This window comes from Mustela putorius, unplaced genomic scaffold, assembly GCF_011764305.1.
Source record: "Mustela putorius furo isolate JIRA1106 unplaced genomic scaffold, ASM1176430v1.1 tig00000813_pilon_pilon_pilon, whole genome shotgun sequence".
NCBI classification, from domain to species: Eukaryota; Metazoa; Chordata; class Mammalia; order Carnivora; family Mustelidae; genus Mustela; species Mustela putorius.
The window spans coordinates 9157786-9301964 of NW_025421485.1; positions in this window are offsets into that span (position 1 = coordinate 9157786).

The window sequence follows — 144179 nt, forward strand, 5'->3', positions numbered from 1 at the left end:
AACTCAGAAGAGGCATTGAAGGCAGTGAACTTCTCTGCATGACACCATAATGGTGAATACATTGTATGTCATTGTATCTTTGTCCAAACCCACAGAATGGACAACACCAAGAGTGAACTCTAATGTGAACTGTGGACTTTAGTTAATAATAACTATCTGATATTGGGTCATTGATTATAACAAATGTACCACTCTCGCAGAAAGTTGATAGTGTGCAAAACTACATGTGTATATGGAAACACTGTGTATTCTGCTCCATTTTACTGTGAACTTAGCAGTGCTTTTAAAATAAAGCCTTTTAAAGAAGATGGTGGTGGTGGTGGTGGTGGTGGTGATAGATAGCAAGGTATATTTAGATAGATAGGCTAAGACGAACATTGTGATCACGAACTCCGTGATCTCATATGAGATGTGTAACAGCTCTACGAGAGTGAAGCTATCCTTGAATTTAGGTTACTTTGCCATTTTGTGCATTATATTCCCCAGAAAACTTGTGTAAATCATAAAATGTAAACAAGATTAAATAAACAAACCAAAAGAGAACCAACTTTTACATCACTTCATGCAGATTAGATGGTTGAGAGCTGGGCTCCTCCTTCTGGGCAGAAGGCACCCCCTTCGCACTCATGAGGTGGGAAGCCAGGCCTCCACCCCTGTGTAGTGCGCCAGTTACAACGGCACGGGACACGGGCTACACCCCTTCTATGCAGTGACCCCAGCACTGCTCGCTGAAGCGCCCCACACTGGGCAACCACATTTCTGGCTCGTCTCTGCTCCGTCATTCTCCCTGTGCGAGCCCAGCCGCCCAGTCTCATGTCTGACAGCAAACTGGGCATTACCCCCAGCTGGGCCATTTCTGAAATATCCACTTGGAGAAGTCAGCATCCTACCTCTCGCGTCCTGTCCTTCTGGCTGGGCTATGCTCCAGCCACTTGCTCGTCAGGCCCCCGTGCTGTGGTCTCCACTTTGTCACTACCCTGCACCAGCGAGATCTGCCTGACCCCATGGAGGCCTCATGGTTTGGACATATTTTATTTTCCCTCCCATGTAGAGCCTGCTTAATTATCTTCTTACACTGAACAGCTGCACATCCCCGGATGAGACTCTCACAAACATTTTAGTAGTTCTTTCTTTCTTTTTTTTTAAATTAATTTATTTATTTTGAGAAAAACAGTATTCGTTATTTTTGCATCTCACCCTGTGCCCTCTCTAATACCCACCACCTGGTACCCCGACCTCCCACCCCCCGCCCCTTCAAAACCCTCAGATTGTATTTCAGAGTCCATAGTCTCTCATGGTTCACCTCCCCTTCCAATTTCCCCAACTCCCTTCTCCTCTCTAACTCCCCATGTCCTCCATGCTATTTGTTATGCTCCACAAATAAGTGAAACCATATGATAAGTGACTCTCTCTGCTTGACTGATTTCACTCAGCATCATCTCCTCCAGTCCCGTCCATGTTGCTACAAAAGTTGGGTATCCGTCCTTTCTGATGGAGGCATCATACTCCATAGTGTGTATGGACCACATCTTCCTGATCCATTAGTAGTTCTTTCTAAAGTGTATAATCACAGATCTCAAATAAGCACCTGACCTACGCCCCAAGGGAGGGCGGGGGCTGAGGCGGGAGGGACCGCCTTCCTTCCTTTTGCGACAGCAGACGCATTGCCCTCTGCTGGCTGGACTCCCATCGGAACGATGGAGAACTGTGGGAGAGCAGGAAGACCAGGAGCGTGAAATCAGTTCGATCTAGAAAGGACGGGATGCTAGCCAGTGAAAGAAAGAATAGACCGAGGACGGCCAGACCAGGGGATGAAAGCGAACTTACTCAGAACATGCCGAAGCCTGTCATTGTTCTGAAATGACTTCCAGAACCGCTATCCCGGCCCAGGGAAAATCGTCTGCAGCCTGCCACACCCAGCATCGTGTTTCTCTACCTTCTTAGGCTCTCACAGATTAGCATGCACCTGTTGTCTTTTTCTAATATTTTGGCATCACCTGTCATGGCCCCTGGACAGTTTTCAGTAACAGTAAAACTCAGTCTCAACTCAAGGATTATGAGACTGGAAAACATTTGTTGAACATGTGGTTTAAATTATTTTTTTGTGTCTGCAAAATTAGTAGATTTCTAACCTAGGGAGAGCATAAAGAATATAAGAGTAGATATTTCCTGGTAACATCACTCCAACATCGTATAATTCATTTGTACAATAGACTATAGATGTGCCTAGATATTAGCAAAGCCTTGCTTATGATGTGACAGCTCCCAGCCAGAGTACTGAAGGCGATTTCCCTGAGAACAATGCCTGCAGCAGATCAGGGATACACATTACAGATGTGGAAATTAAATTAATGTTGAATGCATTCAGTGAGTGAGCCAGAAAAAGACTTATCTCTTTTACTGCAATTTAATCATTTATTTATATGATACTTTGTCCCGAAACATTGTAATTGGCAAAGCATCATACACTTCATGAAAGGGAAAATTAATTAACAATAAATAAGAACATAAGGCAAAAGGAGAACAAAGCTAGGAAAATACTCTCTAAAAGTTAAAAAAAAAAAGTCGAAGGGTAATTTATGAATTATTGGGAAATGTTAACAAACTGAAAGTTATCATTTTGAATGTTATTAGAAATTATAAGAATTGTTTATTTGGCTTTTTAAAATTACAATCTTAAGTTTCATAGCTTGGTCATTATGTCTCCCAAAATCTATTCTGTGGAGACCCATCCATGATGGTTAGAGATATAAGGAATAGCTTTGAGCACGAGGCTTCTGCTCTGACTTTGTGGGACAGTTCTCTCCCTTTCTGGGATTCGAATCAGGATGCACTACTTCTGTGTTTGAAGGAACTCACACCCTAAGATGAATTCTGTTATTAGGGATGGGTATAATCCCTGGGAACAGCAAGAGTCAGCGAATGAAGTCGGCTGGGCAGGTGTACAGCGGCAGCTGAGGAAACAGCTTTGAGTTTTAGAAGCAGAGGTGCCTGGTTGTCTTGTGTAGCTAAGAAGATGACCGTACGTCCTGCGTGGGGCACGGGGTGTTGTGGGCAAACAATGAATTCTGGAACACGACATCAAAAACTAATGATGGACTGTAGAGTGGCTAACATAACATAACATAACATAGCACAGTAATAATATAGAAAAAGATGGCTGTGGCAGAGGTTTTTCTAAGAAAAATTCCAATAAATGCTAAGTATCATTGGAAAGGGTATCATTTCTTGAGGGGATTACTTGGGAGAGGAAAACCCACACGAAACCACATGTGGGGGGCTGTGTTTACTGGGAAGCTGCTTCTGTGAGCTCAAGGCCCTGGTTTCAGAAAAATGAACAGGTATGACCACTGGATCCTGGACCAGGAAAAAGATGAAAAGGGAGATCACAGAGACAACTGACGGAATCTAAGAGCAGACCGCAGGTTACAGGACGTTACGGTATCAGCATTCAATTGCTGGGTGTGACAGTAACTGTTTTGGGGTCATGGGTGATGGGTGATGTTAGAACACAGCACAGCAGTCTGAGGGGCCACGTGTCTGCAGCGTCCTCTCAACTAGCTCAGAAAGAACATGTGTGTGCATATGCGTGTACACATGTGTGCATGTGTGTGCAAGTATGAGATGTGTGTAAATGTATGTGCATACTCAGATGGGCTGTTTGAGAGCTCTTCTGTTCTTGCAGCTTCTCATTAAGGGCAACATGACTTCCCAAAGGTTCGTGCCCCAAATCAAAGACCAGCATCTTTTCATGTGGCTATTTATGTATGCACATTGGATGGGTATGGTTTGAAAATACAAGTCACCTCTGCATATACAACACATTTGGGGGAAAAAATCTGTAATAACATTTTAAAGTTCACCAGCCATTATCCATATTTCAAATAATTCCTTCTAGAATTTCTATAATGTGTAGGTTATTATAAATGCAGGGTACATTTTATCATCTTTGATCATCACGCTCTCAGATGTTCTCATCTAACATTTTGCTTAAGTCCTTCCATATCACGAAATATTGAGTTCCATTTCATATCATTCTTGTATAAGGCCGCAACACATTGCGATTTGGGGCTGCTTTGCTCGGCAAGCGGTCCTGGTAAAGCGTACTCAGGAAGCCAGTGACCTGGTCACGGGCTCACTAACTCTGCGGGAGTCTGATTCGTCCTCTGAAGTCAACAGCGCTTGGTGGTTGTGATAGTTAATTTTAAGCGTTAAGTTAGCGGGACTACGGTGATAGTTCAGGGATCAAACACCTTCTAGATGTTACAATGAAGATATCATTCAGATGTAATTAATTTTTTAATTTTAATTTATTTATTTGTCAGAGAGTGATCACAAGCAGGCAGAGAGAGAGGAAGGGAAGCAGGCTCCCTGCTGAGAAGAGACCCTGACGCGGGGCTCGATCCCAGGACCCTGAGATCATGACCTGAGCCGAAGGCAGAGGCTTTAACCCACTGAGCCACCCAGGTGCCCCCCAGATGTAATTAATTTTTACTGATCAGTGGACTGAGTAAAACAGGGTTTCCCGCCATAACATGGGCAGGCCTCTTACAAGCCACTGAAGGTCTGAAGAGAAAAGCATGGAGGCCTCCTTGGAGGGAGAGGACATTCTTCCTCTGGGGTCCCAGCCTGCTGTCCCGCTGTGCACGTTTCGCACTGGCCAACACGCACAGTCTCAGGAGCCAATGGCCTATCAGACTCTCTGTCTGTCCATCACCTATCCGCCAGTGATCTACTTATCCATGACCTAGTTCTCTGGGGAACCCTGAAAAACATCACCGTACACTTTCAGTGAGCTAACTATTTTTTGCCTGTTTTCTGTCTACAAAATGGAAATAACAATAGCGCTTACCCCACGGGATTGATAGAGAATCAAGGCTGTCGTGCTTCAATGTGCTTAGAAATTACCCGGCGGACCTCACAGCCAGCGGCCGCCAGCTGCTTCCACTCCAGCGACTTCTCCCCTCTGGGGGCACGGAGGACGCCGTCAGGAGTGTCGCCACGCGTGCGTCGCCCTGTGCCTTCTGGACTGTCTCCTTAGTGTCTCCGAGGGCCAGCTTCGGAAGTCGCACGACGCCCCATCTGCCCACACTGGCTTTGCGGCCAGTCCTCCTAGTTGACCAGTGTGCGTCCCCCAGGGCTCAGTGTGTGGTTCTCTCTCCCTCCCCGGCCAAGGCGTCGTTCGGGAACACTTACTCTAATTATGTGTAATGGCTGTTTTCTTTTAGGACCATTCTAGACATCGGACCAAACATAAAACCCACTATTTTTTCTCTCTTTGATATTACTTTTATTTTCTTTAACTATTTTGAATGTTAAATTTGAGTTGTTTCATCTGTTCATTTGGAAATGCAGAGACACACTCCAGTATCTCAAATAATGGGGACTGGTTCTGTGGCAGCCAGGAGGAGGCACACCCAGGATGTGGTGGGGGCAGGTGGCGGGACCTGCTGGACGGAGTTTGTGCTGTCGATTTGCTGTGCGACTGGTGTCCACCGTTCTTCGTGCCCTGTCTGGACATCTATGGGAATCCCTTCGCGTGACTGTCCCTGCCGGTGTGCTGTGTGCGGCTTCCACAGCTTCCGGACTTTTCCTTCCCACCTCATGCCTGCATTAGGGGCTCAGTCCCTGGACACCTTCAAACCGTCTGCTGGAAGGCTCAGGGCAGCGCCCGGCGCAGAGTGCCCAGAGGGGTGGTCCAGCTCCCTCCACGACCCCCACTGCGGTTTGCTGTCTTTCACACAAACTTGGGCACGGGGTCCGGTATGATTGTGAGGAATGCACACTTTGAGGCTTCTCAAAGCTGCTGACTGACCCCACTGAAGTCTCTGTGGTCTGAGGGGACAGGGCTCCCGTTCCCTTTCCCAGGCCATCGTAATACGGTCAACCTTACAAGACACGATCATGGCACCTCCTGCAGTCACCCTTTCCCATCAGCAGCAGAATTGTGTTTCACGGTGTCAGTGAGAAAACAGAGTCCAACAAGAAGCAATTGTTTCCCAAGTTTAATTTTTAGGACTTCACCCATGTCTTAAAACAGAGCCCACATAAAAATCTGTGGAGCGCACATGCTTTATGCTGTATTCTCAAGGAAAATGTCCCATTAACCTGTGGTTGATATTATTCTAACATCTTCTCCTTGATTATGAAAGAGAAGAGAATGATTTCCATATGGTTTACAAATTTCTTTTATGATAAATTAGTTCCATCTTTGACCTCAGGATGTCAGATACAGAGAAGAGAGACTCCAGTGGAAAATGAGAACTAGTACAGAAAACAAAGGGGTCAGTGTGGGCCTTTGTGCACTCCTTTTGGTGCCGTGGTTCTGGGAGGAGCTGGGGTGGCTCTGGAATAGCCCAGGGGCAGATCTCGCTGAGGTTCTTCAAGGGCAGCCCTGGTGATGTCTATGAAACGGCTTCCACGCACCCACTGGCTTCCCGTGAGTTCAGTGGAGCTGACGGCTGCCCCCCAGCCCGCACCTGGCAGCCGCAGGACAAGTCATGTTCTTCTTCGCTTTCTCCCCAACCCACCCTGGTCCGTGTTCCTGGTCCCGGGGAGTTCCCTGCTCCTTCCCTGATGAGACATCCCATAGGTACTACCCTTTCTGGAAGCCAGTGCCCCTCCCTGGTACCCCGTTCCTCTCCGTCCTTCTCACCCTCGCCGAAGATCCACTCTTGAGGGAAGCCAGCTTGCTGGCACGCGGCCCTGCTGTCTCCCGCTGCGACGGGCTGTCCGGGGTGCCTCTTCACCGCCTGTTTCACGACTATGACGGGGCCGTGCCCTCTGTCCGCCAGTGGTCCTCTTCCCGGCTCGTGGATGCTTCCAGCTTCCTGCAAGTGTTTTTGAGTTTATAGCAGAGATTTCATATTTTTTCCCCTGAGCATTTTAACAAGCCATAATTTTAAAACCCTATTTTGGCAACTTTGCATTAACATGTCTGACGAGTCTGCATCAATTGTGCACCTTTTGAGAACTGTCCTGGGCCTCCCCTCTGAGCTAAGGATGCACATGCCCAGAGCCCTCCTGTCCTCGCTGCTGATCTCAGGGCTACACAGACCCCGGCTCCACACGGACGGAGCCCCCTTCCCCACACGGCCAGTTCCTCTCCCACATCTGCCACTGCGTGTGGTCCCCGGGGTTCCCGAACTGGAGTAAATTGCCTTATGCCTGCAGGCCTGGCCCAGTTGCCTCTCCGTGAGGGGGAGCGGGGTGATTACCTCCAACCTCCCTGGAACTGATTCTTCCCTCCTGGGCTCCTCCCCTCTCTTCAGCACCTGACGTAATGCCCTGCTGATCCCTGATCATTCTCCCTACCTGAAGTCTGTTTTGTGTAAGATTAATACAACTCCAGTAGGAGTATAGGGCTAGCATGCTATGTATTTTTAGTTTTCACATTTCTGTTTTAGGTTTACAGGAGATTTCTTATAGACAACATACAGTTGGGTCCTGTTGTTTTGTCCACTCTGAAAGACCTTTGTCTTTTAATTGATGTACTTTGACCATTCTTATTTATTTATTTATTTATTTTTAAAGATTTTATTTACTAATTGGAGAAAGAGAAAGCGAGAGAGCACAGGCAGAGGGGAGGGGCAGAGATGGAAACAGGTTCCTCGCTGACCAGGGAGCCTGGTGGGGGGCTTGACCCCCGGGCCCCAAGATCATGACCGGTGCTGAAGGCAGGTGCCTCGACCTTCATATTTAAAGTGATTCTTGGTGCTTTTGTTTGCACCTGCGTTCCGCGTGATGTTTAGTTTTGCATGTCCCTCATTTCTGCTTTCCCTGGTTTGGATCAAACACTTCATATGATTCCCCTTGTCTTCTCTCTTTGCATGTCAATCATGTTCTTTTAAAAATCCTTTTAATGGTTGCTTTAGCCTTTTCAGTTTATATTTTAATAATTCAAACCTACCTTCAAATAACACTATCTGCCCCATGTGTGGTTTATCTGTGTCAAAACAGTGTTCCCAAATATCCCTCCCACGCCTTATAACACGGCTCTCACTTATTTCGCGTTTATATCTATTGTGTAATCACACAATACACTGTTACTTTTGTGACTTTAAACAGTTACCTTTTAGAAAAAAAAAAAATATATTACTTCCCTCTGGCTTGTCTCAACATTCTCTCTGTCTCTCTTTTTGAGAATGCAATGACAGTTTAGAATTAGGGGGAAAAAAAGAACCCACAACAGCGTTAAAGAGAAGGAGTCTGAGGCTCCGGAAACGTCTCTCCCTGCTGCGCCGGTCACAGATCTGCCTGGGACCTGTCCTGGATGTGGACAGCAGGATGTGGTATGGCCAGTGATCATTCGATTCCCTCGGTCACCCTATGCATTTGGAGGACAGGGTATAAGGCCAGCTGGCTTTCCTCACTCCGCTTGGTAGGCACAGGGAGCCCAAGCCCGTGCACGAGTGGCTGAGGGAAAGAATGGAGACAAACAGGTCTTTCCGTTACCCCAGCTCAGCTCAGGGTGAGTGTTTGTGGCCCGATGGGAGGCCTTCCTCCCTCCCCCACACCAGGAAGCTGCTGCAGCAGCGGTTCAGGACAACAGTAGTGAAGGTCCTGGCTGAGGGAGAGGGAGAGAATGAAAACAAATGTGAGAGAAGAGAAGGCAGTGCAGGATAGACCCTTGTGAACTCCATCTTGATGGGAAGGTGGGCTCAGTGAGAAAGGGTCTAGGGTTGAAGGTCCTCAGGGGAGGAAGCCAGGAGACACTGCAACCCACGGAGAAGGGGGAGAGCATTTCTCAAGGAGCAAGAGAGTCAAGGGCATCCATGTTCCCAGGGGCTGAAGTGACTCAGGGGCTTACAGAGGCCATTAGTTGGGGCAGAGGGCTCTCCACCCCGGACCCTGAGCATAGGACAGAATCAGGGGTCCACAGCCCTGGACAGCAACTTTCCTTCAAGAGATTGTTCTGGAAGAACAGAATGATGGTGCTGGATCACTTTTTATTAAGAATGAGAAAGACTCTGCTTTATGAGTGTTGAGTTTGAGGAGTTCTTTATAGATCTTGGATATCAGCCCTTTGTCTGTAGTTGGTGGGAATGCAAGTTGGTGCAGCCACTCTGGAAAACAGTGCGGAGATTCTTTAAGAAATTAAAAATAGAGCTGCCCTATGACCCTGCAATTGCACTCCTGGGTATTTATCCCAAAGATACAGATGTCGTGAAAAGAAGGGCCATCTGTACCCCAATGTTTATAGCAGCAATGGCCACTGTCGCCAAACTGTGGAAAGAACCAAGATGCCCTTCAACGGACGAATGGATCAGGAAGATGTGGTCCATATACACTATGGAGTATGATGCCTCCGTCAGAAAGGACGGATACCCAACTTTTGTAGCAACATGGACGGGACTGGAAGAGATTCTGCTGAGTGAAATCAGTCAAGCAGAGAGAGTCAGTTATATGGTTTCACTTATTTGTGGAGCATAACAAATAGCATGGAGGACATGGGGAGATGGAGAGGAGAAGGGAGTTGGGGGAACTTGGAGGGGGAGACAAACCATGATAGACTGTGGACTCTAAGGACCTAACTGAGGGTTTTGGAGGAGCGGGGGGTGGGGGGTGAGTGAGCCTAGTGGTGGGTATTAAGGAGGGCACGTATTGTATGGAGTACTTGGTGTTACACGTAAACAATGAATCTTGGAACACTGAAAAAATAAAACAAAATAAAATAAAATAATAAGAAAGACTCATCACAGAGAAACAGGTTTTTGCACACGGGCTGCACATCTAAATAACATGTTGCTAAAATAAACAGAGCTCGGGGGTGGGGGTAGCTGCTTTTCAATATCTAGTTTAAGTTGCCTTAACCCTTTAAAATGAACAAATTGGATTTTATTGTGTGTGTGTTTTCTTTTTCTTTTTCTTTTTCTTTTTTTTTTTTGTAAAGTCTTCATTAGGTATAACGAATGGTGTACAAGATAACATTAAGGGGAAAAAAAATCCTAATAGTTCAATGCCAAAGGCTATACTTGTGTTTTAACATTAACAATTTGCCTTTAATAAAGTACATTTTTCATGCTCTGCTTGTGACTTAACCAGATTCTTACGAACACTCACTGGGCACCATCCCCTGCTGCGCGCAGCAGTCATACCCACCTGTACGGGACTTGGATCTCTCAGGGTTTCTGCAGCCCTGTTAGCTCAGCCAACCCTCCGGACTTCTTTTTCCAACACCTCCCTTTTTCATTTATGTTAAGTCCCCGTGACCCACTAGATTTAAGTATGAGGTGGGAGTTTCCATTGAGAGCAAACCCCATGTGCTGACTCTCTCTGCACTGATGTGGAAGATCATGTTCACCAGGCATGGGTAGAAGTCGAGCCCACAGTCTCCCGTGGAGAGCCAGGGATCCGTGCATGAGCTCCTCTGAAACAAGGTGCATGTACAGAGCCCCTGAAGAATAAGACCGCAGGGAGGCCTTTCCCGTGTTCTTTTGCAAACAAATAAGCGGCCTCCTCCACCTGCTTGAGCTCAGTGATGCGGCAGTGTCCACGAGACGGTATCCTTCCTCAGGCCCGCTTGTGGGTTCTATTGTGCTAGCTGAGAACACAGGAACAGTACCCATCCATCCCTATGTTCAAGAACTGTAAGTAGCCAATGGAGTTTTTGTGACGATGGCTCCTGATGTAGACGAAGGGGAGGTGTTGGACACTGAGGAATGGGCGTCATGTTTTTTTAAGACCAGCTGTCTCTGTGCAGATGCATCCCCTCTGACTGGCCCTCTGGACAACCTGAATTTAAGATTCTCCAGGTGCCCACAGAATTGAGTCTTTGAGTTGGGAGGAACTTTTGAGATGATGGAATCTAACAATCTTATTTCTTAAAACTTCATCTGCCTATTTGGACTCTCTCTGTTATTAAGAGGAGGGAGTCTTCTCTGGACCCATCTGGCACTTTGTGGGTAGTGGTCTGTGGCAATTGATGCCACCACCTTGCGGGGAGTGACTTCTGGAGCAGTTCCATACTAAAGGACCTACAGGCTTACCTATGCTGACAGTCTTGGGGAACAAGGTCTCTGGGTGATTCCCACTGAATCCACGGGGCACAGGGCCATCTGCCTGGTGAAGAGAGGACATTCAGTAAGTATATGTTACACACACAGCCACAAGTCAGTCATGCAGATGAAAAAGTAGAAATTCACATTGGTCGAAAGCTTTGACCAAGATCTCAGAGTCATGGATATAATTACATCAAGGATCCACATTCCTGATTTCCAGCCCTGCAATGTTCTTTCTAACAAACTGCATTTCCTCTTTAAAGTTATGCCGAAAGATCATTGAATCTCACTTAAGGACTTCCTGAGTTTCAAATGCTTAATCATACAAATAACACTCTCTGCTTGGGTCATTTTATAAAGCTGACAAACCCTGTCCTCAATGGCATGTAAAGAGAGAATTATAAATTGTCTTATTTGCATCCGTGGACATCACATTTATCTAAATACAAAGGTGCAATGCCCTGTAGCGGTGGTTACCTGGGAAAGCTTCCAGAAACCCGTCTGTGGCTTTTCTGAGTGTAGACGAAAATTGTTTGGAGGTTGATTGGATTTGGTTAAGGTGCGTTGTGGATGAAGGACAGACGTGAATGTGGTTTGACTTGCGCCCCTCACCGTCTCATGAACCCGGTATCGTGAACTATGTTAAAGCACTTAAGTGTCAAACCTCCATTTCCCTAAAAACACGGCACAGCCTCTGAGGATGGAGGAACGTCTGGGTGTCTGTAGTGGAAACAGAAGTGAGCATTCAGTCGTCTCCTCGAGGGAGTTAAATGTCTGCTTCCCCAACGAGCACCTGCTGCGAGGCGGGATGGTCTAGACGTGGTGCGGGCGTCTGGGACCCAGAGCCGCCTCGGTGCTCCTGTCTTTGGGAATCGCTCACTCGATAGCGGGACCGATGGTGAGAAAATACAAAAAACATCGCCATCGCACTGTGGTAAATGCTTTATTTGCGATACGGGCAAGGGGCTAACGGAGTCCCGATAAGAGAGCGGCTCCTTCTGTGGCCGGACCGGGGAAGTCTGCAGAGAAGCGATGGTGTTTCAGGGAAGCCGGCAGGACGGGAGGGAATCTCCACGGATGCCTCAGGAGGAGGGGCCGCCCCGGCCCCAGGAGGAGAGACATGAACCTCGGGACTCCGAGTTCGTTCTGTGAGGACCAACAGCGGGCTCACGGGTTCCCTCGCTGGTTCATACCTCAAGACGTTTAATCGCTGCTTTTGCCAAATTTAGAAAACATACACAGTAGAACCATCACAATGCATTTTAATGGCCAAATCCTTCCTCCCATCCCGGGTTCGAGTGTGCGCTAGACCAACTTCTCTTTACGCCCGTCTCTCCTTTTCCCGGAGAAAAGGGGGACCTGCGCTGGGGACGTGAAGGCCAGGGCGTGTGGGGCATTCGAATCTTTTTAAAGACATCAGAGCATTAATCTGAATAAACACTAAATGAGGAAATAACAAAAAGATAGAAAAGTATTTGCTCAGAAACCTCTCAGAATTCTTGACAATCAGACATCATTACAGACACTGTGGAACCATCCCGGGCCCGAGAGAGGGAGTCTCACCCTCACGGTTCCTCAAATGGTCCTGTTTAATTCTCCTAATGATACTCTGAGTTACAGTATGCCCCTTAAAAGCTGATAGTCAGTTATTCCTGTAGAATGTTCCAGTGAATGTTAATGCAGACTATTTTATCTACAAACACTGGGCAAGGCACAACAGGGTGTCTGGAAATGTAGGAAGAATGGCCGAGAGTTCTGAAGATGCTGCTCGGGGGCCATCAGGGTAACTCCTGGAAAAGCATGGTGTGGGATACAGGCATGCGGGCAGCCGCTTAGACAAGGTTATTGAACACGTTGGTAGAGCTTTTAGGTGCCTAGACGGTTAAAGCAGTAAGAATTAATGGACGGATTGGTATGAAATGAGCAAGCGCTTTTAAGGAGACATAGGAACTTATTTTGCTACTTTACATAATTAGGTTACATGTAGATTTTACAAGAAAAAAGAAGAAATGTGAATTACAAAAAGAAAAAAAAATCTGTCATCTGCTTCTTTTTGTCACATCACAAAGCCCTGAAATGGTACCAAGATTTGCAATTATGACTTATTAACCGATAGCATCCCCTGGAACTTAAGTTGTATTTAAACACCGAAGATAGATAGTCTCCTGTGCCCCCGCCACCATTCACATGTAGAAATGGAACCCCTAATGTGACAGAGGTGGGGCCTTTGGGAGGTGATTAGGTCTTGCAGTGGAACCCTTGGGATTGGGATTAGGGACCTTAAAAAAGGGGCCCTACTGAGCACAGCCACCCCCCCCCACCACAGGTGAGCCCACAAGTCTGAGATGTGCAAGAGGCCGCCAAAGTGACGACACAGGCTCCCTATCCTCCAGAAGTGTGAGCAATAAAGTATGGTTGTTTATCCGTCACCGGATGTGAGGTGTTTTGTTAACAGCCTGAGTGGACCAGATGCACTGAGACTCCCGAAGTGTGTCATGGGCTCAGTTCTTTAATAGGAAGGGACGGGGACAGGAGTTGCCATGTACGTTGAAACTAAGCAAGATTCACATCCCCAAGGGCTCTGGTTTCCCCCAGCCCACAGGGAAGTATACAGTCTCAGAAATTAAAAGAAAGCGAATTTGGTTATTGGGTCGGAAACCAATAGAACCCATAGCAGCCATGTCCATTTAAGGGTTTGTATTCTGAGAAATGCACGGGAACACCATGTTTTAAATGAGAAATTTCTGCAAAACATCATTAATAACCAAACCCTACAGAGCGCTTGTGTCTCACGTGCTCTGCATAGCTCTAAGCACTTTGAGTGTTGAGGGCGTATGAGAGTCTTGGGCATACGGCACCTTTGTGACTAGCCAGCTTCCTGACCTTTATGGCTTAAGGAACCAGTTTTTCTCCTTATCTGTGGTGATAAATCTGTCTTATATCCTTCTCCAGATCATTGTATAAATAAAGTTTTCCTGATAAACAAGAAATTACAATATGGATCAGGTTGTCTACCTTTAAAGATCACCATGCCAAGTAATAAGGTGGAAAGATTCTAGTATCCCTTGACGACTTCTTTAATGTCACACATTATGCCCTTTAATTTTTATAACCCACAGATGTAGGAATTACTATCACCACTTTACAAATGAGAAGTCTATGGCTAGGGGTGCTAGATACCTTGTTTGAATTGATCAGGTAGCTGTGATGGTGGTGAAGGATTTGAACCAGTGGCCACCGGACCCCAAGCAGATGGTGTCTCCTCCCCATCATGCTGCTTATGAGACAGGAGAAACTCAGACAGACCCGGAAGGGCAGAGGCGATACAGCTCCATCCAAACACAGACCACCATTCTCATTGTCCAGTCCAGTCTGGGGCCACTTTTCTAAATGCCCACCTGCCCTTTACTAGAAACCAGTAAGAAATGAAAAGACTGAGCTTTTAACTATTTTTTAAGTATGCTTTATAATGTAGATTTCTCTTTTTATTCACTTGAAATGAATGAGACAATCTCCCAGGTTCCAAGGTTGGAGAATGCAGGACTGTAGAATTTTGCTGGAATTTGTGGAATTAGCGATGTCCGCCGCACTCTTACCTCAGGTGTGGAGCCTTTCAAGCAGGTGGCTGTAGGATGACCAGAGAGAGGCTGGTGTTTGAAAACAAAGCTCTTTTACTGCCCCCAGGGCCAGCTCCGTGGGGCTACTGGGTGATTCAGGAGCCTTGGGTTTAGAAAGAAATCCCGGCTGACGTCAGGCAGCAGAGGTTGGCTTCCCACAGACCGCACCTCCTTCAGTGGGCTCCGCCGAACGGTGCCTGCGCATCTCCAGCTGCTGTCTTGCTTTGTTCGTGTTTTCACTAAAGCTCCAGCCCGGATACCCCACGTCTCGGAAGACACTGGGAAAGGGGCACCAGGCACAGTGTTTGCCGCAGACGGAAATTTGGGTGCTGCAAGTGAGGGGACCCTTTACAGGACCCAGCTCCGGGGAACATTCTTATGCGGGTCGAAGACAGGCCCAGAACAAGCTCTGGCCGTCAGTATCCGGCAGGAGAGAGTTCTGTCTAAATCTGTCTGTCAAAATGTTTCTCTTTCCTTTCTTTTAATGATGTATCAATCCGGGTTCTCCAGAGAAACAAAACCAATTAGATACATACGTGTCCAGAGAGAGAGAGCGAGCGAGCTATAGATAGATAGATAGATGATAGATAGATAGATGATAGATAGATAGATATAGAAACAACTCACATGACTGTGGGGCTAGAGAGCCGGAAAAGAGTCAGTGTGGCCCTTTGAATCCAAGCGCAGTCTGCTGGCAGAATTCCCTCTTCTTTGGGGGAGGTGAGTCTTAATTCCCTAGAGGCCTTCAACGAATTAGTTGAGGCCCACCCACATTGAGGAAGTAATCTGATTTATTCAAAGTCTACTGGTTTAAATGTTAATCTCATCTAAAAAAAAAAAAAAAAAAAAAAAAAAAAAAAACCTTCAAAGAAATGTCTCGAAGACTATTTAGCCAAATATCTGGGAACCGCGGCCCAGTCAAATTGACATAAGGTTACCCCCTGTGTGTGGTGTCATCTGTATTTAATCGAGGACCTCTATTGTCTCTTGTATCTGCAGAATCCACTCGAGCTGTGGTTCTTTTCATCCACCCTCTTATCTTCATGGAGGAAGAAAACCATCCTCACGTGAGGCGACGAGCTTGCACAGCTTCAGAAAATGTGTGTGCATCGAAATGCATCTTGTATGGAATGTGAGCCAAATTCCTCAAGCGGACCAGGTGGTTCACAGGTAAAACAGGCTTCATCTTAACACACCTGCTTATTAAAATGTTTTTCTCTTGGAAAAAATAAATCCTCTCACCTGTGTAATTTTGTTTCATTTTCTTTTTTTAGCCAAGCAAAACAGTGTTGCAATGAAAAATCTTGCAACTTCAAATGGGACATCAGAACACAGAAAATAGGAGGTTGGAAAAGCACCAAATCAAATGATCAACACCCCTGAGAATCTTATTAGTGGTATTCCCTGAGGTTTGTTACACTTTAGGCGTAAACCCATTATTTCAACATTGGCTATTTTTTTTTGCCAAGAAGCTCCTGTCATTTTTTTCTGTGGGAAGTGCCACTGTTTCTACCTGAGATCCCGATAGAGTTCCGGAATTGCACACGGCTCAGACTTAGCTGGACGTGATGAGCCCACCTGGCCGCCAATAGTGTCCACTTCACTTTTCAGCTTCTCTCCAGACTGGAAGGGTTTCTTATTTTATTAGGGCACTGCAGGGGGCTTGTCAGCCAAAGAAGACCTTCATAGCTTAAAAACAAAGAGGTAACTGACCTTAAGACTCTTGATTGCAAAACGAATTGAAAAGCCAGCATCATTTGTTATAGGACCGCTCAGCCAGAACGAACCTCTTTGCCTTTTACTTTAGCTGCTCTCTGTCCACGCAGTGTTGCCTTTTTGAGAAGTCCCTTGGTCTATACTCCCTTACCCTGTCACTCACTGTACCCACCACCCATGTACCCGGAGCTGGGCACGTGAGGTTACTTCCCATCTTCATGGTCAGTGTTGCTGTGTATGTTGAAGCGATAGTCATCATGGCCCACTACTACAGATCTACATGTGTGTGATTATACATAAAAAAACAAAGAGAAGAAGCCTCAAGCCCACAGATGTTAGAGTATAGGAGCAGTAATATATCTCACAAATTATCTGAGATTATGGGAAAAAGTAAAAATGAGCTTTCTTTGATGGTCATTCTTGACATGTGTATTCCATTTACTGTCTCAGATTTCAGAACAGTTTCAGCTGCTTCGCCTGGCAGAGGAAGTGAGCTGTCTTGTGCCACAACTCACTAGGGCTCTAATCCCATGGCGGTCCTTCTGCTCTCACCCTCCTCAAGGCTCCAACCCCTAATGCCTTCACTTTGGGGTTGAGGGTTTCTACGTACGGCTTTTCAAGGACACAAGCATTCTTCCCAAGCACTTTCTCCTGACATAGACTTAGCTCAGCTAATTTATACCCCTCCTTGAAAATTTAGCTCAAGTGACACTTCCTCCAGGAAGACTTCCCTGACCACATCTGGTTTGGACACCATTTCGAGTTTGGTTCCATCGTAGCTTCTTCTTCCTTCTGTCTCAGCAAATCCACTGTACTTGTCTATCACTGTTGTGACGGCCCTAGGAGCACCTCACAGAAGGGACCACTGAAGCTGACAGAGGGTTTAGACTTTGTTGACGTTCTAACCGCTCCTCCTCCTACTCCCACCGTCCTCACCATTTCTTCTCAGCTGCCTCCTGAGCTACCTGCTAAAGGTGATGATGAGCCGGGGCATCGCCCCATGCTTTACGTGCACGCTGTCCTGCATCTTCATGACGACTCTATGACACAGGCGGGACTATTACTTCCATTCCCTTCTCCTATGAACGTATAATTGGCATGTATAATATGAATTTCAGTTGTGGAACCCAATGATTTGGTGTTTGCAGGTATTGCGAAATGACTCTGGTCAACCTTGGTCACCACACACAGGTACAGAAGTTTTTTGTTTTTTGTTTTTCCTTGGGATCCTAACTTTTAAAATTTACTCTCTTAGCCACTTTGAGATATGCAGTACAGCATTAACTAGAGTCACCCTGCTGAACATCCCAGCACAATGACTGACTCATTTTACAACTCAAGTTTGTGCCTTTGACTCTTTTCACCATGTTGCCCCCTCCTACTCTTGTCTCTAGCAATCACCATTCTTTTCTGTTACCTATTATTTTTGGTTCTGTATGTAAGTGAGATTATGTGTTATCTGTCTTTCACTGTCTGACTCGCTTCACATAGCACAACGACCTCTGGGTGCGTTCGGACAGGTGTGAGGTGGTATCTCATCGTGGTTTCGGTTTGCGTCTCTGTGACGATGTCAGAAGTGCAGCCTTAGCACGTCCCTACAGCACATTTGTGTGTTTTCTTTAGGAAAAAATCTATTTTCCTAATATCCTGCCCATTTTGTAACAGGATTATTTGAGTTTTGCTATTAAGTTGTATGAGTTCTTTATATATTTTCGATAGTAATCCCTTACCTAATACATGATGTGTGAATATTTTCTACAATTCAGTACATTATCTTTTCATTGGTTGATGGATTCCTTTGTTGTTCAAAAGCTTTTTAGTTTTATTTTGTTCTATTTGTTTATTTTGTTGTTGTTATTGTTGCCCTTACTTTTGGTGTCAAGTCCAAAAAAAATTTACCAAAATGAATGTCCAGATGTTTACCACCTATGTTTTCTTTTAGAAGTTTTATGGCCTCAGGTCTTCCATTAAAGTCTTTAACCCATTTGAGTTAATTTTCATATATGCTGCAAGATAGTGGTTCAGTTTTTTTCCAGTTTTCCTAACACTCTTTAGTAAAGAGACTGTCATTTGCTGGTTGTGTATTCTTGGCTTCTTGATTGTAAATTAAATAACCATATATGCATGGGTTTATTTTGGCTTTTCTGTCCCATTGATCTCTGTGTCTTGTTTTATGCTGCTACCATGCCATCGTGACTCGTGTAGCTTTGTAAAAGAGTTTGAAATCAGACTGTGATGCCTCCAGATTTGTTCTTCTTCATCAAGATTTCTTTGGCTATGCAGGGAATTTTGTGGTTCCATACAAGTTTTAGAATTGTTCTAGCTCTGTGACAAATGTTACCAGATTTTTTTTCTTTGTGATCACTGTATTTAATTAAGGTACGTGGGAAGTCAAGTCCTGATGTGCTGTTACTGTGCTTGTAGATCCACATCGTAGACTTCGATGACGAGAACAACATTATAAGTAAAAACGGCCTCCTCCATCAAGTGGGTGAGATCTGGCACATTAGCACCAGTCCTGCCGACAAGGGTGTGCTGGCCACGTGCTACAACAAACGTGAGTACTCGCAGGTGTTGCCACGCACCCGCAGCACGGGTCTTCCGTTGCTGATGGATCAGTGCGTGACCTAGAGGGGTTGAGGGTGGACAGAGGCGCTGCAGCCACGGAGCAGCTGCGATAGCGCAGGGAAGCCAGCCGAGGTCAGTGGCCTGCGGTCTGAGACCGGGGGCTGGCGTCGCGGCTGCTCCACACAAATATATTGGAGTTTTGATATTGGAAAAATGCCAGTTTAATTTTGCCACGCATTGAATCAGTAGGCTACTTTGGGTAATACGGACATTTTAACAATATTATTTCTTCCAATCCATGAACATAAACTATCTTTTCATTTATTTGTGTCTTCAATTTCTTTCATCGATGTTTTATGATTTTCAGTGTACAGATATTGCAGATATTGATTAAATATATTCCTGGTTATTATAACCTTTTGGATACAACTGTAAATGGGATTGTTTTCTTAATTTCTCCTTCAAGTAGTGCATTATTAGTGTATGGAAATGTTACAGATTTCTGTATATTGATTTCGTATCTTGCAATTTTAACAAATTCATTTATTAGCTGTAACAGGTTTTCAATGGAGTCTTTAGGCTTTAAGGAGATATATATATATATATATATAGATATAGAGTGCTATGTCATCTGCAAATAGTGGCAGTTCTACTTTCTTCCTCCTTTTTCTTTCTAACACGGATGTCCTTTATTCTTCTTCTTGCTGCGTCGCTCTGACTAGAGCTTCCGATTCTATGATGAATAAAAACAGCAGAAAGAAGCATCCTGAAAGCTTTTCTTCCAAGAGTGTGACACTAGCTGCTGACTTGTCATCTCTGACCTTTACCATGTTGAGGTACATTCTCTCTATACCCACTTTGTCGAGAGTCCTTATAGTAAATGAATTTTTAGTTTTGTCAAATGTTTTTTTTCTGCATCTGTTGAAATAATCATAGGATTTTTATTCTTCATTTTGTTAATGTGCTGTATCATGCTGATTTATTTGCGGATCTTGAACCATCCTTGAATCACTGGAATATATCCCAATGCCATTCCCTTCTGGCAGCAACCACAAAACCCAGGGCACTGGGTGTGAGAACCGGAGCACCCTTTGAGAGATGATGGCACTCTGGAGCGTGGCAGAGAGAAAGCAAGGACAGTGCTCCCCTCTGAGGCCTCAGGAAAGGCTTACAGTCAGCCTTTAGAGATCATCACAATTATTTAATTCAATTGAATTTAGCCATAAGTTTGCCCCTCAGGCTGTAGTTATCAGGATAAGCCAGCAGACCTCTGAGAAAGACTGAGCAACTAGGACTGCTGTCTCTCGTTTGTCCTGAGGGTGGTCGCTGTTTAAGAGTAATTTCTCCATCAGGTTCATCCTTTGGGGCCCGTGAACGTCCGTCGTGCTGGTCCTCAGAGCCAGGGCAGGTAGAGATCTTCTCTGACAACAGCCACAAAAGCCAAGGCACCAGACGAGGATATAAGCTCCTTTTTAGAAGACAGCAACGGGCATTAGTGAGTCCACTGGAGAGCACAAAGTGCTCTCTTTGGTGAGCCAAACCAGAAGTCCGTCTCCCAGGCTGAAGCTCCTGGACAAGCAAGTAGGCATTTTCCTCAGGAAGACTGGGGTGTACGACAGTCAGCGGACTGTGCCCTGGTACATAAGTGTTTTCCAGGAACTGCCTATTCAATTGTTACAGCCTGTGGGACCCAGACACGCACGCAAGACCCTGGTCTCCAGACTGAGCCATCAAGGGCATCCCTGGGGTGGCAGCTAGTCAGAGCACGAGATGTGTGTGGAAGCTCCCCTCTGGGAGATCCTGGAGCTTGGGGTGTGCGGAAGGGGGGAGCACCTGTTGAAAACAGGATAAAAGAAAAAAAAAATAGAACAGAGAACAAAGAAAAAGAAGGGAGCGGGGTGGTTCTCACCAGCTTTTGCAGGGCAGGAGGGAACCGGAAAATGGCCCCCACCAGCCCGTGTCCCTGGAGAGCACCTCAGCAGATCCCTGCCCATCAGACTAATGCTTTAAAATGAGGAAATGAGTATCACATAGTGTCTGGGCACCTTTGAAAGGACAGATTCTGTGCTGGGCTTAGGGCAGGAGCGTCTGCATGTGAGCTTTGCTGGAGACGTTCCTCAGTTCTCTACTGCCCCTTGATCCCGTGGGCATGAGTCCCCTTGGTGGCGGAGGCTGAACTGTGTCTTTCCTCCAAGAAGATAAGTGGAAATCCTAACTTGGTGTGACCTTACCTGGGAAGGTCGTCACAGTGTGACCTTACTTGGAAATAGGGTCCTTGCAGATGTCCTTAGTTAAGATGAGGTCCTACTGGAGTACAGCGGGCCTTAAAGCAACTCGACCGCAGTCCTTCGAGAAAGACAGCCCCGTGAAGACAAAGCCACGCGGGGGGAGACTGTGCGATGACAAGGCAGAGATTGGAGTGCGCAGCTGCAAACAGGGAACACGAGGACGGCCAGCAGCCGGGAGCACAGGAGAAGCAGGAAGGGTTACCCTGCAGGTTTCAGAGCCAGCCTGGCCCTGCTGACACCTTGGTTCCCGAAACTGAAGCTGCCCTGTTTATGGTCCTTTCTTAAGACAGCCCTAGGAAACGAGTACTAGAGATAGCACGGTCTGTGCAAAATCATGAACATCCGGAGCATAGGGTTTCAGATGCCTCACTACTTACGATGTCATGTTTGATAAATGGGTTACGGGGTTAGGTTGTGTAGCTCCATTGAAAGGATTTTGTTTGTTTGTTTGATTGGTTTTTTTATTTTTTTTGTTTTTCTTCCTTTCCAATTAACAAGTGATTATGGGGACTAACCTTTGGCACCTTAGAAATATCCTTCCCAGCAAATCTTCGATGTATGACTTTAATGCCCATTAATGATTGATGATCCTTGACGGAATCAATTATGTTCTCTGGGGTTGAAACAAGGTGTTTTCTAATCCTTCCCACATTCACTGAATTGTGCTTTCTGAAAGGATAAACTTTTCCTCGTGACCAGAGAATGAGCTGCTCTGGTTCTGCCTAAAAAAGCAGGAGAAACAATGCGGTGTGACCAATAATGATGCCAAGTGGCTGCCCTCCGCCCTCCCGCTCCCACGCCTCTGGGACACAGGGGTCATCAGCACAGCAGGGCGCAGGAAGGCACGGTCAGCACCCACTTTTGACCCAGTACTTGTCCTATATGTGGCCAGAAGTGGCCACTTCAGCCTAACTTCTCTGTCCTCATATGTCCCCGCTTGGTCTGGTTATCTTGGTCTGGTTGTTTCCTGGCAGAAGTAATTTCAGAAAAATCTGTCCTTCCCTGACCTAGAATTTCTCCAACTGTTTCCTAGTTCCCTGGAGACAGCGATTTTGATCCCACTGGGTCCCTCCCACAACATCTTAGGATCTTTTCTTTGAGGGACTTTGGTAAGGAGAGCTAGCAAAGTTTCCTTTCACAAAAGATCCTGAGTCAGAGTCCTATTTCCTATTCCAGCTGAACAGTCCAGGATGTTTTCTGCCTTTCTTTGTTGCTCAGCGCATACCAGCTTTTCTCTCTGACACTGGCAATTTCAGCTTCTCGGAACTTGAATACAGATTCTTGTGTGTTCTATGCAATAAGCTACCGCTTGTTGTAGTTTATTTTCACAATTTCTTCAGACACGGCTTACTATTTCCATCACAACCCTTTTGAATAAAGGTTCCTTCTTATTTTTTAATCTCATTTTATTGCTATTGTATATGATCTCTTGTGTTTCTTACCAGGTGATAAGAAGATCTATTTTAAGAGTGCCTACAAACATATGATTGATCTCTCCCCCAGTTTTATTGAACATGTATTCTTAGGAAGGATTCTTCTTCATCTGCATTCCATTTTTCTGTGAGGAAGCCCAATGTCCTTGTTGTTAAAGAGCCATTTCATGGTTTCAGGTCTCACATTTAGGTCCTTACTCCATTTTGAGTTTATTTATGTGTATGCTGTGAGAAAGTGTGTGGGAATGCAAACTGGTACAGCCACCAGGTTCCTCAAAAAGTTAAAAATCGAACTACCTTATAATCCAAGAATCGCTACTGGGTATTTACCCAAAGAATATGAAAACACTAATTTGAAGGTTTACATACACCCTGTTTATTGCAACATTATTGACAAAAAGTTATGGAGGCATCCCAAGTGTCCACCGACTCACGAAAGGATGAAGAGGGGTGGTCTCTATATGCGATGGACTGTCACTGAGCCACCAGGAAGAAAGAAGTCTTGCCACTTGTAAGGACACGGATGGAGCCGGAGAGTACTCCGCTGAGTGAAGTTAGTCCGTCAGAGAAAGACAAGTATCATATGGTTCCGCTCACGTGGAATCTAAGAAACAAGACAAACGAGCAAAGGGAAAAAAAAGGAGAGACAAACCCAGACACAGACTGTTACCTGCAGAGACACAGGGACATCACTAGAGGCGAGGGGGAGGGGGAGCAGGTGACGGGGATGGAGGAGACGCCTGTTCCAAGGAGCAGCGGGTGATGCATGGAAGTGTTGAACCATTGCACGGGACCGGTGGAATTGTACATCAACAATACCAGAATTTAAAAAAATAATAAAAATAATAAGTTAACAAAGGAGCTATTTTGGTTCAGGTTTTGTTAGTTACATTATGGTTTGCAACTCCCATCTGCCTTTTCCTTTCCTTACATGTAGGGAAGCCTCCCGAACTCCTGCCAGGAAGACATAGTCTGTGTTGATCACAGCATGGGCGATGTTTCTTCGATCTTGCCCTTTAACTTCTTTTTTGTCCTAATTTTCTTCCTGTCTCATATCCTGCCTCCTTGAAGATTGATTATTTCTTCTTCCTTCTGCTCCCTTTATTGGTTTCTCTAGTGTCTGCAATAATTCTATTTGTTATTAAACTAATTTTAAAATTCCTGCTTCAGTTGTCAAAGTCTAATTGAAATCAACATTTTAATATTTTATTTGAAAGCATAAAGACCTTTTCACATTTAATCCTCTTCAAAATCTACTTTAAAAAACTTTATACCTTAACACTTTGAAATTAATACTACTGTTCTTCCAACTCATTTAATTTTTCCTGATTATAATTACAAATAAACATACAGATCCTTAATTTTCAAAATTGATGATTTCAAAATGTGCCTATTTTGCCATCAGTAGTTCAGATCTTTGTGACATATGTGAAAATGTCCCCATCATAACTAAAGGTTTATGTCCCAAAGACCACAATTTTACAGCCCTGTGTTTTGGAGTGTTCTGACCTGGACCTTGACTATGGGTTAGAGCATTAAAAACTGCATTTGAGGGTGTCATGAAGTTGAATAGAGCTGAAATCTTAGCCTTTTAAGTTGACAATAGGTTGAAGACCCCAGCACTGGAGAAGGGATTGTCTTCATGGCTCATCAATCAGGAGTGTTTGCAGATGCCCAGCATGTTTAAATTTGCTCTTTGGGGTAAAGTAGTAGGAGTAAATAATTCTTATAATATGCTGCTCTGAAGCCAATGAAGAAGCCATGAGCAGTGGGCAGAGAACAGTGCCCAGCTACCTGAGTGGTGCCGTCACGGCTACTTCCACGGGATGCTTGCTGGCCAGATCAGCAATGGACCATGCATTCGACCTAAAACACTTCTCAGACCCTCCAGCAAAATGTGCTGATAATTTGCACACATGCTGCTTTCTTTGGTCTATAATCCAAATGATCTTTGCTCCAATATCCAGAAGGGAAGACAATTGGTTTCTTTTGAAGAAAAACATTGTTTTTCTGCCTTATCGGTGAAGGCAGAGATGATATTTAAAAGTAATAAACTGTGTGTGCAGAGAAAATGACTTAGTTCCCTGTGGTGTATTCAGTGAATTATACAGTAAACTTTCATTTGCAGGAAACATATTATCTTTTACACCAAGTGGTGGGATCTCAAGCGGTGGTTATAAGACATTATTTTATACGTTTTTCACTGTCATCTCTTGGTTTCAGCTTAGAGGATTGGTTTATCAGTGACACAACACAGCAAATTAATAGGTACAGATAAAACCTTCCATAAATATTCATTACACCTCATTACTGCAAATTAATGAGATATTTTTAAATTAAGCCTAGTCGCGTTTGGTGCTGAGGATCTTGTTTTAATATACGATGCTCAGAGATAAATGATGGTCGTAAAAATGATTGGGTTCATTGTGGGAAACTTTTAGCTAGGCTCTTTTAGTAGCAATTTGGTTAATTTGACTGCTGTTATACCTGATTTTAGAGACTGTGAGAAATTTTTTTTTACCCAAATGAAGATTTCATGCGTTTTTGTTTTGTTTTGTTTTTTTGTTTTTAAGATTTACGTATTTATTTGAGGGGGGGGGCATGAGCAGGAGGGGCAGGGGCAGAGAGAGAATCTCAAGCAGACTCTCTGCCAAGCACAGAGGTCCCTAGAGGCACTGGATTTCAAGACCCTGATGTCATGATCTGAGCTGAAACCAAGAGTGACATGCCTTACCCACAGAGCCACCTGTCTGCCCCTGTGTGGGATTTTTTTGTTGTTGTTGTTGTTTTGTTTTGTTTTTCATTTGCATTAGGAACCTGAGAAAATACTTCAGACTTTCTCAAGAAAATAAATGCATACAACTGAGGACGGATTCTCTAAAGCAGTCAGAACTGGTTCGACTCTCAGGGTGAACCGTGTAGTCATCTAAGTTGGAGCAATGCCTCTATCTGTAAGTGCCTTGGGTTGCACCTACAGTGAGCTAGAAGCCTGAAGCCTGTCTCTGCCCGCTTAGGATTGAGAAGAGCTTGCAGATTCCATGTGAAGTAGGTCATTTTAAGTACCTTTCTTCTGACACCCTCTCTCTAGAGATTTATTTTTATTGAAAATCCTCATTTTGGCTGTCTCTTGATTTGTTCCAAAGAGGCTGTAGCATTCATGTTTCTCTGAAGTTGCTACTATAGCAAAACCTTAGCTCCTCCTTATGAGTGCATCAATAATATTCCACCCAGGAATAATATTCAGGACCCACATGGACACCGTAGCAGAGCACAGGAATAGATCAAATGTTCTGAGCTCATCAATAATTAAATCCATCGTTTCATCACATCTTTGAAAGATTCGGTTTTATAATGGACTTCATTCTTTAGTTCATCCACACCAAAAAATAGACTTAGCTGGAATAGGAAAATATCCAGGGTCAAATATTCTAAAATTTAGAAGTAAATCCTCTGGTCTCTTTGTGCCTTACTTAGTTTCCTCATCTAAAGATGGAAGCTATTTTATTAGGTAGTACATGAATTAATCTCTAGCTATAAAATTGTCTGATTCCTTTTTTTAAAAAAAGGTTTTATTTATTTGTCAGAGAGAGAGAGAGAGGGGGAGAGAGAGCAAGCACACACAGACAGAATGGCACGCAGAGACAGAGGGAGAAGAGGCTCCCCGCCGAGCAAGGAGCCCGATGTGGGACTCGATCCCCGGACGCTGGGATCATGACTGGAGCCAAAGGCAGCTGCTTAACCAACTGAGCCATGCAGGCATCCTTAAAATTGTCTGATTCTAACTGTAGTTTATATTAATGTTTTCTAGGAAATATACTTTTCATACCATGTAAATGTACGAATCTGATGTCTTCTTGAACAAAATGATCTTCACTGTTTAGATAAATATCTGTATCCCTTCATTAATTAAATTTTCATCATGAGTACCCTAGAATAGGAGCATGTGCGAGAAGCCTTGAGTGTTTATGACGACCAGAAACACAGTAGCATCTCCTGACTTGAGAATAAGTGAGTGCAAGGAATCCATACAAGATTCAAAGATAATTGCATGTGGCCTCTTCTTACAAAACACGTATGAATCAGTGGGAATGGTAGAAAGCAAGCAGCTACTGTACAAGGTCCTGCATGGTGACTATTGTGAAGGTCATCAGGAATGCAGAGGAAGTGCAAGCTCCCCTTGACCCAAGGAAGATGCCCTCAAGGAGAAGGGGGTTGGGTTTAGAAGAAGCAAACACTTGAAATTCAGACTCAAGAGTTGGAAATCCAGTTTAAGAGGTGTCTTGCTTATTCTCTCCCTCTGTTGGTTTGTTGTAGAATCAGGATATTTGATGCCATGAAAAAAAAATAATAATCGGAGTACTTGTGGAGTGAATAGAGTGCACAGATCAATTTGGGGAAAATCAGCATCACCACGAACCACCATGTTATCTTATGCAAAGATATATTTTATCTTTTAATTTGTACAAGCTTTCCTTAATGTTATTAAATACAATCTTTCATGCTTCTCCACAGTAGACATACACATGTATTTTTAAAATACATTGTTTGTCACAAATACACTTTTCTATAATAAATATAAAGCTTTCAATTCATTTGCTACTCACGTATAAAAATCCAATTGCCTTTTAATAATATTCTTGTATTGTGCAACCTAGCCCAACTCCTATATTCCTTTCTGGAGATCTGTATACAGCATTTGGGGACTCCTGAAAAGACTCTTATACTCTGTAATAATGGCAATTTTGTTATTTTCTCGCTCAGCTCACACACATTTCATATATTTTCTTTAGTTTTTGCTTACCAGAAGACCCATATTCATTTAGCAATAAATGGGGAGTGGGGGCATTCATACTGTTCTGGCTGTATTAAACATTTTGTGTTCTATCATATTGTATGTTTCCTATAATTCCTTTATCAGATTATAAGGTACTTTTTCCTTCCTGGTTTGCCATGAGATCTTTACATTTTACATTTACATCTTCCATTATTAGATTTGGACATTCACGCGTTTCAAGGAAATTTTCCACGTTGCCCAGGTACTAAAATGCATTGGCATATGTTCTTCATAATAGTCTTTATTTTTTTTTTTCAGTCTTTATTACATGTGGGACTAATCGTCAATTTCCATTGGTAATATTGGTTATTTGCGCATTTTCTCTCTCTCTCTCTTTTTTCTTGATCAGCATTGCCAGAGGTTTGTCAATTTCATTACACTTTCAAAACAACAGATCTGGCATTGTGGATCCTCTGAATGGCATCTTTGTTTTCTGAATATCTGCTCTTATAGTTATTACTTCCTTTTTCCTTCATCTTTGAGTTTATTCCATGGCTATTTCCCTTGCTTCCTGTGCTGAATGCTTGACCCATTCATTCCCAGCCCGTCTATTTCCCAGCACAAGGATCTGTGCTTTAAATAGCCTTTTAAGACCCTCTTGAGGTTTATCCCCCCCCCCACCCCGCCCTACTGTTTCTGGTATACCTCTATTTTTACTATTGAAAGTATCTTATAATTTCAATTATTATTTCACATATGTTATTCAGAAGTGTGCTGTTAAGTTTCTAAATCTGTATTCTAGAGCCGTGACTCTCAAAATGTGCATCCCTGACCAGCAGCATAACCATCATCGGGGAACTTGCTAGGATTGTAAGCCCTGGGCCTCCCCCCACACGGACGGAGTCAGAGCGACAGCAGAGGTTCCCAGGAGTGTGGGTATGAAAAAGCCCTCCTTGAGAAGCTGATACTCACTAAAGAATCATAGTATTTATTTTAAAAACAGTGTTTGGAGGCAGAAAATATACAAGTTGCTTTGTGCCTAGCTGGCATATTTCTTTAGTCCATTTTCATAAATGTTCCCGTGTGCTTCTGAAGACTATGTCCTCTGCCATCACTGGATGTGTGGACGTCACATTTATGACAGGGGAATGGTGAATTGTGTCGTTTCAAATCTTCCAGCTCTTAATTCTCCCCAAAAGATTTTCTTAGTCATGAGGAGAAGGTATAAAAACCTCCAGCAGGATGGGTTTCCCAATCTCTCATCTCTCCTTTTTTGCTTCATAAATCTTAAAGGTGTATTGTGACATACTTTCACATTTTTTTTAAACAATTTTACAAAGATGTAATTTATATAGCATAAAACTCACTCATTTGAATTTTACAATTCAGTGAGTTTAGGTATATTTATAAAGTTAATTTCTAGAAAGTATATCTTACAAAACTTTGCAAGTTTTAGTACATTTTATAAAACATTTTTATCAACCTATATCTCATTGTGATCCTCTAATTGTAGAACGATTTCATCAACCCCCCCCTCCTCCCCCAAAGCCCCAGGTAGCTATTGACCTAGAACTTGTTTGGAGAGACTTGCATATGGAGAGGATAACACAATATGTGGGCTTTTATGACTGGCTTCTTTCACACACTGTGATGTCTTCAGGGTTCATCCTTGTGGTGAGAGGCATGGTATCCCATTCCCCCATATTGTCAAATAATATTTATCGTACAGATGGGCCACATTTTGTTTACTTGTTCATCAGTTGACAGGTATTTGTATTGTCCTTGTCTGGGGACTTTCTGAATGATGACACTGTGACCAACAGTGGACATATGCTTTGGTGGACATGTGTATACACTTCTCTTGGTCGGAGAGTGAAATTGCTGGCTCCCATGAGACTCTACACTTGGCATTTTGAAGAAGCACCACAGTGATTTCCGAAGTCTCTGGACCATGGAACAGTGTGGGAGGGTTTCAGCTCCTCCACATCCTCAGGATGATCTCTTTTTGCCAATAGCAAATACAGAGCATGTGACGTGGCCCCTCAGTGTGGTCTTGATTTTTGTGGCCCTGATGACGAACAGTGCTGGACTGTGTTGAGGATCCTTTTCTGTGTTTGTTAGGCATTCATGCATCCTTGGAAAAACACTTATTAAAGTCTTTGGGCTGTTTTAAAATTGCCTTATCTTTATCATTGAGTTTTATGCATTCTTTTTTTAAATTTTGCATTTATTTTATTTTTATTGTTATTTTAATTTTTTAAATTATTTTTAAAATTTATTTATTTTTTTCAGCATAACAGTATTCATTGTTTTTGCACCACACCCAGTGCCCCATGCAATCCGTGCCCTCTCTAATACCCACCACCTGGTTCCCCCAACCTCCCACCCCCCACCCCTTCAAACCCCTCAGATTGTTTTTCAGAGTCCATAGTCTCTCATGGTTCCCCTCCCCTTCCAATTTCCCTCAGCTCCCTTCTCCTCTCCATCTCCCCATGTCCTCCATGCTATTTGTTATGCTCCACAAATAAGTGAAACCATATGACAATTGACTCTCTCTGCTTGACTTATTTCACTCAACATAATCTCTTCCAGTCCCGTCCATGTTGCTTCTCCCTCTGACCTTCTCCTTGCTCTTGATCTCTCTCACTGTCTCTCTCTCAAATAAATAAATAAATACAATCTTTAAAAAAAAATTTGTTGATCAGCTACTCTCCAAAGGTATTTAGTGAATACAATAGACACTGTCACTTCTCTCATAGAACTTATAGTAAAATACATCCATATGATACATCTCTTTGTCAGTTGTTAATCATGTCTATTTGTTATTATTGTTGGACTGTAATTGCTCTGTTTTCCCTCAACCTCTTTCTTTCCCCCCTTGAGTTTTAAGTTTTTCGTTAATATAGAGTGTAAGGTCAGTTTCAGGAGCAGAACTTAGGGACTTGTGGCTTACATACAACACCCAGCGCTCAGCACAGCAAGTGCACTTAATATCCATCATTCATCTAGCCCAGCCCAGCGCCCCCCCATCACCCTTCAGTTTGTTCTCTGTTATTAACTGTCTTACGGTTTGCCTCTCTCTGATTTTCCCCCACATTTATTTGTTTTGTTTCTTAAATTCCACCTCTGAGTAAAATCACAAGGTATTTGTCTTTCTCTCACTTACTTTGCTTAACGTTAATACCCTCCAGCTCCATCCACATTGTTGTAAAGGCAAGATTTCACTCTTATGGCTAAGTAACACTCTACTGTATGTATAGACCACATCTTCTTTACCATTCATCAGTCAAGGGGCATTTGGGCTCTTCCCATAATTTGCCTATTGTTGGTAACACTGCTATAAACATTGAGGTGCATGTATTTATCAGAATCAATATTTTTGTATCCTTTGGGTAAAAACCTAGTAGTGCAATTTCTGGATCTGTTTTTAACATTTTTGAGGACCTCCAAACTGTTCACCAGAGCGGGGGCACCGGTTTGCATTCCCATCAACAGCATAAGAGGATTCCTCTTTCTCCATATCCTCGCCAATACCTGTTGTTTCCTGACTTGTTGATTTTAGCCGTTCTGACAGGGATGGGGGGATATTTCATTGTACTTTTGGTTTGTGTTTCTCTGATCATGAGTGATGTTGATCATCTTTTCATGTATCTGTTGCCTTTCTGCATGTCTCCTTTAGAAAAATGTTGTGTCTTCTGCCCATTCTTTAACTGCATTATTTGTCTTTGGGGTTGAGTTTGATTAAGTTCTTTAAATATTTTGGATATTTGGATAAATATTTTGGATATTTAAATACTTTAAATATTTGGATACCAAAATATTAAATATTTTGGAAACTAACCTTACACAGATACAGATATGTCATTTGCAAATCTCTTCTCCCATTCCAAAGGTTGCTTTTTAGTTTTGATGATTATTCCCTTCATTGTACAGGAGTTTTTATCTTGATGAAGTCCTCATAGTTCATTTCTGCTTTTGTTTTCCTAGTGTCAAGAGACATGTCTAGCAAGAAGTTCATTTGGCCAACATTAAAGAGGTTACCACCTGTGTTCTCCTCTAGGATTTTGAAGGTCTTCTCTCACATTCAGATTTTTCATCCATTTTTAATTTATTTTTGTGTACAATGTAAAAAATAGCTGTTTCATTATTTTCCATGTTTCTGTCCAGTTTTCTTAACATAGTTTATTGAGCAGACTATCTTTTTCCCATTGGATATTATTTCCTGCTTTATCACACTAGTTGACCATATAGTTGTGGGTCCATTTCTGGGTTTTCTGTTCTGTTCCATTCACCTATATGTCTGTTTTTGTACCAGTACTATACTGTATTAAAAATATATATATATATCTATATATATAGATATATATATATGTGTGTGTGTGTGAGAGAGAGAGAGAGAGAGAGAGCGAGCAAGCGCATGCACAAGAGCAAGGGAGGGGGCAAAGGGAGAGGGGAGAGAGAATCCTCAAGCAGACTGACTCCCCACTGAGCAATGCAGAATTCAACTTCAGGACCCTGAGACCATGGCCTGAGCCTAAATTGAGAGTGAGCTGCTCAAACAACTGAGCCACCCAGGCGCCCAATACCATACTGTCTTGATCACTATAGCTTTGCAATATATCTTGAAGTTCAGAATTGTGAGGTCCAGCTTTGTTTTTCTTTTTCAAGACTGCTTTGACTAGCAGGGTCTTTTGTGGCTCCATGCAAATTCTAGTATTTTTTTGTTCTGGCACTGAGAAAAACGCTATTTGTATAATGATAAGGATTTCATTAAATCTTTAGATTGCTTTGGGTGGTATAGACATTTTAATAATATGTGTTATTCCACCCCATGAGCATGGAGGGTTATTTCATTTCTTTGTGTCTTCTTCAATTTCTTTCATGAGTGTTTTACAGTTTCCAGAGTACAGATCTTTTACCTCTTTGATTAGGTTTATTCTTAGGTATCTTACAGCTTTTGGTAAAACTGTAAATGGGAACAATTCATTAATTTCTCTTTCTGCTGCTTCATTATTGGTGTATGGAAATGCAACAGATTTCTGTAGATTGATTTTGTATCTTCTGACTTTACTGAATTTATGCATCAGTTCTAGTAATTTTTAGTGGACTCCTCTGGGTTTTCTATATAATATCATGTCATCTGCAAACAATGAAAGTTTGACTTCTTCCTCCCTGATTTCTATGCCTTTTATTTCTTTTTGTTATCTGATTGCTAAGTCTAGGTCTTCCAGCTCTATGTTAAATACCAGTAGTGAGAGTGGATATCCTTGTCTTCTTCCTGACTATAGGTTAAAGGTCTCAGCTTTTCCCCATTAAGGTTGACCTAAGCTGTGCGTTTTTCATATATGGTTTTTATAATGTTGAGATATTTTCTCTCTATCCCTGCTTTTTGACTTTTTTGTTTTTAATCAAGAATGGATGCTATACTGTGTCAAATGCTTTTTTCTGCATCTATTGAGATGACCACATGGTCCTTATCCTTTGTTTTGTTATTGTGGTGTATCACGTTGATTGATTTGCAAATATTGAACTACCCTTGCAGTCCAGTAATAAATCACACTTGATCATGGTGAATGGTTCTTTTAACATACCGTTGGATTCAAATTGCTAGCAATTTTTTGAGGAATTTTGCATCCATGTTCATCAGGGATATTGGCCTGTAGTTTTCTTTTTCAGTGGAGTTTGTGCCTGGTTTTGGAATCAGGGTGATGCGGGTCTCATAGAATGAGTTTGGAAGTTCTCCCCCCCGCCCCGCTTTTTTTTTTTTAATAGTTTGAGAAAATAGATATCAAATCTTCAAATTTTTGATAGAATTTCCCTGGGAAACAATCTGACTCTGGACTTTGGTTATTGGGAGATTTTTGACTATTGATTCAACTTTTTTGCTGGTTATCAGCCTATTCAAGTTTTCTATTTCTTCCTGTTTCAGTTTTGGTAGTTTAAATGTTTCTAGAACTTTATCCATTTCTTCCAGAGTATTCAATTTGTTGGCATATAGTTTTTCATAATATTCTAATTATTCGTATTTCTGTGTTGTTGGTTGTGATTTTTTCCTGCCTCATTCATGATTTTATTTATTTGGGTCCTTTCTCTTTTCTTTTTGGTAAGTCTGGCTAAGGTTTTATCAATTTTATTAATTTTTTTGAAGAATCAACTCCCATTTTCATTGCTCTGTTCTACTGTTTTTGTTTTGTTTTTGTTTATATATCATTTATTTCTGCTCCAATCTTTATTATTTTCTTTCTTCTGGCTTTAGGCTTCCTTTGCTGTTCTTTTTCCAATACCTTTGGTGTAAGGTTAAGTTGTGTATTTGAGATTTTTCTTGCTCCTTGAGGTAGGTCTGTTATTGCTATATAATTTCCTCTTAGAACCTCTTTTGCTTCATCTCAAAGGTTTTGGACTGTCATGTTCTCATTTTCATTTTTTTCCATGTATTTTTTTTTAATTTCTTCTTTACTTTCCTGATTGACCCATTCATTCCTTAGTAGGATGTTCTTTAGCCTACATGTATTTGTGGTCTTTCCAAATTTTTTCTTGTGGTTGACTTTAAGTAACGTAGAATGTGGTCAGAACATATGCATGGTATGATCTCAGACATTTTGTACTTGTATACAAGTACACAAGTACTTGTGTAAAAGGCATCATTTGTGACGTCACATTGGTCTGCTCTGGAGAATGTTCCAACCCGCTTGATTAGAATGTGTGTTCTGCTGCTTTAGGATGAAATACTCTGAATATATCTGAATATATCCTCTGGCTCAGTGTGTTATTCAAAATCGTTGTTTCCTTGTTGATCTTCTGCTTAGATGATCTGCTCATTGCTATAAGTGGATGTTAACATCCCCTACTCCACTGTATTATTATAAATGAGGTCCTTTATGTCTGTTATTGTTTTATATATTTGGGTGATCCAAGTTGGATGCATAAACATTTAAAATTGTTAGATATTTTTTGTTGGATAAACCCCTTTATTATGATGTAATACCCTTCTTCATCTCTTGCTACAGCCTTGGGTTTAAAATCTAGTTTGTCTCATATAAGTGTAGCTACTCTGACTTTCTACGGACATCATTTGCATGAACAATATTTCTTCATCCCCTCACTTTAAATCTGTAGGTGTATTTCGATCTAAATGCAAGTCTTTTATAGGCAGTACACAGATGGGTATTTTCTGTTTGTGTGTGTGTTTGTTTGTTTTGCGCCATTCTGATACCTTATGTCTTTTGATTGAAGCATTTATTCCATTCAGGGTAATTATTGATATTTAGTGGCATTTTATTGCTTGCTTTGCCATTGTTTCTAAAGATTTTCTTTGTTCCTTTCTAGTCTTTTTCCCATTCATCCCCTTTAATATTTCTCACAGGGCAGGTTTAATGGACAAGAACTCCTTTAGGTTTCCTTTGTCTGAAAAAGTATTTATTTCTCCTTCTATTCTGAATTATGGCGTTGCTGGACAAAGTATGTTTGGCTGTAGATTTTTCCCATTCAGCACGTTGTATATATCATGCCATTGTCTTCTGGCCTATAAAGTTTCTGTGGAGAGATCTGCTGTCAACCTTATTTGTCTTCCCTTGTAAGTTAGGGACTTCTTTTGTCTTGTTGCTTTTAGTGTTTTTTTCTTATCCCTATATTTTGCAAATTAGATACAATATGTCTTGGTGTTGGTCTGCTTTGTGATTTTGGTGGGAGTTATTTGTGTTTCCTGGATTTGGATGTCTGTTTCCTTCCCAAATTAGGGAAATAATTTCCTATATAGTGATTGGGGAAATTAACCTTCTGCCCCTTTTCCATCTCTTCTTTCTCTGCGACACCTATGACACAAATTCTATCATATTTGATGGAGTCACTGAGTTCCCTAAGTCTACTTTCATGATCCAAGACTGCCCTTTTCTTTCTTTGATCAGTTTCATTCTTTTCCACAATTCTCTCTTCTGTATCACTTATTTGTTCTTCTGCTTCTCACATCCTCGTGTCATTACATGTAGTTGGTTTTGAATCTTGGCTATTGCATTTTTTATTTCAGCCTGACTAGGTTTTTAAGTCTTTTATCTCTACAGTAAGGGATGGCCCAGTGTCTTCCATGCTTTTCTCAAGTTCACTAGTATCCATATAATCATTGCCTTAAATTCTGGGTCAGGTCTATTACTTATATCCATTTTAATTAGATCTTTGGATGTGACCTATTCTTGTTCTTTCTTTTGGGATGAATTTCTCGGTCTCAGCATTTTGTCTAGATCTTTGTTTTCTTCTTTGTGTTAAGAAAGCCTGTTATGCTTCCTGCACTTGAGAGTAATGGCTTTATAAAGAAGAGGTCATATAGTGTCCAGGGCCCAATGCTTTGGGAAGTGTTTTTGGTGTGTGTGTAGTGTGCATGCTGCTGCTGTGTTATGGCTGCTCTGTCCCCCAAAAAAGTCCTCTAGAAAGTTTTTCCCTTCCCGCAGTGGGGAGTGTTTGGACCTTGGCCAATGTGTAATGAGTTTTAACTAGGTGTGCTCTGATCTGCTTGCTAAAAGAGATCTGAAGCTATTTTCACGAAGCTTTGCATAGCTCTGTGGTCAGTAGACATGGTGCATATGTGCATTTGTGCTGGACTTCTAGGGAGGAGCCTGCTGTTCTGGTTCTCAGGCACATTTGCTGGGGAAAAGCAGTACCAGCAGAGTGCAGGGTCATGGGGTTTGATGTATGCAATTTAAGCAGTCAGTGTTGGTGTTGTCTGCTTCCTGAAGTTAGTTTATGCTGATGGGTAGGGGAGAAAAATGGCACCAACCAGGTCCTTTGTCCTCAGAGAGAGGAGTTTGTGCCTGCTACTTTCAAGGAAGCCCTTCTGGAAGAGCAATAATTTCCCCTTGTGCATCATAAATGTTTTTCAGATCCTCTTTTCACACTGTCTGTGTTGCCTGCCTGATTGCCTGGAGTAACAAAGTGCACTTTGGGCTCTATCTCAGCCAGGGTGGCTGAAGTTTAAAACTCCAAGCTTTAGGGACCAGGTATGGTAGGGACCTGTGCTGTTCCTCTGGAAAACAGCCTCATCATGTTGGGGCTGATGCAGGTTTGATCCAGAAAGTGGCCACATCAGAATACAGTAATGTGGAGTGTGGAGTGTGGAGTAAAACACACTCAACAGCCAGTGTCTGGGTTAGCTGTCCTCAGCAGACATCTATGTGCCCATGCTGAGAAGTGGGGGAGGGAAATGACACTTACCAGCTCTTTGTCTTTGGAGAGGAGATGCCACCTCTCTCATATGTACTCCAAGGGGGGGGGGCATCTTTTCCAGGTCATCTCTGGTGATCCACAGTCCTGCTCTCTGGGTGACCTGGTTGTCTTCTCTGCAGGAGTTGGGCAGCACCCTCAGGGCTTTAAACCAGCCACTCCATGGACCTCTAAATCTCCAGTCTTTGACCCCCACTGGTTGCAAATACTCATAAAAATCAGTCAATTTTGAGGGTTTTCCCAGTGAATGGCTTTGGGACGTGTACTCCTGGGGTGATCACCTGTGCATTTTTCTCTCCCTGTCTCTCTCACCCTTCTCCACTACTGGGATCACTCCCTCCATGGCACCCACCATTCATTTCTCCCCTAAATTATATCTCTGCACCTGCTACTTTGCATAATATGGTCTCCTCTCTCCCTCTAGATGTACAGTTTTTTTCTGTCAGTCCTCAGAATTATTTCTTGGGTATTCAGAATGATTTGATATTTATCTAGCTGTGTTTGAGGGGTGCAGGAAGCCTAGAGTCCTCCTACTGCTCTGCTATCTTTGCTCCCTCTTCCTTTCCCATCAACTTCTAGTGAGGAGAGGCCACGTGTGCTATTGTCTCCGCAACTGGTTTGGTTGAAGATCATATGAACACTACATCATTCAGTTTTTCCTCTTTCCACTTTGCCATACAGATTTTCAAGAAAAAAATACATTTTATGGTAGCAGTATTATTAATTATCTGGAGCCTATATGTAATTACTTATGTTAAACCCTCATTATAATCCCCATTTGGTAGATGGTAAAACTGAGGTTTGGAGAAATCAAATCATTGTCCCTGGTTTTCTATGTAGTAAATGGAAGATCTGGGATTCAAACCCAAACAGTTTGATCAAAAACCTGTGACCCTAATCAAGGATATTTGCTTAGGAATAGCATAAACATCCCATTGTTTATAAACAAACCATTGCCCAGACACTGTGAATGAATTAGAGATGGTACGTGAAATCAATGGATCTGTTGCTAATATTCCAGAAGTTATCTAAATATCATTGATGTCCTCTTAACTAATGTATTGTGTTCATGTTTTATTTTGGTAATTAGCATGTAAGTTTGTAGTTATAAAATAAAATAATATTTAATTATAAATATAAAATAAAATAAAATAGATTATAAAATATATGCAGTGTTTGCTTTGTTTTCTTTGTTTTGATGCAGAACTGAAAGTCTGCTGCCATTGTGGTGTACCTTCCTTTTTCTCCCCATAACATATCAAGACTGTCAAAGACAAGTCTTCTACCTTCAAAATTCAAAATGTAGTACTTTCACAGTTAAATATAGCATGCATAATATTATATATGAAATATTACAGGAGAGTGTTATGATACTCAGAGTGAGGTCATACAGAAACAGTCATAGCAATTAAAAAAAAACCAACTATGCTGATAGGCAAGACAGCACTTTCATATTTCAGTGCAATTGGTTTAGGCAGTCCAGATCATATGCATGAAAAATTTAAATTTCTGGTGACACAGGAGCTCACTTAGAAAGATTATTTAGGCAATTCTTTTTGAAATAATTCCCCCCTCACCAAGCCCTTCACTTGCTATTTTAGTCTGTAAAACATCCCATCAGAGTCTCGAAAACTTTGTTCAAGAATGAGCTACAGGCTTACTCTCTGCCAAGCTTACACTAGTTTTCAATGTTGGGGTGTCCCTAATGAGAGAAGTAGTGGACAATACACAGTTTTTAAAGTCAGAAAAGTTGGGTTCTGACAAAACCTTATTAATATTTAGCCGTGTTACATTTGGCCATGGATGTGAGTAATTGAGGGGTCGGGACCAAGGCTCAGGCATGTCCCCCTCTTTCTGGGGACAGCGCATCTCACAGCCTCCATGTCCCTCCACCTGCTCTTACTGCACTTGCCTAAATGGAGACGGTGGTCAGCTTCCACTTCCTGCCTTTAGAGCTTCTCTTTGTATGTATTTTATTTGTATTATTATAGAAGAGTAAGACTTGGATTTTAGAATAGATTTTATAATGTGTGCAGATTTTGAGTCAAGAATGATATGGGAATCCACCACGGGTTTGATACGTGCTGGACCCCTAACAGGGCGAGGGTTGCCTGAGATGCAGCAAAGTGTGCTCTCTGCTTGTCTGGCTGAAAGTGCTCTTTGGAGATTTGGGGACGTCTTCTTAGCCTTCTATCAGAGAGGGAACATTTTCTGCTCCTCCTAGGAAATAATAATGAAAAATTGTGTTCAAGTTTGAAACAACGATTGACTGGCTGGGGACAAGACATGAGAGGACACGTGTGTGAGTTCCCCTGTTGGTGTAATAAGAATGTTGTATCAGACTGGGGACAATACGGGGCCTGCCGGTGGCTGTGGAGAGGATGAGCACTTCACACTATTTAAGTGAATTCAGAACCAGCTTTTCAAATTGCTCCCCGTTACATCTGCGGCTATTTAAAGACTGTGGCTAGGATAGACAGCTTTCTGCTAATGTAAACTTTTGAATAGTAGAAACTCTTTGGGATTAAAATATTTTTCATGTTTCTATAGTTATTATACTCTACATCTCGTCTTCTCTTGCTGTTTATAAACCTATCAAGATTTAAAGCAGATTCTGCCTAGCTTATAAATGATTCCTAGTCTTTGGAGTTGTCAAATCTGCTAAAATTTATAGTATTGCTTCCTTTTCATTTCAGGTAGTAAACAATGCTTAAAGATTCTAAAAAAAAAAAATCTTTTAAGAAATACAAGGTTTGATAGATCCAGTAGCCCCAACAAGATGCTATTTAATGATATCAATCAATTAGAAACATTAAATTTTCCTTAAAATACAGATGGTTTTTTAGATGGAGAGAACAGAGGTTTTTCAAAATGCTTGTAGACTTTTGCCAAGGCAAAAGATATTCGAAAGCTATTTTCAGTGCTTGCTCAACAGTTGCTTCTCTCAGATTTGCGGGTACTAAACTACAGCAGTACGTTGACATCTCTCATTTGTGGGGAGGAGACAAACCGAAGGAAAGGAAAAGGAGTCCGGCTGGCCGAGAGTGGAGAGCAGGTGACTCACGCCCCACGGGGTGCTCGGTCCCAGTGGGTACACTGGAGTGTTGAGCTGCATTGCTTTCTTCTAAGGCCCAGCAGCCAAGCTCCACGGGGCCACGGGTCCAACACCAATAGCGAGTCTGCCTCATTTTCTCTGTGACTGTTTCTTCCTCATAACATCTTATTCCCCAGACTTACTTCTGTGTCCTGATGTGAACTCGTGTAGCTGGAGAGCACAGCAACATTCTGGTACTTAACCAGCATCTTCTGAAAAGAGGGTCTACCAAAACAGCAGGTTGCAGAGCCTGGAGAAATAAAAGGAAAAATAAAATTATGTCTATTTCATTTCTCTTGGTGAACATGTTTGATGGTGAAAACATTTGAGGAAATGAAAACAGAAATAAAACACAATGAGAGAAAAAATAGTGAGTCCTTTTGGAAGGCACAAATGAGTCTTGCAGAAACTGCTGATTTTCTTATTGCATTTTATTTATGCATGATCTTATTAACGCCTGTGTTTCAGAACGATATCATTCCACTATTTCTTCTTTGCCTTAGGCTTTGCAGTGCCTCAGAGCACAGGGCTGTTTTCTTGACGTTATTATGTATGCTGCTACTTGCTTTGGATTCTAAGCCTGATAAGCCGAGGGAGAGATTTCTTTGGACATCTTGTAGGATGTATATATTTGATGCACAGAGGGTGCCCAGTATCTCTGACAGATCTTTAAGAAATGCACGTGCGTATGCTGCTGACAAAGTGTTAGCATTTAGTGAACCTTTTATATTTCTAATGTTTTAAGTTTGTGGATCTATTTCAGACCCCTATGGAATTGCTATCATAATGTTCAGCACATAACCATCCAAGTCGGAGGTATGTGGGTTTACAGCCTGGTCCAGCTGTGCTGTATGGCCAACTCCTGATCTCTGTTTGGTGGCCCGTAATCATTTTCATGCTGGTGTTTGTTTTGTATAATCCTTACTAAGATAGCAGTAAAATTCACTTTGATAGTTACCATTAGAATCAATAAAGGTCCCATTCAGGAAAGTGTACACACATATGCTGACATATAAAAATGCACTCTGTGTATTTTCTATTTTTGTATAAACACAGGTGATGCTGTTACTCCACTTTCCACTATTCTGTATCAAGGATCTCTCTCTTCCAGCTCCCAATAAGTCTGTCTGTCTCTCTCTTTTTTAAAGATTTATTTATTTGTGTGTATGTGTGTGTGCGTGATGGAGTAGAATGGTGGGTCCCAGGTGCTGGGGAGTGGAAAGTCGTGGATTCATGGAGCCTCATTCTGCAAGACGGAGTTCTGGAGGTTGAAGGCACAGTGGTGTGCATGAAGTTCAAAGTACCAAACTGTACCCAAAAACATGGAAGGTGGCAAACTCTATATTTTTACCACAATTTGTTTTCACTTTACAAGTAAATAATTAAAAATTATTTTTAATTTTGGTGAAAATTTTAATTTGGTGAAATGGTTAGGTTAGCAAAGTCATTTAGGAAAGAGAGAACACAGTGTTATGCTGAAGGACATAAACTCTGAAGCTGAAACACATGAAGCTTGACTTTGAGCCTGACCACTCCCTGTAAACCTCGATGACTTATCTGCTGTGTCTCTTGCAATACCTCCTTGTCTGTACGGTGCAGAGAACAGTGGCTCAACCCAGGGTGAGAGTTTGCACAACATAATACATCAGGAAATGTTGAGAAGAGCGTATCACACCTGTTAAGAGTTCAATAGATTTTTATCAAAAAATGGTAGCAATATTTTAAAATGGGCATTATAGACCTCATGCATCACATATGTTTTGTTTAAGAGTAAGAAAGTGACTCAAAAAGAAAAGTCCGTGACACTGGTATTCATTTATTGAGAGTAAGTGGGAGTTTGAGGTTCACGTTTTATGTTTAATTTTCCTGTGTGCTGTGATGCCAAGAATTGGTGATTCTCTTCCTAGCTCTTCCGCTTTACAGAGTCGGTGCACACAATTGTCTTGGGTGCAGGGCCTATGCTATCACAACTCCATGGAAGGAACGTGGCTTGCACTTTAGGAAACATTGTTTTGTATTTTATTAGCACTTCTTGGTTTATGTTTTGCAATTTGTCTGCTTTTTTTGCTTTGTAAATAAAATAACCCCACCCCCTCATTGATCTCATGTAGTTTCCTGAAGTTGATCTGACTGGCAACTGACTGTTAGACCTTCTAATCTGTAGCTTGTTGTGATTTTTATTACAAAAATTAACTATATTCAACTGAAATTTACTGATAACTGTTCAGGGTGATGGTATAGACATATAGACAGATAGACAGATAGACAGGACTATGCTTCCCATGAAAAGAAACGTAGTCGTGTTTGAGCGAACAGTATCAGCCTCTTAAATACTGCCTTTCTTAACTTTATTCCATAAAAGAGAAAATACAATTCCTGAATACTTACCTTATATCCTCATATCAATAAACATTATTGGATATAAATATCTCTTTAAGAAAAAATTAGGGGGACCCGGGTGGCTCAGTTGGTTAAGCATCTGTTCGGCTCTGGACATGATCCCAGGGTCCTGGGATCGAGCCCTGCGTCGGGCTCCCTGTTCCACGGGGAGTTTGTTTTCTCTGTCCCTCAGCCCTTCCCCTGCTTCTGTTCTCTCTTTCTCTCTCCCTTTCTCAAATAAATGAATTAAATCTTATGGAAAGATAAAAGATTAGGGATGCCTGGATGGCTCAGTTGGTTGGGCATCTGACTTTGGCTCAGGTCATGATCCTGGAGTCCCGGGATTGAGCTCTGGTCCTGCTCCCTGCTCAGTGGGGTGTCTGCTTCTGCCCGTCTGCCACGGGTGTTTGCTCTGTCTCTCTCTTGCTCCTTCTCCTTCTCAAATAAATAAATTAAAACTTTAAAAAAAGAAAAAAGAAAATGCTGTTTTTAACATAATTAGGAATAAATGTACTAAATCAAATGATTTTCATGGAATAAAATGAAATATTAATTTGTTAATCATGCAAGAACATAATAGGAGGTGATCATTACCTATAAAAACCAAGCCTCTTATCTATTCTAAACTAGAATAGTTTGATTACACAAAGTCCTAAGATTTAAATGACAATAGGACTATTAACTAAATGTATCCTTTAAGTCCTCAAAATATCTCTCTAAGTGATTTTTGGGTTTCACAGATTAATTATGTGTGAATTGCGTAGCATGTGGATTCTTCATTAAAAAGGATTTATTTCCTGTCTTTGAACATCTTATGTACACCAACTAAACAATATTCCTTGATTTCATTGAAATTAGACCATCCAGATATAGTGGGCATTCTTTATAAATCCACATTTCGGTTTGTCTTCAGGTCTTAAACTTGAAAGTCATAATTTCTATTGACTTTCCTGATGTAACATTTGAACAGAGCAAGAATATAAGAGGAGTTGTTCCCATCACATGGAACTAACCATCTCTTACCAGTGTGGGGTGAGGAGGTCGGGGCGTACAGACGTTGGAAGGTTTTATTTTTAAACATTATGCCAAGATATAAAATTACATTTTCCAATAGGTTAAAGCCAGCTTCATCAAAGCTTTATAAGCATATTAAAACAATTCATATTTCAATAAAAGGCAAGCCCTCTAAAAAATGAAAAATACACTTCTTTAATACGAATTTTAACACAAGGGAACCCTGTATTTTTTTTTTTAAGATTTTATTTATTTATTTGAGAGAGAGAGAGAGAGTGAGAGAGAACATGAGCAAGGAGAAGGTCAGAGAGAGAAGCAGACTCCCCGTGGAACTGGGAGCCCGATGCGGGACTCGATCCCGGGACTCCGGGATCATGACCTGAGCCGAAGGCAGTCGTCCAACCAACTGAGCCACCCAGGCGTCCCAAGGGAACCCTGTATTAATATAAATTAAGTTCATCTGATAATATTAATGCGATGTGTTACTTTGCTTTCTCAGAGCTCTCCGGATATCTATGGCTCACTGAAGCTGGATCAGTTCTGCTTGGTGATTTGGGTTCAGTGTGACACTTTGATGTTTTACTCATCTGCTTGAAACTGAATTATTTTCCTAATGTTCCTTCACTTCCTAGAATGTTTTCCTGAATTCTGAGATACATTTCAATAGATCTTTAAATGAGAGAGTGAACAAACTGAAAATAATTGGCAAAAAAGCATATTACACATAGTTCATTATATGTAGTAAGTGCGAGATTAAAATGGTCTTACCTAAACAAAGAACCTCAAGAAGTAGATTTTGCTTAAATCTCGTAAGATTCCCAGGTCAATCATAAGATTTAAGCTTTATTTTAGCACATATTGTGGAGCATTTACAGCAGCTCAGTGATCTGCCTGTCCAACGTGAATCATTCCACAAATGTGGCGGATATGTGGGCATGTGGGCTGGTCGGTGACAACAGGCTGGTTTCCCAGGTGCCTCGTGCCAGGAGTACACAGCGTGTGACACCGACTGGAAAAAAGCGGGAAGTGGAAAATACGAATGCCCCCAGCTCTAGAGACTTGGAAGAGTCTGAGTGTTCTTAACACTCAGTGCCACTGATCACCCCTTATTAGCAGCAACCATCCTCTTCCTCTGCCCACGAGGTGTTTCTGGTGTTGCCCTGGGACTGTGTAGGAACCTCATCGATGGTAGTTATCATGAAATAGTGCCAATTCTCCTTTTGCAAAAACCGCCACTTCCCTCTCTTCTGTCTCCAGTCTTGTAAATGCAATGAGATCTCAGCATGACTCCAAGACAAAAAACAAAAAACAAACAAACAAGAAAACTTCTGACCCAGCAACATGGAAGAAGGAAGTAGGGAAGTAGATCTCAATGCATCACCATGTCCTCACCTGTAAAATGGGTATGCACACACAAACATAGACACGTCCATATGTGTGAGTGCGTACCCACACACACACACACACACCCCACACAGAAACGCGGTCACATGTGCAGAACGGCTCTAAGTGTTCACGCAGGCAATGGGTAGGATTCTCCCCCCACACCCAGTAATGTTGACCCTCAAAAGATCCAGATAAAATTTCCTTCACAAAGACAGCAAGAAGTAGTACGATGGAGAATGGAAAGTCAGTATTCTTGGAAGTCCTGTGGTGTTTATCTTCTTCAGGTCAGAAGTGCAGCTTGGGACATAACCATTGGAATGACCTCCTTATTTTCAAAAATGACGACGATCTTCAGAAATCCCAGAGGATAAATGGAAGTGCTCACTTGCCTTCGAATCGGCAGCGTGGTGAAGGAGAAAGGTGGAAGCGGTCGGCCATTGGACCTGTTGGATCTTGGTGTGGATTTTGATTCCTGTGACTCTTTAGGACTAAAATAGACAAATACACTGGAGTTGTGGTGATTTCTCCCTAATCTCTAGACCCTTTCTGACGACTTTGGCCGTATTATGTTATCTCCCTCATCCCAATTTATGGTTTCCTGGAGCATTCTGTAACTGGGGAAGGGGAATGGAGCCCCACCCACTAGCATTCCAGTGTGATACACCAGCATCCGTGACGGAACACAGGATCAGACTCCACAGAACCGAGGGCGGGCGGGCAGGGGACTCCTTCCGGGATGAACTGCAAACAGCAGGGCCCCCTGTGAACTTACTTGGTGTGAATGAGGCACTCACACCAAGTATCTCTCAAAAATTGCTCTGACCAAGTGATTGCTCTCACCACAAAAGCAGGGCAGTGATAAATGAAGTCTGTGAGCTTCTCCAGCTGAGACACCCTCTGTCACTTAGAAATAAGTGGCTCGAGAAAAGGGTGAGTAGTGAAGACTCAGGGATGATGCTGGTTGGGGGAAACAGTGCCTTCCAAGTCTGAGCCCCTCTAGGGCATGTAATATGCTCTGAACTGTTGACACATATATCATGCTGCTTCTCTCTCAGACAAACTCCGTGGATTCAGAAACCATATTGTGGGAATGGAACCCGCACCTGACTGTTACACCCGATGGTCCACTTTGGGTCCTCTTCCATGACGTCATGGTCTGCTTGTGTTGAGGACATTGTTTCCCACAGTAAGAGCACTTCCAGCAGGGAAAACAATCACCACCATCTCCCTAAACTAGGAACTGACCAGGTCTCTCATTGTCCCGAGTTGACTGCAATTACTAATCCTGGTTATCAAGAGGAAATAGTTTGCCATGAAACCAGGTAAAGAAGGGAGACTGTGTCTGGAAACCATGCAGTCCTCTAGAGTGTACTTCTTTGGTCCTTTAATATGATTAAAACTCACAGAAATGTGCAGCAACCCTATACCCACTTGGACCATTCAGCAAAGAAGTTTTGCTCTGTCTCAGCAGCTAAAGAGTCCTGGTCAGCTGAAACGCTGGCTGAGGGCAGAGGACAGATGGAGGTTGGTAGTCACGGTGGAGAGCCATGCCTCCAGATCATTAGCAGACGTGAGAGCTCTAATACCTGCCTCATTCGGATGGATCAGTTTTCTTAGGACAGTACATGAACCTGGGAAACTCAGCAGTTTAATACATCATCGGCTAATGCCAAGTTCAAGGTAGGTCAGATGGTGCACCATGGTGGCTGCCCTGTAGGCTTCGTCCAGCTGGTTGCATCTGCCACAGGTTGATTCCAGACCTGTCCCGGGAGCAGAAGAGAGGGTACAGAGAACTCACGCCAGCCCTCCTGTGCCTCGGGTTAGAAGTGAGAGTGGCTCTGGTAGCTCAGTCTGTTGTCTAGAGCAATGACATGGCTCCACCTAATTTCCAAAGAGCTAAAACTGTACGAGAACAAAAGAAACATTGCATTGAGTGAGTGCTCCCTTCCACACTGCCCACGCACTTTTCTTTGTTGTGCTATACACACACAGGCACATATATGCACACACATGCACACACACACATGCATACACACATACTCACATACACACCCATATACATACCTACACACATATACACATATATATACCCACATACACATATGCACAATACATCCATATACATACACATGTGTACATACACACAAATGCACATGCACACACACATATATGTGCTTATGCATACATATATACACATATACAAATTTGTCTTTCATTGCCTTTTCCTTTCAATTATTTTTATTTTATTTTATTTTATTAATTTTCAGTGTTCTAGAATTCATTGTTTATGAACCTTACCCAGTGCTCCATGCAATACGTGTCCTGCATAATACCCACCACCAGGATCACCAGCCTCCCACCCCTGACCCTCCAAAACCCTCCATTTGTTTCTCAGAGTCCACAATTCTATGTAAAATAAAAATTGATAGTTGTGACTAACTTTATAATTTAGATCAAGTTCACAAGATGTTTGAGTAGAATTGTGTCAAACGTAGAAAGAATGTTGCCTAGAGACAAATATAAGAAATCATAGACGTTTGCAGACATTTGGACACATTTTGGGTAAAGGAGCAAAGGATTCATGTTTGCCAAGAATCAGTGGGGACCTCAGTGGTCCCTGACTTCTGCCCCGGATTCCTGCATCCCAGACATTCCTACAGAGCTTTGAAAGCAGACATGAAAGCACTGGCTCACTAATTCCAATTACTTGAGCCTCTCCAGTCATTCCCTAAGTGTATCGTTTGTGTTTTCGATCTTTTTCACATAGAACACTTAGTGTGCTTCTGGTTCCCACACTGAGCTCTGGATGCTCCTGTTAAAAATATTGGGAGATCTGGGACCTGAATCCAGTGTTCTGATAAATATTTTAGTATTTTGTTCCACTACATCCCACTGTGTTTGGCATAAAGAAAAAAAAAAAACACCCCTGTGTTAGAGGTCGCAAACAAGATTTTTCTCTATTTTGTATTTCAGAAACTACAGATACTTCCTCAAATTGATGACTGATCATTGAGTAGAAACGTGCACTGTGAGACTCAACCAGAGGGTGTTTTATATAAGAACTTGCTTAAATTAGCAAATACGCTGGGACACCCACTGCAAGTCATCAGTTTTATGGATCCAAACCCATAACTATGCCATTGACTGACTTTGTGGTAGCCAGTGGTGAAAGGCCAGGTCATTCGACATCCAAACTACATTTCCAGGAGCTGAGTTATTGAAATTCAGGAGAAATCTGTAATGTGTGACCTAGATATTGATAACAATTTAAAAATCCAAACATGAATTAGTAACGTAAAGCGAAAGCTGAAGCTTAGAGAGGAAGTAGAAGCAGACCTGAATGTTTGAGGAGGCTCTTTGGTGCAGACGGAGATAAGACCCCAGAGGCTCTGGGACGGGCGGGGCCAGTATGGTGAGTGTGGGGCTTCAGGGTGCGCTCCTGGGCCAGCTCTCCTACTACAGACGGTTCCGTGCTGTGTTATGTCAGCCGCACGGTGAGAAACGGAAACGGGGCTTGGGGCAGATGGTCACCACGGGGTAGAACACAGGCGGAAGAGGAGGGAGTGCAGGGAATTGTTTGCGGAGCTGTGATGAACCAACCAGGTCACAACCCCCAACAGGAAGGATGACCCCAGAGCATCCAGGGTCTGGAGAGGGCAGTGCTTCGGTGAGTGCTGTGTCGGTGAGGGAAGGCCGTGGACGGAAAGGGGCTCTAACTCGGGGTCCTGGCTGCCCTGCCCGAGCACCCCTTCCATGCTGAGTCTCCCTAGGCCTCCTACATTCTCAAAACCTCAACAAAGTCCGTAAGAACTTCAAACCTGAATTACCCTGTAGGGTTTTTATTTCTTCTACTACTAAGAGCTTGAGCCCCCTATAATTTAACCACCAAGTAAGCACATTTTGATAAAGAATGGAATTAATTTGACAAAAGTATCAGGTTCATTGAAATACTGAGTTTTCCTATTACGCTGTGGGGGAAAGTTACATGGAATGAAGCAAGACTGCACCAACCGTGAGCGACCGTCTGCTAGTTTCCGGCGGCTGCAGGGCTGCTGACATTCTGGAGGAGCCCCCGAGAGTCACCTTGGTCTGCCAGCCTGCTTCCCACGGGCAGTGGTGGAGCGCCACAGGGCCGAAGTGCATACAGATACGGTGGGGTTCAGAATTAATGAGCTTAATAATGTATTTGCTCTGTATTTGTTTCAAAAAAAGACCAGTAAGGTTGCAAACCTTTTAATAAACCATGTCCCTATGTTGACAATGTACAAACGAGATTCTTTAATGTGTATGTGGGTTATGTTGGCAGGGATGTTTCTAAATTTATACGTATCCCTGCACGGGATTAGACTTACCCTACAAATGCAGAGTGAAAGTCGTGGTCGAAGAACTCTTGTTGTGTATTTTTATCTTCACTATTTATACTTGAATTGCAGCTGAGTGGAAGCGAGAGAGAGCAGTGTTGGTGATAGGGAGCTTCCCACCCGGATTTAAAGAGAATGGCGAATCGTATTTATTTATTTGTTTTTAAGGGTTTTATTTAATTTCTACTTAGTTAACATTCGGGACAATCTTGGATTCTGGAGTAGAATTCAGCGATTTGTCACTTACGTAGGACCCCCAGTGCTCATCACAAAAATGTCCTCCTCAGTCCGCATCCCCCGTCCAGCCCGGCCCACCCACCTTCCTTCCAACCTCCCTCGGGTTGCCCTCCATCATCTAGACTCTTTGATGTTTTATCTCCCTCGCTCCTTTTTCCTTTTCCCTCTTTGCCTATGTTCGTCTGTTTTCTTTCTTAAATTCCACATGTGACTGAGATCATACGGTCTTTGTCTTTCTCTGGCTGACGGAATTCACTTAGGTTAATACCCTCTTGTTCCATCCACATCATGGCAAATCATTGAAAATGGCAAGATTTCATTTTTTTAAGAAGATTTTATTTTTTTATTTATTTGACAGAGAGAGAGAGAGCACAAGTAGGCAGAGAGGCAGGCAGAGAGAGAGAGGGAACAAGATCCCTGCCAAGCAGCGAGCCCGATGAGGGGTTCAATCCCAGAACCCTAAGATGATGACCTGAGCTGAAGGCAGAGGTCTAACCCATGGAGCCACCCGGGCATCCAAGATTTCATTCTTTTTGATGGCCGAGTAATACTCCATTATATATATACACCATGACTACTTGAACCATTCATCAGTTGACGGACATTTGGTCTCCTTATATAATTTAGCTATTGTTGCTAATTCTGCTATAAATATTGGGGCTCACGTGCCCCAATAATAAAAATAAATATTTATTTTTTAATAACTCTGAGGGGTTTGAAGTGGTAAGGGGGTGGGAGGTTGGGGAACCAGGTAGTGGGTATTACTGAGGGCATGGATCACGGATTGCATGGAGCACTGGGTGGGGTGATAAAATAATGATACTGTTATGCTGAAAATAAATAAATTTAATTTAAAAAAAACAAAAAACAAAACAAAAAATTAATAGTTTATAAATAAATAAATAAAAATAATAAAAATCACTATTTTTGTATCTTTGTATCCTATGCAAAGTCACTATTTTGTATACCCAGTAGTGTGATTGCTGGGTTGTAGGGTAGCTCTGTTTTTAACTTTCTGAGGAAGCTCCATGCTGTTTCCCAGAGTGGCTGCACCGGTTTGCGTTCCCACCGACCGTGTAAGAAGGCTCTCCTTTCTCCCTATTTGTTTCCTGAATTGTTAATTTTAGTTGTTTTGACAGGCGTGAGATGGTATGTCATCATGGTTTTGATTTGTACCCCTAAATCATTTTTATTATAATTGGTAGAAAATTGTGGTAAAAATGGAGTCTCCCATCAGTAGAACCCTGAATCCAGATTATGGTGCCTGCTCTATTTTTGTGAGCGTTTGATCAGGGATATTGATCTGATGTCTCCTTTCCTTGTGGTGTCTTTCACTTTAGAAGCAGTGCCATGGCGGCACGTGGAAGGCAGTCATGAGGTATGCACTCCTCTTCCACTTTCTGACAGGCCGCATCAGGTTAGGCATAATCCCTCCCTTCAAAGTTGGACGGAGCTCCTCCGTGAGGCACTTGGGTCCAAGCATTCTTCCTGGGGAGGCTTAAGAACCAGGGCGATCTCTTTGGTAGATGCAGGACACGCTAGTTTGGGCAGGGCTTCCTTCAGCAATTCAGCGTAATGTTTAAAATAGCCTTTTAAAGCCATTTTAATGTTTGTAGGATATGAAGTGGTAATCTCTCGTTCACTTCCGCTATAACATGGTGCTATGTTTTCTCTTCCATTTACCGGTAGCATAGCGAGCCGTGTGGGATTTTACTCACATTTTCAAAGAACCAGTCATGGATTTTATAAACTTTCTCTGTTGGTTGTCCACTTCCTATTTCATCGATTTCCATTCTTACTTCTTTTCCTTTACTTAATCTTGGATAAATATGCCTCCCTTTTTTTCTAGTTTCTAACAGGAGGAGTTTGTATCATTGATTTGAGGATCTTCTTTCCTAATATAAGCATCAATAACTATAAATTTCCTTTCAACTGAATTACTGCATCCTATAATTATACACTGATTTTTAACATAATTCAGTTCAAAATATTTTCTATTTTTAAATGTGTATATTCATCCCACAGACTAGACTATTTAGAAGTGTGTATTTAATTTCCAAGTATTGGGGAATTTTTCTTTTATCTGTTTGTGACTGATTTTTAATGTAATGTAATAGTGGTCATTGAATTCTTTCTTTATGATTTCAAGCTTTCTATATATTTTTTAAAGATTTTATTTATTTATTTGTCAGAGAGAGAGGAGCGAGAGTGAGCACAGGCAGACAGAGTGGAAGGCAGAGGCAGAGGGAGAAGCAGGCTCCCTGCGGAGCAAGGAGCCCGATGTGGGACTCGATCCCAGGACACTGGGATCATGACCTGAGCTGAAGGCAGCTGCTTAACCAACTGAGCAACCCAGGCGTCCCTCAAGCTTTCTATATTTGAAAGGAATTATTTTCTGACCTAGTAGAGAGTCTACTTTAGTGAACTTTCCACGCATATCTGAGAAAAATGTATTCTGCTGTTTGGGGTTCTATGTTCTGTAAATATTAATTAAGTCAAGCTGGTTGATACAGTTGTCAGGTCTCTTGTTCCCTTAGTAATTTTCCATTTATTTGTTGCACAAATTACTGATCGAAGCCCATCGAACACTCTGATGAGGGCGCCTGCCGGGCTCAGTCAAACAGCAGGCTGCTCATGATCTCAGGGTCATGAGTTCAAGCCCCACAGCAGCTATGGAGATTTCTTAAATAAATAAAACTTAAGAAAAAAAAAAAGAAAAGAAAAAGAAATCTCTGACGATAACTGATTTTCTATTTGTCCTTCACTTCTGTGAGTTTTTACTTCACATACGTTGTATCTCTGCTGCTCCATATATTTATGATTACAAAGTTCTCTTGTTTATAAATCACTTTACATTGTGAAATGCTCATCCTATGCTTGGAGATATTTCTTGTTCTGGAAGTCATTCACTCTGATCTTAATGATTCCAGATTTCTTAAGGTCAGGGTTTGCATGACATATCTTTTTATTTTTTTAATTATTTTTATGCATTTTTTTACTTTTCTTTTTCTATTTTTAAGATTTTATTCATTGATTTGACAGAGAGATAGAGTGCAAAAGCAGGGGAAGCAGCAGTAGGTAGAGGGAGAGGGAGGGGGAGCAGCAGGCTCCCCACCGAACAGAGAGCCTGATGCGGGGCTCTGAAGGCAGACAGTTAACCAACGGAGCCACCAGGGTGCTCCTACGTATCTTTTTACTTTTAATGCACTTGTGTCTTTGTTGTGAGAGTTTTAGTAGACATCATTTAGTTGGATCATTCTTTTTCATTCAGTCTGATAATCTCTGCCTTAAATTTAGATTATTTATAGTTAATACAGTTTTGATCTATTTGGGTTTAAGGCTCCCATTGTATTCATTCTCTTTATATCCCATATGCTGTTTTCCTTTTCTTTCCTTATTTTTGTGCATTATTTTATAGAAGGGTTTTTTCATTATTTGTTCTTTTTATCTCCATTTTGCCTGCACTATATTAATTAAAAGCTAAAACTTGGTGCTTTTCATTTTTAGTCATTTATTTAAGATATTTTTTCTTTTTACCGATTTTATTTATTTTATATTGAGAGAGAGAGAGATTGAGAGAGCACATGCAGGGGGAATGGCAGAGGAAGAGAGGACACAGGACCCTGGGATCATGACCTGAGCCAAAGGCAGATGCTTAACATACTGAGCCACCCAGATGTCCCTAATTCGTTATTATTATTATTATTATTATTATTATTTTAAAGATTTCATTTATTTATTTGACAGACAGAGATCACATGAGGCAGAGAGAGAGGAGGAAGCAGGCTCCCTGCTGAGCAAAGAGCCCAATGTGGGGCTCGATCCCAGGACCCTGGGATCATGACCTGAGCCGAAGGCAGAGGCTTTAACCCACTGAGCCACCCAGGAGCCCCCATTTTTTTTTTAAAGCTGCTATTTATTTTCCTGAGAGAGACAAATATAGCAAAAGAGAGCACGAGCAGAAGGAGAGGGAGAAGCAGGCCTAACACTGAGCAGGGAGCCCAACGTAGGGCTCAGTCCCAGGACCCTGAGATCATGACATGAGTCAAAGGCAAATGCTTAACTATCTGAGCCACCCAGGTGCCCCAGGATTTTTTAAAATGTAGATTTAATTTATATGGTAAATTATATGATGTACTTCAAGTATAAGTGAAGAAACTATTAGCAATAAATATTGTTCTTCCCTCAAATATTGTGTAACTTTTTACAAATCTTTTACTTCTCTATATATTACAAACCCCCAAATACAGAGGTTTTATTTTTTTTTTTACTATTATGAGTCAGTTATTTACTTTCAAATAAAACCTGAGAAAAATATTTTTGTATTTTTATATAAAAATGTATTTACATCAATACATATACCTTTGTTTTCTAGTTATTGTACTCTTTATTCTTATAAGTACTTCAATATTCCCCTTGCATATCATTTCCTTTTTTACCCAAAAACCTTTTTTTAACATTCCCTGAAATATTGGCCTGGTAGGGACAAATTATCTCATCTTAGATTTTGTGGAAAAATACATTATCTTTAATTTTTTGAAAGATATCATCACTTGATATAGAATTCTAAATTGACGGTTTTATTTTTTAATACTTTAAAATTAGTATAAACAAATTTTTATTCCTTGCCTTTCTTTTTTTTTTTTTTTTTTTGGCTAAGAAATATAAAGTCATTCATATAGCTTTCTCCTTGGATGTAGTCAATCTACATTTTTACATATATGACCTATATATATTTTTTTTTCTGGCAACCTTAAATACTGCCTTGTTACCATTGATTTTTAGCAATATGAGTATATTGTATCTTGTTGTTTTCTTTGTGTTTATCTTACTTGGATTGTTTGCTTTTGGGATTTGTACATTTAGTGTTTTCATGGAGTTTAAAAAACTATTCACCATTATTTCTTCAAAACATCTTTCTGCCCCCTCATCCCACTTCCCTTCATTTTCTACACAAATTAAATGTATATTAGGGCTTATGATATTGTTCTACTAGCTACGCGGTAAGTTTTGTTCTTTTTTAATATTCAGCCATTTTCCCCCTGATTCTTCATTTTGGCTAAATTTTGTTGCTGTGATTTGCATGTACTCATTCTTTCTTCTGTGGCGTCTGCTGTGTAATTGGTTTTATTTGGTGTATTTTTCATTTCAAATTACAGTTTTCAACTCTGTAAGTGTCATTCATTATCTTAGCTTCCTTTTTCCCCTCGTTATGTTCATTTTCTAAAAACTCATCTATAGAAGCTATTTTAAAGTATGGTCGGATAATTTCATTATCTCCTTTATTTCTGTCTTTGGTTCTATCAACTGATTTTTTTTTTTAAGATTATTTATTTGACAGAGAGATCACAAGTAGACATAGAGGCAGCCAGAGAGAGAGAGAGAGGGAAGCAGGCTCCCCGCTGAGCAGAGAGCCCGATGCGGGACTCGATCCCAGGACTCTGAGATCATGACCTGAGCCGAAGGCAGCGGCTTAACCCACTGAGCCACCCAGGTGCCCAACTGATTTTTTTTTTAAATCAGGTTCTCAGTTACTTTTTGCTAGGTTATTTATTTATTTATTTATACAACTTTGTGAATTTGTACTGTTTCCTGAGATTTTGGATATAAGCCGGTTGAATGCTTAGATTTTATTGTCTTCCTTTAAGGAATTTTAAAGTTTATTTTGAAGTTGCTTTCAGATCAGCTCAATTCTTTCAGTATTGATTTTAAAGTTTGTCAGAGAAGGTACAGAGTAGACTTTTCTCCAGGCTATTCTGGAATCTGTACGGACTGTCTTTTGTATTCCGCAGAGTTCCCAGGTCTGGTTGGCACAAACTCTAACATCTCCCCACGCCCACTCACCTGTTACTCTAGCTGGACTGTGGCCTCTGGCCATGTGAGCAGGTCAGCCCAACACTCCGTGAGAACCCTATGTGAATGGATGGCGTCTTTTCCTTTGTAGCTGCGATATTTGCCATGCAAATTCCAATTTCCACAGCCTCCCTGATCTCTTAATTCTGTATCAGCGAGACAGTGAGTCTCTGCTGGGATTCCTCAGGCCTGTAGCAATGCCCAGAAATGTCCTGCAGGCAGAAAGCTGGGACAATTGTTTAAGTCCCATCATTAATTTCTCTTATCTCAGGAATTACAATTCAGCTCTGCATGTTGTCCAGTATCTGAAAACATGTCTTTAATACATTTCGTCCAATTTTCTTATTGCTTCCATAGCACGGTAATTGTCATATCAGTTATTTCTTTATCATTGGGGTATTTTCAGTTATTTATTAGACTAGCACCATATTATTAATGTATCGACTATGGCTAAGAGATTGCATACAATTGCAAATATTTTATTGTTTCCATTTTTTCAGCATACATGGAATTTCTGAATGTCTTTCTTAAAATTCCTGTGTATCACCTTATATCTAGGAACTTTCTATCCCACTTCAAAGAAATTCATCTCTTTTAGATGATGGCATTCAGTGAAAAAGCAACGTAACACGGCAGGATTAACTTTGCAGCAAATTGTAGATCCACATCCATTTCACTGGTGGGGAGTTATCAAACTTCTGCGGCATGCAGTTCTTAACCCTGTGGATAATGGGTTTCATAGATCAACTGCTATCAAAAACGTTTGTAATATTTTGGATGCTGGTCACTCAAAGAAAGTACTGTCAACAGACCAGCAGCATTAACATCAGCTAAGAGCTTGTGAAAAATGTAGTCAATGCTCAGGCTACATGCCACACCTCCTGAATTGGAATCTGCATTTTAGCAAGAGCTCCAGGTGTTCTGAGTGCCCACTGCTGTCAGTGTGAACCACAGTCCATGACTCGTAGTTCAGAGTCTGTGTGAGCTTCCCAGCCTGGCTCACCTGAAAGGAACATACTTAGATGCTGCATTGGTAACATGCCTGGTAGAAAAGCCTGGTAGTCTGTTTGCTTGAAAGTGCATGTGTGAGCTCTCTGGCCATCCTCAGGCCCCTGGACATCACGGAAGCATCCAGAAGGGCTCCCATGCAGCAGGACGTCTCTGCATTCCTGTCACCAATTGCAGCTGAGAGCCTGGAGCTCTGCTCCTTTAAATCTGAGGAGGCGGCAACTTGATCTATTTAGGCAAAGTGCTTTTAAAATGAAATTTGATTTAAATCAGCGGAGTCACTGGGACTTAAGAATACATTTATTGTATGCATTCAATAAGATTTGCCAGCTAATGGGACAAATGGCCTACCTCAATATATTTCTTTTTATCCAGTGTTAGCCTGGAGAGAACAGATGTTTGCAGAAGCCATTTCCTTCTGTTCTGGAATTTGATAGCAAAGAAAATATGGAAAGACACAAAACGAGTCATTGAAACACAAAAACAGTGAAGCACCTGTCTTCATGGTCCTTCTACTCCATCCCCCTGGCAGGTCTTCCTGCACCAGACCCCGCAGCGCGTCATTCTCTTCGGCTCCAGGTGCCTCAGTGGGCCATACATCAGCAGGTGTGAATGAGGCCATAGTATTATCTCTTGAGGAAACAGGTAGATAGTTTCAATCATATCTATGGTCCAGGAGTACAGGAGGGTGAGGCATCATGCAGCACAGGAAGTAACTACAGAAAACTAACTGTGAACACTGGGAGATCTCTTGCAGGGATCCTCAGTTCAATGTTTATTTCTACCCACTGAGGGCCAGAACTACCCAGAGTCTGGGGAAAAGAGACAAAGATTGAGATTTTTGAGATGGTGACAGTAGGTATGTTGTGTAGAATGGGAAGTCTGATCTCTAATAGGCACACATTTGTGTAGTATGAAATAGCAAAAAGAGTAATTAAATGGGACAAAAGTGTGCCTTTTAATTCTAGATAGTGCAGCTGAATTTTTTTTTAAGATTTTATTTATTTATTTGACAGACAGAGATCACAAGTAGACAGAGAGGCAGGCAGAGAGAGAGAAGGAAGCAAGCTCCTCGCTGAGCAAAGAACCCCATGTGGAGCTTGATCCCAGGACCCTGAGATCATGACCTGAGCCAAAGGCAGAGGCTTTAACTCACTGAGCCACCCAGGTGCCCTGTAGTTGAATGTTTTTTGAGCATTTCACATTGACCTTGATACAAAGACATGGCAAGTTTTATAGATCTATGGATAGATCTGTGTGAAATGAAGAAAAACAAGAACATACTGAGAATGAATAAAGAGTATCCAAATAGGAGGTGGGCAAAACATTAAAGATTTTTCTTTATGTTTGTCTTTTTTTCCCTCCTCTTTGCTCTTTTTTTATCTTTTTCTGAACATTTTCATCTTTGTCTTTATTAATTTGCTTATTCCTTAACATTTTATTGAGCACATACTATTATACACCAGCCCCTGAGAGCACATTCCTGAACAACAGGAAATACATTTCCTCCACACTCATAATGTAAAACCTTGTGCAAAATATATAATTAACCATGTAATTACCTTGATGAATGTATAGTTTTTAGGTGAGTTAAGTGGTTCACATTGGGCTCTGATGGGTTAAGTGAAGATGGTCAGTCAAAGTTAATTCTTTAGAATGATCAGCAGAGTTGAAAGATCTTTGGCTATTAAAGAAAACTAGGTGAATCAAATGACCAAAATCATGAATTAAAATGATAAGGAAATATTGTGAACAATTTCTTGTCAACAAATGAGAAGGCTTAGATGTCGTGGAGAGATTCCTACACATTACTGAGTCACTCAAGGAGAATTTAATTTTATGAATGGATCTTGACGAGAAAAGAAATAGTGGGGCGCCTGGATGGCTCAGTGGGTTAAGCCGTTGCCTTCGGCTCAGGTCATGATCTCAGGGTCCTGGGATCGAGGCCCGCATCGGGCTCTCTGCTCGGCAGGGAGCCTGCTTCCCTCTCTCTCTCTGCCTGCCTCTCCATCTACTTGTGATTTCTCTCTGTCAAATAAATAAATAAAATCTTAAAAAAAAAAAAAAAGAAAATAGTGATTAAAAATCTTCCTCTCGGGGCACCTGGGTGGCTCAGTGGGTTAAAGCCTCTGCCTTCGGCTCAGGTCATGTTCCCAGGGTCCTGGGATCGAGCCCCGCATCGGGCTGTCTGCTCCGCGGAGAGCCTGCTTCCTCCTCTCTCTCTCTCTGTCTGCCTCTCTGCCTACTTGTCATCTCTGTCTGTCAAATGAATAAATAAAATCTTTAAAAAAAAAAATCTTCCTCTCACAAAAATCTGAAGCCCAAATGACTTCACTGGAAAATTCTATCAAATATTTAAAGAAAACATAATGCCAGTTCTTCCCCAAATTTTTCAGAATGTGTAAGATGAAGGGACACATTCAAGTTCATTCTATGACACCACCATAATCCTCATACCAAAACTTGATGAAAACATCACAAGAAAGACTACTATAGACCAATATCCTTCATAAACATACTCACCGAAACCTTCACAAAATCCTAGCAAACCAAAATCAATGGCACATAAGAAAGATTATGTACCATAACCAAATGGATTTCTATTTGGAATGCAAGGTTAGTTTTACATCTAGAAATCTGTCAATGTAATATACAATCCTAACAGAGTAAAATAAAAACAAAACACACAACCATAGCAATAGCTGAAGAAAAAAATTTGACAGAAGGGTCTGTGTTATAAATGTACTAATTCTGTTGATGAGGGGTCACCCCTCATGACATGATCCTCAAAGACCCCACTTCCTGATACCATTGCTATAGGGTAAGAAATAATGTCGATGGGACATAAACATTCAGACCATAGAGCACTGGGAAAAAAACAGTTGCACACTGTTATGGATTGAATTCTGCTCCCCCAAAATTCACATGCTCAAGTCCTTACTGCCAGTGCAAGAATGTGACCTTATTTGGAAATAGGATCCTTACAAGGATAGTCAGGTTATAGTGAGGTCATTAGCATGGACCCTAATCCAATATGACAAGTGTCCCTGTAAAATGGAAACTTGGATGCAGACACACATACAGGGACAGCAATGTGGATGAACCCAGGGAGAAAGTGGCCACTCACAATTTAATCAAATTCTCCTTCACAGCCCTTGGAAAAAACCAACTCTGTAGACACCTTGACATTAGACTTTTAGTCTCCAGAAGTGTGAGACAATAAATTTCTGCTGTGGAAGCCACTCTTTTTTTTGGTGGCAGTTTGTGACAGCAGCCCCAGGAGGTTCATATGCATACCATTTGTCAGATAAAAGCTTCAAGTGTAGATGATATGAGCATGCTTACAACTCATTCAAAAGATGACAAAGAACAAAAATAAAAAGTGGGCAGAAGACTTGGTATGAAAAGGGCTCAACATCATTCGTCACTAAGAAAATTTAAGGTAAAACTATAGGAGGTTAGCCCCATGCAGCCATTGGAATAGCTGTGATAAAATCATCAGACAACACCACGTGTCGGAGGGAGCGACTGAATGTCTCAAACAGCACTGCCGGAATGTGAAGGAAAATATAGTGACTCGATGGGATACGCACAGGGTTGACACACATCACAGCGAGTCTACTTCAGGAATCTACTGAATGCAAATGCACCCACAGAACTCACGCACAAACATCAGCGGCATTATTCATAACAGCCCACAAGTGGAAACCATCCAGAGGCCCATCAGCTGGTGAAAGGGCAAGCACATCACATGGTGAAGTACTACTCAGCACTGAAAAGGATAAAGTATTGATACATAGATGCGCCCCAGAAGCGTCTTGATAGCTTGGCTTAGACTCATGACCTTGCTTGTGACCTTCTCTTCCTGCAGATGCTCTCTCCACAGATCTGTGTCCTACCCCTAAACTCCTGGCTTCACCGTGGTGGGCCCCTCAGCTCCGCCCTGAGCTAACACACCTCCCAAGACACGTTCTTGCTGGCATGAGGTCCTTCCAGCTCTGGCTGTGGGATGCATTGGTGCCCAAGGATTGTGGTTTTTAGAGAAGGGATGGAAATCTTTGGTCTGCTACACAGAGATGGTAGCATCCCTAATGGGGGACCCAGCAATGTTTCAGATTCCTGCCTCAGTATCAAATCTATCTAGATAAATGTGTAGTCTCACTGTTATAATTCACTCCTGCCGGTTCTAGTCTCAGCAGAATACGTCCAAGTTTTAATTAATAGACATAGTGACTTTACATTGCTGTATAGCTCTGAGCAACTGACTCTTACGAGTGATGTTTCCTTCATGATATTTTATTGTAATAGTCCTGTTGCCAATAAATATGGGAAAGGGCAACATAATTATCATGAGGTTCTTTTCAAACAACACTAAGCTATTAATAAGATGGGAGTATGCTTAAATGGCCCAATAAAATACTCAGCCTGGGTTTATGCATTCTATCTATTTGCTACAAGTTACATCACTATGTATATTAAACACTATGATTTCAGCCTAATGCAACATGACAGCTGCCTCATTTAGTGAAGAGGCTTTATACTTTGCAGTTTTATTTATAGAAAGAGATATTTTGTCAAACTGATATCTGGATTTATCAAATCAATTAAGCAGCATTTGGGGAATACTTACTGGTCTTGTATTCTCATATTCTATTTCCATAAAATGTTTTATTAAATATTATTTGCATATAAAATTACTTTCTCTTTATATTAAAACACAAAATAAATGTATAGGAGCACTCACTGAAGGACCAAAAGTCAATAATAAATCTGGAGGCATCTTTCTCGGCTTCTACTGCTCTGAAAAAAAATAGACCAAGCTGGCTTTCTGCTGATTCTCAATGCGATATTTCAAATTTCCAAATATAAAGTTTGAGAGTGTCCAAGGGGTATTTTTCAGTTTTAGCAAAGCAACAGAAGGAATGCAAAGAAAGCATTTCTTCTGCAGAGAAAGGAGCAGCCTTCTGCCATCAAAGCTTCTCCATGCACACTGCACACCTTCCACGAGGACAAGATCGTCAGGACGCATAGGGCACCGCCGGCCCTAGGTGGATGTCTTAATTCTCATGTGAGACGGAGGGGCAGGGATGGGCTGTGATGCCCTTTGCCGGGAGCTCAGGGGACCCCATGTCTGAAAGGCATATCCCAGCTGGCAAACTTTGCAACCTAACAAGCTGTTTTTTCTGGGATCCTAAGTCCACATGTAAGTGAAAAAATGTGGTGTTCTGAGAAAAGGAAGCACCTGGAATGTGCAAAGCACTTATTAGATTATCTCATGTGGGCAGCAAACATGGAAAATCAAAGTCCCATATTGACGGGGCACCTGGGGGGCTCAGTCTGTTAATAAGCATCCACCATTGGCTCAGGTCATGATCCCAGAGTCCTGGGATCAAGCCCCACATCGGGCTCCCTGTTCAGCAGGGAGTCTGCTCTCCCTCTGCCTCTCCCCCTGCCTGTGATTTCTCCCTCTCCCTCACACTCCCTCACTCTCTCTTTCTCAAATAAATAAATAAAATCTTTAAAAAATAACGACTGGTTATTAAACACCTGCATGACGGGCTAGAGAAGAGAAAACCAGAGCACGTGCCATCTGGTCAGAATGCCTCTTTCCTACTAAAATACATGAAAGAACATTAACAAATAAACAACTGGTCAATAAATGCATTGTACATAGCAGGGCATTTAAACATTTGCAGTTACACAGCTTTTGTAGGAAACGAGACATGGGTTTCCATGTGCATAGGGCGCCTTCCTGCAGAGAGGGGTCAGCTGGGGGCGTTACTCATGAAACCGCACTTAAGTACTGGGCACGACTGCAGGAGCCGCATCCAGGCTCAAAATCAGCAACTTCTCATCCTGAAAACCATTCTTCAAAGCAGACATCTCATCTCCATTTTATAGATGGGAACAATGGGCTCGAAAGAGTTTGAAATTCTTGACAAGTCACAGGTTCCAGGACCAAGATTAAAACCCAGGTTGACGCGCACAGTGACAGCCTTCCCAAGAGTAGTGTCTGGCTGGGGAGCGGGGTGGAGAAAGAAGCCAGTTTCCAGACACAACCTCAGCAAGGTCGACAGGGGCATTGAGGGTAGGTCACGTGGACCATACACTCTGGATGTGGTGTGGTGAGAAGTGCACATTACCTCTTCAGACTTCCCCAAAGCCATAACCCTGATCTCATCATGGCAAAACCATCCTATAAACTGCAATTATGGGATGTTCTTCAAAATACTCCACTGGTACTCTTCAAAGCTGTGAAGGTCATCGGAAACGGGGATGTCTGAGAAATTTGTGCAACTGAAAGGAACTGAAAGCTGCTCACAGCCAAATGAGGTGTGGTTTCCTAAAACAGAAGAAAGGGCATCAGACCAAACTGGGGAAATATGAAAATGTTATGAAGTCTGGTGAGAAATCACGTGTCACTGTCGGCTTGTTACCTGTGCCAAGGGCAGCCTACTCAGGTAAGGCGTTAACAACAAAAGACCACTGAGTGTGGGGCATGACGGAGATCTCGGTACTATCTCCATTATTTCCAGAGAATTCTACAGCCATTCTAAAGTGAAAAAAAGTTTTATTAAAACAAAAACTGGCCTCTAGTAGAAACGCTTCTATTGTGTCACAAGTTGGAGTTTCACTATAGCTGAGAAATCTAGTCTTTGTGGGAAACAAAACAAAAGCAGAGACAGTTAAAGACCCGAAGGCCAGGAATGGAGCAGGGGCAGAACCCACGCTGGCAAGAGGAAGGGGGCCGTTTTGTGGTACGCAGCTTGCGCTGTGGCCCGTGTGGCAGGACAGGTCAGCGTCAGAAATCCTTCGGCATCCTCACTGTGTCTCCTCCGTGCCGGGCAGAGGACCCGGCCCGTCACACATGATGGAACCAAGAAAATGATGGGGGTGCCTGGGTGGCTCGGTCGCTTAAGCAACTGATTTGTGACTTTGGCTCAGGTCATGATCTCAGGGTCATGAGATCGAGCCCCAAGTTGGGTTCCTCCATGCTCAGTCCAGAGCCTGCTTGATCTCTCTCTCTCTCTCCCGCTCCCTTTACCCCTACCCACTGTGTGCACACTTGCTCTTTCTCAAATAAATAAATAAATAAACAAACAAACAAGAAAATGATGAATGAGTAAATGAATGAACAAAAACAGCATCAGTTTAACTAAGTGATTAAAACAGATGAAACAACCATGACCAAGGGGAAAATAATCTATCCAATGAAAAGAAATCAAAGATGTTACTTAACATAACGTTGAGACAAACACCCAGTAGATTGATCTTTTTCTCTCTTCAGCCCCAGGTCTGGACATTGTAGGGATGTGGGCTGTTTTCCCCATGCACCGACAATGGTTTCCTTAATATCTCTGACTCGGGGATGCATCAGACCTCCACCGTCGGTATCACCACGCTTGCCCTCCTGGCCAGAAGAAAATTTCCTTTCAAAATACACTGCAATAAGAGTCTTTTTCTTGAGAATAATGTGAAGTAAAAATGTAAAAAAATACTGTTTTGAAAGCAAGAGGATGCATGGGGCGGAGGAAAGGGCTAGAGATGCTAGCATTATTTTCAGGTAAGTGGACAGAAAAGCATTTTTGTTGTGCAATTCTCTTTCTGTACAACATTTTTCTTCTGCTTGGAATTGGCTGTCTATTACATATAAGTAAACAGAAGTGTCTACAATATGCCAGAGCTATTTCCTGCTGAACAAAACAGTGCTCATTTTTTATATAAATGTTGGACTTCGTTTTCATGCTCTCTAAATTATAGTCTGCTGCAAAACTGCACACCAAGACATTTTCTCTGAAGAAGACCCATAATACATCCAAAGTCACAAGACAGTGAAAATACTGATTCTTCAATAATTCAGATGCCTGCACTGATTTAGAATAAAAATTGGGAACGATACTAGAGAAGCACAACTTCACCAATTGTATCTGATATGGCTAATCGAGTATCATCTATTTTCCTTGATATGTCATCGTATCACGAATCTTCCATTTGTTTGTTTTAGTTACAGTGCAGACATGTCTAAAAATGCACTTTGTAGCATCTCCTTGCTGCGAGCTCTGAACCAGATTCTCTGACCCACGTTTGTGCAGGTGGGAAGCGGGCTGACCTGCAAATACTGCGCCCAGTTGCAGGGCAAGAGGAAAACCCCTGGTTTCTCCCGCGAGCTCGCCAAGCTCTGCGGCGAGACCCTGAGAAGACCCCACTGTTCTCCAGCAGACATGCCCTGGCAGGGAATTTTAGGCTCTCATTCCTCTATTTTCTTTTTATAAATCATCAAGGTGAGCACATTCGAAGCACGCATAAACATACCTGGATAATAATGGACGTGTGGGGAGCTTCCATGGGCACACACAGGGAAAGGGTTAACGAAAAATGTTTCTAGATGTTGTCTATGCTTATATTCAGAATATGTAAAAATGTTGATAAAAATGCCAACATGCATTCATAGTCTACGTCTTCCACAAACACCCCACCCCAAAATGGGGTCTTACAACAGCAGAAACACACTCTTTTACACATCTGGAGACCAGAAGTCTGGACTCAAAATGTCCGTGTGTCCTGCTCTTCTGCAGACTCCAGGAGCTGTCCTTCCTTCCTTTTCCAGCTTCCGGTGGCACCAGCTCTACCTGGGCTTGTGGCCTCACCACCCCCTTTCTGCCCCTGACTCTGTGGGGCTCAGATCTCTCTGTGCCTTTGTCTTATAAGGGCGAGTCCCTTGGGGGGCACCCCAAGTCCAGGTGGTCTCATCTCAAGATACTTCAATGAATAACTCCTACAAAGACTCCGTGTTCTGAGTAAGGTCCCATTCGCAGCTTCTAGGGATTAGGACAGGGACATGCTTTTGGGGAAGGACACGTCACCTGGCCGTGGGGTGTATGTGGGGGTATGAGCATGCACGCCCACGCACAGCCTTACACCCACACGCCCACATGCCCACATCCCAAAATATAAATAGTTTCAGTGAAGTTCCCAGCAGGCAACACATAGAACCCTGCAATTGGGATACTCTGAGGAGGGCTTAACAAGGGGTCTATCTGCAAAGGTCTGGGTGGGAAATAAGAAAACCAGAAGGGTTAGAGAGGCCCGTAAGGCTCCTACGAGCCCCCAGCAAGTGCAGGGGAGGGGCTCAGAGCAAGCAGCGCTGTTTGTCAGGGAGGGTGGTCCCTCCGTCCCGGAGCAGAAGTAGCAAGATCGCTGACCTCCGCGCGCCTGCCCTCTCACCTCCAGCAGGACCCCCTCACTTCCATTGCCCAAACCCAGTGGGCAGTGGATGGAGGGGACCCTGAGGGGACCCTTCCTCTCATGGAAGCAGAGGGTGGAAAAAGGGAGCCAGCAGGTCTGGAAACACGAGCAGAGCATTTCTGGCTCCCATGGAGCTACTCAGCCAAGAAACTACGCACACACATTCATCGGTCTTTCTTCCAGCCCGAACTGGATTATTCTACAAATATTGTTGCCTATGCGCACGTTCACGTAAGACTGTGCAGGGCATAGTTCACAAACACACAGTGGTCTTCTCCTCAGTTCTCACTCAGTCTCTTGAAGAGATACAGAATAATTTTTGGAAGCTGTCAGATGCTCACGGACATTTAGGTTACTCCCACTGTTTCTCAATTACAGTATACATGCAATAAATATTCTTGGACGGGCATCATGAATGCAAATTTCCAAGACAAGTTCTAAGAATTCACCTTCTTGGTAAAAGGCTTTTTGTGTGGGTCCCAGGGAGGAGCTATTTCCAAACCGACTTTTGCAGATGTGAGGGTCCCTACAGCTGCCTGTGGTATAGGAAACTGCTTCTTCCCCGAGATACTCTTGAGCACTGGGAACCAGAAATCTTTAAAAATGTTACTTATCATATAAAAATATCACTAACCTCTAATTCAACAGATTTTTTCCTTTGGAATCACCTTTATTTCCTTCCTGCAGGATGTGCTGTCACGTGGGAACAGTACCATGTAGAGAAGAAAGAGACTCCTAGGATCCGTGGACTTGGGCTCACGCCTCAGCTGTAACACCTACTTGCTGTGTGGACATGAAGTCACATTACCTCCCTGGGCTTCCCTCTCCTATAAACAGAGTGGGAAATAGAAAATCTGCCTCAACTTACCTCATCAGGTGGTGGAAAACATACAATTATGCATATGAAAACAACACAAAGATATTCTCCATGAGCATACAAAATGCTCACTATTCTGATGATCTCTAAAATACAGCGCCAGCTCTCCTTGCTTGAAAAAAATGCCCTCGGGAGAGTTTCCCTTGATTTCTTCCTAATAATTATTGAATCCACTGTATTTCTTTATATTAAATTCTTGGTTTAAACATTGAACTGCGACCTAAAAATGCAAACAATTATTGATAATCTCAGGCGAAAAATTATGAATTTATAACTGTTGTGCTCTTAAATGAAATGTATTTTCCCCAAGGTATATATTTTTACATTTATTTAAGTACATAAGGCTCATCAAACGCATATTTAAATTCACACTAGAAATAGGAAGCTCAATCCATGGCTCTATCCAGCCCAATAAAACCAAGTTTTGTTTCGTCCACAGCTAGGAACCTAGAGAGGAGCCGTCAAGTCTAAGAGCTTCATCTATAAGATGGGTTTGTGATGATTAGCCTACTACCCCGTATCCCAATCCTAGAACATTTGGGGGAGGGGACCCAGTACTAATTTACTGTCAGGATTCAGTAAGAACATGCAGTCTAGTGTAGGACCTTTGCCCCTCCCCGCCCTGCAGAGAACCGGAACTGGAAAAGTGCTCAGAGATTAGGCAGTCAGAGCGTGAGCTGGAGGAGAGTTGACTAGGACATCCCAGGGACAACAGGGAGCCCCGCTGCTTCACTCCGTGCCTGCCCTGCATGCTGGGGCCCTGGTTTTCCTCGGTGCTTCCTGTCTTCCACAAGTTCTGCCTGTCCGGAGAGATGGCACCAGCAAGACATAGGCTGGCAAGGTGGGAGGCTAGCTACTCCTTCTAGAGCCCCGGCAGTGCGAGATCAAGGAACACAAGGGTTTGAGCCTTTTGTTATTGAAGCTATTCAGAGCTACTATCTTATTTACTATTACTATTTACTAGGCATTTACTATGTTTCAAATGACCAAATATTTTAGATGACTCAGAATTTGTTTAGAAGGTTGGAAATTTTAGGGGTGCCTGGCTAGCTGAGTCGGTGGACCATGCAACGTTTGACCTGGGGATTGTGAGTAGGAGCCCCACACTGAGTGTAGAGATTATTTAAAAATAAAATCTTAAAAAAAAAAAAAAAAGGTTAGAATTTTTAGCTCCTGAATTTTGGATTATAGATTTCATGTGGACTTTTCCCTAAAATTAACTGTGGAGATAACATTCTGTTACGTAAACAAAGATTGAGTATAATATTAGAATTAACTATAAATCATGAATAGAAATTAAAATACATCATCATGATGAAAATCAGGTCTCATAAATATATTGGTTAAAAAAATGGCAGGCGTGTCTACTATATTCTGTTCTGGCTTCTTTGAATTCTGCTAGTAAAAGACGATAATTTATTATTCCTTAAATGTTTGGTTAAATCACTATATATTATAGTTAGTATAGTCTGTCACCCACTGATAACATTTTAAACAGATGTAATTCTGTAGAGGAGGCCAAAATTGGGCCTTCCTGGTATTATAAATTATTTTTTCTATATAGAAAATATGCTTAACTTTTTGCTTCAAGCTACTAAATATTTAGTTAGTTCATTTTATTTGTCTTAAAATTTGCTCGAATCTGTGTCATGAATACACAGATGTCTTTCATCGATTCATACTGTCCACCTACTTCCTGAATTCAAATGTATCAAATACACTCAGTGTAAAAGGAGCAAATTGAGTTTCCTTTTATCCAATTCCTACAGCAAAATCAGGACTCCAAACTGTCTGAGAGTCACCCTCAGTTCTGCTCTGACAAGATGCACGTAAAAACCTTCTTTGCAGAAGGACGTTTCTGCTGGTAGGAGGTGGGGCGATCTCTCCTGACCAGGCTGCAGAAAGAATATTGAGGATCCTTCTCTCCTTTCCTTCCAGGAAGAGGAGGGTTTGGAGAAAGGAGATGAAGCTCCAGCTCCAGCCCCTCCTCTGGCCTCTCCTCCCACTCGTGGGTTCCCACAGTATGTTTGTGACAGGGTGCCGTCCCACTAGCAATTTCGACTGAGGCACTGAGGTAGGAACCACCAAAATGAATTGTGAGGTAGGCATCAATGGAGATTTTGAAATTTTAAAAGAAAATGGTTGAGGATAGAATCTCCTGGAACACCCAGAAAACATCTGGGAATTTCAGGAGCAGCGTGTCTCCTTGATGAGAGTTGATAATCTGACCTCCCAGAGCTAGGGTAGGGTTATCTCTCTCTCGCCTCACACTAATGAGATGGCATTGGCATTGCCACTGGGAGAGGTTGAAATGTCGCTGCTGCCCTCAGGGGACACCGTGGACTGTCCCCAGTCATTCCTGGAGACTCCACTGGGAGAGATCATTGCAGATCCGTGGTTGTAAGGAAGGCCCATGTGCTGTGTTGGGCGCCACACAGCAGGCCTTTGTTGAAGGGAGAAGCGTGTTCCTCATGGGTCACAGGTGAGCCCTGCCGACATTGTCTTAGGCCTTTCCTGCACTTGCCCCGAGGATAGAAGACCCTCGGCAAAGGAGAACCAAAAGGTAAGGCCTGGAGCAAGCATCAGGAGAACAGGAGTAAAGGACCTTGATTCTGACAAAGTAAAGGGGAATCTCAAGAAGCCCCCCAAGTTCACCAGAGTTTTTAACCAAGTGGTCAAAATTTCTCTCTCCTCAGCTGCTCCCCACGCTTCCCAGCCAGCAGGAGAGGTAGGAGAGGAGGCGAGCCAGGACGCAGGTGAGTGAGAGGACCACTTCCAGTCCCAGAGGAGGGGCTCTGACCGCAGGAGGAGCCTGGGGACGCTGACCAGCCCACGGAGATGGGCTTCCTCGCTTCTGAATCAGGACTGTGCTTTGTGTCTTAAAATGACTAACCCTTTTGAATTGCCTAAGAATGATTAGGGAATGTGGGGACCTGCCACAATTCTCGACCTGGACGAGGTAGGAACTTCCTCCACTGGATATATTTCAAAGAGATTAAGACCAAGAAGGAACGGTCTCCTGAGTAGACCCCGCCGGTTCAACATTCTCATTACAGAGAGTGGCCACCAGCTGACTTCCTGTGTTGTATAAAATATTTGAATTATTTGTGGCAGAGACTGCCCTTCCATCTTAGCCCTGCCTCACGCATGGCAAATAAGTTACTGAGTGAATATGTTTGCCTTTGTTGGATGAATGACATCAGGCTAAAAACTCTACTGCATTCAGGGGTGTGTGTAGACGTCCCGTTGCTTCATCATAAGGGCTCACTCTCGGCAATAGTATGAAGCCGTTTTTTCTCCCTTTCTCTGTGACTCCTCATTTACCTCTAGGTCATGAAGTAGAGCGCACCTGTTTGTGTTCTGAGGGTGTTCTGGAAAGCAAGAAAAGGTAAGAATTATCAAAGACAGGCAAGGAAAGAGCAGAAAATCAATGTCAGCCACAGGATTTTCACACCCTGGAAGAGACGTCTCTCACTGGTGTTCCTCCTGAGTACATGGGTGAGATGGACGGAACAGAAAGATCTCACGCAGTTCAAAGAGGAGGAGGAGGAGGAGGATGGGGAGGGGGAGGGGGAGGAGGAAGAAAGCATTCAGGACTATGGCTCTAAGAAAACATGGGTTTGAGAAGCAAGGTAGGGTCCTCTCAGTAACTCTCGGAGTTGTCAAGGGGGGTCTCTAGTGTCAGCCATCTGTCTGGAGGACTGGCCAGACCTCACTAGACTGGGACCCATAGGCCTTGTGGAGGGCAGGACAGGACAGAGATTGCATGATTCTGGCGACCCAGGGTTGATCATTAGGTCTGACTGTCTATGGGAGGATAGTGGGGTCATCCAAGGGCCTATAAGTGTCTCTGCCCTAACTTTTAAGAATTCTTGCCATTTTTAGGACAAGGATTTCTGATAGGTGGGCCTTTATTGGCTCCAGGTGATACTGATCCCAAGTGTAGCTGTCTGTGCAGCTGCTGTCCACCTGACCATCTGGAGCAGGGCTAGAACCTGGATACATGAGCGGCATGTGTCCACCAGTGAGCCGAACGCATGCCTTACATCAGCATCTGTAGAGCATTCCTGTGGACGGCATGGTGTGGACTCCCACATCGGGACAAAGCTGGACATTTAGGTCAAAGTTAAAAGTTAACCTAGTCTATGTTAACTGTGTAAGTTTTGAGGGAATTTTCATTAAACTGTTCTAAATATCATAATCTTGTAATGTAAGAGATTACTTCCTTAGAGCACAGGCATTTCCCCTCCTCTCTCCCCCTCCCCCCACACACTCATGGCTTTTCCATCTTTACAATAAAGTCCCACAGACTATATTGGATTAACCAATGTTATAATTTAGAACCAATTTTCCAAATGTCATGAGGTTTGTGGTTACAGGCCACAATGACAGGAAGACAACCAAATGAAAACCTGGACAGTGGCCTCAGGGCCTTTGTTTCCAGGGCTGTCAAGAGCACCAGTGATGGTCACTTTCTCCTTCTCAGAGCTTCTGGAGCTGTCCCCAGCACCTGCCCCAGGTCCACTCTCACGCACTGACCTTCTCCAGGGGAGCAGGGGTGCAGGAGCCCCCTTTCTTCCCCTCTCATTCCAAAGCCGGTGTCTTAGCTCCACCATCCTTCTGCTCTCATTACGCAGCGGCCCAGCCCTCAGAGAGGCATCTTCAGCCATCGTGAAGGGGAAAGAAGCCCATGAAGAACAATGAACTCTCACAACTCCTCTCTACCTAGTACTTCCTTCCTCCCTGGGTCCCTCCCTTCCTCTTTCTCTCTCTCTTCCTACTTTCCTTTCTGTTCCCTTCCTTTCTTCTTTCTTTCTAATATGATCTCATTCAATGCCTCTTCCCCAAGTTACCTGCTGGTGACTCACTCTATATTTTAAACACAATGCGCCCCAAATAGCCATGCTTTAGTGTTGGCATTTCAACCAACGTCCTACAGGGATGCAGCTGTGGTTACGAGGGGCCATTGTGAATTATTGGGCCAAGGACAGAGTTGAAGAGGTAGAGGAGAGACGTGAGTAAATCAGTCGGAGGGGAGGGGAGATAGAGTCAGATGTATTCCCCACCAGGAAAATGGCCCATTCACCCCAGGCAACTGTCTGTAGACTGCATGCTTTACTGTGTTAGGGAGAGAAAATCACATCAGCCCTAGGAAACAATGCTACTGGTTTTGTGAGGCCAGCACAGTTTGGCTTGGCCAACGGGGGAAATTCTATTTTAAATTTCAGGCGCATCTCCCTCAAGCTCCTGGGAGCATGTCTTCATGAGCTTATTTCCATGGACTTATTTCATAATGAGCCCAAGCCTGGGCTTCGGTGCAGTGTGCGCTGGGTGGAAGTTCGCCTATGCGTCTTACCATCTCAGGATGGTTTTGGATAATCTGGACTTACCTGTTTCTCCTTTTTGCTTTGCTTTTCAGTCAGAGTCAAGGGAGAGCTCTGGACCTTGGGACAGAGAATAAGCTTGGGTGATGTTTCTAGTGTCCTTGAGCCACTGAGATCTTACTCTCGTTTTCCTGCAGAGCTGGTTGAAGGTAAAACTTCCGTTGGTCAGGTGCCCAGGAATATCAAAATATGGATAAACTTGCTGGGGCCCTCATGAACAAGGCCTCTTTTAAAATAATTTATAACTGTTATGAACTTGTAAATTATTCATCTTTTGATTAATATGCTAATTAAGGATTTTCTGTTAAAAAGGTATAAATATCTTTCTTGCCTAAAGTAATTAGAATAAGTAATTACTTAAACATGATGATTCTGATGTTTAATTACTACTAGAGAAAAAAGGAGAAGATACAAAAATATGCTTGACATGGTTTCATCTGTTGAACCACATGACAACACTGTATGTTGTTTGTATAAACACATGCGTACCGTTCCCTTCCTCCAGCAGGCTTCATCCCAGTGTCCATTTCACTGATGATCGGGAATAGTAATTTTGCTCTCCTTAGGCCTTTTTAAAAGAAAGAATAAAAGAGTGAAGGAAAAAAAAAGAAAGGGAGGAAGGAAGGCAGGTAGGTAGGTAGGAGGGAGGAAATGTAAGAACTTGCCGTGTAGCTGTGTGTGCTTTAACACTTACTCAATCACCAGCTTCTGAGTTTACCAGGTGTGACTCCAAGTGCTATTGATTCCAAGTTGAATAAAGCTCCAGAGCAGCCTATGGGCTTTGCAAACTGTTCTGAAGCATCACAGTGACCACTAGAGTCTAGAATAAAGCCCATCCCTTTAGGTAATCATTTCAACACTTCAGATAATGTTTATTAAGAACAAAAACAAAACTTTGGTTCATATCCTGTAATACATGTACACTTATGCTTAAAATAAATATGTGTACTATTATTAGGAGCTAATATTTTAAAATTAATTTTTAAGGATCTAAGCCTTGACATTTCCAAATTGGCAATTTGATGGAAACATAGTAAAATTTCAAGGCCCATGTCCTTATGTTTAACATCTTTCAGCCTGTGGATCTGAATCACTTAGTGTTTCATTTTCATTTGACTTAGATCCTAAAGAGTGGCTTCATTTCCAGGTTCTACTTACCCATTCACCCATCCATCAATACACTGCATGTGTAGTTCTTTGCAAGCTAAACATACAAGCACAAGTATCCATTTAGATGGAGGTATGAAATGAATAATGGACTCTAAATCTAGAATTAAAAGTTGCATTCGTAACTGTGGTTTGTGGGTTGCAGAGTGTGACCACAACTGGACCTGAATGGGATATGGAAATGACGTGGAGTTCTGCATGTTCTTCTTGAGGACATGGTAGTATCATCTTTAATCCCCGTCTTCTTGTAAAGATTTTAAACCACTTGTGCCTTTCTCTGTGTGTTGCTTAATAAACACAGAATAATACAATCTGTAAATCCCATTAATGGAGCACTCTTTAATGTGTATCAGTACGATAGCAGGCAATCTTTCCATCCTGTGTCATGGAACCCCATGCTTCCTTAGGCTCTACTCCAGTGTCAAATATGGTACTTGGTTCTGGATGAAAGCACCCGTCTCGAAAGTAAATCAAGTACTAGTGACTGATAAGGTATTTTTTTTTAAATATTATATTAAAAAAATAGTGGAATTGCAAAGTTACTATCTTCTTCCTATAACACAGGAGGTCTCCCTGCATGTCTTAGAAGTGGGCATAGGTGCATTTATGGACAAAACTTTCAAGCTCACCAAATATGCTAATTTCTTTCATTAAGATGCTTTTGGTACTGCCAGCCTGAAATTATCACTTCCTCTAGAGCCTCATGATCTTTCACTCAATCTCATTCACGACACCATTTTATTATTATGTAGTAGTAGCTGATACGTAGCTGCTAATTCTCAGCAGTCGGTCCATATCCTCTGTGATATGGTGACTGGTAAGGGCAAGAAATTCTCCTATTCATGTAAGTGCTACAACACCCACCTGCAAACCATGAGCCAGAAAAGTTCTTAGCAAAGCCATTGGAAGAGTGACTGCAACTTCCAGGGACTCTGACGGCATCCTAAGACAGGAAGTTTCAGATGCCATGTTTTAGGGAGTGACTAAGACAAGGCCCAAAAAGGGAGAATCATGGTTTTCAGTGCCGAGGAAACCCTGAGCCTGGATTCACAAGTTTCATCCAGAAATTCTGAGTAGCACTTAGCGGATGTAGGTAATTCATTCTCACGCATCTTTTTGGCTTATCGATAGAAGCATCCTCCTATTAAAGTGGGGAATTCTGAACATTATTTGGAGCCAGAGGAGGTAATCCTTCTGGATCAAGATAAAAATAGGACTGAGTGCCATGAGTACACTCTCTCTCACTGTGTATTTGACTTTAGAAGAGCGTGCAGTGGACTTGGAAACCTGACCCACACAAATCCCACCCCTGACTTGCCATCACTGACTGTGTAGCACTCATTAAATCACTCTCTCTGTCTTGGCCTCAGTTTCCTCCTCTGTGACATGGGACCAGACATGCCATGACCAACTGGTGTGCTCGTAAGTGTTGTCTGGAATGATGAGTTCAAGGATCTGGTTCTGCCTATCATTGCTGGCTGTTAGGACTGTCAAGGCTCCAAATTCTCATGTAGAATCAAACACAAAAAATCTTGGAATTAGAACTTTAAGCAAGGACCAGACAATCTATTACCAAAATTATTGCATTAAGAAAAAAAAAATCATTTTTAAAAGATTTATTTATTTGGGAGAAAGCATGGAGCTAGGGGAGAGGCAGAGGGGAAGGGAGAGAGAGAATCTCTGGCAGACTCCCCGCTGAGTGTGGCTCGACCTCACGACCCCGAGATCATGACCTGAGCCTACATCAAGAGTCAAATGCTCAACTGAGCCATCCCGGCATCCCAAAGGGAAAAATCATTTTTTAAACAACTTTGGCAAGTTAGCCTAAGAAAATGATACAGGAGTTCTGTGCACACAGTTTTCCTACCAATGTGGGGGTGGGGGGGGACTCATAAATTGCAGAGGGAGAAAATCCCCAAGGCCGTTGCTAGGGAAAGATACAGAAGAAAAGCAGACAAGTGGCACGCACTTAGAAAGATATTTTCTTGAGACTTGTTGCCTCCCATAATGTTGGTAAAACATTATTGTAAGGCTCTTGTGAATTTCTATACATTTAAAAGCAAAGCTTGTCAAGTGGTTCGTGACCTGAAATAGAAAGATCAGCAGCTCAAGAATCGGGCACAGTCTCCGCACATAACGGGGGTTCGGGCACGGCACAGAGGTTACCCACTAAGCCATCGTGGTGACAGCAATACTGAGTATCTGAGTTTTCACAACTTCTTGCCTGTCGTGCATTGACCTCATTTACTCAAGAATAGGCATCGTCTATTGAGCAGATGCTCTCCAAAATTTGAATTTCAAAGGGAAAACAATGTTTGTAAAGGATTACATGAAAAATTCAGATGGAGAAAATCAGTTGCTCTAAAACTTATCTGGTGAAAAAGGAGAATGGGCCATGAAACAGGCACTTCTCATTTAATTTGGTCCATTAGCTATATCCTGGGTTCTCAAAGTGTGGTCCGCGGACCATTAACACCAGCATCCCCTGAGTGTTTGTGAGAGACACGAGCTCTCAGACCCCACCTAACACCGGTGGGATCAGAAGACCGCAGGGCCGGCGTCCAGCAATCTGTTGTCACCAGCCCTCCAGGTGATCCTGAGGCTGGAAGCCATGTCACTTTCCCAGTACAGTTTCAGGCTTTGGGGGACTGAGGGGTGGGGATTGATACCTGCAGACCAAGACTCCGCTTGTGACCGTGTCCCTAACACCCTGCCTTGCTACATGCTTTTAATGTTCAGAATGTATTTCCAGGTAGATATAGGGATGAGATCCAGAGAGATCCAGACCTGTATCCTGGCGTCAAGTTAGTCACTTGTCTTAGAAAACAGCTACGGTGCAAACAAGCTTGGATGTGAGCAGAGCCTGATCGTGGCCAAGGCTGCTTCCTTTCTCCTCCTCTCGGCCTTGCCCTGCCCCCACCTCCCTCACTCTGAGTTTAGACTCTTGACAGTGGTGGATGGACAGTAAAGCTAAGTCAGTAGAGGAGAGAGCTTCATTTTGTTCTCAGACTCCAGGCTGCTTAATCTTCGTAATGACTGAAATGTTTCTACAATATTAAGGGACTGAATTCTCTAAGTAACTCTTTCTAAAAACAAACAAAAAAATATATTTACACTGCTATTCACAACTGTGATTGCATTAAAAATATTAGTCTACACCACAAAACACTCGTCTATGCAAAATCCCCACTGCTCTCTCAAAACATTTTTAAAAAATGGAAATAATTTTTCTTTTCCACGCTCAATGAATCAAGTAGAAAAGCTTAATTATTTCTTTCATTTCCAGATAGATGCGTAATGTGTGGCAAGTAATGGATGCTCACTCAATGTTTTAATCAGATGATTGATCAACCGAACAGGGAGAAAAGCAGCCACATTTGTGTTTGGTCTCAGTGTCTAAACACACACCCACTCAGAGCTCATCACATCACCACCTAAGAGAGAAGATGTCATCTGATTCAGCGACTGTCTATTGAGCATCTACTATGTACACAGCATAGACTTCTAAATAAATGAATGTCAGCATATAGTGAAAAATGCGACAAAACCATTGTTTGCACTGAAACAATTCAGGTGGCATGATTTATTTTTTCTGGAGGATCAAGACATTTTTCCACCTGCAAATGAAATCGAAGTGTGGTTTCGAAGGGTGTGTGTGCATGGAGAAGAATACAGGGTAGAGGCATTCCCAGGAACTCAGAAGGGCACGGGTGCAGCTCAGAAGCACGCTAAAGCAAGTGTCTCACTTGCATCCGGCCATGCTCATTAGATGAAAAGTGGTGGCCCCATTTCTGGAACCAAAGGTGACAGGTAGCGTTTTTATCACACTTCCACAGAGAGTGCCACACAGGTCCAAGACTGTATTCTTCCTGACCAGTCTTCCGAATGTTTCCTCCGATGCTGCATTCAGGTTCCCTCCTGTAGGCCAATTCCCGCGGGATCTAATCAAGTCCTTCTGCGTGCGCACACCACTCTCCAAACAAACCGAGCTCTGTCTAGTCATGAGCTGCCCGATGTCCTGTCCCTCACAGTGCTGTGTGGTCTTTTCCGTGATGGCGTTAAACACACTGGTCTGGAACAACTTCCACTGCACTTGCTATCATAGTTGAAGGAGTGAGCTTCTCGCGTCTGTGCCCAGACCTGCAAGTTTTTATTTTTGTTTTTTAAGATTTTATTTATTTATTTGACAGACCGAGATCACAAGTAGGCAGAGAGGCAGGCAGAGAGAGAGGAGGAAGCAGGCTCCCTGCTGAGCAGAGAGCCCAATGCGGGGCTCGATCCCAGGACCCCGGGATCATGACCTGAGCCAAAGGTAGAGGCTTTAACCCACTGAGCCACCCAGGCGCCCCAAACTTGCAAGGTTTCATCTTAGAATAAAGGTAGGATTATTAGATTGGTTTGGGGAGGAAACGAGCAGAGATACAAGTCAGCAAGACCTGAAGACCGCAAGCTCACCTGGGACCGGCTGATGGACATGGAGCGTCACCGGAAGAACTGCCCGAAATTGTGGCGACGAAATGTTCTTGTAGAGATGTGCTCTCATGATGAGCGTGCATTCAGACCAGGGGGAATGGGGAAAACTTATTTCATTGGCATGTTGCTGGAGTCAGTTGACCTGCACTGGTTTTATTACCCCTAGAGTTTGGGGAGCTGTCTTACAGCGCTCCTCAGACAGACATGCAGAATGTCTTTCTCAGGATGAACTGTGCTCAAGCCAGCTTCTGTGCTATGATATTGCATAGACAGGTTCATCTGTGGACTGAATGACATCCCAGTGATAATAACATGTAGCAAGTGGCTAAGACTTACTCTATGAAGCACTTCCTTTGCCCCTGACAATATACCAAGTAGACACCTGTATCTCATTTATGCGATGCCCTCTGACGTACAGACTGTTTTTCCTATTTTCAAGGGAATGTAGAGAACACGGGGTCATTTCACTTCGGGAAATCCTGGCTAACAAGTGGAAGAGCCGGGATTCACGCCCAGCTGATTGAGAGCTCAAACGCCTTCATCTTCTGCCCATCCCACTTCCCAGGGTGTTGTTCTCTGTCTACACGGCCAGAGGCCCCGCTGTGGTCTCCACCACCTCAGTCCTCACCCCTACACCTACCCCATGCACCAGTCTTGGTGCCTGTGTCCCCTCAGCACTCTGAGCCCATTTCTCATAATTCTTACTACACAGGTTCATTCTGAAGGTTAAATGTGTCGGCCCCTGGGGAGCGCCCAGGGCCTGCTACCGTGATTTCTCCTCCCTTTTGTGATGCGCCTCTCTGTTATCAGAATCCGCTCCAAGGAAAGTCCTTCCCTGTGTTTGTTGTTGCTCTTTTTAATTCTGTTGCATAGGTGCTTATGATTAGCGGCGCACCACCGCCTTCTAGGGAACATGCTAGGTTGGGGCTGGAGAAAGATAAGTGGGGAGCAGCCTCCGACTCAGGCCCTTCATAAAGTGCGCGGGTCACACGAAGTCCTCTGCGTGCTGAGGTCCGTCAGGTCACAAAGAGGGCAACTCATTTGCAGCCCGTCCTAGGGAGTGTGGTCTTGCCTTGGCACCCCTTCCTTTCCCTTTGGATTGCCTTATGCTGGTTCCTTAGCGTGCGAGCCTAACAGAGGTTGAGAAGGGAAAGCCATGGGGGCCTTTTCATTCATCAAAGGACTCACTTCTGAGTCTTACATTTTAAAACTTATTTTTGGTTTCTAATGTCCGCAAAGACAGCAACAAAGTTGGACTTGGTATTTTAAGTAAGCGAAACTATTTTCCGACCCCTTGCTGGCGACATTAATTTATAGCTTCCACCCTTCTGCAGGCAGCATGATTGTTAAGACTTTGAAGGAATGAGTCTGGGCTGCCAGGGTTGCTGCCACTTGTTGGAAAAATGAGGTCTCCCTCAGATGTACCTTTTCCACCCCCCGCCCCCGGGTTGTGTCCATACATGATTGCGGTTTCGTCTTCCGCATGCTGTCCCGCCGGTGCTTGAATCTCCAGCCCCGGAGATGCAGCGCCGTGCAGGACCTTTGCCGCCACAAGCACCCGCTGCTGATAAACGCCAGCCCTGTGGCCACCAGGCTCCCCCCGCCGTCCAGGGCCTTCCCCATGTTAATCATCTGCCCCGAACCGGTCAGCAACAGCTTCTCTGTCTACCCTTGAGAGAAAGATCTCAGGAAGGGAGATAACGGAGTCGATTTTTCTGGAGTAAAAGCTCTCAAAAGTAAACATTCTGAACCATTGTATATATGCGTCTATTTTTCTTTAACCTCAGATTGCAAACAGGCACACATTTCTTGGGGAGTCTTGATAACACAAGTGTGGTTTGCAGAGGAAAAAAGATTTTTCATGTTACCATGGGGACACCTGAGTATGAAAAAATATAACCTTTCCCTCCCCTTAGCTCTTGAGATAAGTGCAGAGCTTGAAGCCTTTCATCTGTGGCCATTTATTTATATTTATTAAAAAAAAAAAAGTACAACCTGCCCAATTTCTGTGCCTCACGGTTCTATGAAAGGCAGTTTCTTTGCAGAGGCAGGAATGCAGACCCTCAACAGCGCTGCAGCGCGTGGACCCTGCTGGACCCCAGGCCAGCCACTCGCCCAGCCAGTCCCCAAGCCCAGGTCCCTTCCCTTGTGAGGCAGGGTGGTGAGGTGGTGAAGATCATGCTGCCAGGGATGAGGACCCCGGCAGACAGATCTGCACCCAAACCCTGACCCCTCTGCTTCTGAGAAGGGTCGCCAGCTTTGCCTTCCTTGGAGCTGAGAAAACGATCTTTAAGGGCCAGAGACGTGGGGCGCCTGGGTGGCTCAGTGGGTTAAAGTCTCTTCCTTCAGCTCAGGTCATGATCTCAGGGTCCTGGAATCGAGCCCCGCATCGGGCTTTCTGCTCAGCGGGGAGCCTGCTTCCTCCTCTCTGTCTCTCTCTACCTACTGTGATCTCTGTCTGTCAAATAAATAAATAAAATCTTAAAGAAAAAAAAAAAAAGAGCCAGAGACATGGCAGTGAACTGTTGATGAACTGGAGCTATAAATGCAATGGCTTTTGACCTGGCATACACCGTGGCAGATGCCAAACCTACCCTGGCTTCTGAGTGTAAGAACCCGACCATCTAGAAGATGCCCTCACTGGAAAAGGAGGAAATGTGGCTCTTCCCCCCACCACCCCCCAAATGCTGGGAGAAAAGAAGGCTGTTCCAGACCTGGGAACATTAGCAGGTGCTGGCGAACAGGCCGGCACGCTGGTGGAGGCCGGTGTCACCGGCCCCTTTCAGGGCACATAGAACATCTCAGGAAAGTTGACAGCTTTCTCAGCAGAGAGACCACTTCAGCGCTAAGTTGGTCTTGACGTACAGATCCATTTAATAAAATGAATCAGAATTTATGAATGAGAAATGAGGGGCTCCATACTTGAAGTTACATTCAGAAAACACGTGGGGGGAATCCTATCTGGAGAGGAGGTAGACTTCAGGAACATGGCTCCCACACTAACAATGAGAAAAAGCTAACAGAAGACATACATTTTGAGTCCACTGAGGAGAGAAGGAACGTAGCACCTGGCTTACTCTTGGCAAAACTGGACAGGCCAGGCAACTGATGTGAGGAGATTAAGCCAGTGCATCTGGGACAGTTCTGAGGGCTTGGGGTGGGCCAAGGCCAGTGTGCCAAGTAAATAGGACCCCAGTGCCAAGGGATGCCTATTCAGCACCCCCAGTGTCACAGGCGTGCAGGTGCCCAATGACCCGCACTTTTCAGAACTCACTCACCAGAACCCTAGGCCTCTGGGGAGGGTCGGGAAGACCTCCAAGCTCAGACCCCCAAGAAAGCAAGAAAGTGTTTGTTGCTTCTGGGGAGAAACCCAGACGAAGTTGCCTCTGCCTGGAGAGTGTTCGCTGCTTCTGCTAAGTGAAGGTGGGAAATTTCCAGCCAAGTTCTCTGCCCTTCCCCCACCTAACCCCAGATGAAAGCCCTCACCCAAGAAAGAGCGATTTCAGTCTACCCTCAGGGGAGGATCCAGAGTAGGAAGAGGCCCGCTTGGGTGCAGTTTGGGGGACCAGCGAGAACTGAGGACGGAATAGCTCTCCTGGGCAAGAACACATGGGTCCTCAGTGAGGGCTCCTGCACCCACCGGTGGCGGCGGGCAGTTTTCTCTCATCTCCAACATTTTTAGACATTTTACCACCTTCTCCTTTACTGTAGAAGCCCCACCTCACCCAGCCCCGAACGCCGCAGGCGCTGGACCTCTCTGTCCCCGCTGAATGTGTTCCCTGAGTGGTGGTCGTGGAAAAGGCTATGTTCTCCAAAAGGTTTCACGTGGAAAGTTAAGTCAAGTATATTTCTAGGTTCACTGGATTTCTGTTGGATAATACTAGATGATAGAGATGTAGATACTAGAGTAGTATACACTATATTCTTAAAGTGAGATTACCAGACTTCTATCTCAGAACAGAGAGATCACACACAATAGCCAAACTGTGGAAAGAACTGAGATGCCCTTCAATGGACGAATGGATAAGGAAGATGTGGTCCATATACACTATGGAGTATTATGCCTCCATCAGAAAGGACGAATACCCAACTTTTGTAGCAACATGGACGGGACTGGAAGAGATGATGCTGAGTGAAAGAAGTCAAGCAGAGAGAGTCAATTATCATATGGTTTCACCTACTTGTGGAGCATAAGGAATAACACGGAGGACATGGGGAGATGGAGAGGAGAAGGGGAGAAATCGGAGCTGGGAGATGAACCTTGAGAGATTGTGGACTCTGAGGAACTAACTGAGGGTTTGGAGGGGTGGGGTGGGCAGTTAGGTGAGCCTGGGGTGGGTATTAAGGAGGGCACGGACTGCAGGGAGCACCGGCTGTTGCACACAAACAACGAATCAGGGCACACGACATCGAACACGAATGGCTCCCAGTATGGTAACTCGCATAACGCAATAAAAAAAAAGCATCCGACATGCATGGTGGATAATGCCGTATCATCTCAGCGATCTTAACACTGCATAGTTAGGAAGTACCTGCCTTACTGAGAATTATTTTTCACAAAGTGGACTTTGTCAAATATTACAGTGTATACAGGACCTTTGTCATGGTTGAAATTTGCTGGAACGTGTGGTTCTGTTACGGTATTTAGAGGTACCTCTTGCTAAATTATTTAGCAATTTTTAAACAATGGAACCCGGTTGTCTCTGCCTTGTCACCAGGGAGTGCAGCCCATCGTCTCTGCTGTAGTGATTAGGGTTCACTCCTGCCACAGTGTCTGGGGCTTCCCCGCGCTCTTGCCCTCGGCTTCTTTTTCTCCTCTCCCGGCCTTTGTCAGGTTAACTATTTTATCCTTCTTTTCTTGGCCTCCTGTGAACTTGGGAGCTACAGTCTTCCCTTCTATTCTTTTAGCACTTGCACTGAAACTAGGACCCTGTGTTCCTTCAGTGTCAGACTGTAGCATTCATGGATATATATTTATCCCTCTTCCAGAAGCAGAGAGACCCTAAAATATTTTAATGTCCTATATCCCCTTCCCGATTGCTGGGTATGTCACCATTTTAGATATGTGGGCAGTCCACTTCTGACCTGACAGAATGTGGTAGCTGTCACTCTTGTACGCCGACGTTTACTTACAGTTGCTCGCGGTGCTTCTGTGTTACCGCAGTCCTGCCAGCATCTCGGACGTCCTCCTGGGATTACTGTCCTTTACCTGAAACATCTCGTTTAGGACAAATCGGATGGTGTAAATTCTCCCTTTTTTTTTCTTTTTCTTGGAGTGTATTTTTAATTTCATATCCCCACTCTTGAATTTAGGTCACAGCATGAAAGTCAAGAGTTGCTTTTGTGCAACACTGACAATGCTCCCTTGCGATCTGTTTCGTTGCTGATATTAACAGCTTTGCCAGCATAACTGTTTCTCTGTTTGCAGATAAATAGGTCTTTTATGTCTGGCTAGTTCCAAAATGTTCTCGGTGCCCGTGGCTTTCTTCATTTCAGTAAGACTGTGTCTAAGTGAGAAGCTATCTTTTTGGTCACAGCACCGGGAGATGTGCAAAGAGGCCTGCTGTTGGATGTGTCTCCACACAGAGGCGTGGGTCCGCTAGAGTCCCAGCTTCACGGGGAGCCGCTCTGATGTATGACGACCTCTGTTGCTGCCCCTCACACCTCCTACCCTGGAAACCCAAGCCCAGGCTCACTGGGCTTCCAAATAAACTCAGGCATAGTTCCAGTTCCTCTCTGAGCCCCTCCTCGCTCTGACGACACCCTCTCCTTCATTGTACGTTTGAGAATTCCGGTGATCGCTCGGAGCTGCCGGCTTCATTTCTTTGGTGGCCGCAGGGTCACTAACTGCGCTACCTGTGTAAGGGGCCTTGTTACCTTTCTGTGTCCCCATAGGGTGACTTAAGAGCCCACCTGTAAGCCCAGAAGTAGAAGTCAACATCACACACGTCATTGTTGGTGCTTTTCCTAAAATGTGAATGCAGCCGGCTTCCACGTCTTCCACACCCTCCACGGCCTGGGGAGTGACCTCCAAGCTTCGTGCTGAAAGCCAGACTTTGCCCGTTTTTCTCTGCCTGGACAGAGAAATGACTCAGCTGTGCACCCAGCCTGACGTCTCTGGTCTGTCTGCTTACTCGAGGTTATTTTTTCTACTTGAGACACTCTTCCCCATCTCTTTTTTCTGTGCTTTCTAAATCTACTGCTTTTTCATGGAATTTACTCAAAGAATCAGCTCTGCTCCCACACTCCGCTGCCCGTTTCCCTCATGGGGGTCCCTCCGTTCTTACATCTGATTTGCTCTGCATCTGGGCATCTCACTTTGTTTTCCTGCCTGGAATGCTTGTCACAGATGCGTGCAGAAACCACCACCTGCTCCATTAAGATCTTTCTCCACCTCTGCACCATGCTGCCCAAGGGCCACGCTTCATGCTCACCGCCTTTTATCTTTATGATGTGCTTTTTTTTTTTTTATAATTTTTTTATTTTTTATAAACATATATTTTTATCCCCAGGGGTACAGGTCTGTGAATCACCAGGTTTACACACTTCACAGCACTCACCAAAGCACATACCCTCCCCAATGTCCATAATCCCACCCCCTTCTCCCAACCCCCCCCAGCAACCCTCAGTTTGTTTTGTGAGATTAAGAGTCACTTATGGTTTGTCTCCCTCCCAATCCCATTTTCTTTCATTTATTCTTCTCGTACTCTTTTTGATGGCCACACGTTGGGTGGCCCCAGTTAGCGTCCTAATTGTACGCAGGACTGATTGACCGATTGAAGTGAGTTTAACTATGCTGCCCTTTGATTTTTCTTACTCTAGGTCTTGAAATGAGTATGAATGCCTTGTTATATCTTATTCAAAATGACAAAAGCCATCAAAGTCCCCCACTTATAAAAGGTATATCCTTATTTTGAGACAGTATAGGACACAGAAAAACACCTAAAAAGACAAAAATAATTACCTGTAACTCACCACTGCAAGGCGACCATTTCTGTTATTTCTCCTTCAGTGATTTCATGACCCATTTCCTGCTCCCAGAGTCATCATTCTATGTAAAGATCTATATTTTCTGAACTTTTCGGTACACACACTATATACATTTTCTCTGCAACTATAAACCCTTTATAAATAGCATTTTAACATTTCTGCACACTATTCCATAAATAGACACATCAAAATATACTTAATCATCCCCATGCAGTTGGAACCAAAGGCTATTTCCAGTATTTTATTAATATACATAATGATGAAATCATGCATTGTTTCATAAAGAAATTTTCTCTGTATTTTATTTGTTCTTTAGGATAGGTGCATGTAGGTATAATGACCAAGCTATACTAATTCTTCTACGTTTCTTTCTATATTCCCAATTAAAAAAAAATCATAATCTTGTAAATGAAAGCTCAAACAGCTAGGAACTATAAGAGCAATTCTATTTTCCTTTTGTAAGAACAATGTGTGGTTTGATTTGTATTTATGTGGGTGAAATTATGAACACTAACTGCTAGTTTGTTCGCATAAGAGAAAGAACCGAAGGGGATTTTGCTGTTATTGCCCTGCCTCCTGATCTCTGAAATAGTGAAGCTTAAGGCAATTAATCTCCAAAACTTCACCATAAATGTCAATATAATTACAGATATTCTCTGCATCTTTTCTTACCTTAATGTTTTCTAGCCAATGTTAATCTTAATTTTTCAAGCTCTTTTGACACTGCAGAACTAGATGAATAAAAATTGTTTGAAACATATCCTATGAATCTAATTTATGTAGTCGTCATTTTCATCGATAGGTATCTGTGACCAGCATCGCTTTGTTTTTACTAAAAGCGTTTTGCTTTTTAGCTGTACTAATTTCTGGATGTAACCTGCATGGAAAGCGTACAGGCGTTTCCAAGATGTGTTCTGCTCTTCTCAGCTGAGTGGGCATCAGTCAATGGCTCCCACTATCAAGGTCATGATGTATCACAAGCCAGCACAATTAGCTAAGGTTCGCTGTTGCTTTTCCCATAGTTCTTGAGAGCCATCTATTTTATTTTCTATACATTAGCTAAATATAGTTCTAGTCGGCCTGAATCTGAATCACCCCTAACGAGATGTCCCGAGGCAAACTGACCTGACTTTTAATCAATAGAGAATAAAGAGTAAAAGCTGTGATGTCATAAAAAGACCACACTTCTATAAATTACTTTGGGAAAAAAAATCAAAGTGTATATTAGTGCAATTTTGGATAATGCACAGTGAACGCTCATTATGAATAGCCAAACATGATTTAATCCCCACTGGATTTATATGGTTAATGGTGGCTTTGCCTCATAAGGCAATTTATGAGTAGTTTTAAGCATCTCTTTTATTGGATAAAAAATAAAATTAGAATGGTAAATAGAAACTTTAAGGAAATATTTAGAAGTATTTTTTTAATCTTTCAATGAGGCTTTTAAAGGGGTTAAAAAAGCCTTGTGTTGAAGTCTTGAAATAAACACCCTGTCTGGATACACAGTATATAAAATGACATTTTGAGTCATATCCTTAGAAGCTTTTGTTTTTCAACATCAATTTTTAAAAATATGAGCATCATTTATATGTTTAAAACAAACTGAAAAACATTTCTCCAGTGTCATAAAAAATGTATTCAGATGAGGAGTTGAAGGTGGCACACAATTCGTTTTAAGCAAGAGATTATAAGTTTTCCCTTTTACTAATGGATATACGTACATGGAAAGAAGAGGGAATTCCTCTTCCTCGCCATTAGTTGTCGGCTTTAATGCCATCAGCCAGCTCATCATTTTTTCCTGCTGCTGTAAACATCAAGGTCATCCTGAGGTTCTGCCAAAATGAAGATCATTATCTCCAGAGCAGTGTTACAACAGAGAGGCTGAGCCCTGGGGCTGCCAAGAATTCTGAGAAATGAGGTGCTCCGGGAACGCTGTCTTTCTCTCCAGAAAGGCAGATTCTGCTTAAGAAACATTCTTACAGGGTCACATGAACTGACAGTAAAGACTCCTGAAACGACCCCCTCTCATGCAAGTAATGTCCTCAGTCCTGCTTTGTGACAGCCTCCATGGAGGGACTGGTGGTCAAGGATGTGTTGCTTGGGTCCTCCAGGAAACAAATGCCAAAAGCCAGCCACCAACATGGCCCCAGAGGCCTTCTCTGCAGTGCAACTACCAACAAATACTTACAAAACAACCATCCAAAGGGTCTGGAAATGGTCCTGAGGACAAAGAACAGATGAGGCAATATCTAGTCGACAAAATCTGTCAGAATTTGCTAAGACTAAGAGTCCGAGGTACTTGAACAGAGAGTGTCCAACCTCCTTCGCTGGCCCAGCAGAGCAGGCAGGCGGTGCAGAGAGCCTGTTGGGCCCTCGGGGCTCCCTGCACCTCCCTCAGCATCTGGTGGCAAGGTCTTATTCCTTTGAGGAGTAGGAGATGAGTGTCTCGTTCTGCCCCTTCTGGGGATGAGCCATGGCAGGTGCAGTCAGTCCCCAGCTCATGGGACCAGGGCTCTACCGTGAGCATGGCAGGCTGAGAATAGTGGCCCTCCCTCATGAGGTGGGGTCCATGTTTTGAGAGGAACCTAGAAGGACATGGCGAGCACCGCTCTTTCCATCAGACTCAACACCAAGAGCAGAGTGCCACTAGAGAGAACGCAGTGGAGCTCACTGCAGAACGAGAGCTGTGCTTGATCTAGAGCATTCTGGAAGGGAAGCCGAAACTCAGGAAAATCAGGAACCCTGGGAGTGTCAGACCAGGTGGCCTCTTATCATGGAGATGGAGGACAGGATCTTCAGAATCCTCCAGACCTTCTGGACCTAGATTTCTCACTCACTGGTTCTGAGCTTCTGGCCAAGTGTCTAAACCTCTGGGAGTCCAATGCCTCGTCTGTTAAACATCCTGTGCTTGTCCAGACAGGGAATAGGGAGCATGAAGTCCGATCCTCTCTGTAAAGCACTATGTATGCCACGGAGAAACCAATCACACAGTTATTCTAATAGAAAGAAAACAACATCAACAGTATAACCATACAAGAATCCAAGCAGGTTTCTGTAAACAATTGTCAAGAAGACAACTGAAAAGAACACTAAGACACAAGTGAAACAGCTCTGGGGAGTAGCTCTTCCCTCCACCGTCCAGGACCACAGGGACCGGAAAGGATTCGTAGCCTGAAGGAGCCCCTCGGAGCTGGAAAGCAGCCTTCCAAAGAGAAGCCCGCACGCTTGCCCAGGGACTGCTGCCGGAGGGAAGTGCGGTGATGTTCGGGGAGGAAAACGGGCCTCCCTTCCATCAGCCTGGTTCTTCCTGGCACCGTCTTTGGGGAGACCAAACTGAGGGCCAGACGGAGAAGCAGAGAAGTGGTTTCCAGAGTCCTGGACCAACATCGCAAAGGTTGAGAAGAGTGGCTTTGGAGCAGAGAACTAGTAGCTTCAATCCCTGGCACAAGCATTTTAAAAAGCTACAACTGGGAGCACTGGTAGCTCAGTGGATTGGGTGTCAGACTCTTGATTTCAGCTCCGGTCATGATCTCAGAACTGTGAGATCGAGCCCTGTGTCAGGCTCAGTGCTCCTAGGGGAGTCTGCTTGAGATTCTCTCTCTCCCTCTCCCTCTGCCCCTCACCTCTCTCTCACTATCTCAAATAAATAGATAAATAAGTATATATGTATTTTTAGAAAGTGTAAGAAGTTTCAACGATGGTCGTAAATACCCTCTTGATGGGTAGACAGTCGGAATGGGGAGGAACACGGACGTCAACGTCCCCAAACAAAGGACATCACATTTGGGGGCTTCTAGTCCTTGAGGGAGTTTTACTGTTTCCTCCGTGGGGCATTCATTCCAGACGTGTCAGATAGCCAATGTCCCTTTTAATCATTTTACATTCAGAAGGCTAACAGGAAGGCATGTAAGCTGGGCCCAGCCAATATGGAAGCATTCTTTGGAAAGCCATGGACGCTTTGCTGGGAGGAAATATTTCTAAATATATCTAGATCCACAGTCCTTCATAACCATGACCCTTCTAACACCATCTTGGCAACTGTTTTTCTCTTTTGATGTCCACAAATTCAATTTACTATGTGTTTAGCAGTGTCATTGAGATAAAACGCTCCTGCATGAAAGGCATAATCCAAAGGACTCTTGGTCACTGATATGTGCCCCCCATTGCCACCATCAATCCTAGCACATTTCCACGCCCTTCTGGGGCGGATCTTCCTATCTCTACAGACATCAGCATTCTGGATTTCTATGCTCTATATTTGTCCCTATCAACAGAGTCATACAGTGTGTGGTCTCCTCTGACTGGCTTCTTCATTTGGCATAAAGTCTCTAAGCTTTACTCACGAGGTAGCCTGGAAGGTATTCCTTTCCAGGGCCAAATAAAATCCCATCATGTGGACGAATCACATTTCATGTATCCACTCCTGTGTTGATGGATGATTAGGTTGTTTCCACTTTCTGACTATTATGAGGAATACTTCTATAAACACTCATGCACAAGCTTTTGTGTGGACCTAAGTTTTCATTTTTCTTGGGTAGATATCCAGGAGTGCCATGTTTGGGTCATATGGGAATTCTATACTTAACCGTGATAGGAACGGCCAGACCGGTTTCCAAAGTGGGGACTCCACCAGCAATGTACAGGGTTCCAGTCTCCCCCACCACCTCACCAATACTTGCTGTTTGACTTTTGGGGTCTAGCCATTCTGACAGGTGTGACGTGGTATCTAACTGTGGTTTTGGCTCGCAGCTACCTGATGACGAATAAGGCAAAGCATCGCTTCATGTGCTCGTTGGCCATGTGCAGATCTTCAGAGATTGTTCCCTGGGGATGGGTTCCTTTCTGGAGTCAGTGTTTGATATTCTGAAGCCAGGAGGGGTCCAGGCAACTAGCTGCCTTACTCCCAGTCCTGTCTGATAAGTCCCGGGCCTTTCTGGCTCGTACTCGAGGCCGGATCACCATTCTAACTATGAACCTTGGCAAGTTCATTGGCTTTGAGAGTGCCCCAGGCCTGACTCCCTCCAGGTTTGCTGGTAATGATGTCAGTTCCTTAGGGATGAGATCAGGAGATCTATGTTATAAGGCCTGTGTCTCCCTGTAGGCATGTCCTGAGCCAAGGCTCTGGAGCTGGGGGTGAAGACAATGGCTGTCTTTCCTCTGAGAGACACCACACTCTAGTGGCTGAGCCATCGGTGGGGCCAGCACCAGGGCTTGTGTGTCCTGGCAGGGAACAACGAAGCTACCCTGGGCATCCAAGGATGGGTGCTGCACCTGTCCAGGACTCAGCATCCCCACCAGAGTTAGGGAGGCAGTGCAGAAATGCCCACATCTGGCTCCTGAAAACATGGCTTCTGGCAAGGAGATGGGACTCGGAGCCCGGGGCAGACGGAGCCTGTGCTCTTGGCCGCGGTGTCTGGAATGGAGTCTCCCTGAGCTGGGGATGGGGAGGGAAGAGACATCTTGGCTTAAATGCCACAGACTCTTGACTTTACTACTGAAGTTTTGTAGATGTCCTTGAATCGATGTTTCTTCATTTGCTGCTTACCATAGCCGGAGGCCTGAAATTAAACTCAGAGGGTTTGAGAGTCTCCATCAGTTTCTCTGGGAAGAAAGTTAGCAGAGCTCTGGCCACCATCATGCTGGAAAAACTCTCTTTTTATGGAAAAATATATTCCGTGCAAACAGGACTAGTTTGTAAGCGAACCAACACAGAGACAGTGGCTGGCATGGTACCTGCCCTTCTGAACTACAATTATGAGTGGACATGCGTCATGGAGGGGAAAAGATCCCCGCCACCCCTAACTCCTGGGATCCCCTCAAGAGGAGCTCATCAGGCAAAGAGGGAGCTGAGAATGGGATCATTCTTCTGGAGGCAGCCAAAGAAATGGAGGGAAAGAGCTTCCTGGGAAAGCCCGCAGTGGTGCAGGTGCTGGAGACCAAGGTCTCTAGTTTGCCTGGAGCTCCCTGCTGGTGGTGGGGGAGGGCACAGCCCTGTGAGAGACAGCCCCTGCCCTCAGGAAATGTGCACATTTGTTTAGGAGACAAGATGCAAACTGTCCACCTACTTATCTGTAAGGTCGCTGTGGGATCATCTGTACAATTTCTGTTTTAGAAATGGGAAAACTGAGGCTGGAGATGAACTTTTGTAAATCTCTTCAGTGGACAGGATCCAACCTGGAATGTAAACCTCCTGTGTGACCCAGTTCTCTCACCATAAATAGCTTGTGAAACTGTCTGCGATCGGCGTGTGTGAGAGGCGAGGGCTGTGGGAATTTGGAAGTAGGGCCATCGCCGTGGGTGGCACAATCAGGGAATGCTGCCTGGGGGAGGTGGGCCTTCACTGGAGTTAGAAAGCAGTGGTTCTCAAACATCAACAGTGAGGCTTCTCAAAGTCCCATGCCCAGGGCTCACCCCAGGAGGCCTTAGTTTTTAATATTCTCTAGGTTAAGAAGCACTCAGAGGGATAGGAGTGAGGAGCAAAATTTGCAGGAAGGGTTTTCAAACAGAGAAGAATGATTACCTAATACAAAGAAGTGGAGAAGTGAGTCTAGTCTTGAGGAGACAGTGAACATAGACCTTTATAAACTTATTTATCACTGAATGAAACAAGACAACTGCATACCCAAGGGTTTTATTTCGCAGTGGTTGGAAGGCTTGGCTGTTTGCTAGCCCTCTGCGTTAGGAGGTTGAAAGGGGGAAGACACAGTCACCCCCTTCCTCCAGCGCGGGCCCATGTCCGCCACACTCCCTGCTGTGACAGTCCCACAGGCCGGGGTATGTTAGCCATTCTCAGAAGGGTTATGTCTGCTCCCACGCTCCATCGTCCATCTTTTCCTCTTTGGGATGAGGACAATTAAAACAACAGGATGAGAACGGAGATGCATCGCAGACCTACCACGTGTCTGTGTTTTTCATAAATTACCTCATTTAGCTCAGTAAGTTAGTGGTAGGTAAGGCGTTAGGAGGTATGGGGCTCAGGCATTGGTCAGCCTAACTTCTGATTCCCCCCAAAGTGATGTGCCAAGGCCCTAAGTCCAGGGACATCCTCCCCTGAGGAAGCCTCCTTCATTTCCTAGTCTGGTCTTCTCTTCCTTGACTTTTCCAGAAAACCCAGTGTACTTCTACTGTACGATTGTGAGATTTCATGCATATTTTTCTGCTGAACTGGGGCCATGCCTGTTTTACATTTCCCTTACCTGTCACATAATGGATATCCCCTGAATATTTGTCATCTCTACTTTATAGGCAGGAGCACTGGAGTGCAAGGAAACCGCTTGGTCAGGGTGACAACGCATTCAGTAGCAGAGCCTGGCGGGGCCCCTGCTTACCAGACTACAAATGCGCGCCCTTCCAAACGGCCTCCACAGCTCCCCCACATACCTTTCCTGTTTGGTCTTAGGGCCTGGGGCCCCCGGAGGGGAGTTGGTACCCAGTGAGTGTTTACACACTGAGTGAACAAGATCTCCTGCATGCTTGCTCACTCCTGCCCAACTACAAGGATAGGATGGTCGGCCCTCCTCAGTGATGTGGGCTGAGGGAGGAATCTCTCCTTGCTTACATCGTGCTGTGACCCAAGGAAGTAGAGGCCACCTTCATCGTTAGGGAGAAGCAGGACCACAAAAATGAGTTATTCTGAAGTAGATTTGGGTTCATTTTCATTTTTTTTTTCCTACAACTGGACCCTTGCCACTGATTCCTGAAGCTGGCATGGGCTTCGTAATGAGGAAGGGGTCTCCATATCACCAGAGGCTTTCAGAAAGAGGGTGCTAACTGCCTCCTTGTCTGGCATGCTGTGAAAGGAATCCGTGCATCAGAGAAGGTGACTGCGGACGCCGGTAGCGAGGGAGGTTGACTGCTGCCCGGACTCTGCTCTACCCAAATGAAGACAGAGCTCAGTGGGGAAGAATGAGCCACCGGTGGAGTTCAAAGGTCATCTGGTGAATCACATGGGCAGCCAGGACCGGAGCCACTGAATTAGGGGGTTGGACAAGAGGGAGGAAACCCAATCCTGTTATGTCAGCATAGTTAAAAGTGTGGATAGATTCTCAGGCCATCCGTGAACTATTCCAGCTCAGAATTCTTTGAGTGGGAGCTTAAATGGGAGGAGGAAGAGGCCTCAAATTTATAAAGCTTCCCAGTGATTGAGATGAGTCACTCAAGCCCTCAGGCACGGACCGGCACCTGAGCATCTGGGCCAGGGTGCCTACCTCTAAGTGCCCTGCCCAGACCACAGGCCAGGCCCTGGAGAAAACACTTGACTTCCGGCTCTGCCCAGACCTAGCTCATCCGACGATCGTGTCTCCCCACGTTCAGAACATCCCTCAGTCCAGGCGCGCTTCTGGTGATTTCCTGAGTTTTCTGGACTCAGGTGGGTGTGCCCTCCAAGGAGCTAGTGTGGTGCCTTGGGACAGGCAGCTTTTTCCCATCTCTGCTTTGACCGAGAAAGCCTTTGCTCCTTCTGTGTTTTATTTTAATTTGCTTTGTAACATCTGTGCTCTCTGGGTGCCCATCAGGTCCGCGTGTTGAAAGGAGGTTTGAAAAAGATGAAGTTAGTCAACACCGGGCCTTGGTGAGCCACAGCACGAGTGCAAAGGGCTCATTCTGGTCATCTCTCTGTCTAGGACACAAAGGTTAGAACGTCGACCCTTCTCTTCAGCAAAAGGAATGTTTTAACCTGACAGGAGGAAGAGCTTCCCCTTCATGTCACGTAGTGTCAGCCGTCAACCACAAAGGCCCACAGGAGCGATGCAGGGACTCACCATCAGGTGGTTCTTTTTTTTTTTTTTTTTTTTAATAATTTTTTATTTTTTATAAACATATATTTTTATCCCCAGGGGTACAGGTCTGTGAATCACCAGGTTTACACACTTCACAGCACTCACCATAGCACATACCCACCCCAATGTCCATAATCCCACCCCCTTCTCCCAAACCCCCTCCCCCCAGAAACCCTCAGTTTGTTTTGTGAGATTAAGAGTCACTTATGGTTTGTCTCCCTCCCGATCCCATCTTGTTTCATTTATTCTTCTCCTACCCACTTAAGCCTCCATGTTGCATCACCACTTCCTCATATCAGGGAGATCATATGATAGTTGTCTTTCTCTGCTTGACTTATTTCGCTAAGCATGATACGCTCTAGTTCCATCCATGTTGTCACAAATGGCAAGATTTCATTTCTTTTGATGGCTGCATAGTATTCCATTGTGTATATATACCACATCTTCTTGATCCATTCATCTGTGGATGGACATCTAGGTTCTTTCCATAGTTTGGCTATTGTGGACATTGCTGCTATAAACATTCGGGTGCACGTGCCCCTTTGGATCACTACGTTTGTATCTTTAGGGTAAATACCCAGTAGTGCAATTGCTGGGTCATAGGGCAGTTCTATTTTCAACATTTTGAGGAACCTCCATGCTGTTTTCCAGAGTAGTTGCACCAGCTTGCATTCCCATCAACAGTGTAGGAGGGTTCCCCTTTCTCCGCATCCTCGCCAGCATCTGTCATTTCCTGACGTGTTGACTTTAGCCATTCTGACTGGTGTGAGGTGATATTGCATTGTGGTTTTGATTTGTATTTCCCTGATGCCGAGTGATATGGAGCACTTTTTCATGTGTCTGTTGGCCATCTGGATGTACCAGGTGGTTCTTGAGTGTGTCTGCAGCCAGTCTCCTGGGCCTCCTGGGTCTTCACGAGTAATTACAGGTGAGCCACAGGTCAGAGCCAGAAGTCCCATCGTCTTTTCTGGAATGTGTTATTTTTTAAACCTAATAAAATGCATTACAACATATATGAGAAAAGTCAATCCTGCTTATAAACTAGTTTGCACATATAGATGTATTCTATGGATGTGCATAAAACTAGTCAATATACACATACCGACAGATACCTCAAAATGATGCATTGATCATTATTTGCTAATCATTGTATGTTGTGCAATTACCTAACATCAAAGAGTTTTGGCTGCATGTAAAATAAACTCATTGACGTTTGTCTTTTTCTTTCATTTTTTCTCAGTGTCTCTGAACTGAGGAGTTCGAGATCACTACAGGCAAACAGAGTCACTATTTCTGGCGTGCAGTCCCCAAAACCAAGATCCCCCAGACGCCCATTACACACACTGAACTCCCCCAACAATCACATCAATCCTGACCTCTGCTTAGTCCACAAGGTCTGATTTAAATGCTGAGGGTTCTAGTGCACTTGGCTTTTAAGGAAAATTCTTTACGGGAAACTCTGCTGCTTTACAGCAGGATAAAACCCATCATTAATCAGCCGGAGAACTTCTCTTGTTCAATAACGGCAAGATTAAATATTACTATTTTTACAAGGCATATCATGCAGGGATCATAACTGGTGTCATTTAATCTGTATCTATAGCTGGATGCTGATTTGACCTTTTTTTGTTGCCTTTGAACTGGCTTCTGGGCATTCATTTGGCATTTGGTTGTTAAACACTATAACCCAATCGACCAGTTAGAGTCCGTCTGTTTGGTGGTGGTGACAGCGGATCCATGGACTGTTCCTTTCTGTCAAGGCTTTGTCTTTATTCTTGGAAATATGACTAGAATTCTGCCCGTGGCTCCCACACCTGAAGTCTTGGTGACCCCCTGCCGAGAGTGGAGACTTCCATGCTCCACCTCCAACATCACATAAATTATTTTTAGGCTTGTTCACTGACACATCTCTAAAACATAGAAAAAAGGTGTTTGGTCAAAAAGAAGATGACTCATATATACGTTTGATAGTTAGAGAAATGCTACTGATTCCCAAATCCTCCCCCAACCAAATCTTGATTGAACTGTGGTTCCAGTGGAATATTTTTATCTTAGACACCTTGCTGTTCCCTCAGATACAAGACTTCTTAAGCTAGAACTTTTCTTCTTTTTGCTACTTTCTTTATCTAAAGTACACTTGACCGCTCAATCCATATAAATATATACTGTGTGTGTGTGTGTGAGTGTGTGTGTCTGTGTATTTAATTTAGAAAATCCCACACACACCGCAAGGCTGAGATGAACTCTCACCAGCCCCAGCCCCGCTGAGCTCTAAAGATCTCTCCTTTTCCAGGTGCGAAAATACCTTGTCCATGTGACTCTCAGCCCTTGTTATACTGTATCACATTTTGCATAATGACAACAATAATTATCATTTACTGATGTCTCTGTGACTGGCATGAAATTATTTTATTACAGGCCTGTTGCAATAACCTTGGAAAACAGCATCTACTACCTCCGTGCTGTAGATAAATTTGGCATCAGAAAGATTGATCGATTTGTCCAAAATCACCCATATTTCTGTAGTTGGATTTAAACCCAGATTGGCTTACATTTTATGCCCACATTCGTTGTGCCTTAGCACCGTATCTCTTACAATAGTAATACACCTCTTTAATATTTCCATGATTTGGGAGTCCGTGGCTCTGGAAGGGAAGGGGCTGGCTCTTCGTCCTGTGCGTACTGACGGCCCGCCGTAGCCTCCGGCCCGTCTCTGCGCTCCACGGCGGTTTTCAGGAGCCTCTTCTTTTCCTCGCCCTACTTTCGCCTGTGTCCCTCCTCCTGTCCTGTTTCTCGTATTGATACACACGTTCCCAAGCACTTCTGCTTAGAATTGTGGATTCATCCCTTAGTAAGACAGAAACAGTTCTTCCCCATGGCTCATGATGCTTTGCTAAATTAGACTCTTCTCTGGGATCAGGTTTTGGCAGGATCCTCTGAAGCACGCACTGCCCCAGCTCTACTCTGTCAGTCCGTCCTTCCATAATCTATCAAACTGCGGTCAGGCCACGCTTCCTAAAGGCCATTTTGATGATCCAGTTCAAAGCCTGCACCCCTCCAAGAGCAAGCTTACTGCCCAGCAGTGAAGCTCAGGTTTCCCCTGGAGATCACGGCTCTCTAAAGGACCACCTCTCCTTTGTCGTCCCTGGGCCTGCGGGGGTCTGACCTCTTGACCGGGCTTGCCCGTCTTCCCCATTTCCCCGGCATCTCACAAACTCCCACTCGGGATTCTGAATAGCACGTAACAATCGGGCGTAGTGGCCTAAATTCAGGCACCTGGGATCAGAAGTGAACCCCGGTTCTGCATGCTAATATTCTTACGTTCTGGGCCTCTGCTCTCTCCGCCCTGTGTCCCATGTTCCAGTTTGGTCCATGTTACTATTCCCATGTTTAAGTACTTAATTTTTTTTTTAGGACTTTATTTATTTATTTGAGAGACGAGGGAGCGGAAACAGGGGAAAAGAGAAGCAGAGGGAGAGAGACTCTCAAGAAGACTGCACAGTGAGCGGGGACCCAATGTGGGCCTCAGTCCCACGGCCCGAAGACCATGACCTGAGTGGAAACCGAGAGTCGGACACCCAGGCACCCCACTAAGTCCTAAATCTTTACAGGGTCCGACCTCCACTTTGTTTCTCATGAAAGTGCCCTGAAGGCAGCAGCGAGGGAACCCCTGCTCCACTCAGTGGCTAGCAAGAAAACAGGTGCGTGTCGGCACCCGACCAGCGCACAGAGAGGAGCACGCAGAGCTCCCACCCACCACGCCGCCTGCCCTCCCCGATTCTGCTTCTTCTCAGAGTTCCTTCCCTGGGTCTTAGTGAGCAGACGCGAGTCCTGGAGACCCTGCCTCTCCAGTGCAGTCTCCCATCTTCTGAAACCACAGTGGCAAGCCTGGGTCTGCCAACCGCTACTCACCCAGATGTGTTTTTCAGACGTCGGCAGCATTAGAAGCAGAATTATCTTTCATTTTCAACAAACTGTCTTCCAAAGGCAGAAATAAAAATTAAAAGTTCTCAGAATAATTTGAAAATAATCATTTTGGTAATTGATGTGATGGTTAAGAGCTGAAACTTATCAGCTATCTAGCGTCTACTTCAAATAAATGTGTATGATTTGGGGCAGTTCTGCTAAACCTGTTTAGCATCAGATTCATCTTGAAAATAATAGTAATAGCTAATACTGTCTTAGGCTGTCTTCACGAACCATCTTTCTGAATTCCCACAAATTTGTGAGGCAAGTGCTACTATTACTTCCATTTAATGATGAGAAAACAGAAGGACAGTTGAAGGAGCCCAGGACCATGGAAGTAGCCACGGCGCTGCATTCAGGAACTGCATTTGGAAGCACATATTCTTAAATACTATATTAAATTTTACTGGACTCAAACTATTCCTGTAGTCCAACGTGTTTTTTTAATGAGATAGAATTTACTAAAATTTAGCCTGTACACTGTTCATTATGATAATTTAGAGCATCCATATAATTTGCCCTAAAGAACACAGATGCATTAAGTGAAGTGTTTCTTTTAAGTAATGTGCCTATGTGACAGTATTATATAGAGTCCCTCCTAAGAACAACCTTTGGAACTCACATTTCTTTCTAAAGATTGCGACATCCTTCTCTCAAAGACAATTATTTGTGATTGAGAAATGAAGAAGAGCTTCACGAAGGCAACCTAGAAAAATGAAGGGCCTACAAGCCATTAATCATAATAAATGTTTCACATGTAACAACCCACTCACTATTTTCAATAATCCTTTGAAGGACATAGAGTTTTCCCATCTCACAGGTGAATAAACCAAGGTACAGAGAAGCTGAGCACTTGGTCCCAAACTATCAGGTGGCAGAGCTGGGATTACAACCGGAGGGACTGAACTCCAAGTCTAGGATCCAGGCTTGCCATATAGGGTTTTTCTCCCAAACAATGGGAAGAATTTTCCAGATGGTCACGGTTTATAGACACAACCTCAAGGTAGGGGAAACTTAATCATCATCAATCAACACTTAGAGAATGGCCCACTATTGAATCAGATACCCCTCCCCATGGCCTCACTAGCAGCACCAAAATGCTGCTCATTCTGAATATCTCAGTTTATTTTGACCTTTTCCTTGCTTCTTCTCTATTCCTGCATCTTAATGGTGCTTAGCCTTTTATTTATTTATTTTTAAATTCTTTATTCCTGCTCTGCCCTGACGCCTTAATCAGATCTCATATTTGCCATGTGCAATTTTTGTTGGGCTCTCCCTGTGGCAGATTGTCGGTGCTCTGGCTCCAAGGCTCCTGAATTCTCAGAGGAAATCCCCTTCCTGGCTGTGTTCCCATGTCTGGGACTTTACACAAGTGGACATCTTCAACAGTCTCAGATAACATAACATATATGTTTGGAAGAAATAACCACTATGCATTTATACTGTTGTGGCTCTTGCCATTTTTAGAATGCTTTTAAGACACTAGATTTCAAGATAGAGTCTCCAGTACTTGCTCTGTACAAGGACTTTATAAATCCAATACATGAAAGAAATAGGGGAAAAAATATAGGACTAGAACCTGTTTTAAGAAAGTGCATTTACCTGAGACAGAGTTTTATAAAGGCTGAACATGTTGTGACTCACCTAAATCTGTCACTTTGGAAGAAGAATGAAGGATTGATTTTTCAACCAGCGTCTGCATCTTCTTGAAAATTAGATTTATTTTGCTTTCCGTGTGAGAAAGATGTTCCTTTTAGAGCTCACCTTTTATTTAAGCAGCCTTGGGCTGTGCTTTAAGTCAGAGTGAAATACGATCTTCACTGTGAAAGTCCCACACCATCTCCAATGCCCTGGCCATGATCCTTTCCTTTCTGAGCATGCTTCAGTAAGGGGGTGCAAATTCATGCAAAAATTGGAGTCTAGAAAGGTTAGCTTCAGATCATTTTCCAGATACATAGAGAGATTCCTATGCATTTGCTTGACATCTTCTCCTCTTACCATTTCTTGATTGGAGGAAATAGAGACTGCCTCCTCGTCTCCCTTATTAAGAAGCAGCCTTCCACAGAGCTCTTCAGTGATCCTCTGTTGCTTGGAATGTGGAAGGTGTGGAATCAAATGCATCACTAATGTATCTTGAGAAGTTTCAATAGAAGAGATTTTGTAGCTAACTGGATAGATATGATTTTGCATGTCAACATAATTTAAGCCATTTGTTAATGAACAGAATGCATTTAAGTAAGAGCACTGAGAGCTACAGTATATTTTTAGGACATGTCTTATTCTGTTATCTAAAATGCATGCAGGTATTAGAATAGAATAGTGGAACCTAATGGGCTTCACTAAATTTCACAAAAACGTTACATTTCTCTCTGCTATATTGCATTCGGAAATATGTGGTTATTGACTCCTTTGCATTTTATTTGACCTGAATTAAATTGTGAACATGTGACCATTAAATATAAACCTTTCACTCACCAAAATATACCATATAGTTATAAAATAATGTTAAATATGAATACACACAGATTAATACATAATCATATACAGAGATAACATGATAAAAAGTAAGAATAATTTGACTTAGCGTCATCAAGCTTGGACGTAAATTCTAGATCTGACTCCTGCCCCCATGTTCACCCTTTGACCCTCCATGTGTTCAGGGCACTTATCTGTCAAATAAAAAGAGCAATTTTTATGATGAAACATTATCTACGTTATGCGTTCATAAAATCTCAAGTAGAGACGCGTCTACACCTCCCCCAGAGCATCTCTCCTCCTTTCTCGTTTCGAGCCTGAATTGCACCCCTACCCCCACCAACAGCTCATTAGCTTATCTCATAAATCAAAGAATATCTACTGAAAAGTTTCTAAAAAGGATCAAATTGAAACTATAAAGAGACAATGCTCAAGTGATGTCACTCAGCTTTGTGTTTGATCTAACATTTATTAAATGCTTACTTGGTGCCATGCACTTTTGAAAGCACTTTTAAAAGCTCTCGTTCAGTTCTAGACGAGCCGAAGATGCAACCATGGCCGCCATTTCATAGGGGAGAAAACGAATGCACACAGAGTTCAAGGAATCGGTCCAGGTTGTGTGCACTCACTGAAGAGCTTTCATTTTATTTTGCTTGTTTCTCTTTTATTGTGATCATTATTTTGTGTGAAGGTAAAGTAACCGGGTTTATGTCAGGATGTTCAGGCAGGTGAATTAAAACAACACTCACAAAGCCACATAGAAGATTCACTCTTCACAGCTGTAAAATGATTGAGAAAGCAAAGTGCCACCTGGGAAAGTTTATCACCAACATATTTCACATCTTCACAATGGGCAAGACACAGATAAATCAATTCAGTTTTTTTTTAAGATTTTAAGATTTTTTAAGATTTTAGGATTTTTACTAATTTGACAGAGAGAGATCACAAGTAGGCAGAGAGGCAGGCAGAGAGAGAGGAGGAAGCAGGCTCCCCGCTGAGCAGAGAGCCCGATGCGGGGCTCGATCCCAGGACCCTGAGATCATGACCTGAGCCGAAGGCAGAGGCTTTCACCCACTGAGCCACCCAAATTCAGTTGTACACCTTTATCTGAAATAACAATAAAATTGGGTAACTAAAAGATGCATAGACAGGTTCTAGGGAATAATAATGATTATAACTAAAATTAAATGGTAGATATTAACATTTTGAAGAACCTATTTTTTTGAAATTAATTTTCTGTGGAGATTTTGGATATCTGATAAAACTGATCTTCCCCCCAAACTACATTATTAATTCTCTACCAAACATTTTCCAATTCTTGCTCCAGAAAACAAACAAATCTATAAATGGTTGTTTGAGGGGAACTGTATTCAGAACAGAAAGGAAAATGAACATACCCATTTTTTGAGTTCCCAGGCACATTTACAATCTTCAGAGTTATTCATTAATGAAAGTATTCTTATTCATTATCTTATTCAACAGAGCACATTGTTTTTTAGAAATAATATTTAGAATTTTAGTTGATTTTTCTAACTCTATATTCTATAGTTTTTTGCACAGATTTAAAAAAAATAATTAAACTAAGTTTAAAAAATTCCAAATTACTACTCAATTTGTAGAAATACATTGCAATTAATTTTCAGGGACATTTAAGTTAATTTAAATTAATTTGCATCTGAAAAGATATCCAAATACTTATATATCCAAATTAAAGTGGTTATTGGTATCAGTAGTTAAGCGAGGATCTTAAAAGAGGAGGTTTATGTTAACATCTCTGGAAAGTAATTTTGAAAGTAGAACTTTCTCACCTCTCTTGAATGGTAACTCATGCTGGGCATTTCCTGCTAACCCTCATGATACTTTTGTGGGATAAGAAATGCAATCCCCATTTTCACTTAAGGAATCGAGATGAGAATGATTGATTAGGACTTTCCCAGGGACTTTGAGTATCATTAGTGATTTCAGGATTTATATCCAGCTTTCATTGACTCCAAGCATAGAGTGTTCCTGTCAAACCAGTAATTAGATGTGACTGTGTCTATGAGCCCATGCAGGTTTCGTAACTGCTGCCTGACATGGGTCCTCACATGCGTCAGCCTGGGCTCATCTGCCGAGAGCCACATGCTGCTTTCCCAGCATCTCTTCTCTGAATCATTCCACCATGCAGCCCACTGCATTCATGAGAGACTATACATCACCTGCTACGGGAATTGACGTCCAACCTTTTTCAAAGATGCACCAAGATCACCTCTCTAACACCTCCGGAGTCTGGTGCCAAGAGTCGGTGTGAAACTGAGAAAGTGTGTGAATTTGAGAAAGAGGTCAACACTATCTGGCATGGTGCAAAACTCCAAACAGGCTTATTTACCTTTAAAAACATTTATTGCATGTCCATATGACAAGAATTCCAAGTCTTCTTCTTTCCAGAGACATACAAATGCCACTCATCTCCTGGGAAAAGGAGCTATCCAGTGTGGATGGTTCTTCACATTTGCATTGTGGAGAGAGAGGATGTAGTGGGGACACGTAGACAGAGAGAGAGAGAATCCCAAACTGGACCCATGCCTAGTGCAGAGCCCAGTGCAGGACTGGATCTCACCACCCTGGGATCATGACCTGAGCTGAAATCAAGAGGCTGATGCTTACCAGACGGAAGCACCCAGACACCCCTTCAATTTTATATTCTTGGGGCGCCTGGGTGTCTCAGTGGGTTAAGCCTCTACCTTCGGCTCAGGTCATGATCCCAGGGGCCTGGGATCGAGTCCCGCATCGGGCTCTCTGCTCAGCAGAGAGCTGAGCTTCTCTCATTGTGCTTCTCCTCATCTCTCTCTCTGTCTGTCTCTCTGCCTATTTGTGATCTCTCTCTTTGTCAAATAAATAAATAAAATCTTTTAAAAATTTTTATATTCTTAACAGCAGTCCCTAAGCAGATCAGATTTGACTGTCGATCAGATCAGATAAAAGGAACCAAGGGCCTGAAGCAGTATGGAGTCGGTGTTGAGTGGCAGGATCATCAGCGTGAATGGGTCCATGGAGTTCCTGGAAGAGGGGACATGGAAGACCAGTTGGGAAAGCAGGAGGAAGAGTGAGTTTTTCCTTTGACTGACAGTCAGGTGGTGAGGCCACGAATTAGCTGGAAAAAGAGGTATTTTGATGGGTAGTTAAGAGGTACTTTCTGGAATTGTGAGTTAAGGTATTTTTGAATGTCTAAAGGAATTTTGTATCAGAAATAAAGGCCTATCATTAAGAGGTAGAAGACCGGTAACCTGAGGACCTTGGCTATTGGTTACTAGAGAAGGACTTTCCAAAAAATGTGAGTCCAACAGCTGGTTCTTTCCAGCAAAATGACATCTTCCAGACAGTAGGACGCATTTAGCTGCTATGTTTAGATTTTACTGACATCCGTCCGTGAGGGGATGACAATGAAAGACATTCCAGGGGATGGATGGCGCTGCAGAATCCTGACAGAGTAAAGAGGCAAGCCGACTGCTGCCAACGTGGCATCGGAGGTGGCTCAGAACAGGGGCGGCAGGAGATGGGGCGTTGCCTGAGACTCCCCAACGTGGAAAAGGTGTCAAGGGAGCTGACCCTCTGAGCAGAATCGGAGGTGGTCTGAGGAACCAGCATTGAGAGCACGTCCCAGACCCACTCTCCTGGGAGCTGTGCTTTTCCTGGGAAGATGAGAATATGGCATAAATCATCTATAATTTAAAGAATACGGCATGTCTCAAAATAAATCCTGCTGGCAAATATTTCCTAAGATTAGGGGAAGTTAAAATGTTATTTTAAGGCCTTGATTGTCAGAACAGTGTCTCTAAGTAGACGGAAGAAGAGGCTGCCGAAATACACCATCATTTCCACGCCAAACATCTCAGGGCCGCTGGGCCCTCGCTGGGCTGCGTGTTATCACGAGTGGCCTGGACAGACCTTCAGTTAAACATCGCCCCTCATCTCCCCGCATATCAGTCATGCAGTCTTGTGAACATGTGTGCGTGAGCGTGCGTGTGTACACACATTTACATGCTCACATGTATACATGAACTTTCATATACACACATGCTTAATATGGATTGCATGTACATATTTATATCTGATATATATTTTTACCTTAGTATCTTTTCTTTAATTTTGAAAATGCATTAATAGTCACTGTTTCCCTAGGATTACAGCTAAGATGCAGAGTTCTGTAAAGAATGTCAATCCGGTGACCCCCATGTGCTAACTTTTCCCTTGCAGGTGTAGACCCCACAGCAATGGCAGCACGGGGTGCTCTGCCCCACAGACACCTGAGACTTCATGGTCCACATGAAGTCATGGCTTTGTCCTTTAAGATTTCACACCTTCTGCTTAATGCAAAGACTATTTTCCCCAAGATATCTCATTTTGGGGATGAGCCACTGACTTCTGGCCAGAGTTCCATCAGGAAAAGATATCTTTATCTGTAAAGAGATCTTCCCCATCTGCAACTTCCTGACCTCAGCTGATTCAAATATCTCTATGTACCCATGTCAGGTACTTGCAGAATTATCTCCTTCCAGAACTCCCAGGGTCAAGAGCATGGACTGCTCTGAATGGTCCCTCACTATTCATAGATGCAAGTTATACTAATAAGCACAATTCCCTCTCTCTCTCCCTGTCTCTCCCTTTAGGGTGAGGATAGCTTCCTTTTGAGAAGTACTCCAGTTCTTGAATCCAAGAACAGCAGTGATGTCATCCTAAACTGTCAAATTACAGAAACTGAGGTGACATGAACTTTGGTGTCCAGAGAAAGACAGCAGAGAGGTGATTCAGGGCCTGGACGTGGCTCACATGTGGCCGCATGAGGAGTGGTGCTTCTGTGACTCGGCAGGGGCACCTGTGAGAGGAGCAGGTCAGGGGAGACAGCAGGTACACAGGAGGGACCCGCAGGGAAGGAAGGAGGAAGAAAGACAGCAGGCAGCCCAGGGAGGCCAGACGCATCCAGGAAGTCATGGGCCCCATGACCCAAACCCGATTTTCATGGGATGGTATTCAGAGCGTCTTCCTGAATTGAAGCAGGATAAAGGGGTGTCTGTGCTGCTGGGGAGGGCCCTGGCCTCCTTAGGGCTCGACTCCAGCACTGTCTGCTCCGTGAGGCCTTCCCAGCTGCGCCGTCCAGCAGGTGCACTGGCCTCCGTGAGAGCAGCTACTACCTCTTCTTCTACATCCCCTAAACTCTCCAGATGCAACAATTATGTTTCCTTGGGTGAATCTGCATCCCTAACATTTAACAAAGCAATTAGCACACAGAAACCTATGGGACACATTTGCTGCACGGAAGAACATTGCAGTGACACAGCTCTGAGCACCGTGGAGCAGGGAACTTCGCCAGCTCATAGATCCCGAGAAGGGGAGTTCAGGAAGGCGCAGCATGGACATGCGCCCTGGTTAGATTTCGTCGGTATTCATCCCATTCTTATTCCGTGTTGGAGATTTCTGCCGCTCCTGTTTCTGAGCCCCAGATGCACCAAACACTGGATATTTCCTATGCAAAGTGTTCTCTTGTATAGTCAATTCAGATTATCATGGAAAGAATACACAATTCTTTGGTACAGATTTTAACGGAAAGACCTCTAGTCTCAACAAGTCATGAAGGAAGAAAGTGTTTTCCACCTCATTCCCTTCTGAATTCGGGGCTCTAAGGTGATGTGTAGCCAATGCAATTTAAATAAAATATTTAAAATAAAATATTTAAAAGCTTCCATTAATTTCTGTAGCAGGCAAACTGTGGTTAGAAAACCTCAGTTTAACAACTTTCTGTGTATTTTGAGTTACACAGACAGTGGATGCATGTTGCAGAGAAAAACACACACTCTTTTGTATTTACATAAACCCTTTATGTGTGATGGGGTAGTGTATGTTCTAAGCACCTACACATACTCTAATTCATATATATTCAAAAACATTTAGTTTCCATGCCTTCATTTCTAACTTCAAGATAATCATCAAAATGTACCTATTAGAAGTGTTCTTAGAGATTGCTTTAACTAACAGATTAAAAACTAAGTCAGTGGAGAAAATCATTTGCCATATTCAATGGCTCATTTTCCTTTAAAAAAAAAAAACAGATTTTCAGATGGTGTCTAAGTGCATAGCATTGCAATCAGGCTATAATGTGAATTGCACATTGACGACTCTGTGCTTTAGAGAAAATACGCACGTGCACTTACATCTGGGCAGTTTTCTGCTCCATTTCAAAAGAAAGAATTTCATATGCTGATCAATTGTCATTAACTTGCATAATATTTTCTAGGAAAATATATAGGAGAGAAGCTCAGGTCAGATGAACTCTATGGCTCCTTCTAATTCCATGACATTCTAATATTTTTCCAAAGGCTTCTGAAATAAAAGCAAAACATTTAAAAGCCCCTGTTGGGGATAGTCTAAGAGATACAGAAATGATGGCATCCAAAGGTCTCTTTCCAGCATAACCTCTAGTGTATTTATGAAAAGAATGTAGAAGAGAGTATGATAGAAATGCAGAAAACATGTGACCTTGACATTTGTCATTCTCTGGACGCAAATCCCTCCTGATCTGTGTGTTAACAAGAAAAGCACCACCAACAAAAATCACATTAATCACAGGACACAAACCGCTTCTCTGTTATCTACCTAATTCTCCCTCACAGACTATATGTCACTCTTACTAAAGTCCACAAGGAACATTTTTTATGGACTATTTTCTTTCCTGCTAGATCATTTTTCAAGCTATGAACTGATGGCGTTCACGGGGACCCACTGACTCAGAAGATAAGCTGACTCAAGGGCTGGTCATTCTGCGTTAGATAAGAAACCAGCTCAAGGACTCAGGCTGCCAATTGATATTCATGGTTTTCCTGCGGTTTAACCAGATAAGTCCTGTCCTCCTATGGCCTCCCTTGGGTCCTCAGCATTCTGGCCAAGCGCACATAGCTCAAAGCTCCCATTTTCTCCTACCTGGGGACATGTCCGCGTAGGTCGCAGAGGCCCAACTAAATTAGCAAGGGTTTGGGGATGAGGGGTCCCCCTGGGTCAGTACCGACTGGGTCATATTGTTATTCCGCGATTTAACAGATGAAATTCCACCTATGGAAACAGACCTTCCACTAGACCTTCCACGCAGATGCTGGAAGTAAGAAATGTACTAGCTTGTGTGCCTAAGAATTCCCAGATCAGACGGAAACACACAAAACCCCACTCTAACCGGGCGTCTGTGCGCTTCAAGTGACAGGACAGAAGAGCTGTACGGAGTCTGGGAGAAGAAAGACAGGAGGATGGAGGACCTTGTTGTGAAAGATGAGCAGGAAATACCCAAGCGTTGAGTAGGGAGAGCGTTTCAAACAGTGGGAGTGGCCTGTGTGGCACCATGAGGATAGGGAAGTTCTAGAAACACATGAGGAGTAGCGTGAGCCTTGGCGTAAAGAAGAGGGGTGCACCGGCAGCAATGTCGTAACGTCTGAGATGAGCCGGGGCACTCTGACAACGGTTGTGCAAGCTCCAGGAGCGGCCCGAGGAGCACACATTTATTGAGGACTTTCTGGACACCATCCTTACAGGACTATTTTGTTTTGATCCATAAAGTCACATAAAGGTCTGCCAGCATGTACAAACCAACTGGTTCTTGCAGGACACGGTGATTTCAAGTTAAAACCTTTGGTTGACAATAGTATGATTCAAATTTTCCATTTCCTCTAAAGTTTTTGACACAGAGCTTTCCCTAAAATGGGCCACACCCCATTTTCCAGGTGTTCGGTTATGTTCTTTGAATGATCTGTGTGACCAAAACCATCACTTCCCTCAAGTGTGAATATTGCATGATCAATAAAACTCATAATTAAAAAGCGTTTTGTATACTATGCATTCTAAAAGGAGAAGAAATAGCTAAAAGGAGCCTTTGATACCTGTTTAATGAACCACTTAAAGATTTGTCGTTCTTGTGTTGGGAGAGGAGTATATTAATGGTTGAAGGTTTTTTGTTGTTGTTGTTTTATTCTTTTACTGCAGGAAAAATAATGGGAAAAAGGAAGGGAAGACTTGTTCTTAATTCAAAGATAATGGGATGAACAGGAAGCTCTATTTTAAAAGAATATTAATGTTCATGAAAATACTCACAAAACAGATAATTATGTACACAAAATACCACTTTGCAAGGCATACACAGCAAGTAAAAGTTCAGAGCAAAGGCAGTTTTTCTTTTTCTTTTTTTTTAAAGATTTTTATTTATTTATTTGACCCATAGAGAGGCAGGCGGGCGGGGGGGGGGGGGGCGGGAAGCAGGCTCCCTGCTGAGCAGAGGGCCTGATTCAGGGCTTGATCCCAGGACCCGGAGACCATGACCCGAGCACCCACTTTTTTTCTTTTTCTTTTTCTTTTTTAAAATAATTTGACATCTGTATAACCTATCCCCTTACGTTCTGTTCAGAGAAAATAAGAGTTGTGGAATTGTGTCTGTATTACTCAGATAGCAGAGCTGAAATCGGAGAGAAGTAAATCGATCTCATGGTGCCCGTGCATGGGACCCTTACTCAGAGCGCATTACCCTTGAGACAGAGTGGAAGGAGGCAGACAAACATTCACCCCCCTCACTTTCTCTGTATAATTAAAAGGTTTTCAACCTCCTGTGGTCTTAGTGTTCCTATTTTTAAAGAATTGTTTTCACTCTACCTCGCATTTAATAGGGACTCGAGCTGGTTCTCATGAAGGGATCAATGGATGAATATTAATCAGTTCTTCTGTCTCTGATTATTATATTCTCAATTTACTGGTTCATTATTTCTCACAGCACATTTAGTAAACAAAAGGCTTTAGAAAGAAACACTTCTTAATTGTGTGTGCATTCCTCTGAGTAACAGACTGCTCTCCATCGATTTGACGTCAAGGTCCTGATAAGGCCTAAGGAGCACACGTGAAGTGCCCGCAAGCAGGGGAGACGTGCCACAGCTGGCTGTGCACCGTGACCCTCCATGCACTCGGACAGAGAGCTGAGGCTGGTCTTCTTCGAGGTGGGAGCTTCTGGACAGAAATCCTAGCACCTTCTCCTCAATCGAATGTGGGAGTTCCTTCCTTTGTGGAGGTCAAGGGGGTCACAGCAGCACCACAGCAGGCAGATTGAGGTCTGCATAAAGATTTTATTAGGAAGATTAATAAAATTACAGGACTTTAAAGGTTGACATTTGGCCAAAGTCTATACAGTGAGTTCCTCATTCCTCACCATCAATTCCGAGACGAGCAACATTTATTTTCCCTTTTCCTTTGCTGGCCCCACAGCTTCCTTCAGATACGAGCCGTGGGACGACCTTCTCTTCTTCCCTGTTTCTTCTCCCTCTTCTTCCTGGGGTCTGTGGTGAAGAATTCAGATATGTCAGCTAACATGGACAATCTACTTTGAGAACATGGACCTTGACTAAGTCCCTCAGGGTAGGACAGAGCAGACTGAAGCTCAGAAGGGCTCACTCCGACTGCAGAGCAGTACTCCTGTCAGAGTCCCTGGCACCCCATCTCAAGGGTTCCACACGGCCTCGAGCTGTTTCAGGCTCTCCCGTGTGGCTTTGGCCCTTGGCCTCTCTGTTCTCCAGAACCTCCACGAGGCTGACTGTGGGCATTCTACCTCTCAATTTCTCGAAGCGGCAGGGGGTGGGAGGTCGGGGTACCAGGTGGTGGGCATTAGAGAGGGTATCTAAGAATGTGACTGTATTGGGCGACGGGGTCTTTGCAGAGCTGATTAAGTTAAATGAGGCAGTAGAGTGGACCCTGATCCCACCTGACTGATGCTCTTCCAGAAGAAGAGATTAGGGGAGCAGAGAGATAGCAGAGTGTGTGCACAGAGAACGACCACGTGTTTACTGTGAGTTACAGAATTGTGATGGATTTTTATGTGTCGATCTTATATCCTCAGACCCTGTGAAAGTCACTCATTAGCTCTAGGAGTAATGCTAGTTTTACGTTCATTGGGATTTTCTGCATAGACAACCCTGCCATCTGCAAACATGGTTATTCCCCTTTTCCAGTCTGTATGCCTTTCCTTTCTTTTTTCTTGGAGTTACTGCAGGTAGTGTGTCATTGAGTGAGTTGTGGGGGGAGCCGACTTCACGCTGAACTGCTGTTTTGCACAATTAGGTGCACAGCTGGAACATTCATGTATTTCGAGAGCTAAATGCAATCGTTCATCTTTTACAAAAACAAAAACAAAAAACCTAGGTCGTTCCTCTTTCTGAGACTCTGTGGCTCTGCCATCAGTTGACGGTGCTAGCACCGTGTGTCAGTCAGGACTCTCAGGAGCAAGTGACATTAAACAGCTCAATTTGGCTAAAACAAAAAGGGGAATGTATTAAATGAAGAAACTGAGCAGTCTGAGGTCAAAGCTCAGCAGATCCAGGGGCTCACCGATGTGCAGCTCTGTTCTGAATATGATTAGGCTCCTTCCCTGCACACTCGGTCCAAGCTTGGCTCCCATGGCTGTCAGCAACTCTGGGTCCGCATACTGTGAAATGAATGAGCAACGAGGGGAATGGTTCTTTCTCCATATTTTCAGCAGAGTTAATAGGAGACCTTCTTGAGCCCATTGCCATGGCTGCTGAATGCAGTCCTCTCATTGGATTACTAGTCTGTCAACACACACCGGAGCCAGAAAATGGGGTGTTTCCCTCCTGGTCCCATTTTCTGAGAGTGAGGAACATGTATTTCCTGGGGAAGGAGTGTGGGTTCCGAAACCAGAAAATGAACAAATGAGCAGGAAAAGAGTTAAAACTAAAGAAGAACCCAAGCAGCATATGTCCACCCTAGGAAGCCGTCTGTTCACAGTAGTCCTCCCACAACAGCAGTGGACGTCACTTCTCGCTGTGTTTGTGATCTTATTTAATGCTCATGAACACAGGGGCCAGAGCTATTAAGGGCCTTTTATTGATGAGGAAAAGCCACGTGAAATAACGGAGCAACTTGGTCACCAGGCTTGAGAGGGCGGAGTCCGTCTGCACATCCAGCTCTCTGTCACTGAGTTTATACAAAGTCTTAATGCAATACACTGAGTGCACGCATCCTTTTGGCTTACAAATAAGATGCTATGATTAATTAAGACATTTATGAAATGGCATATCCCAAAGGACCTACCTATCCTGTCTCCTCTGGGGACCCACACAGTAAACTGCCATGAATCAGAATTGCAGGCTAGGGTCACACCCGCGGCCCTTGGCGCTTGCCAATGCTCTCTCATCACAGCCTTCGTGGGAATGACCTGTGTACCCGGGATGGAAGTCTGTCTGCTAGGGCTCTATCATGGACTGTAAACATCCAGATCTACAAAGAGTGCAGCAGCGTAACAAGCCTCGGTCCACAGCGCAGCTCTTCTGGCCCGTGTTTTCAGCCCCTCACAACAGAAACTTCCCACCTTTTCTGAGGAAGGTGGAGGACCCCAGCCACCTCACCTTGACGCTACTGTGCACAATCCCAGTGAGGTGACCGGCCCTCCGGCCTGAGCAACTGCACTGACACAGATCGTCTGCCTATGTCCGTGGAACATCTTTGGTTTTTCCCACCGAGGCCCCGTGTCCTGTCTCTGATCAGGAGAGGCTGAGATGGAGAAGACACTACAGAAAGGAGCACAAGGAAGGCTATATTTGCTCCACACTCAGTGACAGCCTCCAATCCCCAGACAATGTTTTAGGTACAGAGGATGGTGCAGAAAAAATAAGGAATGACTTTTCACTAATGCACAGAAAGGATTCAAGTTCCCACCTCCTTTGCTCACTCAAGTCCCATGCAAGGCCACTGCCAGACTTCTCTGTGGGTACCCACCCCCTGCCCTGGTCTCTTGGTGAGTGCCACAATGCTGAGCCAGGGAAGGGCCGTCTGGCCGCTGCAGAGGTCAGGGTGCATCTCACAGTCATCACACGCTGAGCGCCTTGGAATCAAAAGAAATCTTTATAAACGAGAGCGCCCAGGCTTCAAAAGCAAAACACTCAGCATGGCGTTTTATGGCTGTGCAGCAGAGTTAAGGTCTGTGTGGAATTGTAGAGAGGAAGGTCCTACTGCAGATTTTCAAGTTGACATTCAGTACTTTCAAGCATGCAGGATTTAGCACCTTACAGGAAGGATTTGCAGAAGGAAATCTATGTTGGAAAAGGATCATGTGGAACAAAGCTATCTTGTGAGAGGGATAGAACATTGGAGAACATTGAGGGCACTAGGAAAGGTAAAAATGCCTCCAGGTTCCCAATGTCAACGAAATGCTGGCGTGCCCTGGCTGAGGTCTCCAGCGACCCGTGCTGCAGGGGGGCGGGGCTCTGGGACTCCAGGTCCAAGCTGGCAGCACACCAGCCCTGGCCCACACCCTGCGGAGTGTCCTCCATGAAAACCAAGTGCAGCACACCCAGGCGTGCGAAGATGGAAATGCCATCACCTCCGGGGACCTGCAGCATCCCTGGTAACACTGCTACTGGTCACGTATGTAGTTTAGTTCCGCACCCTGAGCTTGGAAACAGACACGTGGAAAAGGTCATGTCTGCCACTGGGGGACCCACAGCTTAGAGGGACAGGTAGTAATAGGGCAGGGATCCTCTGGAAATTGGATGAGGAGGTGCGTACGCACGACTGGGATCCTGCTCCCTTTTCTCATCCTTGGCCCAAATATTCGTGTCTTATGAGAGGAGCCTTGAAGGCCCCAAAGCTTAATTTCAAGCCCCATGAAAAGCAGTGGACAGGGAAGCTGAGTCAGGGCTCAGTGGGACACCTCCAGCACATGTTCTCATCTGCGGGCAACCCCGGTCCTTGTCTTGGTAGACTGCTAATCTGGAAGGGCTCAGTGGTCAGCGACATACAACATGCTGCTTGGTTTATACAATTCCAAGGTGTTTGGTTTTCAAAGAAACTCATGAGAAAAGCTCCTAAGTGGGAACCTGTTTTAATGTCGTTGTCAGTGGTCTCCTGAAGTGGTCTCCCACGATCGCCAGCCCAGACCCCTTCCTGAATTCTCCGTGCCCTCCCACTCTGTGGATGTCTTCCCGGATACTGCTCTGGTGACAGATTACTTTGGGTTTTCCTGTCTATGCTATTATTTCAGTTCCTGCCTAACAGACAGCCTGACTCTAACTCCAGAGGTCCAAAGATGACGGGATACATACCGGAAAATCTGTACCTACATACACACAATGGAATAAAATTCTGGCCCCATTTATTCTTATCATCCAGACCCTATAAGCCTCATACAGCCCTTGGATCTCTGAGGCTCAAAATGGAAGCTAGTCTCCTAGATTCACTAACTGTTAAAATGTGTACATGAGCACACAGGGACCTGAGGGAAATCAGAGGTGCTTAACTCTTCCTTCTAAATGATACGCTTTGGATACTTTTCAAACAGAGCTGAAGGAAATAGCTCAAGCATTCCCCAGGCCAGCGCTTCACTGTCCTCCAGCAGACGTGTGGGGTAAGCAGAGGCGAGCCTGGCCACAGCCTACGGAATCAGTGATGCCTATGCTGTGCACCTGTTCAGCATTTAAAATTATGTTTATGTGAAAATCACAAGTAAAGTTAATGAACCATAAAGCTAGGAATAGACCAGGATCTGCTTTTAAAGCTAAGGTCCTACAGTAATACTTTCACTACTCTGCTGTATGTTTTTTAAATTTGTGTTTAATTATGTGGCTCTTGTAATTATGGGGAGCTTTAAAATGCCTGGGATGTTTGCAAAGACCTTTATTTATTACCCCTAATTGCATTCTGAGCAGCCAAGTCTTACATTCATCAGGAGGAATAAAAAGAGAAGGCTTGGAACACAAAGGTCCTTGGTGATTCAGCTCAGGCTGGTGGGCTGGCAGGACCTGCAAGCCTTTCTTTTTCAATAGCCCCCCTCACGCGTGTCCGACTTGGAGACAAGCACCGTAGCCGAGAAGGAGGATGACATGCGTGCATCTGGTTTTCTCAAGCAGGAAGGTCTCGTATCTGGTCTAAGTATCTGGCCCTTGGAGTACTGGCTCCTGTTGCATTTATTCGAAACACATGAATGGGGGGCGTGTGGGTGGCTCAGTGGGTTAAGCCTCTGCCTTCGGCCCGGGTCATGATCTCAGGGTCCTGGGACCGAGCCCCACATCGGGCTCTCTGGTCTGCTTCCCCCCACCCCCCGCTCTGCCTACTTGTGATCTCTCTCTGTGTGTCATAAAAATAAAATCTTAAAAAAAAAAAAAAAAAGACACAAATGCAACACACTGGTATTTGAGCTCAAATTGGACGCGAGGGGGTCTTTGCTGCTGATGAAAACCTCCGTGTCCATTTAGCAGAGAAAGGTGGCGAAGGGAGGGCGGGCCTTGAAGCTACGTTTGTGCGAGATCTTCTTAAGGAGGCTTGGTTTTGAGCATTTTGACTTTTCACCGACTGCCCCAGCTTAACTATATGTTTAAATCAATATGTTAAACATCAGCAAACAGCTTTTTGCTGCATTGCTTGGAATCCCAAGGCCTTACACGGTGGTCCTCAGCCCTGCCGCCATTAGAGTCTCCCGGGCATTTTGCAAGCCTGTGCTCAGTCCTCACCTAGAAGACTTTTCCGGAATCTGCAGAGGCCTCCGCAGGTGTCCATAATTTTGAAGTTCCCCACCAGGTAAACTCGAGGTACACACGAGATTGAGAACTAGTACCTCAAGCAACAAGTTTGGAGTGCATGTCATTCTACTTACGATAGTACTCCAGCCTTAACTGATAAATTTGAGCGCATTTTCAGGCAGTCCGGTGAATCGTAGTGGTAATGATTATCTTGATGGTGGGGACAATAGCTAATTCTGCTTCCCAGGCCCTCTCATAAGCTCTTTGTATCTTCTCTACCCCTCACCGCCCACAGTCATCTTATGAGGTAGGAATGGTGTGGTGTCCGTCTCAGAGATGAGGCACTGGGGTTCCGACAAGGTAGGTGGCTCCTCTGAGATGCATGTTCGTGCGGTGGTAAAGCCGGGGTAGGATTTAAACCCAGGTGTGCCTCACTCTAGGCTCCTAGATCTTAAAATCACTGAATCACTTCCCCTTATTAAAAAGCTTCTCCTGGGGCGCCTGGGTGGCTCAGTGGGTTAAGCCGCTGCCTTCGGCTCAGGTCATGATCTCGGGGTCCTGGGATCGAGTCCCTCTCTGCTCGGCAGGGAGCCTGCTTCCTCCTCTCTCTCTGCCTGCCTCTCTGCCTACTTGTGGTCTCTCTCTGTCAAATAAATAAATAAAATCTTAAAAAAAATAAAAAGCTTCTCCTTATTAAAAAGACTACAAAGGTAGCATCACATCTAGCATCCCATCACGCTGTTATGGTGGGTTTATTTTACCTAAGACAGCACTATGTTGTCACTCCTTCCATGGCAGCGTACCTTTGTGATTCCAAATATACCACAGAGACTCTATTCTTAACCCTTCCAACATGGATGATCTTCCAGGAATGGACACCACTCTCCTGATATGGAACTGTAGCTCTCTTCCAATCACACACACACACACGATTCATGGTGAGTGTAGGAGGTGTGCTCTGTGTCAAATGCTTTTCTATATGTAGACACAGAACCTGACCTCACTTAGTTCCTTATCAAGTGAAATACACTGGCATTAGAACTTACAGTGGTGAAATATTGTACATGCAGTGATCATGAAGAATAGAAATGTTGCAGAGGCTGGCGTGATTTAAGACGGCTGCAGGAACCAAAATTACATGGAGTACGAGGCAGAAGTGCTCAAAGAATTATTAAGTGATTTTAACCCACAGTGTCTCCAAGGGCAAAAACACACACAAAGAATTCCTATATTGCATTTTTAGCCTATCACAACTTTTCATGCAATTTGTTTTACAAATAATATACATAGTATTACTTGCTACTTAAAACTGTTACATATATACATAATAGTTTAAGAAAAAGAGAATATTTATATCAATATTATTAGGAATTAAAATGTCCATCAAAGGGGAAAATTAATACAAAAAATCAGAGAACTTAAGTGAAAATATCATATAACATTTACATGAATTGTAAAATGCTTACGAACTCATCATTTTTTTCTCTTCTAAGAAGTATATATTGAAGTCCTGGAAAACAAGTACCTTTCAACACATCTCCCACCTCCGGTTTCTTTCTTTCTTTCTTTTTTTAAGATTTTATTTATTTATTTGATAGTCAGAGATCACAAGTAGGCAGAGAGAGAAACAGAGAGAGGAAGGGAAGCAGGCTCCCCACTGAGCAGAAAGCCCGATGCAGGGCTCGATTCCAGGACCCTGGGATCATGCCTTGAGCCAAAGGCAGAGGCTTTAACCCACTGAGCCACCCAGGCGCCCCTCCTGCCTCTGGTTTCTAAATACCATTTCTCATCTAAATAGCATTTCCCCGGGCTCCTTGGAGAATGGCTGACCCCAGCCCGAAGCAGAAGGTGTCTGAGTTGTATGAAATCACATTTTCATAGGTTAAAAATGACAATTTCCATGACAGACTGTGGACTCTGAGAAACAAACTGAGGGTTTTGGAGAGGAGTGGGTTGGGGGTTGGGGGTTGGGAGGGTCTGGTGGTGGGTATTAAGGAGGGCACGGACTGCACGGAGCTCTGGGTGTGCTGCATAAACAATGAATCTTGGAACACTGAAAAAAAAATAAATTAAAAAAAAAGGCAATCTCAAAGGGTTTTCCTAAATCCAAATGAGACTGGGACATCTGGTCATGTCAAAAGCAAAGAAGTTGTGGCAGATGAAGTGGGGACCTGTCTCTGTGTAAGCAGTAAGTTGAAGGGTAGAGTCTCACAGCCTGTGGGGAGAAAACCTAGAAGCCAAGAGAACAATGACCTCAGTGGACTGAACTGCACAGAAACATCTTAAATAAACAAGTACACGCACGTGCACATGCATCCCACCATTAACAGTGATAATGCTTTTTAAAAAAGCAGTGACAATTATCATATGGTTTCACTTATTTGTGGAGCATAACAAATATCATGGAGGACATGGGGAGATGGAGAGGAGAAGGGAGTTGGGGAAATTGGAAGGGGAGGTGAACCATGAGAGACTATGGACTCTGAAAAACAATCTGAGGGGTTTGAAGAGGCGGGGGTGGGAGGTTGGGGGAACCAGGTGGTGGGTATTAGAGAGGACACGGATTGCATGGAGCACTGGGTGTGGTGCAAAAACAATGAATACTGTTATGCTGAAAATAAATAAAATAAAAAATAAAAAATAAAAAAAATAAAAAATATATAAAAAAGCAGTGACACCGTTGTTCAACGTTGTTCAATGCCTATGACACTGCTCAAGTAGTAATAAGTAGAGTAAATTATAGACATTATAAACATTCATCCTGCCTTTCCTGAATGCACTGCATTTCAAGACATGAAATGGTTGGTAAGGTTAAGTTTATTATAGAAAATATATATATATATAGGTCCTCAATGCAGGGGAAATGATAGAATTTAGAAACCCTTGTCTCACTCCTCCTAACAAACTACCGAATCCAGAAGTATCACTTGTGGATAGAATCCACTTGGAAAGACAGACAGGAAAACTTGAAGTGCACGGATCAGACTGACAACGTTTAATTCAATTATCAATCTGAGCTCCTCAAAATGGCACAACAAGAGAGTGAGTGCCTCCTGACAATGCACGCCAGGAAATGCTCGGTGCCATATTTCAAGTATTTTTATAGAAGGGAAAAAGGAAGATGACGAAAGGGACCCCAGATCCAATCCCGCCTCTCACCTCACGGGAATATTAATGGAGATCAGAGTAGAGGGAAATGCTCAACAGCGCAAGATGTGGTGAGCCAAATCCAGACAGGGGAATTCTGCAATTTCTCCAAGAATTGCACAGCTTGGGGGAGGCATGGGGCAGGTGGGGACCCTGGTCCAGACAGAAGGAGACCTGTGATACGGGCCCACAGGCTGTGGTATGAGAATCTCGCTCATGTCCTCCTTTGAACAGACCAACCGTAGACATTCTGGGAGCGGATGACCTGCTTGGAAGTCGGTAACATCCAGTGGCCGTTCCTGGGGCGGACATGGCCCCGTGTCTGGAAGCATGGATTTGGGGGGATGTATGCTGACTCCCAGATGTCCAACATTTGTAGTCACACGTTCCGGCCGACACCGTGAGAGCAGCAGGGGAGTGGACGACAGGACAGGGTAAACGGACCCAGACTGACAGAGGCTGAAGCTGAGCGCGCGCTCGGACCTTTCCACAAGAACAGTTTACAGAAACTATGAAAAGGCATCAGCGTGTGACACCACGGAGATGCCGCTGGGGAGAATTTTACAGGATCGGTGGGAGCGTAACGTCCACGGGGGAGAAGAATCCCAACAACCAGAACAGCCAGAGAAGCCCATGCGTGCGAACGGACACCACGCGGCCTGGTCAGCGGCACCCCCGCGTCCCCGGAGTGTTCCACGAATGGGGTGTGGGGGCGGCAGGACGAGTCAGATCGTCGATGAACAGAGAAGTGGGAAAGGGAACCGTCTTGGAGTCCAGGATCTAGCCTGGCCCATTCCTGATGCCCCTCCTTGGTTGAGGGGCCTCACCTCTTTGGGCCTTGAGCCGCTCAGTTGGAAAACACAGTGATGCTCTGCCTCTCAGTGTACCAAAGCCAGTGTAACATGCATGCCAGGTCCGGTTGCTCTGACGGTTCGTTATGGGAGGTGCACGCACCTAACAGTCTGGGCCCAGGAAAACGGCTCCTGGTGTGAGTTCCTATCTGCCTTCGTGCCGAGTTAGTGCTCGTGGTTGCTGAATCATGGCGAGGCTCCCTCTGAAGGCCGTCAGGGAATTTTAGCCATAGACCCAGAATGACCAAGTACGGTTACTTTCTGTGCTCACTAAACAACAGACACAAAATCACGTCCTATAATGGAGCATATTCTGAGCACACTGAGAACTAATGTACTAGAAATCAGATTTCACCATTGTGCCCCGCAAAAAGGTTCATTCAATATTTGGCAATTCTTTTGAAAAAAAAAAAAAACAAACCTGTAATTAATTTATTAAATTCTTAATTAGATTTTCACACTATACATTATTCTTATTACAAAGGGTTGTAGGTTCTTCCCTAAGGAGGAAATTAAATGATTTTATCGTTTTCTTTTACTGCTTTTTTTAAAAGATTTTATTTATTTATTTGAGAGACAGAGATCACAAGTAGGCAGAGAGGCAGGCAGAGAGAGAGGAGGAAGCAGGCTCCCCGCTGAGCAGAGAGCCTGATGCAGGACTCAATCCCAGGACCCTGAGATCATGACCTGAGCTGAAGGCAGAGGCTTAACCCACTGAGCCATGCAGGCGCTCCTTCTTTTATTACTTTTTAACTAAACTCCAACCTGTAGTCTTTCCTTATACATGCATTTGTGTGGGTTTGGGTGTCATGAAGGTCTCCTTGGTGCTGGTTCCAGCTCAGGGACATCTGGTTAGCTGTGACGCTCAGCTGTTGTGGCTGTCAGAGTGCCGCTCTCCGTACTTTCCAGAGAGCTCTGTAGCCCCTGTGTCGCCCCATTAATCCAGCCTCCCTGACTCCTTCTATGTGTCATATAACCGGGATACTGAACCAGGAAGTGGCTCCTGGAGAAATGCACAATAGACAGAACCGATCCATCATGTTCTGTTAAAGGAGAGAGTAACAATAAAAACAAAATTGCCGGTGACAGTGTGATGCCTTTGGAAGATTTAGGATAAGCTGATGGACACACTGTGAGCCAACCAGCAGTGGCCTCTGCCCAGAGCACCAGGTGACTCTTAAAAATTTACAGCACACATCAGTGGCCTTTACCAAACCATGTGCAAGGCGTGCACACTTATTCTCATTTGAGCAAACACCCTTGAATGAATGCTGTGACCCAGGAGTTTTTGCATATGATGCCAGAGTCTTTAGAGATAAAGCAAATGAGGAATGGGTGCTGGCCGTCCATGGGAAGTGAGCTCACAGTGCTAGGTTGGAGAGCAGGTGGGATTAAAAGTAAGGGAACAACCTTCCTGGACTTACAGCATCACTGAGTTCGGAAACGTCAAGATTTCGCGCTCTCCGCTAGCCAAGCCCAGTGAGACCCTCACTGACATCTCCACCCATGTTTGCACAGTGCGAGTTACCTAAATACTTCCTCCTGGGCTGAGATCTGCTTCCCTCGAGTTATTGACTCATTCATACTAGTTTTACCTTTTGGGGTCAAACAGAACCATTCTATGTAGTCCTCAAGTATCTGAAAACGTAGAGCCCACTTGTTTGCTCCTCTAGCTAAACTTTTGGCTATTTTTCTCCCTTGGAGAACTTGCTTTCTTACACGCATATCATCCTGGCCGGGATCACCCTGACTTGGTCCAGCTGCTACACGAGTCTAGATACTTTCTTAATAGGAGTTGGCTGTGAGCTCCCAGGGAGTCAGAGTAAAGTATAAAACAAACAAACAATCAAACTGACGGTGACACAACCTTCACTGTCACTGAGGAAATATCATGCCAGAGATTCTGATCACCAGGTTTTGAAATCATGTTCTCATTGGAAGCTTTATATCAGCACCAGTGTATGTCTGGAGTAGTGAGATCTTGTGCATATATATATATATATATATATATATATACACACACACACACACACACGAACATATACACACCCATACATACACACATACCTATATATTATAATTTAAAATAATATATATTATTCTATATAATACATATTGTATATTCCAATATCCAATATATGAATATACATATATAAATATAAAATAAATATACATATTATATATAAATATATAATATATGTTGTATATAATATAAGATAATATATATTTAAACAAGATATATAATATAATTATATATATTCCTAGAGTAACAGATTTCTGTAGCTTGGTAAGACAGACTACAGGGTTAAGATCAACTCTTCCACTTAACACGGATGCAGTCTAAGAGTTTGCCATGATGTTCTAGGACCAAAGCTCAACAGTTAAGTATTCCTGAGTTATCTAGCTTTACTGTACACAATTTCATTCCTTGATTCGTCTGTATCTGACCATCTTTAACTAACATCCTGGCTGCAGAGCCGTGCTTGAGCACTAGGGACTGAGAAGGTAGTCACGGATGTGTTGACACAGCGCATTTACAGAAGTGGTTCTCATTACATCATTGCGTCTGCTTGTTGGTGTGTAGGCCCTCTCCCTGACCGCTCAAACAAACGTCCAGATACACAAGAAGAAATGAACTCTGGTGTAAGAGAACAGAAGGGAACACATGCTATCATGATGTTAACACGATCGACCTAAACAGTGTCTGTTCGTGCAACTTGATTTCCCAAAGTGTATTTCCGGAAAATGATATTAATGGCCATTCCCTTGAAAAATATGTGTTCCGTGGCCAAATATCTTTAGGAAGTATTGACTTTAAAAAATCCATACTATGTCCTCAAAGAGCAATATAGTATGCCATGTTTCCAAAGCATATTTTCTTTTCTGTCTACATTAAAACAATTATAAAATATTTCAAACATGCAGAAAAGTAAAGAAAATTTTAAAAGAAATCCATATACGCACAGCCGAGATTAACGTCCTGTTAATGTTTGTACTGTATGCGTCAGGGTGTTCATTTTTAAAGAAATGAATTGAAATAGATACACGTAAGCTGCCAATTTCTCATTCTGTCTTCATCCCCCATGCCCGATAGGGATCACTTTCCTGGAACTGGAGTGAGATTCTTCCCATCTATTAATTTAATACTAAATTCTCTCTAGGCACTGGTCCAAAAACTAGGATAAAACTGTCAAAGGAAAAAGAACGGGGGAGCGAGTCATCATCATGTTGACTATAGTCTAGGGGGAGTAGAAAGACAATAAATAAGGTGAACAAATAAAAAGAAGGAATGATTTATTGCGTAGTCATGAAAGTTTTGCAGAAAAACAAAGCAAGGGAAGAAGGTCAGTGGTGACCAGAGGAGACTGACTGGAAGACGACGTGCTAGCCAGGCTGGAGCAAGGCCTTGGCCATCAGGGTGAGGGTTTGAAACAGAGGGACAACCACACCAAGACCCAAAGTGTGTTCAACACCCAACCGGAAGCCAGTGGGACTAGAGTGCAGAAAACAAGGGGTGGGAAGTAGCGGGAAGTAGAGTCAGAAACGTTCCTGGGGCTGGATGGGGTGCGGCCTGTGCACCACGGCAAACACCCAGATGAGATGGACCTGGATGACCTTCCTGAAAGGAAGGTCACATGGTTTGACCTTAATGTACCACGATCACATGCTGCTATAGGTTCCGGGGCCCTGCCCTTTCTCTCAATGATACGCTTTGAGACACTCATATCACTACAATAACTGCAGTTGCTTTTACTTCCCTTGTGTGTCACACCATCTGTATAAATATATGACGGTGTGTGTGTTCACACTATCACGGATGGACATTTGAGTGTGTCCTAGGTTCAGACTGTCTCAAAAAATGCAGCTATAAAATTTGTTGTCATGAATCTTGAGGCACATGAGCAAGCACTTCTCCAGGGTCTATACTAGGAAGAGAATCGCTGGTCATTGATCCACACCTGGTCAGCTTTTACTAGACAATGCCACAGACTATCCACAGAGTGGGCAACAGAACTCATTCTCGCCAGCAAGCTGTGAGAGTTCCCGTCGCTCCACAGGACTTTGGTACGTGCTATTATCAGATTAAACATAGTCTCAGTCCTGACATCCTACGCTTTTAGCTTGAATTTCCATAATGACAAAGTTTATTACTTTTTCACTCATTTAATGGGATATGAACATCTTTTTAAAAACTTTATAAAATTTTAACAATTTTATGCTTCTACTTGTCTTTTATTTGTAGCCACGTTGTAGTTCTTTGTACAGTGTGGGTATTAGTTGTTTGTTGGCTGGGTGTGTTGCAAAATTCTCCTCCTATTCTGCCTCTTGTCTTTTCGTTTTCTTCATGGTGTCTTTAAAGAAAGAAAGAAAGAAAGAAAGAAAGAAATCATTAATTTAATGAAGTAAATTTCATTGTGTTTTATCTTGTGCTTAATGAATTGTTTATCCTTTTAAAACACTAAAAACAAAAACAAAAAAATACACCAAAAATCTCTTTCTCTCCACTGATGTCACGATATTTTTTTCATTTTTTAAAGGCTTTATATTTTGGCTATCAGTATCTACATTTTAATCAATGATAACCTGAGACTCCGGTGCCAAGCCCATAGGTTTCACCCACAGTTTCTGCCAACTATTCAACAATCAGTGTAAAAATTTTCGGACCATTCTCAGAGGCGGAGGATGAAGGCACAGTCCCCAGTCCCTTTCGGAGGGCTGTCGTGAACCCGCTCGTCAAAGAAAGCTGACAGACCAGGATACGGTGATGAAGGGAAAACAGGCAAATCTTAGCCCTGACATGAATGGGAAAGTCTGAACAGAGCATCAGCAATCACTCCCAACCGCATCTAACATGACCCAGTTACAACCTTCATCCTCCAGGAAGGAAAACCTACTTTAACTTTGGAAAACTGAAATATGAGTGAAACAAAGAAACACAACAGACACGGCAGAAGAGGAGAAAGGATTCGCAACTCATGTAGCTGACAGAGCGTGAAGGCCAGACCACAGAAACACTACAGCGCATCGATTGTTAAAAAGACAAATACAAATGTAGATAAAAATGTAATTGAATGAGGAGCACCTGGGTGGCTCAGTGGGTTGGGCCTCTGCCTTCAGCTCAGGTCATGATCCTGGCATCCTGGGATCGAGCCCTGTATCAGGCTCCCTGCTCCGCGGGAAGCCGGCTTCTCCCTCTCCCACTCCCCCTGCTTGTGTTCCGTCTCTCACTGTGTCTCTCTCTGTCAACTAAATAAATAAAACCTTTAAAAAAATTTAATTGAATGAGCCTAACAGAGAAGCCTGTATCCCATTAATTGTATGAAAAATACTAAACCCATTGGAGAACAGTTCAATAGTACAGAGAAAGCTTTAATAAAAGAATGCGTGAGTGCCAAACACTGTACACAGGACACGCGCACCATCTTGGAAAGGGAAGGGGCGGGAGGGAGGGCGTCCTCCGTGACAAACAGCTACAGAACATCCGCCGGGAGCGGCTTGGGGGGCTCAGTCCCGTAGGCGTCTGCCTTCCTCTGGGATCAGGGTCTCAGGGTCCCAGCACGGAGCCCAGGCCCAGGGTATCTGCTCCTCCCTCTGCCCCCCGCCCCTCCCCCTGCTTGTGCATGCTCTCTCTGTCAAATAAATAAATAAAATCTTAAAAAAAAATAAAAAGTTAAAAAAAAACCCTGCAGGGTCCCTGCCTTCCTCCCCCTCTTCTCTCCCCTCCCCTCCCCTCCCTTTCTTTCTTTCCTTCCCCGGGACAGCCCTGCGGGAAAACACCTACCTCCTGCCAAGCACAGCAGGCTCTCCCACGTGCCGCGGTGGAGGGACTGTGGGCCAGGGTGAGTGTCGAAGCCAGCCGCCGGCGAGGAGCGTGGGCACCCAGGGGCGAGGGCCCAGCACCGGCCGGCCGAGGGACACAGGCTGCGGAGGATGACCTGGCCAGGGGTCTCGGAGCCCGAAGGCTACCAGCTGGATGTTCACATGCACGGTGCAGGGTGGAGGAACCCGGGGTCGCGGAGGAGGTCAAGGCCCCCCGGAGTGCAGTCAGGACGCAGAAAGGGCCGGGCCTGGGCTCTGAGTGGGGCAGTGCCCTCGGGCCGGGCTCTGAGTGGGGCAGTGCCCTCGGGCCGGGAGGACACTGGTTACACACAGGGGAGCTGATCAACAAGAGATGTCGGGAGGAAGTGGGGTTGGTGAAGGGAGTGACAAAAATGGGAAAGAAAAGCAGGAAAGAACGCTGGGTGGCAGGGTGTGAGCTGGCGGGCGGACAGGGAGACAGACGGGGCCAGGGACGGACGGCCACGCACGGGCGCTTGGCTTGAAGGACGCAGCCCTGAGCCATGCACATGGATTCAGTCCCTGATAGACCCAGGCTGTCCCTTTCCCCGTGGGCAGTGTGGCACCACCTGGGTGTCAGCCTGATGTCGAAGAACCCCGGATACCCGCTCCCACCAGGCCCGGGCCCGTGTGCACACACACAAATGGCAACGTTCTCTTCCCTGGTTCCAAGCGCAGCCCTGTCTTCAGGAATGGGCCCTCGCACCTTCTCTCTGCCCACCTCAAGGAAAAGCTCCTGGGAGCGGCTGCAGTCCAACGGCCAGGCCGGGTGGGAGGTCTTCCGTTCAGACGCCGAGGTCTGGTCGGCCACAGTCCCTCCGGCCTCCCACATGGAGCAGGCAAGGTGCTGAGAGCCACTGGAAGCCTGTCTCCCAACGTCTGGTCCAAATGTCAAAACGGTCCTATTGGCTGTTTTCCAACACTCTGGAGATGCACTCGGGGGAACTCCTCATTAAGGAAAAATCTTTTACATCTGTTTCGCTTCACTCTTCTACGAATCCATCCTCCACGGCTAAGAGTCTAAAAACATGGCTCCTTTCAAATCTGTTTTTAAATACCTTCATTGCAAGATCTCTCTCTCTCTTTCTCTCTCTCTTTTTTTTCTTTTTTGGCCAATACCTTTCTTGCATTCTACTTTCAAATACAACTTTAATAATATTCATCTCCATCAGGATCCAGTGTGTCCCTTCAAACACAACTTTTGGGTCATTGCCAGCCAACCGTCGGCACCGGCAGACGTCAGCAATACGTGTACCAAAGTCTGCCTGTTGACACTTGATACTCGCCATTAACGGCACAGGTAACAGGACAGTAAACTAGTTGTGCGCTTCTCAGGGCAGCTGCACTCTCAAAATGAAGAAGTTTGGCCACCGATAGTCCCGTTATGCAAGTGGATCCCCCAGATTAAAGGCCGGCGCAGAACTGCGGTAGCAGAAATGATGATGCCGGCTCTCATTTTCTCTTCGGTGTCTGCCACGGCTTCATACAGTCACCGTTTCTCCCGTCTTTATGATCTACATGTTTAGTTTGTCACCAACTGCCAGGGGAAGAGAACGTGCCCCTTTTGCAATGTTTTTGTTTTCAGGATAGAATCAACGTCTTGGTCTTGGTTTATACAAGTCACTGTAGTTTTCATGTTGTCTATAGATAAAAGCGTTTTTAATGCTAAAAATTTGTATGAACATCTTGTGACTAATGAGACATTGGTTTTGCCATAGATAATTACTTTTTCTTTATTCAAAATCAACTAGTTCTTTTGATCTCAACTATGGAGAGAACAGTTGAGAAAGTGGACATAGATATTTTTTTTTTTTTAAAGAAAACTTTCTTACGTAATCAAAGTAGATATTACAGATCCCACATAAACATATATTTCATAACTTATATTATATATATATATTTAAGAAATCTGCTTAGTGTCCCTTTTGACTATCTTGTTTTCCACCAATGGAAGATTAAGTCCAACAATTTGCAACAAGGGCCCCTAGAAACAGAAAGACTGAAAGCACGAGATAAATATAGCTCGCAATCTGACAACAAAAACAAAAAGATGAAAATAATAAACCAAAAGCAACATCAGAGATTGCACAAGTGTGGGAACCTGGCAACTATACCATACAGTAACAGCCTCAGAAAGCAAAGCTCGATTACAGCAAAAACTGGGCATTCGTAGCATGTTACAGTCCACAGTGAGTGGTTTGCACAGAATGTTCACACCTATTCCTCAGTCTGACCTTGTGCCTAAGCAGAGAAGATGGGCAGCAGAACCTTCGAATGACACATTACCTAGTGACATGCAGAATGGTTGTGTCCACCCAGAATTCATATGTTGAAATTCTACTCCTCCAAGGTGGTGGCATTAAGAGGAGGCACCTGTGACATTTAGGAGTGGGTGAGGTCATGAGGCTGGAGTCCCCACGAGTGGGAAGCACGGAACCATGACTTGAAGAACTCAGGAAAGACTTGTGGGGGAGAATAGCCATTGGTGCTGAGATCTATGAATTACAAGATCTTTTCCAGCTGGTCGGGGGCGTGGGAGAAGCGCAGGGGTAAGAGTGACTTGGTTCTTCTTTCAAAAATTTGGATATAGTAGGAGAGGGAAGTGCGGGAAGATGCCAACCGGAGTTGACAGATTGACAGATGATGAATGGGGTTGTGCGTGAACTGATGGTTCTGTTGTCAAGTTGGCTATTCTGGAAACTAAATTTCCTAGAATCCGGTTCCCATTTTTTTCTGGCTTGCAGTTTCCGATTGTGAGATGGCCCTGAAATACAAGCCCTCAGGCTCCCAAGTCCTGAAAGGCCGGGAGACACAGGTGCTTGTCAGATGCGAGGTCCCTTTGACTTTCCTGCTCCACACAGCCCCCTTGTCTGCAGACCGTCCAGCGGGTCCCTCACCAAGAGGCCTGCTGTCAACATAGAGGGAGACGGTAGTGGCCACAACCAACACTCTTCCAGTTTTCTCTACCTGCCTCTCTTCATGGCTCTCTCCAGCACCTGGTCGGTTCTCACGTCGAGCCTTCCTCTCAAATTCCAATGCCTCATGGTGTCCCCAGCTGGTTCTTGACCTGTGTGCGTGTGGGCGTGCTCTTTATCTCTTCGTAACTTTGTAATTTTACTTCTCAGCTGTTCACATGACTTTGTACAGTCGAACTCCTTAACCTACAGTATTTTATAATTCTGTTCTACTTCTATGTTCTATTTATAAGGTTGTTGATGTCTAGGGTGGTTCTAGGGATTTGGCTAAAAGGTGTCAGGGACTCTGTTATAGCAATAAAGGGTCCTTGGGGTCTGTATCATGCAGTGACAGTTATTATCTATAGGCACCAATCAACAAGTACATATGCAAGGTAAACTCTAAAGGATAAATTTTAATGAAAATAAGGGGTATGGTAAGGTAGTTTGTATAGTAGTAGTAAGTATAGTAAGGTAGTTTGTTGACTGTAAGCTTGCCAGAAATCTTGAACAAAAAAATAAATAAATAAAATGAGTCCTGCAGTTAGATTTTAAATTCAAAGTCCATAAGGGACCAGAAAGCTTCTATAATTGCCCTAAAAGCAGCCTGACTTCTGCTAGCTTCAGAACTGAGATGTCTGGAAAACAAAAAACAAAAAAACAAAACAAAACAAAAAAGGAAACCTTTGTTCTGATCTACTGCATGGCTGAATCCCCAGATAAATTAGTGTGGTGATAGACGGGGAACATAGGGCAGATTTTTTATGTGGCTGAAAATCTTGAATTCCTAAATTCTGGAGTATTATCAGCCATTTAAAAACAGGAAATCCTTCTATTTGCAACAACATGGATGAAACTCGAGGGCGTTTGTTAAGTGAAATAAGCTAGACAGAGAAAGATGCATATTGCATGACTTCATGTATATCTGGAATTTCACAAAAAGCAGAACTCACAGGAACAGACTCAATGAGGAGCCCGCTAGGAGTCTGCGACAGGTTCTCCCTCCCTCCCCCTGTGCATGTGAGTGCTCTCTCTCTCTCTCTTTCTCTCTCTCCAATAAATAAATCCTTAAAGAAAAGACGTTTGGACTTTAATCGTCACTCCTTCATTTACAGCCATTTCATAGCTATTTGAAAGTAAATGATGCAAAAAAATGTACTTTATTCTTAAGTAACCATAATTGCTTACAAACGGCATGTGTGTACCTGTTGGACACTGCTCAACTTCTCAAACCTTGGAATCAGATTTGGAAGCTGCTACCCTCATTTCATGTTGCAAATTGATTTTCACACAGTGCTTGCTTTTTATCCCGGGAACTGACCTGTTTTAAAACGATAAAACATCACTGAAAAGATTGCACGTGATCTAATGTTGAAACTGGGGCATACTTAAAGCTACTAGCTCACATAGTGTTCCACAGAAGTTGAGTCTCTGTATTTTCCTTGAAATATTTTGTGGCATCTTTGTGAATTTGGTGTGGTACCCTGAGGCAGCTTAGCACACAGTTTGGGAACTGTAATTCCGCACCAATAACCAGAATCAAGTTCGAGTGTTCCCAGAGAAACAGGAACAAAATGGTACCCATTAGGAAATGCAATATGTACCCAAAAAATTACCAGATTTCACCAATTTACACAGACGTACTTGAGGAGTATATACGCGAGTAGATCCTAAGTGAGTCATATTGAAGGGGCAGGGGGTGGGAGGTTGGGGAACCAGGTGGTGGGTACTATAGAGGGCACGGATTGCATGGAGCACTGGGTGTGGTGCAAAAACAATGAATACTATTACGCTGAAAAAAATAAAATAAATTTAAAAAAAAAATAAGCCCTGCCCAAGTGTAGATTCATGTACAAAAGCAGCAGCTGCTTTTGCTTGAAGCCACTAAACTTAAGGGTGGTTCGTTATACTTCTTGTTTATTTGTTTTTATTCTTTTAAATGTGAGAACTACTAAAACTGGGAGGATCTCTGAGTACAGAAATGGGGTGTAGTTGATCATCATAGGTAGGCAGCCTGTGTGCCCTCTGCTTAGGATGTTTCATGCTCATTTTGCCTCCCCAAAGTCCTGCGAGTCCCTGAAGGTCCTGCTCCTCCAGAGACAGCCCAGAAGCCCTGTCCTTGCAGTCATCATCAGAGTTCCCTTGACCCTCTCCCTCGGCACTTACAGCATGGTTCTTAATACTTCGACAGATTACCAGAATGTAGACGGCAAGATGCGCTACATGGGGACCCAGGCCGGCCCCGCACGGAGATGACGCAGGCTATTCCTAAGTGACAGTCAGCAAATACTCACCAAAGCACTTTGCCACCCAAGGGAGGTGGAGGGGTTCAGAATAGTCTGGGGGTTTATGCTAGAGTTCATATTAAACTAAAAGACAGGACACTGGACTCATGATTTAATAACTGTGGGGGATAGTTTCTGTATGGCAAACACAGGGCTCTGACGGGTTGAGAAGTCAGCGTTAGAGTTGGTGATGTTTCGTCTAAGGGACTGACATTCAACCTGAGCTCTTAAGGATTGAGGAATTAGCCGATGACATACGGTGTGGGGGGTGGGCCGGTAGAGGGTGTTCAGTCTTCGGAAAGAGCATGCTGGCCACGTGGCCACGTGAGGGGGGCGGCATGTTTCAAAGGGCAGCGAAGGGCTGGCTTCAGTCCCTGCAGCACACTTATGGGGAGTTCTCCTGTCCCCAAATATGCCGAATGACAATCTTAGGGCTATGGCAGTTTTGCTTGATTTAAAATGTTACTTAATAGGATGCAGATTTGGAATTTTTGGAGTAGATTTCATCCTGGCTTTTCTTTCTATCTAAATGAGTACAGGAATCTCCTCTGTATCCTTACCCATATGCCGTCCTGTCGCATTAAAAACACTGGCAGCCATTTGTAGAGCTCATGAATCTCCCCCATTAATCCGCTCGGAGCTAGTGCTAGACAGCAGATGGACAGCAATGTGCTGCACCAGCCAGACTCTCCCCAAAGACTGCGGCTGTTCCCTTCCCCAAAACCCAAGTGCTATTAATTACCTGGGCAGCCAGAGGATTGTGACCTGCTTCGAAGACAGGGGGCTTCAGTGTCAGATCTCACAGACGTGTGAAGGCTGCGAGTGGCTTCTTTTAGGCTTTTCTTGGCTCGTTTCTTGGAGCTTCAAATCCTCCCTCCCTAGTTTGTATTTTATCACCTGTAATGGCAGGACCACCCAACCCCAGGTCAGGCACCCCCAGGCCTCCTCCACACTCAGCTCTCATTCAACATCTTGGCACGTCGTTTTAGGACTCACGAGACAGCAGGTGTGGGGGCAGGCTCTCCGTGTTCTGGATGTCGGTGCCAGATAGAGGAAAGACGACTGCAGAGTTCCTGTGTGGAGCCAGTTAACGTCCCCTCCAACCTTTCAGGTGGACTTGCTACAAAAAGGGGGTTCATTTGGGGGAAAGCACATGCCCTCTGTGGGAGCCCCTGATCTTGATAGAGGCTGGGGGGTAGGCTGTCCTCGGAGGGAGCTCCGTCCTGTTCATTCAGAACACCCTTGAGCTCAGATGGGTTCTCCATACAGTGCAGGTCATGCATCCTGACCCTTGACAGCATCGACATCACCTTCCCAGGGGTCGAGAGAAGCAAGAGGAATGCTTCAACAAGCCAATTAACCAGAGAGGCGTCCTTCAGTCTAGGGACGGTGACTAGAGCCGATCTTCAATCAAACTTCCAGCCAAGCGTCTTCTCTGCCTGTCTCACTCAGCAGAGTACAGAGAGCTTATTGGCTACCCACCGACGTTGAGGTAGTCACTGAGGACACAAGGATGACTATAATGCCTGGAAGTCTCCGTAGCCTGGAGAGGAGTTAGGGCAGCACGCACAGTGACCCCTAGCTTGTGGTAACTGCTACTGTGGAAAACCAGGAAAGAAAGAAAAGCCAGACGGGGCAGCGCTGAATGCTGCCTGGTCCGTCTGAGATCGTTTCCAGGGAATGTGGTGCTTGAACTGAGTTTTGGAGAATGCACACATTTTCCCACTAAACAAGGAAGACCTCACTGAGGACATGTGTGTATAAAGGTCCGTGATTCATTACATGGCACGATCATTCTTGCATGTGTGTATAAAGGTCCGTGGTTCATTACATGGCACGATCATTCTTGCATGAAGGGAGTGTCTCGTGTGGCTGGGAAAGAGGCAGGAGACAAAGCTGGACATGACAGGGCTGCTGGCCTCTTGGGTGCCAAAGACTTCACGCTTTATCCTAAAAGCAATGCGCGCGCGTGCATGCGTGTGTGTGTGTGTGTGTGTGTGTGTGAACTATGTTAAACAATGGGAAAAGATAAATAGATTTCCCTTTGTGGACTTTGGAAGGAACACTCCCATCCTTATCTGAGATAAATCCTGACGTATTTCTTTAATATTAAAAGGGCAACACCAAAATAATTACAGAGTATGTGCTGTGTTATGGTTTTTTAAATACAGTAGGAGAGTATCTCATGTCAAAGGCTCTTGGCCCTGGGCTTAAAGCCAGCCACCGGCTCTCCGTCTGGGTTGCCTGCACTGTCCCGGCGATAGGCTACTTGTACGTTACGCACACACTCTCTGCGCTTAGGCACAGAAAAGAGCAGGTGGTGCCTTGCCTATGTCCTATGATGAGCTGAGAACTAACTCACAGGCCAAGGGTTGAGTGTCTGAATTGTTCAATACTGAGAGCAATTAGGTTAGAAACTTTTTTTCTGTGTCTGGGAGACTTTGAAATACATACTCTTCACGTCTATTACTCTAGCTGTGTAATGGGTATGAGGCAGCACTTAAGTCAGATTTCTGCCATAAGGTATGGTGCACATAAGGTGCTCAGCACAGTGCCTAGTGCATACAAACTGCTGAATAAACACTCTGATACAGGAGATGCAAAGTGAATTAAAATACTATTGTCTGTTCCCACTTCACCTTCGAAATGTACCAAATCTTTTTCAGTATTCTGTAAAGTCCATGATAGCCTTCCTGGCAGATGGGTTCTGTTGTCTAAAACCTACCCTAAACAGTCTCACTAAATGGGAAAATGGCAAGATTTGGCAACCAAGAAATGGATCCTCGAGTATACATCTTTTCAAAGGTGGTATTTATAGAGTAAGTGTTGATCCATGATTCCCCAGCTCTCTCTGTTAGCTCCATCGTAAGGAACGAGAGAATAGTTTCCCTACATAACTGGGCTTGCTTTTATGACCAGAAGTTAAGCAGCCAGATGTCTGGAAAGGAATAGGGTTGCCTACAAGGTTGGAGTTCTACCCTTCCTCCCCTCACTACCCCCCCTTATTTTTTTCTTCTTATCTTCACTTTTTCTTTATTTTCTCTTCTTTTCCATTCCAGGGAATTTTTAAGACTTGTCAGCCCACTGTAAGATTGGTCTTCTGTCGGCCTGTCATGCTTCCCGGTGTTTGCACCCGTCCATCAGAGCGTGAGTCAACCAGCATGAGAGAAGGGTTGGGTATGGAACCGTTGGTTGCCATTATAATCAAGTCTGCTAATGTTCTAATCAGAAGCTGTTAGAGTGAGGCTCGGTCTGTCCGGAGACTAGAAGGCATGGGGGGCGGTTGGGCAATAAGTTAACATCACATGGTCTACAACCCCCAGCCTAGGTCTTCTCAACTTCTCTTCTTTACACCCATCCACTCTTCATTCTCTGATTGTAGGCCACCTAGATCACCAAGACCACATCACTTTCCTAGCAGAGTATTCAACAATAATTCTCTTCCTCTCATTCAAAATTATTCATAGGGGGCGCCTGGGTGGCTCAGTGGGTTAAGCTGCTGCCTTCGGTTCAGGTCATGATCTCAGGGTCCTCTCTGCTCAGCGAGGAGCCTGCTTCCCTCTCTCTCTCTCTACCTGCCTCTCCATCTACTTGTGATTTCTCTCTGTCAAATAAATAAATAAAATATTTTAAAAAAAATTATTCATAGGAGTTGCTTCTCCAAATTTTTGTTAGAAATTCCCACTAAGGGCCTGGGTTGGATTTACCTTGAGGAGACAGTGGAACGGACAAGGCAGTGGGTGTTCATGAGTGGCAGTTCTTGGAACATTTGAGATGAGGTCATCTAAGCACCGAAGTCAGAGGTTCAAACTTAAAAGGGAGATAGAAAAGCATTACCTATATATATCACCATTTGTCTTAGGCCAGTCAGTTAAAAGGGGGAGAGAATCTATTTAGAGATCATAAAAACCTCAGAAGAAAACATTTGACCTAGGTCCTCACCTTCACACGGCTCTAACCGTCAAAGTAGGATCCTGGAAAGGTGATGAAATTATCATCAACACTATGTAGAGGGCACTAACAGGTGAATCTCCTATGCCTTTAAGGTAAAATAATAATAATCCTCTGGTATGGTGATAATTGTTTCTGGAGTGACTAGGTGTCAAGAAGTATACCAACCTCTTTGTAAATACCATAAGTTTGTGCAGGTTTTTTAAGCTTTACCTTATGAGATAGCATATGGAATTATTAGTCTTCTCCAAACCTGCTTCCTCTGGGTTTCCTGGACATAGGGAAGGACCTCCCACCTTCTCACAGAGCTACTTTGAAATCATTGGAATCATTCAATCCACTGGGATGTGGGCAGAAGTGCTCTGCAGCCTTTGTGGCCAGAGACAGTTGAGTAGAAGTGCAAGATTTAACAGGACACGTGGTGACATCGTTTAGTGCAGGGAGCCTGGATCTCTGAGTCACCACGTGACTAGGGGATTTGTAGAGGAAATCTGACCCTCATTGGGCTCTACAAGAGCAATATGCTAGCAGTATCTATGTTAGGCTGCTGGGGTTCTGAGCAGAAGTTTCTCCCATCCTGAGTAAGACAAATAGAAGCAGCCTTGGTGTGGAGAGGGTGACAACTTATCCTAGGTCACACAGTCGGGAAAACACGGGGCCAGGATTTGAAATTATGTTAGCCTTCTGCTTGCTTCGGCAGCACATACACTGAAATTATGTTAGTCTGACCCTGTAGCCCAGTGCTTGATCAGTACACCCTACAGCTTCCCTCAGGAGGGGAACTCGCTCAGTCTCCAGGACTCGAAGAAGAGCAAGGGCTCCCCAGGGAGTCGGGCTGCATATATCAACAGATGGCTTCCATGCATGTGTGTGCAAGCCCCACTGGGAGAAAAAGGATCAGGCAATTTTTCCTTCCAGTTCTGTGACTTCTGACATCACTTTAAGCCAATGTTTCTCTTAGAAATAATCTTTAAAATATGAGTTCACAGCACTCACCAAGTTAATAGATTATAACAAATGTGAGTAATGTTCCACAGGTTTGTTGTAGCTCAGAAGCAACAGTAAAGATCATGGCTGTGTCTCTCTAGCAGCAAAATTACTAGACTATTTGTTTGTTTGTTTGTTTGTTTGGAAAACCTTGCTGCAGTCGATGACTATTTTATCTTCGCCATGTAATTAGGCCGGTAAAGATGCCAAGCCAGGGAGGTGGTGTGTGGGGGCCATTGTCTTTAGAAGCTCGTTTCCCCCTGGTGAAGGTGAGAGGAGCCCCTCATTTAGCCTTCCACAGATCACATTACAGAAAGAGTTTGGCTGCCTCCTCCATCGGAGCATCTGCTCCACTCATGGTCCCTCGTGTACCCATTTTGTTTTGTCCAAGATAGTGATCGTGAGTAATGGATTGGGCCGAGCCTGCTATTGCATGATGTAATTGTCAGAGGGATTTAATTATCAGCACATCGCATGTGGGATTACTGTGCCACGTCATCTCTAGTTCACTCACGGGCAGTTTAGGACCAGCATGACTCAGAGGAGGTGGAGTTCATCAAAAAGTCACTCTCGTGATGCATTTGCTCTTCTCCCACCTGTCTGAGAACTTGGAGCAACAGTGACTTACGTTATTGCTAATTTCAGTAGGAAAATCTATACTAGGTTACCTCTTCTCCTGCATCATCTCTGCATGAAAGCCATTCACCTACCACTCAAGGATATATATATATATATATATATATATATATATATATATATATTTTTTTTTTTTTTTTTGGAAAAGTAGTCTGTGTTGAAGACACTCACTTACTGAGTGCTAGCCACTGAGGCACGAGACCCACAGAAAGAGTAATTACCAGGCATGGTTTCATTTCTGTAGAAACAAACCAACTAAATAATAAAAGATAGCTCTTTATGGTTTCAAGATAAGTCAAAGAAAGACACAGCAAAGGAATCAAATGGTATGCTTCACCCAGCAAGCTAAACTAATCATCAATACCAATAATTACCAGTTTATTTATAAAGCACAGGAGGCAGGAGATTACACACATTGAAGTTGAAGGTATTTTTATATTGAGTGCTATATACTAAGCTTGCCATAACATATAAGCATTAATACATTCTACGTGTATAAATATTTATACTCATGATGATCAAAGCCACCATATGGGTAGATTGGGCAGATTCAGAAATATTGAGCAATTTCTCAAGGACAAGAGATAAGAAGAATTTATTATATGAGAAGTGAGGACAAGGTCAGATATTCACATCAGAAACTACAGTTAAGGATATCTGCAGCACCTAGGTGGCTCCATTGGTGAAATATTTGCCTTCAGCTTGGGTCATGATCCTAGGGCTCCTGCTCAGAGGGGAGCCTGCTTCTCTCCCTCCCTCTGCTGCTCCCCCTGCTTGTGCTCTCTCTATCTGTATCAAATCTTAAAAGAAAGAAACTATGGTTAAGGAAATACATATATTTTTTAAACTTAGAAATGTTTTTTGGGGGGCGCCTGGGTGGCTCAGTGGGTTAAGCCTCTGCCTTCGGCTCAGATCATGATCTCAGGGTCCTGGTATTAAGGCTCCCATTGGGCTCTCTGCTCACTGGGGAGCCTGCTTCCCTTTCTCTCTCTCTGCCTGTCACTCTGCCTACTTGTGATCTTTCTTTCTTTATCACCAGGACAACATGGTACTGGCATAAAAACAGACACATAGACCAGTGGAACAGAGTAGAGAGCCCAGATATGGACCCTCAACTCTATGCTCAATTAATCTTCGACAAAACAGGAAAAAATATACAGTGGAAAAAAGACAGTCTCTTCAATAAATGGTGCTGGGAAAACTGGACAGCTATATGTAGAAGAATGAAACTCGACCATTCTCTTACACCGTACACAAAGATAAACTCAAAATGGATAAAAGACCTCAATGTGAGACAGGAGTCCATCAGAATCCTAGAGGAGAACATAGGCAGTAATCTCTTCGATATCAGCCACAGCAACTTCTTTCAAGATATGTCTCCAAAGGCAAAGGAAACAAAAGTGAAAATAAACTTTTGGGACTTCATCAAAATCAAAAGCTTCTGCACAGCAAAGGAAACAGTCAACAAAACAAATAGGCAACCCACGGAATGGGAGAAGATATTTGCAAATGACAGTACAGACAAAAGGTTGATATCCAGGATCTGTAATGAACTCCTCAAACTCAACACACACAAAACAGATAATCATATCAAAAAATGGGCAGAAGATATGAACAGACACTTCTCTTTCTTTATCAAATAAATATGTAAAAATGAAATCTTTAAAAAAAGATTTTTTTAAATTTCTTTTCAATGTAACATTATTCATTGTTTTTGCACCACACCCAGTGCTCCATGCAATCTGTGCCCTCTCTAGTACCCACCACCTGGTTCCCCCAACCTCCCACTCCCCACCCCTTCAAACCCCTCAGATTGTTTTTCAGAGTCCATAGTCTCTCATGGTTCACTTCCCCTTCCAATTTCCCTCAACTCCCTTAAAAGTTCTTTTCAATCCCAACAATTTATAAACCTATGAGTACTTTAGAGAACAAAACAAGAATGAGAAATATGATAATCCACCAAAAGTCTCAAGAGATGTGATAATCCACCAAAAGTCTCAAGGCCCCAAAGAGCTCTCTGACACAGCCAACTGGTAAGTGATGTCTTTGACTATTTCTACAGAAATAAGATCACAAAGTGACTTCTCACCATCTAAAAGTCAATCAAAGAGAGATATTGGTTTCAAATTAGTTTATAATTCCTTCTCATAGACTCATTTATCCCACTGTTTAAGACATATTTAAATGTGTTTTCCATTTTGAAATTAAATATTAAGGTTTGGATATACTATAGGAAAAGAAAAGGTAGAGCCCCATCAAAATTTCCATATTTGACCTTGGACAAGGGGTCTATTCTCTAACTGGTTTATTTTTTGTTTGCTTATGAAACAGGGAGTAAAGTCCTCTTCTGTCATAAATCTTTCAAGAGGCATCCATCTAAATAACAAATTGATCCAATTTAATACACTAAGTATCGAGAAGCACCATGAGGATGATAAAGGTGGGTCATTTCCCTCAGGTCTCCATGCTAATTTTCCATTCTGCACTGCTATGTTCAAGGTCAAAACAACCATCTCATGTTTACCTTGTCAACTCAACAAACCTTTATTTGAGTTCTGCCTACAAACCAGGTGCTGCATGGGTGATGGAATGAGCAGTCCCTCTCTCTAGAAGGTCACCACCAGCGTGCATGTAAATCACCATCATCTTCACACCCAAGTCCATCGTCTCAGCCAAGCTCCTAAATCCTATGCAGACCATTTCATGAAACATAAAGCTGGTAGTGGGTGCCTTTGAGGGGTCCAGATTCTTTGGAAAGATACATTCAGAAAGAAAGAAAAGGAGACGCACGTTCAAAAATACATCAGGGGGCACCTGGGTGGCTCAGTGGGTTAAAGCCTCTGTCTTCAGCTCAGGTCATGATCCCAGGGTCCTGGGATCGAGCCTCTCATTGGGCTCTCTGCTCTGCAGGGAGCCTGCTTCTCTCTCTCTCTCTGCCTGCCTCTCTTGTGATCTCTGTCTGTCAAATAAATAAATAAATTTAAATTTAAAAAAAATACATCAAAGTCATCAGGGTTAAAGAAAAGAATCAGAAATGAGATCCAAACAGAAAGCTGTAAGACCTTCTCCAGATGGTACCGAGTTGACCTCTCAGGGCTACACAGGACATCCTTATAATTCAGCACATTCTTGCTTTTTTCTTATTCTCTCAAAGTTGAGTTTAAGAACTGTTAATGAGCCTGACACCACTGACCTTGTCACAGAAGGAAGTGCCTGTTGGGGCCGATCACTATTTAGAAATATAATCTCCAGCTGAGTGGGGGATTGGGGAAAGTTAGCTAATATTTATTGTTCTTAATTTTTAGACCTGCCACTATAAAATGATATAATTATTTATTAAATATTAACCAATACGCTACTATGTGGGAAACACTTATTATAATATATGTTTGCTTAGGTCATCAAAGGTAGTAGCAACAAATGTGCCTTCAACACCATGGAGGGTTTTTTTTTTTTTTTTTAAGATCTTATTTATTTATTTGACAGAGAGAGATCACAAGCAGACAGAGAGGCAGGCAGAGAGAGGGGAGGAAGCAGGCTCCCTGCTGAGCAGAGAGCCCGATGTGGGACTCGATCCCAGGACCTTGAGACCAGGGCCTGAGCCAAAGGCAGAGGCTTTAACCCACTGAGCCACCCAGATGCCCCCACCATGGAGTTTTAAATGAGTTATCCCTTTTCATGCTGACAGAATTCTATGAAAAGAAAACTGTCTTTATCACCACTGTCACCACCCACCGTCTCTTTATGAAGGATGACGCTAAGGGAGGGAAGTTTACTTGCACCTGACCGAACAGGAAATAAGTGACATAAGAGGGATTCAAGGAGGGGTCACCTCCAGTCTCCGTGGTTAATCGTCACCCTATGCTTCTCAGTCTCACTTCTCTTGCAGGCCTGACATTAATATTTCTCCCAGTTTCCTCTTCCATCAGACATTTTGGAGTTGAGGTCATGAAGCCACAATGCTGTTGTCTTCCCTTGTGCTGGAGAAGCAGCAGACACCAGAGGATGCTCTCTGGCCAGTGACGGCATGGTGAATGGATGATGCAGACACAGAGAATGTTGGGAGGACACTAAATAATTGAAGAGGTGGGTGCATGGTCCTAAAAAAAGCCCGTGGAGCCTCAGCTGCCTGGGTGAGTGCAGGGGTGAGCGTTCGGGATGCAGGTGACCGGAGCTAACAAATGGACAGCACAGGGCTGATGTCAGCAAAACTCGGGAGTTCTACTTGTGCGTACTTTCAAAGGAAGGTGTTTTTTTGCTCCTTAAGTAAATTTCTGAGGTGATGCCACACCCAGGCATGTACCCGAGGTTTGACCTCAGGAAATGTCTGCAAACATATATTTCAGATGTGGTCCAGGGAACGGGCTTGAGAACCACGCAGCTCCGAACACAAGCCACCGCTCTGTCTCTCACAGCCAGGGTGACCTTGGCAATCTGATCCTCCCAAATCATTTCTTTACACCTGACAATGCTGACAGGTCTGGAGGTAGTTACTGACAAGATGGAGTTTGACTTCTAACCTTTCTGTTCCCTTTTATTTTCTGCTCCTTTATCCCCAACTCAGAATCAAAGATCCTGAACATGTGCTTACTTCAGACCAGATTTTCTGAAAAATCAATAAAAATTTTCTTTGCTCTCTAAATAAGTACTTAGTGTCTACTCTGCCAGGCGCTGTGCTGGATGAGGGGGCTCTGTGATGAACAGTCAATAAGATCCTTGAACCCATGGTCCCCACCACGGTCAGATGGAAGACTGTGAACTGGCCAAGTTCCTTTCACTGGGAATAGTGTATTTTAAAGTCATAAAATGGAGATGCCCAATGTATACCATGGGTGTAGCTTGAGGACAGTGCATCTACAATTTGGCAGCTCTTAATCCCATGTCCGTCTCAACTCAGCAGTCCGCTGGAAGTCTCTGTCGGACCCCCAGGAGTACAGACATGCCTTCTGTTCTAATCATGTTCTATGGCACTGTGTGTGCTCACCGGCCAGACTGTACCATGCTTGAACTCAGACACGCTCTCCCTAACTTATTGTCCTTTACCTCCCTTTGTACAGGTAATACCCAAGTGAGCTATACCCTTAACAGAACTGAAAAAAAATGTGTATATATATATATATATATATATATATATATGTATATGGATTGAGGGAGGGAGGAAGGAAGGGAGGAAGGAAAAGAGGAAGAGGAAGAGGAAGAGGAAGAAGAGGCGAAGGGTAGATCTTAACGATGCTCTATCCGCATTTTCTAAATATGTGGTATTTTAGAAAAAGTCCAGAAGTCTATCAGTTCACTGCATTTAAAAGGATTTTTGTTTGTTTTGTATTTCGGTTAAAAATGTAAGACTTTAGTAATTGCAAAAATGTGCATTCCCTTGGGGAAAGTAATTTCCCTTTTTCTTCCTTTATGTTCTCCTCTTCTTTACTTTCCTCTTTATACATTTCCACAATTCTTTTTTTTTTTTTCAAAGATTTTACTTTTTTATTCATGAGAGACAGGGAGGGTGCAGAGGGAGAAGCAAGCTCCCCAGTGAGCAAGGAGCCCAACTCAGGACTTGATCCTGAGACTCTGGGATCATGACCTGAGCCAAAGGCAGATGCTTCACCATCTGAGCCCCCCCAGGTGCTCCACATTTCCAAATTTCAGGTATTATATTAGCATTTGTTAAACAGTGCACAGGTGCAGGGACTTGGATTCAGATGAGAAAAGTATGTAGATGGAAATCGACTTCATACCACTTCTACGACCTTGGGTAAACTCTTTACCTTTCTAAGCTACGTCTTGTAATTCATAAAACTGACATGCAGTCCACCCTTAATTTTTTTTTCTGACTAGATCACCTATTTTATTATTCTTTTTAAAATTAAATTTATTTATTTTCAGCATAACAGTATTCATTATTTTTACACCACACCCAGTGCTCCATGCAATCCGTGCCCTCTCTAATACCCACCACCTGGTACCCCCAACCTCCCACCTCCCTGCCTCTTCAAACCCCTCAGATTGTTTTTCAGAGTCCATAGTCTCTCATGGTTCACCTCCCCTTCCAATTTCCCCCAACTCCCTTCTCCTCTCTAACTCCCCACGTCCTCCATGCTATTTGTTATGCTCCACAAATCAGCAACATGGCAGGATACAAAGTCAATGTATAGAAATCAGTGGCTTTCTTATACACTAACAATGAAAATACAGAAAGGGAAATTAGAGAATCGATTCCATTTATTAGAGACCAAGAACCATAAGATACCTGGGAATAAACCTAACCAAAGAGGTAAAGGATCTGTACTCAAGAAACTACAGAACACTCATGAAAGAAATTGAAGAAGACACAAAATGATGGAAGACCATTCCATGCTCTTGGATCAGAAGAATAAACATTGTTAAAATGTCTATACTGCCTAGAGTAATCTATACTTTTAATGCCATTCTGATCAAAATTCCACCAGTATTCTTCAAAGAGCTGGAGCAAATAATCCAGAAATTTGTATGGAATCAGAAGAGACCCCGAATCGCTAAGGAAATCTCCACACTGTTTGAAAAACAAAAATAAAATGGGGGGCATCATGTTACCTGATTTCAAGCTTTATTACAAAGCTGTGGTCACCAAGACAGCATGGTACTGGCATAAAAACAGACACATAGACCAGTGGAACAGAGTAGAGAGCCCAGATATGGACCCTCAACTCTATGCTCAATTAATCTTCGACAAAACAGGAAAAAATATACAGTGGAAAAAAGACAGTCTCTTCAATAAATGGTGCTGGGAAAACTGGACAGTTATATGTAGAAGAATGAAACTCAACCATTCTCTTACACCATACACAAAGATAAACTCAAAATGGATAAAAGACCTCAATGTGAGACAGGAGTCCATCAGAATCCTAGAGGAGAACGTAGGCAGTAACCTCTTCGATATCAGCCACAGCAACTTCTTTCAAGATATGTCTCCAAAGGCAAAGGAAACAAAAGCGAAAATGAACTTCTGGGACTTCATCAAAATCAAAAGCTTCTGCACAGCAAAGGAAACAGTCAACAAAACAAATAGGCAACTCACGGAATGGGAGAAGATATTTGCAAATGACAGACAAAAGGTTGATATCCAGGATCTATAAAGAACTCCTCAAACTCAACACACACAAAACAGGCAATCATATAAAAAAATGGGCAGAAGATATGAACAGAGACTTCTCCAATGAAGACATAAAAATGGCTATCAGACACATGAAAAAATGTTCATCATCACTAGCCCTCAGGGAGATTCAAATTAAAGCACATTGAGATACCACCTTACACTAGTTAGAATGGCCAAAATTAACAAAACAGGAAACAACATGTGCTGGAGAGGATGTGGAGAAAGGGGAACCCTCTTACACTGTTGGTGGGAATGCAAGTTGGTGCAGCCTCTTTGGAGAACAGTGTGGAGATTCCTCAAGAAATGAAAAATAGAGATTCCCTATGACCCTGCCATTGCACTCCTGGGTATTTACTCCAAAGGTACAGATGTTATGAAAGGAAGGGCCATCTGTACCCCAGTGTTCATAGCAGCAATGGCCACGGTCTCCAAACTATGGAAAGAACTAAGATGCCCTTCAATGTACAAATGGATAAGGAAAATGTGGTTCATATACACCCTTACATTTTGGTTAAGGTTGAATGCCAGAATCTGCAAGGACTCCATCTGATGTTGCCTGTGCAGATAGCGGATCATAGACTACTATTCAGGAAGATTCAATATGTTGCCATCATTGTCACTGTTAATCAATAGGATCCTGACTTTGTCTTCCCATCGTACAGCAGGATGGATAGGGAATAGTCCGCAGCTATACTCACACGGAGCCAAAAGAGCCAGTGGCTGCTCAGCTTCACCCGCAATCACTGACTGAATGTCGCACCACAGACTCAGCCTGGTTTAGGAGAGCATGGGTGGTCTCTAAGTGATGATCTGACCCATCTCCTTATTTACAGATGAGGGATGTGCAGTGACCTCGTCTGGGATACCAGGTCCCAGTCCAGGCTTTCCAGTAGCCGCTCTACTCCTGCCCACCCCACCACCCCACCATGGTCTACATCGCTTCCTCCTGCGGCAATGGGCTCAGGTTCCCAGATGTGACAGTCTGCAGGTGCCCAAAGTATCCTTCTCTCATTATTGTAATCTGCTTCTGTGGTCGTTTCAGTGTTGTGTGTCCCAGCCTAATTGAGGGCTAAATGATGCAATACAGCTATAGTTGCTTGAAGCTTAATTTGTGCCTAAGTATTTCCCCTGAGCTTTGGATATCTTGCTGCTGCTTTAGCCCCAGAACGAATGGAACAGGCTCACTTCCCCCACATTCGATTGTGGTGTCCTGTATGAACTCTGTGATGGCTTTATGACTTCTGATTGTTTTTGCATTTCTAAGTTTGGTCTCGGTATCACACTTCAGTGCCTAAATTCAGGACATGCTTCTTGTGAGATGGATTAACAGACTACTCTGTAAGCCAAGAAACTTAGAAGAAATCTGTGCAGTCCTTTTACAGTTGATCACAATATCTCATTCTCTGTCTTCTCTGCACTCTACATTTTCCTCTCCCCAAAGACCCAGCAAGTATATTGAATTTTTGTTAGAAAATCAAAGAAATCTCTTGAAATTAGAAAAGTGGCAATTACCCAGTGAGAAAAGAGTCCTGGGCATAACTGTGACTCATCAGATGTTGACACGTGTCATTATCTCATTTCAGAAAGGGCAAGAAGAAATTTCTTAGTCCTAACACGCCATTGTATACAGCATCTGTCAGTCAAGGCACTATCACTAAAATGACTGGCCCTTCATAAGTAGGTTCATATTTTAATTCTCCAAAGAAAAGCTTATTTCCATGTCACCACATTCAGGATTCACAAGCACCTGAACGTTCTTCATTCGAAATAAGTATTTACTGGATTTCTACAGTTTAGCAGGTAAATGCCCACAGTACTTGAATGTATGGAGGAAAAGTCAACTCATGCACATGATATAAACTGAGTTCCTAAATTCTAGTGCTACATTTTCTTCTTAATGAGCAGCTATGACTTTTTAGCAAAATTTCTAAGCCCCAGTTAGGGCTCCTAAGCTCTCTTCCATCAACCATCCGTTTCTTCGGTCAGGGCAGGGGTTTGACTGTCGCTTGTCCACTTGTCACTGTTTTGTGAGTCCTTCTTTCTCTGGGACCTGAAGAGCAAAGCCCTGCTTCAATAGTGACTCAGGCCGACTTGGGAACAAAGATAAGAAGGGCCCGGAAAGAACGGGGAAACACTTTGCAGAGCTCATCAGACCCTTTGTTCTCATCCTAAATCCCACAAAAAGACATTCACCAAAGTAGGAATATGATATATCAGGGCAAATGCGGAAGAAAATGATTTGTCTCCTTTACAGAACTGCCTTTGAAGATCCAAGAAGTAGCATTTATGAGAAATAACACGAGACTTCTTTTCGTCGGGCTCCTTATAAATTATTCTCACCTTGTCAAAATTCAGCGGCACAAAGTCAGGCACTTCAAACTCTTGGAAGGGGCAGCATAGTTGTCCCAAATTCTGTGGTTTGGACTTCGGCTTTCAGCTTGCTCCCGCCCGCCCGACCACAGGAAGCCACGCTCAGAGCCGTCCATGTGCTCACCCAGGAGATCCAAACTCTGGAGCCCAGGCCTACTGTTAGAATACGGCTTTTCTCAGCTGAATTTTTAAAGGTTCTGGTGACTC